General features: G+C 44.7%; 1 protein-coding gene and 1 pseudogene across 4 annotated transcripts; both read right to left on the bottom strand.

The window, feature by feature from the left end:
- Positions 1 to 2,280: 2,280 nt before the first annotated feature.
- On the bottom strand, positions 2,281 to 101,896 carry CEMIP (cell migration inducing hyaluronidase 1). 4 transcript variants are annotated; one of them, XM_018913904.3, is made up of 29 exons: positions 101,779 to 101,896; positions 51,106 to 51,213; positions 48,066 to 48,218; positions 47,255 to 47,393; positions 46,257 to 46,493; positions 45,699 to 45,878; positions 41,724 to 41,794; positions 40,899 to 40,994; positions 40,149 to 40,270; positions 37,852 to 37,993; positions 36,836 to 37,027; positions 28,942 to 29,117; positions 28,166 to 28,375; positions 23,793 to 23,998; positions 21,435 to 21,504; positions 20,496 to 20,624; positions 19,725 to 19,810; positions 17,349 to 17,480; positions 15,434 to 15,469; positions 15,059 to 15,214; positions 13,408 to 13,588; positions 11,922 to 12,137; positions 10,777 to 10,988; positions 10,155 to 10,340; positions 9,254 to 9,458; positions 8,423 to 8,509; positions 7,954 to 8,111; positions 6,426 to 6,526; positions 2,281 to 5,806 (listed from the first exon to the last, which is right to left on the bottom strand). In XM_018913904.3, the coding sequence occupies exons 2-29, from the start codon at positions 51,179 to 51,181 to the stop codon at positions 5,679 to 5,681; spliced, it is 4,083 nt and encodes a 1,360-aa protein (XP_018769449.2). In that variant the 5' UTR covers positions 51,182 to 51,213; positions 101,779 to 101,896; the 3' UTR covers positions 2,281 to 5,678. The 4 variants fall into 4 exon arrangements, with proteins under 4 accessions (XP_018769449.2, XP_009088230.2, XP_030084125.1 ...); XM_009089982.4 differs by having other exon boundaries at positions 48,066 to 48,215; XM_030228265.2 differs by lacking the exon at positions 101,779 to 101,896 and adding an exon at positions 57,383 to 57,521.
- Positions 58,211 to 101,472, bottom strand: LOC103816204 (cell surface hyaluronidase-like; annotated as a pseudogene).
- Positions 101,897 to 108,893: the final 6,997 nt, after the last annotated feature.

Genomic DNA, 108,893 nt, shown 5'->3' with positions numbered 1-108,893 from the left:
GTTCCCTTATCACAGGCCCCTGTCGTGACAGTGCTGAGACACTCCAGCTGAGCCTTACACTCTGAAATTGTGAATAGATCCGTTTGCAGAGTGCTGGAGCTCTCGCTGCCGTTTTTTTGTTGTTATTCACGTGGCAGAAGGAGCTGGGACTGCTCCGTTTGGCCCTCGATGCCCGGGAGAGGATCGCAGGAACATCAGGGCCCGGCACGGAACGGAGCGCCGGGAGCCGAGCCCGGCCGCGGCCACCAGAGGGCGCCCACGGACAGGGAACGGCCTGGGCCCGCTAAAAATTTATAATAACAGAACAGAACAATAGAATAACAGAACAGAACAATAGAATAACAAACATAACAAAACATAACGTAACATAACATAACATAATAGAATAACAGAATAATATAACGGAATAGAATACAATAGAATAGAATAACAGAATAATATAACGGAATAGAATAGAATAGAATAACTGAAAAACTAGAAAACTAGAAAATTAGAATAGAATAGAATAGAATAGAATAACTGAAAAACTAGAAAATAGAATAGAATAGAATAGAATAGAATAGAATAGAATAGAATAGAATAGAATAGAATAGAATAGAATAGAATAGAATAGAATAGAATAGAATAGAATAGAATAGAAAAACTGAAAAACTAGAAAATAGAATAGAATAGAATAGAATAGAATAGAATAGAATAGAATAGAATAGAATAGAATAGAAGAATAGAATAGAATAGAATGATAGAATAGAATAGAAAGAACTGAAACACTAGAAAAATAGAATAGAATAGAATAGAATAGAAAAACTGAAACACTAGAAAATAGAATAGAATAGAATAGAATAGAATAGAATAGAATAGAATAGAATAGAATAGAATAGAATAGAGAATAGAATAGAATAGAATAACTGGAAAACTAGAAACCTAGAAATCTAGAATAGAATAGAATAGAATAGAATAGAATAGAATAGAATAGAATAGAATAGAATAGAATAGAATAACTGGAAATCTAAAAACCTAGAAACTAGAATAGAATAGAATAGAATAGAATAGAATAGAATAGAATAGAATAGAATAGAATAGAATAGAATAGAATAGAATAGAATAGAATAGAAAACTGAAAAACTAGAAAACTAGAATAGAATAGAATAGAATAGAATAGAATAGAATAGAATAGATAGAATAGAATAGAATAGAATAGAATAGAATAGATAGAAAACTGAAAACTAGAAACTAGAAAATTAGAATAGAATAGAATAGAATAGAATAGAATAGAATAGAATAGAATAGAATAGAATAGAATAGAATAGAATAGAATAACTGAAAACTAGAAAATAGAATAGAATAGAATAGAATAGAATAGAATAGAATAGAATAGAATAGAATAGAATAGAATAGAATAGAATAGAATAGAAAAACTGAAAAACTAGAAAATTAGAATAGAATAGAATAGAATAGAATAGAATAGAATAGAATAGAATAGAATAGAATAGAATAGAATAGAATAGAATAGAATAGAAAAACTGAAAACTAGAAAATAGAATAGAATAGAATAGAATAGAATAGAATAGAATAGAATAGAATAGAATAGAATAGAATAGAATAGAATAGAATAGAATAGAATAATAATATAACATATTATAATATATATATTATATATATATTATAACATAATATAACATTAGAATAGAATAGAATAGAAATCTCATTATTTCAGGTATATAATTTATATTATAATTATATAATAAATGTATTAATTATAATTTATTTATATTTATAAACTATTCCATTCTCTTCTAGTCTATAATACTCTTTTAATAATTTATATTCTCTTTATATTATGTAATCTAAATAATAAGTCATGTTATATTTTATGAAACATACTAAATTTTATTTTATTTTATGTTTTCTGAACTTAGGTACCAGATCCATTCAGCCATCCCTGGTCCCAAATTACACAGATACACATGCACACACACACAGGGCAGCAGTGGCACAGCAGTGATATCTGCTTGCATGCTGGCAGGGGTTGAGGGGGGAACCCTCTTCACATCTCCTTTTGATGGGTGCATTTCCATTTTCCTGGCCTGTCACCCCATAGTGCCCCAGATACAGGTCTTTCCATGGCTCTAACATCTCCCTTCCCATTCCCCTCTCTCAGATCCTGCAGCTGTGACCAGGCAGTGAAAGGTGCTCTGGTCTGTGTGGAGTGGCCAACAAATACAGACAGAGATTGTTTGGCCCTTTGGGTTTGTCTTTTGAAATAAGTAGGCAGACAAAAAATAAATAAGAAATTTGCACAGAATATTTATTTTGATAAACATTGTGTACTCCAAACAACTACGTGTTATTTCAGTTGTAAGCCACAATCTTCTGGAAACAGCGTCCCAAGAGCTCTTGTCATCATAAACCCGACAGTCAATGCACCACCACGGTCTGTGGACATAGAGAGCTTTCAAGTGCAAAGCAGATTATCAGAAAAGACACATTGCCAGCCTCCTTAACAAACTGGACAATGCTCAACTCCAGTAAAAATGCTTCATATGTCTGCAATTTAGTTGTCTTAGTGCCATTGTAATAAATTAATAGAAAATATATCTTTTTTTTTTCATTGGAAAGTCTATAAGAAAATGTACAAACATCTAACTCCGAAAAAGGACCAGCTATTTCGGCGACAGGTAAAACAAGCAACTGAACAGAGGCAATAAAACCCAAACATCCGAACAAACAGAGACAAACAAACAAAATGCAACCAAAAAAACCCCACTCCACCAATGGCAACTGTGCAGGCAAACATGGAAACATCTGCAGTAATAAAACCTTACAGAGAGGGTCACTGCAGCTCGTGCAGGGGATGAACAGAGGATGGGAGCTGGGGAATTCACTGGTCAGAGTGTGCACTGCAGCTTCTAGAACAGTCAGAGATTGAACAGGAGTCACTTGGCACGGAGCTCTCGCTGACTGGGGATGGCACCAGGCTCCATTCTGCCTCCAGAGGACACATGGATGGCTCCAGGCTGTGTAGGTCAGCAGGAGCCCTGGGCATTTCCCTGCACACAGCCACCATGCTCTGCTGGCTGTGTGATTCTTGCAGGTATCCACAGCAGAAGACCCTCTCCAGCTCCAAAACAGGTCCCATGTGCCAGGCTCAGCATCACAGGACAAGCTGCTTCAGTTGTCTCTCTTAATAAGGTGAGATCTTTTAGGAAAGGAAAAGAAAAGTTTTCCCTAAAGCCAAGTCATGCTTTCACCCTGAGAATTCCCAAAACAGCAAAATCAGAAGCTACACTTCAGCACAAAGGCAACATGCTCCTGGAAGATGAACAAAGCAGTTTAGGGGACAGACCCACCTGGTAGATGCTCCTGGGTGTTTGCACTCTTAGAGGGAGCAGGAGAGGGGAAATGGCCATGGCCAGTGGAGCACTGCAGAGGGCAACCCCAGCACTGAGGCTTGTACAAAGCAAATCCAACTCCAGGCACATCCCAAGATGGGCCTGGCTTTCCTGCCCAGCACCTGCTAAGTGCTCATGAAGGAAATACTCCTTTGGTCCATCTCCTGGAACAAAGTGTGTTCCACCAAAACTGCTGCAATCAACAGCACTGGCCCAGGGCAGGGAAAAGGTTTAGACAACCCAAAGTGACAGACCCAGGGCAATTCCTGTTAGTCTCTTCCCTTGACTTCATGGATCTGGCACTGTTGTGGCCATCACAGGACATCAGATAAACGTTTTGCATGATCGTGGTTGAAACACCAGTGAGACTGACTCCTTTATGGAATAATTTGCAAAACCCCCAAACTATCATAACAATTTTGGGGAATAAACAACCTACCTCATTTGCCTTTTACAAATGTTGCCCATTCACTCTGCAAACAGCACAAATGCCTAAGGAGCATTCATTACCAGACTCTCGTTGGGAAGCTGGAAGGGAATGCTTGGCTCTTTTTTTTTGTTTTTGTTAAATACAATACACATGACATTCAGTGAATTCAAAACAATTTTGTAGTAAGACTGAAAAGAACATTTCCAGTTTCAAAACCCAGGAGAGGCTTGAGTGGAATGTAACCTACAGTATATCTAAATTTTTTTCATGCCTGCTTTGACGCTCAGAGCAACTGATCTAAACCAGTATCTGCACAGCCTTTAGAATGACAAACAAAATCCTTGCTTTTTAGTCTAATTTCAAGATAGCATTTTTGATACTGTGGGGAAAAAGAAAAATCTAATTAATAAACAAAGTAGCCATCAGCAATTTCATCAGCAATTGAAATAATTTATGTGGCAGTGGGGACAGGCAGAGATAAAGTGGGGAAATAAACCCAAGTCTTACTGGCAAGATTGACATTCTTTGAAAAGCTTGTCATGATGTCTTTCACACTTCCCCCCTGCCCTCAGATTTCTTAGAACAGCCACAGCCTCCAGAAACGCCTGTGTGGTATTTTAGGGCAACTGACAGAAATATCACTGAACACTAGAAATGCTTTCAGTGTTTCACAATAAAATGTTAACATCCCACCTTCAAGAGATGCCCCTGTAAAGTCCTGATCTGCCATCATTAGCCAGGTCTTTGTTTGAAACAGAGGGAAAGGAGGTATAAGACATCCAACTAGTGCATTGGGATTCCCACTTTAATTCCTCAGCCACCTGGAAAGACCTCATCCAGGTCTCATGTAGCTCTTACAGGAGGACCAAGACATAATATCTTAAGGCTGAAGACAGGATCAGAAAGCAACACACACCAGAGCAATCTGATCCTGTTCCCTCTGATGGTCTGGGAAAGGTGAAAGCAGCTCACCCTATTTGATGCTGAATAAGGTGAGTCCCAGTATTCCTAGTCAAAAATTGGAAGGCTTGAACTGGGATGGCATTAGCTGGCAACCATAAACTGATCCTGCATGTTGTAATACAGAGGGAAAGGCTGACAAAATACATGTGCCAATTTACATTGCTCTCCTTCTAGCCTGCAGCTGTTTGTTGAAGGAAAATTTCATATTTGCACAGCCGCTATTAAAACCCTTTGATCCATAGGAAAAACACAGTTTTCTGAGGAAGCAGGAATAGGTGGTTCCATCAGTCTCTGCTGGCATGTTTTGTCCACTCCTTCTGTCACTTCTTCCCCAACTATGTGCCGTGGGCTGCATGTACAACACACACCCCGAAGAGCTTGATCAAACCCCACAGAAGCTTTGGGGGAAATGCTTATTTCCAGTTACACCTCCCAGCATCCAGGAAATCTCTCAAACCCGATCATCAACCAGTCTTTGAACTGGCATCCCATGTCTACATGAGCAGCGAGCTGCACTACGGAAAAGTCAGCTTGGAGGATGGTGGAAGCAACAATCCTTGACGGTCTTCAGACCAAGAGCTCCCCTTCAAGAGCAGCACCGGGATCAGTCTGTGCCAGGAGCGCTGGCAGGAGCAGCGCCTGCAGAAACAGCCCAGGACTCGCTCAGTGCCGCCAGAGCCAGCCCGGGCTGGCCAGCCCCGAGCACACGCCGGTCACACGCGGCTCTTCTGTCACATGTGGCCACTCTACTACTTACAGTGAGGTTTCTTTTGGAACAGCAACAACAACAACAAAATGCTACGGGCGAGGCCTGTGCAGAGCGGTCAGTAGTCCGTCCGTCTGTCCGTCCGTCCCACGGGGCGGTGCTGGCGGCCAGCAGGCACAGCAGGGTGTCCTCACAACTTCATTTTCTTCACCACAGGAATTGGCAGTGCTTGGTAGATTTTAGCTGAGTCCTCGTTGGTGACCAGCCTCACCCAGACGGGGCGGAAGCCGCCTTTGAAGCCGACAAAAGCCATTTTTTCTGCAAATCAGAGCAAATGCATTTGGAGCGAGCCAGGAGTGCAGCAGAAACCCACCTGTGTGCATGGCTACACCTCGTGGCTGGAGGGCTGCAGGTGCACAGGAGCCTTGGGTGTGACACACACTCACAGATGGAATCATGCCTAAAGCTTGTAGTGCTGATGGCAGCAATGTGCACGTGGAGCTGCATTTTAATGCAATATGTGATGCTCTGAAATCAACATGCTTTGTGCCATCAAGTCAGAATGTTTCAAGAGAAAATCAGCTAAAAACAGGTTCAGATAAGTTTAAAATCCTGTTTGGGGCATTTATGGGTGAAAAGGGTCAATATTTCTATTATTAAAAGGTCTTTTTATTTAAACGTAATCTGGAAAATCAAATCCCCTGAATTATTTACTTCTAAGAAAAACTGCCAGTGTGTTTTTTTCTATTTACAGTTTTAAAAGGAGCATGTTAACCAACGCTGCAGTGGATACAACCTTTCTGAATAAATAAATTACTGATTCCAGGATGTTTGAGCTCATGCTGATAGAAACAAGCGAGGCAAAGTTCAAGAGCAGAAAAATGGTCCCTTTACTGGAATAATGGGGGGTAGAAATGAGTTTTTAAAAACTGGTTACCTTTTAACCTAAAACCCTCTCCTGCTCCAAGTTTCTCCAGTACTTTAGTCCATGGTCCTCTTGAAATGAATCTTCCTTTAGATGTCACCAGCACTATGGAGCTGAGGGAAACAAAGAGGTTTGTAAATGTGTGAGGAGTCAGAACACCTTCCTCACTTGTTTGTCCTGAGCACCGGTAACTCCTGCCTCTCTGTGGCTTCAGCTTTAATGCTTTTCAATGCTTTCCAACAGTTTGGTCATAGATTATTTTTCCAGTCATGCAAAACCCATTAGAAAGCAGACAAAAGTCACATCTTTTTATTTTTAAACATGGTTTTCTAGGGTTATTTCAATGTTTCCAACCTGCAGTTCCATCCTGCTTTGCTCAGAGAAACCTAACTTCTCCCTGGGATGCCCTTAGCAAGTCTCAAGCAATTTCTTGCTCTTTCATTAGCAGATTAAACCTGAATAAATTCACTTCCCTGAGACTTTTATTCCTTTCAATGTACTTCTCTTTAAAAAGTGTCTTAATATTATTACTACTATTCCTGATCAGGAACTGGACTTAGCCAGGATTGGGATTTTTTGTAAAGCAGGATGATGGCCTGTCTGAAAAGACTACTTATTTTTTACATGAAAGAAAAGTGAGAAATTACCATGCTTCCCTGAAGCAACTATGTGATGTGATTTTTGAAACATCTAGCATTATTTAATAGAAACACATCTGCCTGCACCTGCATGGCACTCTGCTCAAGCTTCCCCCAAATCTCTGGAGTAAATGCCAGAACAATATCCTGTCGATCTGCCCACAGCTATTTGAGATGATTTGTCAACAAAGCACTCATATTTGTATTAAATGTTACTCATCAGATTTCAAATCCAAACAGATTTCATAACAATTAAATATATTCGCTTCCCTCGAGCACTCCACAAGCTAATGTGGGAACAACCCCTTTGGGTAATGGGGTTTCTGATGTGGTTCCAATCCTCCCTCCAGCAGAAGAAGCCATTGTCCTCCCAAGATGCAGGAACACCTTTTGGCTACTTATCACTTATTTCCAAAACTCTGCATTCCTGGCTGCCCACACTTAAAATACAAAATAATCCAGCCTTTAGGTCTGGGCAGGGGAATGTGCAAAGGGGAATGTGTTTTATTAGTGGAATCATCTGCAATTTGAGAAAACATACATGCAGTAAAAAAATGCAAGCTGTGTGCATCTGTATGGATCGGTGCTTTGTGAATTTAAGTCTGCAGTTTGTCTATAACTCTCAACATAAATGTAGCTCTGCAGTTTATTAATCACAATCAGCCCTGCACATTATCTGGGGCTCAATCAGTCCCTGAATCAAAGAGTGTGCATCCTGCTGCTGCCTGCATGTCCTGCACACGTTTGGGCTCTTTTGGAGTCATCATGCACAAAAATACACTGGGTGTACTGCTCTGCCCCTGGGTGTCTGGCCCATGTTGGATGATAAAATCCAAGAAAAAATGAGTGTTAGGCAGCATTCTTGTACATTACATCTTAGTGAAAGCAGATTATTTACTCACTGGTCTTTGATGTTGTTGACATAATTCTCTATCTGTGCCGGGATTCCTTGTAGAATGGAGTTTTTGAATGTTACTCGATCAACAACTTTTCCATGGTGTCCATCAATCACAACCAGCTGGATACCCTCTTCAGTGAGGAAAAACCTGACACCATCAACCTGGGCAGGAGGAAAAACATTCAATTCAACATGCAATTGCAAGCAACCACCTGTAAGAAGCACTGATAGTCTTGAATCACAGGATTGCTGTTTGCTTCAAAGGGCAGAATTCCAGGTCTGAGATCTTGCTATCCTGCTAGCCTGCCTATCAAGGGAAGATACAGCCTTTTTTTTTTTCCCAAAATACAAAGCAGAAATTACCTGAATTTAACTCTCCATGGTAGCTGTATAAGCAGGTTTTCCATGAAGATAAAGCAAGTGGTGTAGGATTGCACCCCATTAAGTTCACCCCATTGAGAGGATTTGCTCACCTCAATGTACGCAAAGTCATCCTTCAGGTGGAAGTACTGTTTCTTGTAAGTTTCTATTTTCACTTCAATTAGGTGGTCCTTGGTCTTCTGTTTGCAAAATGAAAAAAACAGATTTTCTAGTGAGAGTGTCCATTACCTGAATGCTGCATTTCCACTGAAAATATTTCAAATCCTGAAATTCAATCAACGAGGAAGCTGCATAATAAACACTGACCTGCCAAATTAAATCGCTAATGAAACTGGGCCCAATGGTAACCTCTCTGCTCATCCTGTCACCAGTTAAGCTGTTTCACTGAATGGCACAGTGATTCTTACTTTGCAGAACTGACACATAATTCTCCAAGGCTTTGCTGTGTATTCCTGTTTCAAGGGCAATGAGTGAAAAAACCCAAATAACAGATAAATACCCCACTTCCTCCCCCAGAACCAGACTGGATACTGGAGATCGTGTTATGCATTATATAAAAGAGAATAATTCAGCTCTACTGTTCAGTCCCCTGTGTGTCACTGCTGTCCTTATAGCCTGGAGGAGCTGGAGGTTCCAAAATCACATTCACTGGACCAACCTCTCTTCCAGCTGATCAGTTTTCACCCTGTGCTTTCAAGAACAGCATGTCACATCAGAGCCCCAAAAGAGCAAGCATAGAGCTTGCAATGGCTCTCCACACATTGCAAGAATCTGTTTCATATTATTTTACCTGCCTGAACCATTTCAGAAAATCAGGCACAGCATATGCTGACCCTGGCACAAAGTTTTTCTATATCTGTGGCCTCACAATGTGCCAGATTTACATGAGCAGTGACTCTGTGATAAGAAATCAGCTGCTTTACCAGTTGTGCACTGGAGAGCTTCTTTGGCATGGGCACTTCCACTATTGGTGTCTCAATGTACTTGGGGTAGGCTGTGGCTTCACAGTCGCTGGCACCAGCTGTCTTTGGGATCACAGCTTTGATTCTTATTCGCTCACAGCCCTTTACAGAGCAGAAAGCAAACTTCTCCTTCTCATTTTGAGCTTTGAGTTTCAGAAACAGCAACCTGCAGGCAGGAAAAAAAAAAAAACAAACAGCATCTTTCAAACATTTTGTGCAAAAACATACTGTTTTTGTGGACTCTCTCCTATGGCTTGCATTAATTTCTATTGCAGCCCTTGGCCCTGTGTTTTATAGTGCCCAACATCCCATATGCAAATAAAAGGGAACACTCATCCCAGAAATGGTTTAGGGAGCTCATGGAAAGTAAAACAGAGAAATCAGATAGCACCTGAACACTTTCTGAGCTCTATTCTATAGTGATACATATATGTAGAAATACATGCTTTGTATTATAGGTCTTTCTTTCTTTCCCATTGTTTTAATCCTTTAAAACAAGAGGCTTTGCACTTAGTCCCTGTGCATCCCTGTCATGGTGTTTATAATAGCTGTTGTTCAAAACAATAAGGGCTGTGCATGTCTTCAGTTAAGTTTTGTGGTCAGCACTTTGCTTTTGTATTTTTTTTTCCCTTTTCTAATTTGTATTCACTTGGAAAAGCATTTCCCAGAGTAATTGGCAGTGCAGCAGAGGCTGTGAATGACTGGCAAGCCCAGGAGTCCCAGGAAAATGAAGCACTGGTCCCATTCCCAGAAAACCCTCCTGGTTTGGTTGTGATCCCTGCTAGCAGCATTAGGCAAACAGCTCCCAGCCCCAGCAGCATTCCCACAGCAATGCCCAAACCAGCAAGGTCTGCTGTCTTACCCAGTGTCCTCATCCCAGTAGTAGTACCCTTTGGTAGGGTATCTGTGCTCCAGTTTCTCCATTTGGGAGGTTCTGTAGAAGGTTCCAGTTTTGTATGTTTTCTTCAAGAGACGGTTGTGGATGTCTGAGAGAATGGAAAATGTTGTCCCTTTAGGATAGCAAAACCCTACTTGGATCCAGTCATTCCTAAAAATAGCAAAGACCCAGATTGAAACAAGTTATAACATAACTATTATTTTCCTGGGCATGCTAGAAGCCAAACTAAATAGTTTACAATAAGTTTTTTCCCGTCCAGTTAAAATTTCCATAGTTTAGAATGGATTAATGCAACATCAATTAGACATAACAACCATGGGTTAGTTAAGCAATGCAGGGCAGATCTGCTTCCATGAACCAGGAATGAATTAGCTCTGAACTTCCAAAAATGAACTGTGTTATCTTAGAGAGCTTCCTGGGGGAGGAAACAGGAACCTGAGATGGCTCATGAAAAGATGAACTCAATGGACTTCCTGTAAGAGGCATGTTCATTCTGGAAGAGCTCATGAGGTGATGACCTCACCCATTAAAAATGTTACATGCAGTTACACGATTGGGCTGGAATGCTGGGACTCAGTTCACTCACTTGTTGAAGTTGATGAGCCATATGGCCAGCTCTTCAGGGGCTGTCTTGTCCCAGTGGATGGTGTAGCCTTTCCTCAGAGTTACAACTGGCTGATACTGCTGGTAATGAGTGCTTTTGCTCAAAGCCCCTTCCAAGTAGAGTGGGTGATTGTGGTAGTCGTTTTTTATTATTTTCATTTTCAGGTTGGCTGGCTTGTAGGCTTGGATGTATATCTAGATGGGAAAAAAAAAAAAAACCACAAAAAAAGATCACCAAAGGTTTAATAACTACAGTGAATGGTTCAGACACTCAATAGATGTGAGCTGCAGCAAGTCCTGTGTGCTGGGCAGGAACCTCTGGGCTGTGCACTTATGTTCAATTTCTTAGGCTTCCATTTCAACAAAGCAGATTGTTTTCAGAAAAAAAAAAAAAGAAAAAAAAAGGTTCATTTCCTCATCCACTGAGTTCAAGTGCATGTGCCAGAGGCTGCAGCAGGGCTGAGATATTCCACAGCATCCTGCAACCCTCAGCAGCAGGACAGTATCTACCTCAGACATCTGACTTGTGCTGAACAAGGATCCTTCTGTCTGGATTTCAGAAGCCTGAAACCCAGCTCAGTGGTTAGAAATTGGCTGTAGGGGCACTACACACAAAAAACCCCAACTGTTGCAACACACAAGACAAAACCAGGCCCTCTCAGCAGAGGAAAGTGAGGACTCTGATGGCAGCAGCACTCAGGGCTCCTGTGGTGGGAAGGATGGTTTGGTGGTCACACACAGGATGAAAGACCATGAAAGCTGAAGTCTAATTTGGACTCATCAGCACATTTCCCAAAACACTGTGGGCAACACTTCCTTCCATAAATCAGGGAAAAATAACTAGCTGACAGCCCATGGATTTATGAATATTAATCTGTGAATGCCCACGGAGCTCTCAGGAGGCTTCAGGCAGAAATTGTTGGAGCTCTCAGCAGCCAAGGCCAAGGTTTCAGAAAATACACCACAGCATGTCTCATGGTCAAAGCCACCTGTGCAGACAGGTTGATAAACAAACACTGAGCACCCTGAAGAAAGTCGATTTCTACAGGTCAAGCTTTAAAGTGCCTACAAATTTTAAACAAACCAAAGTGATAATGACACTGCAAGGTGAGCAATCCCTTCCCTTACCTGTGCAAAGTGCCCGCTGCAGATGGAGCCTCTCCAGTCGGGCACATCAATGCAGTCAGGGTGCTTGATTAACCAGTTATCTTCTTTGATCAGGTATGAGCCTGGGTACTCTGACACAGAACCATCTACATCATGAAAAACTGATGTTTTGTCACCATCCATATCCAGATCATTGAACCACGGGCCAGGTTCTCCGAAGAAGACTCTTGAAGTAATCTAAACAAAACAGTGGAACAAATTTACATCTCCAGAAAGGAATTCATCACTTAGAGTACAAGAAAAGGATGCCCTTGGTCACTTCAGGGGCTCAAATTACCCATTTTCTGACTTAAAAGGTGTGTTTGACTTGTCAGGGGGAGCAGACACACATTTCCCTGCTGACCATAGGGGAAAGGCTAAAAAACCCACAATTTCAGCCTCACCAGTGGGAAGGTTTGTCTGAACATTCTGGAGGAAGGTTCAGGACTCGGGGCGATTTCACGAGAGCCACTTCACTCATTGTTTGCTAACACAGCTTCAAAGTTCCAAGCCACATGAAGTCATACCAGTGTGGGAAACAGCCCTGGGAAATGGCTGCCCAGGCAACTTCTGACTGATATTTTTATCCAGCATAAATAAAAGCCATGTCACCAGCCTGCCTTGTGCAATGTGAGAGTGACCAACCAACACTTTTAGGGGAATTTTGCCTTTCCCATCATTTTTGGCACTGGTCAGCACTTTTCCTGACCCGTGAGCAAGCCTGCTAATTTTTTGAAAATTAGGCAACACAAATCATTCCAGCCCAACCACTTTATTTATTTATTTGTTTGTAATGTTTGGCAGCTGGATTTAACAGCTGCTAAAGGTGAACCTCAGTGAAACAGTTAGCAAGTATTTGTGCCGGCAAATACAAAAATAACTCAAAAGAACAGGCCCCAGGACGGGTTCAGACCAGCACCCAGAGGTTCATACTGTAATTCAAAATTTGGCAAACCCCTTTTGGCTGGATCTGCTCTCATTTATGTCTGCAGAACTGGAGTCTGGAATTACCCTGGTGTGCAGGGCTGCAGAATTGTCCTGCATCAGCTCAGTTTCACTGGCTATTCCCCAAAATCAGTATTTTCTGCTTCTAGGTCAGTCAGGCCTTTCAGAACAGACTTCCTTCTGTTGCTTTAATATTATACCACTATCGAAAATAAAGGGGGGCTGATTCTTCAGTTTCTGAGCCATACAGAAATGGAAATTATTTTCACTTCAGTGTTGCTATGGGGTTTTTTTAACTGATCCCTGCACCAGGTTTTTTTAACTGATCCCTGCACCAGGTTTTTTTAACTGATCCCTGCGTCAGGTTTTGCTGCAAACCTGGCAAACATTTGGATCTTCTTGTCATTAGACCCATCCCATTTCATTGTTGTTAAACTTCTGGCAAAGGCAATGGGCAAGATTTTCTCCTTTTTGCCCACAGCCCCATCTCCAAGGCAGGGAGGGCTGTCTGGGGGGGACTCACAGGGACATCCTCGAAGCGGATGGCGGTGACGTTGTTGTTGGGGCAGCTCTGCCAGGCGTTGTTGAGGCGGAAGGCCAGGGCACTCGTGTGCCTCCCGTCCAGCGCCGCGAACTTGCGGAACGTGCAGTTCTGGACGTTGATGGGCCCGTCGTAGAACTGGATCCCTCGGATGGGGAAATCCCTGGAATACATTCAGGGGAGACAGAGAGACTCAGTCATGGCACGTTAGCGTCGGGAGGAGATGCGTTCTAGACACGCACGGTCCCGCAGCGCTTGTTTGGTGGCTGCTCTCGCTTTTGCAGGACACAGGATGACTCCTAAGTTCCTGCTTTGGAAGAGAAGGGATTTCCCTTCTTTTCAGCTCTCTTATCCTTGCAAGTTCAGCTCAAGTTCTCTCGTGTTGAACAGATCATCTTTATTTAGCCTGTACTTCTCCAGGGAAGGAAGTAACCGCAATGCCAAAGGACTGAGCTAAAGATGAATAAATTCGTGTTCGCCATCAGAAATGAGTTCTGCAGCAGTGAAACCTGAAACTCAGCAGAGCTGTGCAGACTCCTTGGGCTGAGTAATGGCAGGGCTAAAAGAAGTCCCACCACATCTTTCAAAGGGAATTGGAAAGAAGCATTGCTAATCAACTGCAATAAAAATATGTTTTTGAAAACGAGGAAAGGTCCCACCATCTATAGAGCTAAGAAGAGTTGAGGAAAAGATTAATTAATCTTTATCAGCCTTTTCTGATATCAGCTTCAAGGTAAAGAAGGCAACCTTTTCACACCAATTAAATGAACAAGATCCTTAATGAGGCTCTTAAGAGGCTAAGATAAGATGTTTCAAATTTCACTAATGATAAATAAATTTGATCCCTTCCTTGTATGATCCCTTAGAGAATTCCTGCCTGCTCGAGTGCATTTGTTCTGAGTTTCTGCATACAACATCCAAGATGAGATATGTCCACATGAGTGTAAAGGATATTAGGAGAGTCATAGCAGAATGGGTTTAGAATGGGTTTTTTTATTGGTATAGTTTATAATAAGTCTCCAGCACCACTGCTGACAGCAATATGGCAGAAAAGCATCAGCTGATCTGTTTGCTCACAGTGGGGCTACCATTAGGATAACTGGTTTTAGGAAGCAAAAGCATTGCATTTGCAAACCAATCTGTAGGACTAAGATCTAGGAGGAGGCCACACATGAAGTTCACTGGCCATTTCAAAAGTGCTTAACAAAGGCATCAAATTAATTTGCAGGAGCAACAGTAATAATAGCACTGAGCACACATATAAGCACATGCAAGCCTAGGAAGGGGCTTCTGTGAGCCTTCCTGGCTGCTGATGGAGCTCAGCTCATTGCTCAGCACTGCTGATCACACATCCAGAGGTGCCCTGCTAGCACAGAGTACTCTTGCTGTCCTCTCAAATCTCCTTGCAAAGGGGAGGGGGAAGGAAAGAGGAGCTTGATCTGTCTTGGCAGCCTGCAAGGATGTACCTGCCAGCAGCAGCTGCACAGTGAGGACTCAGGGACTGGGAAACATGAAATTAAATCCTTTCTGTGTAATGGTTATTAAACTGAGCAGTGCTGAGGAAACCACACTGGGCTGGATTTGTGCTGGGAGAGGGAACCGCGAGTGCTTTGATGGGCTGAGCGGAACTTACGGGCCGATGGGCAGGGTCCTTCCCCGGTGATCCAGGCCCCCAGGCCCCCAGATCTCATTGTCCATGGTCTCTGTGCCCAGGTTTCCACTCTCACCCACAAACAGGCTGTTCTTGATCTCCTGCTTGGAGCCATCATCATGAGGGAAGGTGCCACCGCTGAGAAGAAAGGGCTGGAGGTGAGAGGGCTGCTGACAGCCAGCCCTGTGCCCAGGCTGCCACCCAGCCCTGCCACCCAGCCCTGCCACCCAGCCCTGTGCCCAGGCTGCCACCCAGCCCTGCCACCCAGCCCTGTGCCCAGGCTGCCACCCAGCCCTGCCACCCAGCCCTGCCACCCAGCCCTGTGCCCAGGCTGCCACCCAGCCCTGCCACCCTTACCTTGCCAAGGTCAGCCCAATGCCATTGTCAGCAAACCTGCCAAGAGAAGAGAGATGCTTCAGAAGAGATTTGGGGTTGTTTTGGTTTGTCATGTCAAACTTGTTACAAACTAGTGAAGGACAGCAGGGATTAATTACTGTACAGTGCTCAGGGGGAACTTGGGTTTTTCCAGACTTGTTCCCATTCCAGTTTTAGAAGATCTCTTTTGGCACATCTTGCAGAATTTGCAGATCACATAAAGCAGCAGACACACACCTGATTGCTCCAGCTGGGCTTAAGATGGTGATAACTAGCCATAGTTTACTTGCCTGATAAAGCTTTATCCCTTTGTCTAATGATCACACTCTGGTAGATTAAAAAATCATGCTTATCTCCCACTCCAAACAGCTTTTGTTATTTAATGGTGCTTTGCCTTACACACTGTCCTTCCCTGTCTTCATGTTCCACAAACTGCTTCCATAAAAGAGCTTTGCAAGGTGATAAAAAAAGAGCAGCTTGGCTTCACTTTCCTCAACAGGAATACAGAGATCAGAGCTTCCTTATTAAAAATAATAACAAAAAAGTTAGAATATCTTTCTATTTTGCTGAAATTTCAGGATAAGATAAGTCACAGATGTTGGTCCTTGACTGCTGCTTAGAGAAATGCTACAATGAATTGATAGTTCGAGTCAGTCTTGATGGTGACTTCACACCAGCATCACCTCCCACGTCTGTCACTGATGCTGGCAGTGGTTTGGGAGCAGATCCCCTCGCTGTGCTGCTGTCTGTAGGTGGCAGCCCTTCCCACCCTATGGCCTCCTTGCTTCCCTGCAGGCCACATTAACGCTGGCCCTGTTAATGGGATACATAAATTAGATTCTAGCCATAGAAAAGGAAATGGCTCTGGCTATAAAGACAATTACAGTTTGATGGCTGCTTCCTCCAATTCACACACACTCACTCAGAGGTTTGCTGCTGGAAACTCACAAAGCACTTGGTGTTTTAGCACCCTGGCAAAGGATATTCAGCAATGCAAGTGTCCCAGTGACCTGAGTGGGATCTGTGGGGACAGCACTTGCTGGCCTTGGAGCAGGGTGGATTCTTGTGGGTCATAAGAAACACAAACTGTATTGCTCAATATGACATTTCTGAGTGTTCTGCTACAACCCCATTCTCACCAGGTCACTGCTGCCAGCTTATCCCACTGGCTGCTTCAAGAGGTTTGGGTCACTCAAAGGTAAGGCAGCTCTGGCTGGGAACTGGACACCAGATATCAGCGTGGCAGCCATTCCCACCAGGGTTATCACAATATCCCTCCTAAAGGGGCTTTTTCCTTTTTCTCCTCTTCACTAGGATTGATATCAGGAGCCTGGCTCAGAAACAGAAACTGCAGCAGATCATCTGTTTTCAAGTGCAAAACAAATATCAGCTCTGGCCAGGGCAGGAAGTGGCCTTCAAAGAGCACAACACACACTTGCCCAGACTCTCTCCCTTGCTGCTGTGATGCATAGTTTTATGTCTGCTTCATCAGTACCTGCTTATTCAGCATTACACTGAACCACATAAAACTGATGTGTGACCAGGCTGAGCCAGGAAAGGTGGTGCATTTCACTGTTTTCTTTTCAAAGCACCTCATCTTTAATATTAAAAAAAACTTGGTTTTAATTTTGGTTATTTTCATCTGTGTATCTGTGTGTGTGTGTTGTGACAATTTATTGCTGGTCAGCATCACACAGAGAAACAACCTGAGGGATCCTCAGCTCAGACAAGCAGGTTTTGTTTGTGTAAAATAATGCCTGTGGTGGCTTAAAATTTCATCTTCATTTCAGTCTTGGCCATATGAAAGGTGCAAAGCGATATAAATAGTCTGAACCACAGCTATGCTTGCCATAAACACCAGGCTGAACTCTGAGAGTTGAAATAAGGCAAAACTCACTGGCAGTTGTCCAGCCACACATCTCCACCTCGCAGCCAGGCCCCGTGATCCTGATTCTTGTAGGCAATAAAGCCCTCAATTATTGCAGGCTCCCTGGGCTTCAGAGGATCAGCATCCTTGTGTGGGCTGTACCTGCAGGCAGAGGGAGAGAGGAAAGGTTGGCCAGGGAAGGTGGCCTTGCTGCCTGCATGGCCCTGCTGGGCATCTGCTTTATGGTAACTCAGGAACAGCTCTGGGACCACTCCCCATCCACACAGCGTGGCTGCTCAGGCTGTGATGGCCAGGCCCAGCTGCCAAGGGAAGGAAGGTCCAGGCAAGGCAGTTGTAAAGACCTGCTCCAAGTTTCCTTTCACCTTTCCGGTATTGTGTTGCTGATATATTGCTGAAAGCATGGAAAGTTTCTTATTGCTCCCAAAAGTTCCAGATTATTTTTTTTAAATCCCTTACTGCTATCCTTTAGCATGTTCCTGTTATTTAGATAAATATCCTTTTGTTTTCCCTTTTGAGCATTCTTATCTCCTAACTATGGCCATGAGTACCACTGCCAAATTTTTCTTGCTGTGGAAAGGAATTTGAAAATCTTGGAGAGGGGCTGAGAGTATGTCCTTCGCTACTCCCACTACACAGGACACACGTACAAGATTTAGTAACCCTGAGGTTCTCAGTATGATGAAATATTGGCCTGATTTGGTGAAAAAAAAGCAGACAGAAGCAGAAACTGCAGCAATGTGTGCCCTCAGCTGCTCCCTGACAGCCACGGCTTGGGCCACAGGATCTGAGCAAGGTGATGCTGAGCTTGGCTGTCATTTACCCTGTCCTGAGGCACCATGATCCTTCCTGATGTTGGAGGAGCACCCTCCATCACACTGCATGGCTTAGAAAACCTGACAGATGAGTATCCAACCCAGTGCCAGCAATGGATGGTCCAGAGATTAAAATTCATTCCTCACCATGGATAGCGAGGCCAAGCTGTCAAATTGCTAACAGATATTCAATAGCACTTTGCTTTGCTTAATAAGCCATCATATCAATCTAAAACTGAGCATCAGGCTGATAGGGTTCCAATAAATGAATATTGCTTTGGCAGCTCCATCACTGTGAATTTACTTTCAGAGACAGATTTAGTATCAGCTCTTGTGAACTCCCCAGGCATTGTTAAGTACAGATATTTTGAGTTGGATTCCAATTTCATTCACATTCATGATAACTGGAAGAACATTACAGGGTCCAGAATTTGACTGGGACATTTAATGCTGTTACTGAATGCAGAATAATCTCTCCAACTCTGATACTGTCCAGCCTAGCTCACAGTTTGCTCCTGCCAGCCCAAGTTTAGTCATTTATTCAGTCCAGTCTTGACACGTGAAAGGTGGAAAATGGAATAAATAATCTGAGCTGCAATTTGTGCTGCTGGGTAATCCCCGAGCACAACCATGAGTGCATTATGAATTGTTTGCCTTCCAAGGGCCATTCCTGCCCTTGTATGGCAAGGTAGAAATTGCCTTTTCTAACCACTAACTGTGCCTGTGGCAGCAGGAAGTTCCCCAAGGCATGTGTTCAGCTGCATGGAAAAGCTGCATCAGGCCCCCAAGTCAGGCTGCTCTTAAGGTTTTTTTTTAGCAGCTACTTTTACCATTGAATTAATTGCTTCAATTATCTGAGCACTTAAATAATGTAAAAAACATTCACTTTTGAACATCTTTTAGCATCAGCTGCTAGCCAGGGCACCGGGGTGATGTGGATAACTGATATCTGAGCTCCTGGCTGGGCTCTCCTGGGAAGGAAGATGGATCCCACCCCTGTAATGCTTGCCCAGTGCATGACTACAGTAGTTTGGGTAACCCACACCCCAGAAATGAGAAAGAGATAGAGTTGTCATTCTCTCCTGCTGAGCAGAGGCTTTCAGCAGGTTTCTCTTCCTTACATGGTTTCTTCTTTCAAGAAATGCAGCTGTGGGGTGCAACTGGAGGCAATTGGTCAGGTAGGAAAGAAACTATGAAATTTGAGAGTATTTAAGTCCTTTTACAACTTCTGCCCAGAGGGACTGTTGACCAGGCAGTGAATTTTCTTCTCTATTTAAAAAATTCAAAAATCAATGGAATATCCTACAGCAGATGCAATGTCCAAGCCAGCTCAACTCAGAGCTAAAAAACAAGGATGAAAGCAGAAGGGTGTGGGTGTTGAGGGTCCCTTGTAAAGGAGAATGGAGAGATGAAGTCAGAAATGGCAAGGTGTATCTAAGTGAAGACCTTTCCTCAAAAAGAGCCACCCTAAAGGCATTGCAATGATTCTTGTGAGCTTCCCTGGGGCAATTTCATAGCTTTCAATCAGTTTTAGAGAAGTCTTTTCCAAATCAAACTATGCAAAACACTTTACCTCCCAGAAATCAGTGTCAGGATAGGTCTTTTGTCCTTGGCAGAGGCTGGGGTGGTTTTAACGCCGTTATCGATGATCATTCCAGCCTAAAGGAAAACAGAAATGCAATTACCACAGTATATAAATTTTACAGCTCTTTCCATCTCCAGACTCTACCTCCAATTGTTCTAAGCCAAAGTCACCCTCATGATGCTAAGAACAACTCCTGTTAGTAGCATGTGAAACAGAGGGCTGCCAGGACTATCCAGACTTGCATATACCCCCCAAAATTGCTGTGAATTTCCAAAGTTGCACGCTTCTCACAATTGCATGTATTCCCACACACCTAAACCTTCTCCTTCAGTCTAAAGCCCTCAGTAACACAGCATGGCATGCTAAGGAGCAAATCAGCAGAGACGGCGATTAGACACAGCGGCCGTGCTTATCCCTCCAGAAGCTGTTCAGGTAATTGCCAGCACTGGCAGCTGAGGTGTATAATTAGCCAGGCTGCCAGCAGATGCTCCTGCAGGCAGTATTTCAGGAGCACAGAGGCAGGGAAGCAGCCCAAGCAGAGGGGAAAGCCGCTCTGGAAGCCCAGGCGCCAAGCGGAGCAGGTGCCGGCTGGCTCCGAGCGCTCCCACGAGCTGCCTTATCTGAGCCACCAACAAGCCTGCAGAGCTCCAAGGGAACCAGAAGGCACAGGCTCCAAAAGCTTGCAGGCCTGGGGATCTGGAGTGAGGGATGGGGTTTGCTCTGCGGGCAGCATTCCCGTTCCTGTTGCTGCAGACTCACCCGGTAGTTGGAGTGCGCGCGGTTGTTGGAGAACTTCCCCATGGGCACGTGCTCCGAGTAGCCGGGGGAATACATGCCTGCCGAGGGGCCTGTGGGCACGTGGTGCAGGACAAACCAAAAGCCTGTTTCCTGAGAGACAGAAGGGACATCTGAGACCTTGCTGGTCTGCACTATCCCCAGGAGAGCCACAAGACATCAATCAGGAAATTTCAGGACAAACCACAGCCCTTGACCCGTGTGACGCTCTAAGAGTTTAGCGCACATGAAGAGTTTAGCGCACATGAACGTGCTCTTCCATTGTAACCCATGTAAGAGTTTAACGCACATGAACATTGATATTCACCCTTCTGATCTTCAGGATGCCTCAGGTTAAGTTTAGGCATCGATATTGGAGCATGAGTGAGACTTTCCAAACTTAAAAATCAAATAATTTTTAATTAGTTGCCTAAAAATTTAACAAGGAATCCTAATACAGGTACCCAAGATTTGAAAGCTTTGGAAAGACCACATCTCTCTGTTTTCTTGTTTTTATGTCTTCTCAGGACAATAAGGGCTCCTGATGTGACCAAAACTGCCTGTGGAATTAGCATTAGAGCCGACTGAAATTTCAGAGCACCACTATTGTACTACAATCAACAATATTCTTGCCAAAGGCTTCTCTGTGACTCCACAGTCACATTTATTTAATTTATTCAGGCTGCACTCTGTGGAATTTTGTTTAATCCAGCTCTAGAAACAGCAAGTGACAAGAAGTTTGGAGCAAAAGTAAAACCATTCTTTTTATTGGTGGCACCAGACACAATAATGTGTGTCTCAATCAAGCAGCTTTAAAAATGTCTGTGCCACAAGAGCAGATTTTATTCCAGTGAGAGCCTCCCTCAGCCTTGCAGGGCTGTCCCTGGCCTGAGCTGTTCCCAAATAAGAAACTTGTGCACTCACTTCAGATCCAGCAGCTGCACAGTTTATAAGGTTGTTGTGTGGGTTGGCTATCCAGAAGGTGGATACAGCACTGCGGGTCAGAAAAACAAAGAATAAAAGGAAAATGACACTTTGAGCACACACCAGAGTCACCCATAAACTCCCCCAGTGCAGGCAGGGCTGATACCTCCCCAGATAAGGGGCCCTGCCCAGGGGGAAGAGGAATGTGTTTTTTCTTTCTCTTCTCATACCTCATGTCCTCTGTGGTTTGACAGAGAACATGGCCTTATCTTTTAAAACACCACATATTAAATGAGGAATTTCAACTGCAATTCCAAGCCTGCTATGAAGCTGTCAGATGTCAATCATGGTTTATGATAAGGTAAATATGTTGTTGCACAAGTCACAGAAAAGAACTTTGCCCCCACATAAGCCCTTGGGTTCATTAGAGACTCATTTAATCAAGGAACCCAATTAATTGCCCACTCAGGGCTTTCCAAGTGTACCCCCCTATCTGCCTGTTCCAAGACCTGCTGTGATTGATTGACTTTATTTGCTCCCCCCCTCCTGCACATTTCTTTTGGGACAAAAGCATTCCATTTGTCCAATGCACATAAAAGACTCTCAACTGAAAGATTCCCATCAAGGAGGAAGGTCAATCCATCCATCACTCTCCATCCTGTGACCTACAGAATTTGTTAACCAACAGGCACAGGAAACACCCAGCACTTACAGCCAGCAGCCTGGCCCCTAAACTTGCTGGGTGAGATTTGCCCTTCTGCAGGATATGAACCTGTGGAACCCTTATGTCTATTTTAATCTTGCCTGAGAGACTTCACAGGGGCTTTAGGCCAACTGATTGTGCTGCATTTCCCTTTGTCTGACTATTAGGAAAACAGCAAAATTTTTCTATTTTGGGTGTGGGACTGGCCTAGAAATAAACAAAATTGGATTATTTATAGACCACCTCCTGCTGTGTAGGCAGGGGCAAGGACAGTGTATTTCCACAGTTACCTGTCTTTCAGCCTAATCCAGTTCTTCAGAGCCACATGGATTGGGCAGGTTATGGTGTCATTTGGCACAATCCTGTTGTTTGAATTCCTAGCAGCAGCTGCCTGCCTGCCTCTTCCAAGCTGATGGAGCCACAGCTGGTGCTCATCCCCTGACTCTGCACTGGGATTAGTGTTGGTGTACTCATGCACTTCCAGGCTGGATGAGCCCAGTGCAAAACAAGCTGAGCTGTTTTTCTGACCAGATCTTGAATTCTTTTATAAAGGAAGACAGGGCAGATCAAAGTACCATAACACCTTTCCATTAGAAGGCACTTGTTCATGCAACAGTCTTCAAAATTACACAAAAAATATGTCCCTCTGACTATTAAACAAATTATCAGTAGCAAATGAGCATATTGGCTAATTCACCCTTATTTCAAGAATAAGGACATTAGGTGTATTTTATAAACAAACACAGATGTGAAAAAGAGCATTGCACGAATTCCTCTCTCTCCCTTGCCAAACTAAAAAGTTTAAAATACCTCTGTTTGAACAAAACCTCGGCTTTTTCTGAGGACAAAATGGATGACACTGAAATCTTTTCAAAATCAGCTGCCATTTGAGATGAGCATGAATGTCAGAACATGGCCCATATTGAACTCAGCAAGTTTTTTGCTGAGCCATCAGGTTCAGGACCTCACAAAGCACAAGGAAGGGCTGCACACTTTGAAAGAAAGATTTACAATGTTTCAGGTGGGAACCATCTCCATCGACTTTATACACAAAAAGTTAAAAGTACACCCTAGGTCTGTAAGCATCTGAATAGCACAAGGATAAAGATCCCAAGGAAACTGCTCTCCCAAATCTGGGGCAAACAGCCCAGACATCTACAGATAGCTCCATAATCCCATACACAGAATGCTGTTTGTTATGGCTAAGTCCTGCTAGGAGAAGGAGGAGAAGGAGGAGAAGGAGGAGAAGGAGGAGAAGGAGGAGAAGGAGGAGAAGGAGGAGAAGGAGGAGAAGGAGGAGAAGGAGGAGAAGGAGGAGAAGGAGGAGAAGGAGGAGAAGGAGGAGAAGGGAGCAGGAGAGACGGAGGAGAAGGAGGAGAAGGAGGAGAAGGAGGAGACGAGGAGCAAGGAGAAGGAGGACTGAAGCAGGCAGAAGGAGGAGAAGGAGGAGCAAGGACGGCAGACGAGGAGAAGGAGGCGAAGGAGGAGAAGGAGGCGAAGTAGGAGAAGCGGAGAAGGAGGAGAAGGCGGAGCAGGAGGAGAAGGAGGCAGAAGGAGCGAGAAGGTCGGATCCGTAGACTGCGGAGAAGGAGGAGAAGGAGGAGAAGGAGGAGAAGGAGGAGAAGGAGGAGAAGGAGAGAAAGGCTCCCACTCACCTGCAGTCCTGCCTGGGCTTAGGGATGTAGCCTGGGTAAGCTCCCTCTGTGATCAGCTTGCACATCCTGCTGTCGCGGTCGGAGGGGAGCAGAGTGCTGGGCTTCACCAGCAGCCCCAGGCAGTGCTCAAACGTGTTGCGCTCCTCTGGTCCATCCTCCGTAAAAAAACAATGGCCCAGAGCATCATATCCCACCACATCCTTCACCTGCATGTACAGAACAAAGGTCAGTGTTGAGGTTTTATGCTTCAGGCACTGCACAATTAGAACAAACTTAGTGTGATGGCACATGGGAGCCTCAGCTCCCTTTTGAACTCAGGATCTATAACCAAAACCAAAAGCAAGATTCCTCTCAGTCCTTAAGAGCTTATAGTCAAAGCAATAACTCTAACACTTAATTAGAATTTGTCATCACCTAGGAAATGCTCATTCCATTCCTTTGTTTGCCTGAGAAATCAGAGACTGTCTTAGCGTGAGGCTGGAAAAAACACAGGGTGGGGGATGAGGAGAGGAATTAAGACATTCAAATCACATCTGGGCTCATTCATCTTCATGTGGAGTTACATGGGCAGCTACATAAAATGCAGCTCAAAAATGCAACTGAGATGAAAAATAATATTTTTCCAGGCTATCAGAGAGGCAGAAATTTGTTTTCCAGACTGGCTGGCTTGTTTTAAGTTTAACCTGATCTTTTTCTTCAAGCTGTTGACAGAAGCTTTGCTCGACCCTGAGACAAATCAGCTGGTGTTAATCAGTGCTGCTCTGGTTTTGGTTTGGATGCTGGTAACATCAGGACACTGTTGGTTGGACAGAACAACAGCCCTCACACCACTGGAAGATCTGAGAGCAGGAATGTGAGTTTGAAGCCTAAGGAAGATGGGAAGCAACAGCCCTTGGACATGCAGCAGGTGTGTCCAGCAAATCAGTTGTCAGTGGATATTTCTAGGGTATAGAAAATTAATGTCAGGTTTCCATTGACCAGGGCAAGGTCTGGATCTCCTGGGCTCTTTCCTTGCTGTTCCCATCAGACACCACTCATCAATCACCTTGGACTCAGGAAACCTCCCCAGCAAAGGTTAACCTGCCACAGAAATGTTCCTGTAAATGCTTCTGATGAAACAGTGATTGTCAGGGGACAAAGGACAGTATTAACCCTGACAGAAGGCCTGTTCCTCATGGTGTCACTGAGAGACCAAGTGCATGGGCATTCAAGTGCTTGAACTGCTTTTGTAAACATGCTCGAGACTCCTTGTCACCTTCCCACCTCATTCCTGAGGCAAGGAGCACCAATTTCAAATAAAATCCCAGTATTGGTGTTGAAATGATTACAAATATGTTTTCACATGAGAACAAACACTTTGCTTGCCAAATCTATTACTGGCTTACAACCACACAGACTTCAATTATGTAGCATCCATGCTCCAGTGTAAATACTCAAATCTCTGAGCACAAGTCATCCCAGTAAATTCAACACTGCTAAAATGACCTGCAAAATGGCACATTTCAGTAAGCTACCTCACTGAAATTCACTGCTAACTTCCCATGTCTAATAAAATGATAGATTTTGCAAGGTTTAGCCTTCTTTATTTAGTAACAATAATTATGGTGAGAAACTAATTTCTACACATTTGTTTCCATAAGGACCCTCAGTTCCTCTCATATGAATTTACAGGCAAGTGCAGAATAACCATCAATGAGGGGAGCTAATGTTGAGACAGCTACTTCTAAGAGACTGTGCAGACCACAGAAAAATACCTGTCCTCAGAAATAACTGGATATTCTTTTCTCCTAGACTTTTCAGAATCTGTGAGTATCTCTGAAGTGACATGAGAAAAGTGACAGCAAAGCAAGCAGGAGAGCCTGTATGTAAATTACCTGCCTGCTTTAATGACAGTAAAAAACAACTGATGCCCCTCTCCCATTTATTAAAACATTTGCACTGGTACTCTACAACACTCATGTCAGAAGCAGCTCTGAAATCAACAGCTAAGGGGCATTATTCAGTCTGTGCTGTGCTGAGGTTTAATAATCCAGCTGGAATTTTTATGGATATTTCCAAAGTGTGCATATGATTAAGGCAGATTTTCCCTCAGCAAAGTACACTTTGGATCTTCCTGATCTCAGAGGGAATGGATGTTACCTGGGGAAAGACAGAGCTCATCTCTGTTTGCATGAGGTGTTTCTGCATGTAGGAACAGCTCTTGCTGCCCAAGTAAGAAGACAAGAGGCAACTGGGAAATGTATACAATAGCTGCTGTAGTCATCAGAAACCCATGTGGGTGTCTTTGAGTATATCTGGGTGAGAAGGAAGAGGAAAGGAAGGAAATTAAAGCCAGAAAGCAGATGAGATTGTGGTGGGATCACCTGATGAATCAAGGCACAGAGCTGCTGACTGCAGATGTGTATCAGAGCCATGAAACACCACCTAAGTGAGGCAACATTTGGAGCACATTTTCTGTGATGCAACTGAACAAACTTGGATCAGATTGCTTTAGGTCACTGGAGCTTTCGTTTCAGCCATCAGCAATAATGATGAGGTTAAAAAAAAACCAAAACAAGTATAGGCAGACCTTCATATTCACACATTTTGATAAACTAAAATCAAGAGGGATTATATTGGCTAAATAATGTCCTAAATTACAAGATTTCTCTTGGGTGCCTTGTCACGGAGGCAAAGTATGATCATTTAGGGAATTGTGGTTGTTCAGTTCCAGCAAGAGAATCAAGTCACTTTCATCAGCTCTATCAGCCACCTCAGCTGGAAAAGCTTGAGCACATGGATTCCTATGCCATGGATCCCCCATGGCACAGTTGTTGCCCAGAGGAAGCACAAGAGACACAACTATTTCCAAATTCTCTGCATGAACCCATCCATCTGACTGATAAGAAAAATGCCAGGCTCTGAGTATTTGGTTTGGCAACAGGGAATGAAGATCTCACAATAAATCCAGAAGCAGCTGCAGCTCTTCAGCAGCTGTGCAGCAGCTGTGCAGCCAGAGGGTGGGTTGGTGGTGCCACTGGTGACAGCCCATCACAGTGTGACAAATGAAACCTGCAATGCTGCCCTGCCACTCTGCACATTCATTGTGTACTAAACCCCTCTGCTGGCAGCTTCAGACTGGGCAAATGCCACATGACCCTGAATGACTTAGATAATTTATACAGTAAAATGGCTCTTCATTTCAGGAGCCATGTTCATTTGGGAGGTTTTCAAGGTCACGTTATAATCTTAGAAGGACAGAGGTCAAACCCAAAACCTCAGATTCATAAATAGCAGATAAAAGCTGGTTTACTTCTGGAACTGCAATTTAAGTGCCCTTTGTTCAACTTCTGTGCATTTTAATTATCCTGGGACTCTCCCTTCCAACGCTGGCACTTCTAGAGGTATGAACTCCTAATGCACAGTGACCATCCAGGATACAACTGCCAATTATGTTTCCACTTAAAATTCTGTTTTATATAGCAGCAGGGCTCTTGACAGTTCACATTCTCCTCTTCAGGGCTTGGATGTACTTTTTTCTTTTGGGATACACTGACATTTCACTGAATGGGTGAGAGTCCTTTGCCTAGAGAAATCATGCACCTTTAAGATTTGCTTCTTGAAGATCATCCAGTCCCCCTGCACTCTTCTGCCCTTCAGGACCTGCCTCTCAAGGTACTCTGTCAACCAAACTCTGCCCTCTGGAAATCCAGGGCAGCTGTTATGCTGACCCCCCTCCTTACTTCTCCAAGAATAGAAAACTGCTAATATTTTGTGATCACTATGCCCAAGACAGCTTCTTACCATCACATCACCCACAAGTCCTTTTCTGCTCACAAATAACAGGTCCAGCATGCCTACCCCAAAAACAAAGGCACCCCTAGATCTGGGGAGAATCTGAACATGTTCTTGACATCTCTGGTGTGCTGTAACTTGTCTGGTATCCATCAGTCATTCTAGAGATTTATTCTAAAGGATTTCTTGTTATAGAGTGCAACTCTAGCAAATCACAGCTCTTGAGTGCTTAATGCTATGACTGGCATTGCAAGCCCAAACCTTTATTACAAGAAAGATGAGGCACACTTAAAGCTTCTGATTATCCTCTTTAAATAGCAAACTCTGTGTCTGCAGAAAGATCCAACCACTCATTAGGGATGGGCTGGTCTGCAGGCACTGCAGTACCCAGACAAATGCTCTGCCCACTCTGAGTCACACACAGCCCCCAGTGCCACACTGGCAGGCTGAGATACTCCTTGTACATCCAGGGTGGGAAGAATCAAGCATTGGCCTTAACAATAAAACACATCATTCTGCAATAATTAAATGCATTCATGCTATGAGGAAGTGTTTTCCCTGCTGTCTTCATCTCTAAGGCAGACACTGGAACTCCTTACCAGTAAACCATTGGAGCCATGGACTGTGACACAGCGGGAGAAGGTGTTGTGGATGGAGGTGTCCTTCACATAGGTTGGAGGGTTGTAGCCTCCCTTCTCATCCACATCTCCAGCCATATGGAAATGAATTGGGTAATGCCCCATTGTCTGCTGGCCCATGTATTTCAGTTCCAGACCTTCAATGTGGGTAGCCTTAAAATCAAGACCAATCTGGAGAACAAAAGAACAGCAGTCAAGAAACACCAAAATCTGTTGAGGGCAAGGAGAGGGAACTCAGGCATAGGAAGGGCTGCATTGTATCTGCTGAAGGATTTTCTGTGTGGAGGGGAGTGTGGGGCTGCAGGGTGAGGGAGAGAGGGCCATGGTGGCTAAGGAGACCAGAGCTGCTCTTTGATTTCCCCACTCCTGCCACAGACACATTCAATTGTAGAAGGAAAGCAATTTATATTTCTAATTTTCGATGGGTTTTAGCCAGCTGAGTTCAAATTGAACTTCCTGGGCTAAGTGCCACCAAAATCCAGGGAAAACTGGGATTGGGATGTGGAGGTTTTATCTCAGGTATATTGATCACCAGCCTCAGTGTCTGCAGGGGCATGACATGCACTTCAAAGCCAAAGGACAGGCAGCAGCCAGAGGGTGGATCTGCTGTACTGTGGGGACAGCTTGTTTGCTCAACGGCTGATGAGGAATTTTTCCCTCCCCGCATCTTGGCTTCCTTGCTAGGTGAAGGCGTGGCTGGAAGGAGGAAAGGACAAAGCAAAGGGCTCCAGCCTCACCTTGATGTGTCCCCCGAAGGTGTCGAAATCAAAGAAGGAGCAGAGCTTGCTGCTGTACTCGTAGCACTGCTGCTCCATCTCTCCCATCACCAGGACGTTGCGGCTCAGCAGCCCCACCTCCGCCCGCATGTCCACGCCGTCCACCTCCTCTCCCATGTGCAGGAATGTGGCCTTCCCTAAAGGAACCAGATCCACCTTCAGGGTTACTCTGCCAGTGCTGCTGGCTTCCCCTGGGCTGCCTGTGGTGGGGCTGGCGTGCTAATGAAAGGAGCAACTGAGTCAGCACAAACTGTTGGCTGACAGCTCAAAGGAGGGAAGGCTGGAGCACTGGTGCCACCCAAGGTCTTGGTGAGATGTTTGGAGGAAGTGGGGTTTTTGGTCTTAGGTTGCTGCATTTATCCAGGGAGTTAAACCAACACTCTGTTAGACAAAACACATTTCCTGCCTTGAAAAGGAACTCTGGATTACAACTGGCTGGGTACTAACATCCAGGGCAAGACAGCCCTGGTGATGCAGCTACTGGAAAGTCTAAATCACCAAGGTTGGCAGAGCATTTCCCATAGTGAGACACTGAGAGCTGCTCAGACCTCACAGCACTACTCTTGGACAAGCATCAGCCAGATCCTGCTAACACCATGGCTGTTGATGCAAGCCAGGAGCAGAGTGGGCAGAAAGCCCTGCAGGAATTGTGGCTTGGGACAATCACAGCCCCTCACCAAGTCTGTGGGCTTTAAAACCTCCGACTCCCTGGTCTCCCAAATCTCTCCATTTTAGATCTACCCACACATCTCCAACTTGTTCCCAAGGCTTCCTCCTCCCCCAGTGCAGTCAGAATCACTGGGATCTTCCATCTACCCCAAGCTACACTTCTCTTTGCCAAGCCAATTTGCTCATAACATCTTCCACAGACACCCTCCTCCATGGAGGGGTTAAAAGCACAGAAAACTTTCCTTGGCCTGACCATAAAGGGGGGAAGTCCAGGCAGTGGGGATGTCTAGAAAGCAAAGTATCTCTTTGTTGTAATTTCATTCAAACATATTCCTACTACCTCCTTCCTTCCGCAGGTTTTTGTGGAGAAAAGTCAGCTGGGAAAAGGTTCACCTTACCGACTCCATTCTGTATTATTCCAGTAAAAATAAGTAATAAACTCTTTAAGTAAACACTGAACTTTGAGGAATGCTACACTTGCATGTATTTAATTTCCATTGAATCGTTCAAATCCTTAATTAGAAACAAATGGCAAGCCTGAAGCCTGGCTATCACTGCACAGCACTTTATGCTTCAGCAGAAGTGCCAAGTCAAGGGGAGGATTTTGAACACTGAACCAATATTATTTTTAACCAAAACATGATGCTATGAATGTATGAAAAAGATAAGCAAGCACCATTCACTCCCTCCTCTCCTGAAGCTGGAAGCAGTTTGATGGCAACACCGGGGTTGGGGAAGGGTGAGCCCTCCACCCTGCTCTCCCACTGCTGAGCTGTGGGACAGGGTTCACACCACAACATGTGCCTTCTGCCTGTGCACATCCACCTTCAAAATCATCTGATCTTGTGAAGAACACTCTCCGTTAACGAGGGGAGTGGTGATGGCCAAAGAGCTGCCTGCTCATCTCAGAAATGAGGGGCTGCAAGGGACCCTGGATTTGCACCTCACCGCCTTTGTGATCATCTCCCTAGAAAGTCCTGGACTCCCCCATGCCCTGCAGCCAGTCAGCCTCCTCAGGTGTGTGGCCAAAACCAGACTCAACCCATCCAAAAAACAGCAGCCTTGCTTCCTTTATTCATATACATGAAAAAGCCACTGCAGTGAGTACCCTCCACATGAGGATACCCCATGCTGGAGCCTTGACTGAGTCTGCAAAGGAGCACAGCTTCTCCTTATGGAACCTTTTCTAAGCTGTTATTTTTCAGTTTTCCCCAGAGCTGACCTCTCCTTGATTTACTGAAATGCAGGAAGGATTTTAGATAATCATAAGAACACACTATTTGAAGCCACATCTCCAGGATTTGTGGCAGTGAAATTAGATAGGCAGTTTTGTTATTCCAGTGCTGAGCTCTAGAATAATAAATGTCATGCTTGCATGTATTTAATTTAATTTAACACCAGTCCAGACATGCAAAACAGGGTAAGCACTGACAGGAATGTTAAATACGGACTAACCAGTTTCTAAATATAACTTGGGTGCATGTTTTTCACTCCATGCTTTTGCTGATTTGACATGTTTGGAGATAAAAGGAGAGACGGAAAGCAATCCTCTTCCAGAGTAAAAGCGGATTTTGAATAATAGCTCCTTTAATAGAGCTCTGAAAAACAAACCACTTCTCAAGGCAGACAGAAATTCAAGCTCCCTGCAGCAACAGGGTTGAAAGGAGCTTTTGGGAGGCAGAGGCTGGCATGGGAGCCCTTGTGCACTGTAAGTGGCTGCTGGGAACCAGCACTACAACATCAGGCACTTCCCATGGGACCTGGAGCTCCGTGAGGGGCATTTACAGACACGTGGCACTGCCAGGGAGCTGCCTGGGGCATGTTTGGAGGTGGGCAGGGAAAAAACCCACAAAGGAGTCTGCTCTGTGGTGAGTTCAGGGAGTTCACACCATCTCACTCTGCAGAGCTACAATTCTGAAGTTTGGCTGCTGCTCCCAGCTGGCACATGGAGCCAGCCAGGATATCTGAGACCCTGAGCAATGACCAAGGGCAAACCCCAGATAGGGGTTTGCAAATGGGCACTGGTTTGATACTAAAAAGGCAACCCTGTGCTTTGAAAGTGGGAGGGATGTGTTGCTGCTTCAGCATCAAAGGCAGGGCTGTGATTTCCCAACCACTAACAAACCCCAAGGCCACTGATTCACCTCCTCCTCCTCCTCTGGGTGAGTGTTTGCTGCATCCCTCATGGACAGACTGCCCTGCCAGCCTCGTGCCATACTGTAATCTAAACCAAACACAGCCTTGCAGTGGCACAGATCACATCTCCCCACAGCAGACTCACAGGAAAGGCTGCCTGGCTGTGCTGCTGCATGTGTCATAGCAGTGCCTCCAGTTAGCACAATGTCAATTTACAGGGAAAACTTCCTTAATACGTGGGCTTACCTGGTGGAAGTCTTGATTCAGCAAAATATGGGCACATTCCTGGGCTTATTACTCAAGGCAGTGACTATTGAAGTCAGTTGTTGGTAAGGATAAGGTAATTATTAAAAGGAAATGTACATTAAAATAAACATAGATGATCCACTCAGCAAGGGCATGCTTATGTTAACAAAGCAATTCAAAGCCAATGGTACAAAGGAAAACCTGCCACATGTGAACCCAGCCAGAAAACCTGGGTCTTGGGCCTTATCAAGCCTGGGATTTTGAAACTATTTCAACTGCTGCAAATGTGGAAGAGTGCTCAGACCTGGTGAGTTAGATCTCTCAGAAAACCCTCCCAGGTGCACTCATGCATTCCTAAATCCCTTGGCTCTAAATGGCTCCAAACTGCTAAATCTCCCTTTGAGAAGTGAAACCAGCACTCAAAGGTCTGGATTTGGTGAAGATAAAGTAAAGCTGAGATTCTCCTGGAGTATTTTTTTTCCTCTAAAGTGTCTTCTCCTTTGGGCTCTCTAGGGATAAGACCCAGTACCTCATGGTCTTTTGATGTTTCCTAACCCAGTTTTTAAGGCAAATGCTAAAGACAATTTGTCTGTTCAGCCCACATAACCCAGTGACAGTGAATCCTTCAAGGCATCTTTAATGTCAGTTCAACTCATTGCAGATGCCAGCAGGTCTGACAGATTTATCCTTTTTGCCAAGCACTTGTCATCACTGGTGGTAATGCCCCCATTGCTTATATTTAATAGCAAACAAATGTTCACACTGGCATCTTTCAAATCCTCATTATTCTGAATTATCTTGCTGGGGTTTGCTGTTGCATCCCTAAGCCACAGGCCTGTAACTCAGCATGGTTTGGGTGAGCTGGCTGGCTCCTTGAGTCACACAGCACAGCCTCATGTCCTAATCAACAAATGTTCCCCCAATTCATCACTTTTATATGGAAAATTAGGTTTTCAGCAAATAACATAACAGCAATCAGGCACAAACTCTACCCTTATGAACATCTATGCAAACCTGAATTAGATTCTGTCAGCTCAGCTCCCAGGCAATGCCCCAAGGTAGAAGGAGCTCTGAAAGACTGTTGGAAATGACAATTTCACAAAATTCCCTGCCCTGCCCTCAAGCACCAGGGTTGCCTTAAAAAAAGAGCTTTTGTCAAGTTCCAGCCAAAATGATGCCAACTTCTAAACAGAATACCTAAATCTCAAAAAACATCTGAATTTTGATAGTGGAGTAAATTCTCCCATCCTTACAGCACCAGATGAATGCTGACACAGGCTGTGAGTTTGTGAGACAACTATGTATTTATACTATTAATTCAAAGTTCTCTGCATGAACAAGATCACAGTAAACTCCTTATCTCTCTAATATTTGCAACACAATAAGCAGGATTTAAGAGATGTGTGCCTGAATTCATAGGTCCACCAGTATGTGGGATAATTGCAGTAATTATGCCAGGCACGAATAGTTTTTTCATCCTTTATCAAGAGCATATAGGAGCACAAAAGAACACTTCATCATTTCTGTTCCATGGTGAAACTTATCAGCACTAGTAGAAACTTCATACAGTGCAACCAAGATGAAGATAAGACTTGTTTCCCAGAGAAACTAGACAAAATACTTGATCTTTCCTACTATCCAGTTCTATCATAACAACACAACCCTTCCTTCCTTCCTCCCTCCCTCCTCCCTCCCTTTGCCTGCACTGCTGTTCCTCCCCAAACCTTGTGAAGTTGGAAGATCAAACACTTTTAATCTGTTCCCACAGTGAAAATAATCTAGGCACAAAAAAATGACAAGCAAAAAAAAAAAAAAGTCAAACAAAGAAAGCAAGTGGAGGGGAAAGCTGCATTTAGGGGAGTGACCATTTGACTGGGAGCAGGACCTGCAGAGCTGGGTCCTCATGCAAACCACACTTACCCATGGGAGCCACAGTCTGTAGGGCATTTACTCCAGTGAAAAGTGCAAAAGATCAGAGCCTGTGTGCCCTCCCTCACTTTCTACACTGAGATTTGCAGGTGTCCATAGTTAAATAACTAAATCCTCCTAGAACCTGATGGCAATTGAGTATTAACTCCCTCAAGTTCTTTTGAAAAGCACTAATCAATCCATTTCTAGGCAGTGAAAAAATTATGAGTTTCAGCAGGAAGTATCAAATATAAATAGGACATGAGCTAACTAATGAGTTTGACTTTTTTGGCACAATATGCTAAACCATGTCTATTAAAATACCATTAAGTTATGAGAGCATAAATTATATTAAACCTTGGTATGCCAAGTGGCTGCCACACCAAACTGGCTGTCCACAAAGCAGGAGTTTCCTGCCTTTTTTATAACAAAGAGACTCTTAAGTAGTTCAGATCTGACATTTACGTTTCATTTTAAAAATAAATAGAAATGAGAAAAATAAAGATTAAAAGGGGAATAAATCATCATAGGTAGGAATGGTTTTATCATTTGTCTTCCAAAGGGCAAACTTTTGGAGTTCTCAGCTGCTAAACTAAACCTCTTAGGAAAATTAAGCCTTTTCACTTATTACAGATGACATCCCTCTGAGATCCTGTGTGTAAATGTATGTGTGGAAGGCTTTTCTCAGAAGGAGCAAAGCAATCTTGCCAACCTCCATGGCAAAAGGCAGGCAGACACTTGTGATTAATGTTATTCTACACCCAATTACACCTGTGCTAAGACCAGGGGCCATTAGTGATCCTTATTCTGGCTAATTACGTGTCATGGCACAGGGCAGTGGATGAAGTGACACCAGGGCCAGGCACAGAGCAGGTCAGGGACCTCCTGGCCCCTAAAGGCAGGGGACATCTCAGCCTTGCCAGCTTTTATTTCATCCAGACTGAACCTAGATTCAGGCAGATTATTTTGTTTTCTAGTGTGAATGTGGTTTTGTTACAAGAAAGTTGGAACTGATTTTCTAATTGGACTAAGTTTTGCCTGGATTTATAAATCAGTGAAATCCCATTGACGTCAGTAGAGTTGCCTGGATATAAGAGAGGAGAGACTTTGGCCCTGCTATTCATGTCATTTGTGGTAATAAAAGGAATGTCCTAATTCTCCTAAAGAGAAATTGGAAACCAAGAGCACAATTGCTTTAACAAGTGTTTCCACTGCTTCTTTACTTGAAATTCACATGAACTTTTTTGTTGTTTTTAACCCATTATTTGTTTCCTTAAACTAACCTAGCTGTCACTGTTGCAGAAGATGAATGCAATGAATTCCACAGATCCATCAGATTATGGGAAGCCCAAGACTCCTACACAATCTATATTTTTACTGGCAATCTTCCAAGACCATCTTCATGATGTGTGTGAACTTGTGTCATACCAGTCTGAGTCCAACAGCTCAAAAGTTGCTCAAGAAAAATATTCAGCTTGGAAATGCAACTTCTTTGAAAGCACTAGACATTGGAAGTCATAAGACTATGATACATTCAGACTGTGAATAACATTTTTCTTGGCCTAATGCACATCTCCAACAATGGATGGCCAAAGCTCTGTGGGGAGGCAGCTGCCAAAGGAAGTGTATTGGTACCTTCCAGAAGAAGTTGCATCAGAGATAATGTTGAAGTGGTTCATTTCAGAGAACCAAGTGATCTCCCTGGTGCATTGGATGCTCCAAGTGCCCTCATGGTTTCTCAGAAAGTCTTACTGTAAATGCAGACAAGACCTCTGCCTAGAGCCACAGCCAGCATTCAAGCAAAGATAAAGTCACATGATTATGTGTAAATGTGTTAAGGTAAATGCATGATTTACCACCAGGCAGATGCTGCCTCTGAAAGACAGCCTCATCTACTACAGACTTATACACTGTAAAATAATGTTTGCTTTTGCAAATTATAGAAGTAAAATAATCCTCATCCATTCAGATAAGGGGCAGTTCATGTGGTATTTCCATGCTCTGCTTATCAGTGTGCCAAAACACGGTTCTAGAAACTTCACAGACTCAAGTGAAGATTAAATCTCACTCTCTGGGTTTCAGTTTTATGCTCGTGCTGGTAATAGTCTGTGCTTCATCATGGTTATGCTTCTTAATTGGATTCTGTGTCCAGAGGCCATTCTACAATCACTGGACTACAAAATTCATTAATCAAAAGCAATTTGTTTTGCATTTGAGCTGGTCATACAAGATAAAAATGCTGGGGCTCTACAAAGGCTCCCAGTCCTCCTTCTCAGGCTGGCTCTGGCAGCACCCTGCCACTCCATCTCCCCAGTGCAGAGGCCCAGGACAACTCACTGGCTGCCAGAAATGTTTGGTTAATACACCACCTCTAAGCAATACTCTCTGGAGACCCCATAAATGGGAAACACTAGCTTCAGTAGTACAAAAGAGTATTTAAAAAATGTAAGATTACAGTTCTTGTTAAATAGAACTTAGGAAAGCAGCCAGCTGGAAATTACTTCATAGCCTTACAGTGTCACCCATTCTGCTCCTGCCCTAGCTCTCTCTTCCCATCAGCTGTGCTCATCTGCTTTCTAGGAAGTGGTATTTCAAATGCAGTTATTGCAAATCTCAAACACATAACCTGTATCTGTTCCCCCTAAGTAAATTCACCCACTCAATAGCATGATTGGAGACAAAAATGGAGTCAGCTATGAAAAGAGAAGGCAGAAAGGAACCAAAATCAAATTAGAGTGTTTCCAAGCATGACAGTTATGTATCCCAAAAGCATCTAACAACCAGCCATCAAATTCAGGTGTCTTTCAACATTTTTCAGTTCTTCTTGGAGTCACCTCAGTGCAAATGGCAGAACTGGTGAACTGCAACGCCAGAGCGATAAGACGAAGCACCTCACCTGCCACCTTGACCTGGGTGGGTCTGCAGGTTCTGCAGGGCAGCACTTGGAACTCCTCTGCCTGGTACATGGAGTAGTCAGTGCTGGCCACCACCAGCCTGTCCCCAGGTCCCCAGGAGCTCACATCCTCCGCCAGGTTCAGGATCGTGCTGTTCACGTTGGTGTCGACGGTCACCGTCAGCTTCGGTTTCACTGAAAACCCAAAATGCAAGGGCAGGCAGTTCAGTCAATCTCATCAGAAAAAGCTTGCTCCTTCTTTTTCCTTCCCCCCACATCCCTCCTTGGGGTGCCACCAAAAATTATTGTTTTCTCGTGTTAAAAAGAAAATAAAAGTTAACTCCTTCAAACGTGTTTTTTACTGGCTTTGGCTTGGCAAGCAAGAAAACAGGAAAGTATTTTTCGTTAGTTGCAGGCAGGTGGATTTTCCACTAACCCCGGGATAAATTTAAATGTAGCTCTTAGTGGCTCATTCTCACCACACCCACTTAGCAGCAGCTCTTGTGGGCGTATGGTGCTGTTGTTTACAGCAGCCAAGTGGTCTTTAACCTAATGATGGTTTTTTCCAGCAAAACAACATTCTGCCACCCTTTTTTTCCTGCCAGCACCAAAAAACCTAATGACCTGTCTAATGGCCAGGGTAAGGACAGCGGTGTTGGAATGATTAACTACAAAATGACAGCTTCAAACCCTGTTGTCTTTACACGTTCTGATTGACAAATCATACGTCATCCCAAAATGTTTTTGCAAAAGACAAGGAATTTACAGGAAAGAACTTGTCAAATATTTCTCACAGCCTTGCTGGGTATTTGAAAAACCACCCTGCTGATTCTGTTAGTGCTCAGGAATTTTTCCTGAGATAAATCTTCGGCCCTTCTATCTGATTTCATGTCCATAGCCCAGCCCAAAGCTTTAGCTTGGAAAAATTACAGAAGTTTTTGTGACACCAAGAAGGAGCCAGTCATGGGAGGACAGGATTTCTGTTGTTCTCTGCTCTGGCTTTCAGATGGGGCACATACCAGATTTGCCACACAGGAACCTGACTCTGTAGTTGTGGCAGCCCTCTCCTGTCTGGTCCTTGCCGTGGCACAGGAATTGGTAATCGTGGCCGCTCTTGTAGAAAACCTCCGTGGTTAAATCTGCTCCATCAAGAGTCATGGCCTGGAAAAGGGATGGAAATACAACTCAGGGGCTGCTGTGGGGTGAAGGGATTTCACCAAAACATCTGAGCCATCAGAAGAGGCCTTTGCTTTGTTTTGGGTGACGGCACAAGCACTGCCTAGCAAACCCCTGAGACTGGGCTCTCCAGCCAGCACTTCCAGCTGCTGCTCACACACAGCTACTGCTGAGGTGCACACACCTTTTCCTGTGTCTGTACCATGGGCTGTTTGGGAGGAGTTTGTGAGCTTCACAAACAGCTGCCTCGGTGCCCTAGATTTTCTCTTGCCACTGGTTTGAGGGCAGATGGAAATGTTGAGCACGGATGCTTGCACCCAGATGAACTCATGGCTTCAAGCCTCTGCACTGCACTCATTCCACTGCTTGTGGCTAGGCTCTGTCTGAGCCTAGCAGAAGAAAAGGGCTAGGGGTTTTATTTCCCCATTGCATGGATCAGTCTCTCAAAAAAAAACCCAAAAAACCCAAGGGTGCTGCAACACTGCTGCCTGTTCCAAAAGAAACAAGGAGAAAGTGGCCTTTTCTCACAGGCAAGTACCAGCCTGCAGAGCTGCCTTGAGAAAAAAGGCTGTATCATGCCAAGAAGCAGTGAGATATGAACCTCTCTGCTGTTCCTGCTGGGGCAACGTCTCAGGGTCATGTCAAATTTCACATTCTGTCTCTAGAGCTTGCATTTCTCTCGACCCTTTCACAAAAATGTGGTGCATTGCATGGGGCAATCCAAATACCATGTGCATTTTGGCAAGGCACCAGGAGAAAAGCCATCTTTCAATGAAGGGTCTGATCCTGATTCTATCACTCATGCAGGCTTTCCTTATTAATGAATCCACCCTGCTGCTGTGTGTGGGATTAGCACCGTCAGCTGCAGGAATGTGCCTCTGGCTGTGCTGTTCTGCTGTTATAATCATCATATCTTCAATTTTCTCCCATGTTCCAGAGCTGGGGCAGGCCAACTGCTATAAATCAGTGTAGCTTTGTAAAAGCAATGAGCAGCACCAGATTACACTACCTAAGGATTTGCCCTAAGATCTGCAGGATAAACTGAAAAATGTCTCGCTTTTAATATACATGGGAAAGAAAACAAACAACTTGTTTCACAGAAGAGGAAAAAAAAGGTTTGTTTCTAGAGCAGTAGAATATCTTCTTTCTGTTTTAACACATTCTAGAAAGGGATGTATCATAAACATCTGACCCCTGTTTTGAACTAAGTTGTCACTTCTAATACACGTATATGGAAGCAGAAATTAATGTGGATTTGGTAAGACCTGGCAGAAAATTACAGGGCAGTTTTTTCCTTTCTGTTCAAGAGAGATCCTTTACAACATCTAGCCCTGGAAACTTTCACTCATACAGTCAGCATTCCCATTTACTTCAATAGCCACATTCTTGTGAATAAGAACAGCTCCACTGGCTCAGAGCACACAGGAACCTTAGGCTCAGCTTCACACAGATGTGAGGGATTTTATTGTCTTTTTCTAGGCAATGCTTCTGCTATAGATAGACATGTATATGATCATATACAAAAAAAATTACCCTCATTTCTTGCTAGGCTCTTTTGTCCTTAAAGAGGTTTTTTGCAGTATCAGAAAAGGTATTTCCGTGCTCCTCAGCATGCTGGCCTGATGGCATAATTATAATGCTTAGCTCCAAACAGAATTCAAATTTCTTTCCATAGAGATAAAACAATTGGTTCCAAGAAATGGCTGAAAGCTCACCAATATTTTTAACAACCTGCTACAGCTGGTAGTTGCAGTGTCTTGTTACATTTTGTGATTAATTTTTTAGGTAGGGTCCATTCCAGGACCATTTAAAACCTTTGAAATTTTCATGTGCTTGCTCCTTTTAATCTTCCAGCAGGGAACCACATATTTCATGATAGCATCTGTGCTGTCCATGACCCATCTGTACATCTTTTCATGCCAGGAGCTGGAATTTACTGAAAGGAATTAAATTCTATCAATTTTGTCCCAGAGCAATATGAGACTGTATACAAGATCTTGTTCGTTACGTATTAGAGTGGTAAAATAATTGGTGTCTTTTATTTAGAAACAAAAATTACTGACAAGCACAATTATTTTTGTGTTTCAGTGCCAGTCCAAAGAAGACTTGCCCCTCTAAAGCAAGTGGTAAGCCTGCCTACCTGGATGTCAATGGGCTGCCTGCAGATTTTGTCAGGATGAGCAGCTTTGAAGTCAGACAGCTTCTCCATGTCCTTAGATCTCGCTTTGTCAGGCTTCTCAAACCACTCTGTCCATTCTACATCTGGAGACAAGTGCAAACAAGTACAGTCATTTGAAAGTCAAGCTTAATGAGTGCAGCAGAAATGCACGAAGCATGAATATGATCTCGGATATCATTCACAAGTTTCTTCACTGATGATCTGATTCATGCCTCTTCCTGCCACTCTGTCAGCCACTTTTAATGATGCTGTGAAGTGCAACCAGCCAGGGGGAGCAGAGTTATTAAAAGCTTCTTAATTGGCGTGTGCACTGTAAGCATTATTAATAGATACAGATTTTGGATCTGTGTCTGCCTTAGCTGCCATCTCTGATCTTCAGATCAAGTTGCACCAGCTACTGTGTGTTGTCTGAAATATGGGCATGATGACTGTGCAGTGAAAAGAAGAGTTGTGTGTGATCTCTTCTCCATCTCATAGGAGATGGAATTTCATACCCAGAGCAGAAAAGGAAAAAGGATCCCAGTTATTCAGAGGGTCCTAGAGACAACTGGGGGAAGAATCTGTGAGTGTTCATGAATTGGTTTAGTGATGACATAAATAACAGCTAGCAAGTCCACTCTTCCCAAATGGAAAAGGATTGCAGGAAAAAGGATGATTCACTCTATTTGTCAGCTGTCTAGCACCAAGTGAAATAGCCCTCAGACCCCTCACCTTGAACCCACTCGCTGGCTGAAGAGACGTTAAAATGTTCTCCATTCTCAGCTTTGAATAGTTTGAATACTTTGGCCACGGCTGAACCTTTGTGACCTGTTAAAAAAACAAAACATTGGTACGATCATTGAAATCAATTGGTAAAATCATTGAATTTTATTTAATTGACAAGAGTAAAAACTTAATTGTACCTGTGCATATTTGCTTACTTTTACTACATTATTCAAAATTAGTTCTGCACAACTTCCAGAAAAAATTACTAATCTTACAATGAGGCTTCAGACATTTTTGTAATTGCATGGATAATGAGGAAGAAAAATCTTCAAAAATCAAGAGAGGATAAAGCCCACAATTATTTGTCATTTATTACTATTTTTATTTCATGTTGTACCAAGCTGTGTTATTCATGTCATGAGAAGACAGAGACTCAACAGTGTTCATAGGAGGACTTGAGGCTACTAATTCAGGATACACTGATTAAATGTTCAGCTGGTGTGAACTGGGTCTGTTCCACAGATTTGTGTCTTAAGAGAGGCAGTGTCTGAGCTCACTTTTGTTAAAAGGATTTACACTGGTGCAGGATCTCACCTTTTAGCTAAAGGTTTGGATAGCCTAAGCTATCCCTCACTCAGCTGCTTCAGATGCATTAGTGGGAAGAAGCAATATATAAAAAGAGCATTCAATTTAATGTGTCAAACCACCAATTGCTCATAGCTTTGATGCAATGCAGTGGGAAGTAAAAACACCATTGACCAAATTAATCTCAGCTATAACTCCAGTAACTCCCAGACATCACATCAAGACAGCATTTTGTGCATTGAATACCTTGATATTCAATGTGGTCTTCAACAGAAGAGGAGGGATTTCCTTTAATGGTAATAAAACTCCATGGGTGCCTGGAAAATGAAAATGAGAAATGATCAAGTAATGTCAAGTATGAGATGCATATTTCTTATAGCCCAATGTCCCTAAATTTCTCAGAGGCACCACATCCAAAACAGTCTCATTAGTGTCACAGGCAGTGTAGTTAAAATTAATATTATCTTAACACTCTATATTTCTTCAGTAAATAAATCAGAAGAGAAGCAAATTTGAAGACAAATCGCCACTTAAAACATGCCTGTAACAAGTGTGTTTGTTTTTTAAATGAATGTTTGAAGAAACTTGTGTATGACAGACCCAAGAGACACTGGCAACTCCTTGGGGAGCCTAAATCTAAATCTTCTGTGTGTGTGTTCATGTGTATACACTGAGGAATATGAAAAGAAACCACTTCTGCTTAAATAAATTTAGCTCATGCTGAAACCCTGTATATGACAATTGTCTTTGGAATGACCCATGAGAATTTCTAATAGACAGACTGGCTGGCAAAGGACAGTAAAAATTCTTAGATAGTCTCTGCATATCTGGTTTCCTTCTTTGAACACTGAACATTGAACAAGGATAAAGGTTTACAGCTCTGAGTTGTCTATTCAAACCTGATCCCAAGTCAGAGTTCAGTTCATTATCATCTGATGGTTTTTGATCAAGTGGGTTCAGCCACCCTGGAGGATGAGAAAACAATGGAGACAGGGACTAAAGTGCCTCCCAACCTTGGGGGTGAGCCCAATTAGGAGGGGTCAGGGGGAATTTTTATCTTCAAAGTAGAAGTAGTTCAGGCATATCTGCTCTTAATGAGTAAGAGAATAAAAAATATGCTTTTAGGGTGGTAGGGAGACTGTCCTGAATTACCAAAAACTCCCATGGATTAGGTCATGTCTCTATAGTTATAAATATTTGGTCATTTCAATTGCATCAGGAGCCTTGCAGGTCACCTTACATTGGTGCAAGTGAACTTCCAAACCACTCTGGTCTGGAACTCCAGAACAAAACACATCCAGACATATCCAGAGAGCCACGAAGGCACACCCAGATCACGAGCTGGGGTTTGCTGGGGTTTGCTGCTCTGGGGGCAGCAGGGGCAGGCTCGGGGTGAGCTCTGGTGCAGCCCAGGCTGTGCCATGGCCCTGGTGGACACAGCTGCTCAAGGGGACACTGTCCCAGCAGTGTGTCCTCAGCCCCAGCCCTGGCCAGGCTGGGTGGGAGCTGCCAGCACCACTGCCTCGGGAGCCTGCCAGTGAGCCAGATGCTCCTGCTGGAAAATTTGCCTTTGTGCCAATTGCTGAAGGCTCTGACAGGCTGTGATCTCCATCCAGGGAGAGAAGGGGGATGGGAGCAGGAAGGACACTTTATCACTCAGCAGTCAGGATAGATTTTTTTGTTATTGTTATTATTTTGGTAAACCAAATTTGAAACAAACGACAAAAAATTATGATGCCTCAAAAATTATCTCAAAAAAAATTTTAAAGACTAAGGAGTTATTCACTTCTGCAACTCAAGGTTTGGCCCCATTTCATGTGTTAAAATACTTGTTTCTCCCAGTTATTTTACCACTAAAAATAGTTTTAAAGTCGTTCAACCCTGACACATAAGGACACATGCAATCTGTTTGGGCTGCATGAAATGAAGCGACCAGAAAGTCCAGAGCCAAGCAGGAGATATTTGTGTGGAATTCCAAAGAGAATAACTATGTCATCAAGTGCAAATAGGCTTTCTCTTCATCTATTAGTAAAAGGGGGAAAAAATGGCTCACACTGAAAGAGTAAACACACTTTTCAGAAGGAAAACAATAGGAGAGGAATGCAAGATTTTCCTTTCATTCCTAATGAATGTTCTGGACTCAGCAAACAGGCAATTAAAAGAGATTCCAGGAGCACATAAACAATTCTGAATAAATCAGCATTGTGCATCGGCTCTGCTACAGCAAGGGGGAGTTGCACAACTTTACAATCTGGCTGGATACTGAGCAAGTGGAGATGGACAGGAATTTGCCCATTAACCCCCACCAACACCCCCTCCAGAAACCAACACAATCTATGACTGAATTACACTCTTATTTTCCCAGGGATGCCCATGGCCAGCCCCAGCCATCGTCAGGAGCTGAGAAGATTTGACAGCCAGGATTCAGCAGGAGCAGCCAGCAAACCCCAGTGCTGGGCAGGGAGTGGTGACAGGCATGTTAGAAATAAAAATCCATCTGCTCTGCTCAGTCAGAGCCTGCCATGGCCACAGAGGGTAAAATGTGTACACACGTGTGTAATTTTCTCATTCTGAGCATTTCTTTCTAAGATACTGAAAAAAAAATTTCCAAAAGCACCTGTCAAGTGCATACATCCTTATTCATAGCTATAGATGTATCTGAAATGTAAAGCACTATATCTAAATCTTGTTACACTGAAGTGGAAGTTCCATTTGCTTTAGAGGAAAAGCTTGGGTACACCCAAAGCTGCCTGTGTTCCACTGTGCCATCAAACTGCCTTCCTAAGTCTGGCCCCAGCTGCCATCCAGATAATGTGGTTTTTGAGAATTGATGAACTCTGAGAACGCTCCTAAAAATATGTTCTTTTAAATAATGCACCAGATATTTTTCCACACAGCAGTATGCTGGTGGAAGACAGTGTTGGCCAATTACTACCTCATTATTTATCCACGTCTCTATAATTCATGGAATGCAATTTTGTGGTGTTTCAGATAACGGCATGGCAAGGATTAGCCTTTTGATTGCAAACAATAGCAACATTGAAAGTCACACTTCCATGGATGAATTTCTGCAGTATTTCCATTATGAACATTGATGGCAACATGATGAGAAGCTTGCATTAAAACACCACAGCAGCCTAAGAAAATCAAGTGCAATTTAGTTTTATAAACATATGCAAAAATTATCCATTCCTTCCTGTAGCATCATTGGGGGGAAAAGTATAATCATAATAATGATTCAAAAATCATGTTCTCTTTCCCTAATTCCAGCATTTGAAAAAACACCCAGCAGGCTACTGGCTCTGATATGGGGTCTAAGTTTGAGAGCAAGAATTGCAGTGGTGGAGACAGCCTGGCTTTGGAGACCATTTCTGCCCTCCTTGTTGATTCTTTGAAATGTGTTGTCTGGTTCCCAGGAGCCCCCTGTAACTTTTGACACAACCTCTCCATCAGCCACCCCAGATCTTTCTCCATCTGTGTGTGCCCAGCTGACAGATGTCTCTTTCCACAAACTACTGTATTGAAACCCTTCTCCCTACAAGGCAGATTTTGTGCGTGTGTGTGTTCTGCAGACACCCTCTCAGTGCCTCATAAAAAAACCTACATAAATTCAGATAAACACAGAAAATATAATGGCTACAGTTGGGTAAATAGCAAATATTCTCAACAGTCTGTGTGCCAACACAGACACTGCTTTGGCCACAGAAATATTTACAGTCCACACCATAAATCCTTGTTTGCTAAATTTCAGTGCTGCACAAGTCCCCAGACCTGGATTGGACAAGCAGAGGAATGTATGTGTGTCTGTATGTATGTAGCCAGGGCTGCACAGCAATTATTGTGCTCTCCTTCATGCTCAGCCCATCTAATCCTCTCTGTGTGTATGAATGTGCTTCCTAAATCTTTGGGGGATGGCTTGAAAATATATTGGAATAAGCAACCTGTGGGAACAATATCTTGGAAAACCATCTTTTTTAATGTGAATCATATGCTATTCCTCAATCTGCTAATAAAAATACCCAATATAGACTCTGAGTGCATCTGAAACTATCTAATTGCCTGCTAAAACTGCACATTGAGATGTTTCCCTTTTTTTTTTTTTTTTTTTTTTTTTTTCCCATGTGAAAGAACTTTGTGACTTTGAAAGAGTGGAACTATTTGGACATCTCAGGAACATAATAAAGCCTCTGTGCAGGGAGAACTGGCAGGACTGGCACATACCTAAACCCAAGGTGGAGGAAATGCTTGCTGCCCAGTTTGGTCATTGCTTTCCTGGCCAAGTCATCCAAGTTTCTGGATCCTTCATCATTCACTGCCACCGACAGGATCATGCCATTTGCAACTCTCCCCAAATACTGAGCCAGGCGGACACTTTCCTCTTTTGCTCTGTAGGTATCAAACCTGAAATGATCCAAAACACCCATAAACATTTACTGCAGCATTCACCACACCTTTATGTACTGAAAAGCAAGTGCTCTAAAGAAAGTACTCTTTTGTATTGCTCACTGTGTATTACCCTGCTGCAAAAGCACTTGTCTAGCAGGGTGTGTTAGGGGGTTCTGTTAAGCCAAATTGATTAAACTCTAATTGACAAACTGCAAGGTGTAACTCTGCTCACTCTGAGGTTTTGGAGATGGCTGGTCTAGGAGGAATTGCACAGACATGCAATTGCACCCATTTAAACAAGATGCTGGAATGTGTGTGTTTGAGCTTGCTGAGATGCTGTCCCCAGCCTGTTCCCCACGATCATCATATCCAGGCAGCCAGAGGGTCACTCACCGATCTGAATGGACCACTGCCCCTGTCTTTGGGTCAATAACATGGACAATGACACCTCGGTGGCCCCAGCTCCTCTCAAAGTAATATCCACCTTCTTCCATGCCACCAGGATGGAGAGTCTTGTTTAAGAAAGTCCAGGACAGCTTTTTCTTCCCATGGATCTCAAGAGTGCCACCTTTGCTGACTCCAAGGTACTTCCGTCCAAAGTAAGGATTTGGCTGGCTGCCGTCATCCGCTCTAAAGCAGGGAGGGAGGAAAGGGACCAGGTTTGGGTTTGTTCTGAGTCAAGGAACCTCTCTCCTTGTGCTGCTGAGACCCAAGGAGAGAAGGCTCAAAGTGTGCTGTGCATTTCTTTCAGGTATTCCAAGAATCAGGAGCTGCCCATTTAAAAAAATAGTAGCAGCTACCAAGGACTAAAAGCAATTGGGAACATAGCTTATGCATGCTATATTCATTATATCCAGGCCAGAGGAGGCCTGGAGCCCAGACTGAATGGCATATCTGTGGTTTTGAATTCTGGAGACAGGCAAGACCCTAACCAGGAGCTAAGAGGTCCAGTGGTTATTAAATATTAATTTAGCATCCTTGAAATTTTAAGAGATCCTGTACCAATCTGCAAGACATAAACATATTATCCTTCAGTTCACAACTCCCATATGGAAAGAAAGGAGGTTTAGAGAGGAGAACTTTTAGACAAAAACAACTCCTCAGGATTTAAGCCTATTCTGGAAAATCAGTTTGAGTTGTGGGAAGGTGCATACTGATTCTCTAGCATGCCCAAACACCCCAGTGTTCATATCCAGTAGAAGAGAAAAAATCCCAAACCTGCATCAATTTTTGTGGGCCGTTTAAGTTGTTTTAAAAGTTACTGAACTTTCCCCAGAGCACTGATGATAAGTACACCTGAGAACATGTCATTTTAAGGAACATTTTCATTCCCTGACATGGAAGAGAGATGCCAGAAAGTTCTAAGGTAGTATTTTATCATGCATACATACCGCCCATATAAGATGATGGCCACATTGCCTTGGTAAGGGCACAGCTCACTGCCAATGTGCAGCTCTCCATCATTTTCAATGAGTATGTGTCTTGTGCGTAGAGTGATGGGCTGCACATCGTCTTTGATCACCAGTTTTCCTAAGCAGAAAAGGTTATGATATTTGCTTTATCACCCAGCAGCTCATGTGAGGTTGTGGTATCATTGTGCTAAGCCCAGTGCTGAGCTGTCATCTCAGTTTTTGAAAAATTCTCTTCATACACCCCAAAACATCTCTCAATACAAATCCTGAAAACATTGGTTTCTATTCAGTCCAGGTTCTGAAGAGTGCAAATAAGATTTACATGGAAGAGGACCCATTCAAAACTGAGACAGAAATCTAGAGTTAAGATGAATGAAAGCTATTCATGCCAGCAACACTATGGCTCTGTCCTTGGAGACAAAGAGGGGTATAAGCATCTGCCCTGTCCTGAGGCCCTGATAACACAACTACTGCAGTTTGATGCTGTCAGGCAAGCGGTTTGGTAAAAGAAATGTTTTTGAAGCAGAAGTTTGCAGAAGTAGAACTGGTAATTACACTGAGCTACTTGTGTAAATTCTCAGACAGAACAGCAATTACCCTGGTCACAATGGCTAAAGAATCTCAGCACCTCAGCTGCCACCCAGCCCTGTACTGAGGTAAAGCTGGGCTTGCCCAGTCACCACCCCCTTCTCAGCAAGAAGCAAGAAGCTCTCCCAGCACAATCCCCAGGGATTTAAACAGTCCCAGTGGAGAGCAGAGTGCAGGCAGCCTTGGCAGCAGCAGGTTTTACCTCCATCAGTGATGTGGATGGAGTGCACAGTGGCAGAAGAAGAGAGCAGCAGCTTCCTGCCCTTGCGGATTTCAACGCGGTTTTCTTCGTTGTGACCCGGGTTCCAGACTTCTAACTCGGGCTCTCTGTCAGGACATGTGACAGCTGCTTCTGCTGGGCAAAGATGGAGAGAGAGGACAATCAGTGCTTGTCTGGAGGGAGACAGGAAGCTCTGCACCTGGGCATCTTTACAGTATCCTTCAGCATCAGCCTCTTGGCTCACTCCCTGGAACACAGCAATACCTCAGTGCACCAGGGCACATGTGGGTCACGACCAAAAGAAAACAAACAACAGCTTGAGCTGTATGGTTTTCTGTTTTCTGGAAGAATGGAAAAACCCAAAGCAAAGGAGCCTTGCAGGGGATGCAGTTTCTAGAAAACTACTGAAGAGGGACTTTCACTGAGCCCTTCCTGCAGTGACATGTAGCTCTGTTCATACCATCTATACACAAAGCCCAGGGAAAGTGTTGATAAAAAGATAAAACTATTACCTTTAAAAATGCCCCCAAGAACCTGCTTTGTTTAATATAAAAATGTTAAAATATGTTTGCATTATATATTTTCCCTGGAGATAAAAAAAGAGACCAAACTAACATGGAAACACCAAGCACCAAGCAATTACCAGCACATCCAGTAACAGAGAGCACCAGGAACCTCACAAGTGTGTCTGGGTTTGTGAGCTTTTCCAGGCAGAGGCAATTAGGATTCATTCACTTTGGGATCACACATTTGCAGTCTCCACACACCAGTTTGATGATGGGCTGCCATGACGTGTTAGTCTGAACAGCTCTCATACCACATGCAAGAGTCTCACGTTGCAACTATTTATTTCAGATAAAATATTTCCCTGGTACAACCTCAGTTGATATGTGAGCCTCTAATCAACAAATATGATATGTCTTACTGTAATCAACAACACTGTGAGTGAGAGTCTCAAGTGTGATGCATATTTTCTGAGGGATAGAACCCTTTCTAATCCTCGGAAGCTGAGGTCAGTGGAAGTTTGAACAATGAGCCCTTTGCCTTCAGAAAGGGCTGGGAGTTCTCACCAGCTCTACAATTTTTGTCCCTTGAAACAAAAGCACCATGGAGAAAAGTACAGGACCAACAAATCAGTGATGATGGGCATGGGATAAACACCTTGACCTCAGCAGGGTTATGTCTCTGAAACTTGGTATAGAAAAGTTGGGTGGGTTTTGCCCCACAGGTACTAATGCCTCCAGGTAATGGAAAGGACAGTGATGTGCATCCAAGCAAGGAAACATTTCCTGCTACTGGTGCAGTCAACAGGCAGTTGTTTTGTGCTGCCACTGTGGAACTTGAAGGACATCTGTAATTCCACTGCAACAAAAACAAAATCTGTCCATCTGCATTCAGTTTGCCCTCACATTCCTCCATCAGCTTCATATCTTAAGAAAACAATAGAATTGGACCAGCCCTGGCTTTAAAGTCTCCAGAGCCCAAATAAATCTCAATTTTCAAGGTGAGTGAGGGATGTTTCCCGTGGGCTGCATAGACCTGTCTCTCTGCAAACTTTTCCCATGTACATGAAGTAAATCAGAGAGGGACAATAATCTACCAGGCTGCAAGTCAGATACAGATAAACATCCAGGACCTGGTTTTGATACCACTGTGCCAGCTGGAAGCTGGAATTGCATTAATATTGTCAGAGGCACTCCCTCTGATTTACAGTAATTGAGAAATATGAGGAGGTGTTTCTGGGTTCCTACCAGAAGCCACACAGAATTAATAAAAGTTAGAAAAGATAAATGTTTCAGACAGGGAATGGGGCTTGCATTGTAAATAGATGTTCAAATAAAGTGCAACACATTGACAACATTTTTTTTTTAAAAAGATCTGTTATTTCCTTGAGAATAAGGATAATAGAAAAAATTTGCTCATGATGAGAAGTGATATAAAACCAAGAGAATCAATTCAAATGTAAAGGTATAATTTATCAATTAAAACTTAATTATCAATTCAAATGTAAAGGATAAAATTTTATTCACTTTTCCATTTACTTGAATATGCTACTATGAAAGGAGCTTCCTGCACTCTCAAAAGATGACTTGTGCCCCCAAGCTCATGGCTTTGAAACAGAGAGGCATACAGGGAAGCCTAAGGGGAAATCAAGAGGAATTTAGGCTGGTGTTTGGGATGACAAACAGCAAAAGTCAACAAACCAGAAGCAGAGGACCCAAATTCCCAATTTCATTAACCAATTTGTAGCAGGAACTTTGCACATCACCAGCATCTGCTGTGCCAATGCCACCATCAGGCTGAGCATCTTCTGCCAGCTGGTCCAGTTACCTTGACAGCTTGATTACTGCCTTCATTGTCATTTTTTGAATAAAAGTGCAAATTCTACCCAGCACAAGGAATTAACTGAATGTTTGCTTCTTGACCAAAAGGGCCTGAGCATGACAATGAGAGGTTGCTTCATGCAGCTGCAGTGTTTGGGGCAAGACATATGGTCTCTTTGTTCCAAACAAATACAAACCTCCAAACTAGCTCTATACAGAATATGTAAATCAAGTTCCCCTTTCCCCCTTCCCTAAAATGCTTAGTAAAAAAACAGCTTGGAAGACACAAAACCCAAGGGACAGGGGTGTCCCAGGCCAGAGCTTTTTGCTTTCCACATCTGGGCTTGAGAAATGCAAGAGAATGCTTGCCTTCACCTCCCTCAGCCACAGCTATTAGACCTGAGGTTTCTTTTGCTATTTCTTTGTGGCAGTTTGTTGGGTTTGTGTTTGGTTTAAGGATGTGTGGCAGAGTCTGAGGCATTGCTGAGGGCACTTTCACCTGCTCAGAAATTTCAGCCTTTGCCACTCCAGCTGCCCTTGACTGGGTATATTGGCACACCAGAAAACTGGTTTCCTCCTGAGGTTTTTCACTCTTTCCTTGACTCTTTTTATACAAAGAGTGAAAAGCTGGTCAGTTTAAACCTATTAAAAATAGCATTACGAACCATGTCCTTTTTCCCCGTGGCAAGAAAACTTACCTGTGCTTACTGAAGAGACTATGAACAGAAAAAACCCCAAACTTCCAGCCAGACACTTGGAGGTAGGTAGAGCCATTCTTCAGGATCTTCAATCCTCTGTATGGACAACTGTGAAAAAAGAATATCAAGAAAATGTCACTATTTTTTTTTTCTCAGCTCATTCACTGCACCAAAAAAAAAAAGAGAGAGAAAGAAGAAGAGGGTGAAAACACCTTTGCACTGATTCAGGAGCAGCCTGAACAGAGCAAGGAGCCATGGGCAGCTCCTCACCCTTTGTTTGGTTTAGGATCAACCCACTCGGGAATCCAAATAGACACTCAGAGAGCAGCCACCAGCTGTAACCAAAAACGCCTTAGGAATGTGGCATAAACACATCCAGTGTCAGGACTCTCCAGGGCTGCATATTCACATGTGCTAGAAAGTAATGAAACACAGCAGAGAGGGCGTTTGCAGAGTGACACATTTTCGTGGAGTAACCTCTCGGCGGCACCTCTCTCCCCCCGAAACACCCGCACATTTTTAGCAGTGGTGTTCTGTGTAACCCCCAGATAAACTGCACTCACACTTCCAACCTGAAGCATGCAGTTTCTTAGATTTCAGATCTGAGAAAATATTGTCTGTGTAGTGTGCCAGCTCAGAATTTTCTTGCAAAACCAAAAGCTGCTTTTGAAACCAGTCTACCTAATGTTGTTTTTGTTTCTTCCGTAGCCAACCCCCAGCAAAAACAAACAAGCAGTGTCATGAAAGTCAAAGTTAGAATTAATGTGATTCTCTCTGGTCTCCAGTGATTGATTCTGCAGCTCTGCCCCGGGCTCATGACAATTTATTGACATGTGTATTCACAGGGAGGCAAGGACACCCACTTCTGTATTCATAAGGCACTGTTTAAAATTCACATGTAGTCCTTGGAGTCTTTAGGTTTTATCATATAAGCCAGTGTCTGGGGAATATCAAAGACATTTATTTGTAGCTGTCATGTCACATCCCACTGCTGATACTGGATAAATGTATGCATCACACAGTTTAGTTCAACACACAAAAAAAACACTGAAAAACAATTCCAGGGTACCCCAATTTCTTTAGGTCAAAAGCAAATGCTATTTTCCATGTCACTTGTTAAACAACAACAAAAACAACAACAAAAACAACAACAAAAACACAAGAAAGAGAATGGAAGAAGCCAGGATTTATTCTGGAGCAAATTTGGTAGTGTATATGTAAAACACATCTGTACTGTTCATAAAGGTGCCACAGCTCCAAGTACAATGACAGGTTCAAAACACATGTAATCCAATGATTGCAGTAAAAATAGCACTAGGAGCAGATTTTACAGGAAATATTTTGCCAGGGAAATGTTTGTTTGCCTTGGTAGAGTGTATTTGACAGCCCTGAGCTCTGGAAACAGCAGAGACTCGGGCTTGGTGGAGTCTATCAGGTGCTGAAATGCTGTTAGAGAGCAGTGGAAGAGAGGAATGCACTTAGCAGTGCCATAACTTGGAATGATGCACATTATCAGAGAGCAGCGCCGCCGCCGTGGAATTTGTGCCAGAACCAGGCTGCACGTGTCTGACATTTTAACAGCATTAACCATCAGCTTTGGATAAACCAGAGCTCTTTCAAAGAAACATTATTAGAGGTACACCCAAAGTACAGCAGTCACCATTAAAATGCCAGGATTTATTAGTGATTATTACAGAGCCTGATCTGCAGACCCAGTCGTTAGGCTCTGCTGGAATGATTGAGGAAGAACTAAACAAGAGGTAATGCCACAGGATGGTCATTGCAGATAAACAGCATTTCTCACAGTGTGGACACAACTGTGTGTTAGTGCTCCATAAAGCCAGATTGCAACCAGTGAGGTTTGGTCATAAAATATACTCAGATGATATAAGGTTTCACAGGAATAAAAAGAAGGGACTGTTTTTTTTGACAGTGGCATGCATTTGCTCTCCTATTGCTGTGTAGGTAGCAAAGAAATGTTTTTGTTCTGGCCCATTAAAAGCTCAAAGGAGTTTTTCTGAAACCTTACCTCTGACATAGACCTGTAGCAAACAGGTAGGAGACTACATCAAGAAATTTCTCAGCCTTTGCTTTCTTTAGAGCCAGGAACTAAACAGTACTCACCATCAGGTTGTGGAATATGGCTTCTGATTTTATATCCCTTGTTGCTCACCAGGGACTGCTTCCCTGATTGCATCCATCCTCATCAGCAGAGCTCAAAACAAGCAATCAGACACTGGGAAGACATGTCATTTTCAGAGGCATCAGCTGTGTGCCAGGGCTCCGATGTTTTCACAGTGTCTGATCTGACCCAGTCCAAAGAATATCCTGCTTATTTTGTGGCTGAGGCAGGGTGTTTGATTCAGCTCACAGCGAGCCCGAGTTCACTGCAGTGTTAGTATTAACTGGCACTTGGGTTGGAAAGGCTGGGAGCCAAGAGGGCCAAGAGGATCTCTCTGATTCAGCTCTGACTAACACCGGGCTGGAAAAATGCTGCTTGCAGGATAATCTCAGGAATTTTCCTTCCAAACCTCTCCATTCAGCATCTTCCCCAAATACTGGGTCCAAGCAGTGGCATGTCTGGTTTGATTGTTCACTATAAGAGGAGGAAGAGATAGTGACTCCCCTGGTCTCTGTGATGCAGGAGCAGGCTCAGGAGCAGTTATCTCCTGCCAGGCAGCGCTTTCCTGGCTCAGCTGGGAGCTGAGGGGATACAGCCACACATCCTTGAGCAGGCTCCAGCTCTGATGTAACCACCAGTGTCAACAAATCTCCCTGCAGACTCGGGCTCTCAGAGCACAAGGGCCGTGCAAGTGGCTGCCTAAGCCTCACATCTCCAGCCTTTCTCAAATACCATCTGGGACTTCTCTCTTGGGTGAGAAAAGCTTTTATATCTAGCCATTAAAAGCTGCCTGGCAATGGCAAGAGGGACTCAGATCCTTGGATCTGGCAAGGCAGACTCTCTGAAATGATTCCCAGCTGCTGAACCTTTCCAAAAAGTGAACAATAGCAGCGGACAATGCTAAAAGTGGATGCAGGAAACCATCAGTCTTCAGCTGGCTGTACCAGGTGTCAGCAGCGCTGCTGTACTAGAAAGCACACTGCAGAGAGGAATCCCTTCCAGCCCTCCCCATGGTTTAATGCTGGAGGCAGCACACTGAGGACAATCCTGAGAACAAAACAGTAAAGAAAAGCTCTGAGGAAGCTGGAGCCTCCCATGGTGGGGTCACACAGACACCCTGAATCTGAGGGGTCAGAGCGGAGCTTCCCGGGGTCATTCAGAAATGCACATCATGACTCACCCCCTTGCACAGCTCTGGGCCAACCACCCAAACCTGGCAACAAAATTTTTTAAAGTTACTCCCAATACTGGGTGCTCAGAAGTGCTTTTTTGGCCTGACCTGACGCTCTTTGGAGGATGCACCTTCAGCATCTGCTGGAGACAGCTCCTTTCAGTATGTCAAGCAGGGCATAGTGGGATCATTCACAAACCATTAAAAATGAGGCAAGGACTGGAAAAAAGCAGCAGCTACCTGATCTCTCCTGAAGAAGATGTCGAACAGGGGCAGCAAACATGTGTCTTCTGTTGCTGCTACTGCCCAGTGAAAGAGACCACCAACCTGCCTGGGGGCAAAGTGGGGATCCAGCACCATGCCCAGAGAACAGGGAAGGCTCACAGGGAAAAGAAGCCTTTTACCTGATGGGGAGTGAATTCCTAGCAAACACTAAAGTGCCCCAGGGGCCTTCTCTGCAAGGGAGATGCTCTCAGAGACCCTGAGGGGTCAGTGCCAAGGCCATGGTGCACCAAGCCCAGACCCTCCCACAGCCACTGCTGATGCTGAGGCTGCAGCAGTTTCTGGTCTGAAGCCTTGCTGCATCTTTCCCCATGCATATGCAGGGAGGCCAACCCCGATTAGGGAGCTGATCCTGAGAGAGGGAGGAGCTGTTGAATTCACGCCTCTGCTCCCTTCTTGCTGACACTGCACAGCAGCAGGTCCCCTCGCCCTGCTCGTGGAATTTTGCATTTTAGCCCCAGCTGGGAAGATGGATTTGAGGTGCACGTTTGCTTTTCTGACCTGAGAACACGCCAGCCCTCGCTACAGTGACATACAGAGGGGATTTTCACACACCCAGCCACAGGCACAGCTAAAGCCTTCAGAAAATAAACACACGAATTTCTGGGATTGCTAATGGAAATGCTGCTCAGTCCCAGAGCATGGCAGGGCATAGCTGCCTCTGCTCCACATCTCTTTCTTCAGCTTGCCACCCACACATCAGCTGCTCGTTTTTACTAGCAAGAGGAGGAGGATTAAACTCAGGAACAGACTTTAATTCTCAATGAATCAATACTGGAGTCAAAAGCAACATTCTAACTGTTTTCCCAGTGAACCTTGCTTTCTTATAAATTTATCTAATAACTTTCTCAACAAGAAGGTTCTGCTCACATATTCTGTATAAACATCACTGCAAATTCCTTGGTTCCTTATGTCCATAAAAATAGATTCTGAATAAGAAGCAGAAGTTAGAGGAAATTTTTACAATGAATAAATTAAAGAAAAAGAAGGTGTTTGCTAATTTGTTACAATATTGGCAAGCTATTTTGAGACAGAAATAAAAGGGGGAAAGTAGGGGCTTTAAAGCTATACTTTTTTGAAGAATTTACTGTTTCTTTTTTTTTTTTTTTTTTTTTTTTTCCAGAGGCTTACAGACTTTGAAGAGGAAAGGAAGCAATTTTTGGCTCTGTTTAAAGAAAATCATTTGCAATTCCCATCACTCCACCCATCTGAGGCTGACTGAGTCCCAATTTCACATGCTTTCGAAGTGCTCAGCATTTCACTGAATCAAACCCTCCTCCACCACATGAAGCTTTCAAAGCACCAAAGGAGTGGGAGGCTGAGCCCCATTTGCTGAGGCTCGGGGTGCACTGACTCTGCTGTGCCTGCTGCCAGCCAAACTCTGCCACTGCAGAAATGCCCTGGGGATGACCAGAAAGGCCACGTACCCCAAATGCACAGATGTGCTGGACACACCTGGATTAGCTGTGAGGACACACACAGTCCCTGGGGACCCCAGCACATGCGTGGATACCCTCAGGAAACCCCAGGAGGAATAGAGCAGCTTCCTTCCAACACAAAGCCCATGCAGCACTTACCCCACAGCTTCATTCACACGGGCTCCAGGTGTGTGCCAAGTTAGCAGCAGCCTCTGCAAACATCCCTGTGAATGTCCCTGCAGTCCCTGGAGGAACAGTACCCTCTGCAGAGCGTCCCTGGTCAGAGGGCTCTTTTCCCTCCCAAGGTAAGGAAAGTGAGTGCTGTGGCTGAAGAGGATCACAGCATCCTGAATCCTCTTCAAACTGCTGCTTTTAACTACCCAAATAACTGCATCAGGATGTAAATATTTTTCTTTTTGCTTTTGTGGTACTTCACTGTTTGCATCTGGCTCGTCACGACTCCACGCCTTCCTCTCCAGGACATTTGCCATTTGCTCTCCTTCTGGGGCGGGAGGAGGAATAGAGATTTTTCAGAGGTTTAGGCACATTCCTCTCCTTCCTTCACCAGGCTCTTCCTTTGCCAATTGTTTAGTCTCAGCCTGGGGTTAGAGCTCTGCAAAGTTTTATTGGGATCCAGGGTCTGGACATGTCACAGATTATCAAATAAATCTCCAAGAAGCTAAAAGCTTGCTCTGTAACTACTTGTTCCAGTGCTGGGCTTATGCTTACGAGCCAAACATATCTCCCCCTGTACAGCATCAGAAATCACAACAATTAGGTATTAACAGGAGTTCCAAAGGACTTCAGGGATCTCTCTAGAGGGTCAGTTCCAGCTGCTCAGGCTATTGTTCCATTCTCATCCCCATGATGTCCTATGCATCATGATTTATCTTACCTTTACTGAGCAGCATCACTGATTTCTTCACTCTTTCTGGCAAGCCAGGACCTCTTCCCTGGCCAAACCAACTCTCACCTCTCCCACCTGGTGTGGGGATGGAGCCACAGTTCCCTTTTCTGCCTGTAAACCTTCTGGGTGTCCTCTCAGCCCATATCCAAGGACCATGGCAGAATGGGTGTGATGGAGGCAAGTGTCCCACTCCAGGCATTCAGTCCCCACTCAGAGGCACAAGTCAGCTGGCTGGTGTGTGGATGCCAGAGCAATCACTCACCAGGGAGCAAAAGCCTGGCCAACAAAGCACTGACCTTTCCCTGTAGCAACTTGTTTGGCCATTTCTGAGAATGCCAGAGGAACAACAGGACATCAGTTACACAACCTTCACCTACCTGCTTGAGCAGCCCGTGTTATTCAATGGCAGGGATGATCTGAAATCACCTGTCCCTTCACTGCTGTCACCAAGTAGCATCATGTTCAAACCCAAGTGACTCTTTCATCATTTCAGAGTCACTTTGTGCCTAGCTGCAGTCAGTGAGGTCACCAGTTTTTTTCTCACTTTGCATGTAGATCTGTATTTTTGTCTTTACTTGAAACAGCTGCAGCATAAACATAAAGCAAAGAGAATTAGCCACCAATACTGACAATATTTCCGTCCTCACTGGGAGCCAAAAGTCAACACGAGCATTGCCTGAAAGGAACACAAGAGTTCACCCTAAGCAGCACATACTTTATCCTGGGTTTTATTCCTGTAGGTCCTTAATTAAGTGTTCACATCAGTTAGACAAACATCATTTGATTATTAAACACATTTACAACTCCTTGTTGTGCTCTCTGCTCAGTTTGATTAGAAGACATTGTCATGAGATCACTGCACACTGACCAAGCAGAGGCTGGTGAGTTCACCTAAGATGGCACAGCAGATGGACACCTATTTTAAAAACCAGACACTAATGGATACAAGCAGGAATGAAGGGAGAATTCCTTACCTTTGCTTATGTTTCCCTGGAATTGCTAAATTTCCACGCCAAATTTCATTTGTAGTCCCACAGTTACCACAGAGCAGCTCCTGCCTTTAAAACTCACCTTTGGTACCAAATCACAGATATGTTGAAACACTTCCCCCAGGGAAGGGCAGCACACAGACTGCTCCTGTTCTGCTCTGTAAGGCACTGATTGAAAAATAAAGCTCTACCACAGAGGGCAAGATGAGAATATATTTATTGGTTATAAAATATGCAAGTGAACACCATCAGTTTGGTACAATCTAGTAAAAACAGCAGGTTTTGGTGGTGGTGATGCTGGGCCCTGCCTGGCTGGTGCTCCCCAGCAGTGCCCCAGGGCACCCCAGCCTTTGCAGGGATGTGCTCCAAGCAGGTCTGAGAAAAACCAAATTTTAGCAGCTCAACACTATTATCAGGACACTGATATTCTTTCAGCTTCAAGGGAGAGTAATGCTGAAGAGAAGCAGCTTTCTGATAACCAGCATGAATAAAGACTTTAATCCAGGATGGTTTGGCTTGTTCTTTATAGCCAAGCCTGGCAAAACTCCCTGAAAAACAGACACAAGGAGAGAAGTGACCCTCTGGGTGTGGCAGTTCACTTACCAGCAGCACAGCTTGGGGTCCTTCCGCACATCATGGACATTTCTTAGCCCTTCTTTTCTTTCTTGAATTAAAATTACAGAACATCCAGAAGAGAGAAAGTGGAGGGAAGTGGGAGAGAGCCTCACTGAAACTGTAAACTTGCTGCCTCATGGATCTGCTGGCATTTCAACAAGCCAAGCCAGGTACCCAGATGTCAGTTAGCAGGAATATTGTTTTACTCTTTATTTTTAAATAATACTGGTACTTTTTCTTATTTGACTACCTGAAAATGGTTAGACACTTTGAATCCTTCTTTTATTAGTTTACATCTGTTTCATCCTGTTATGCCTTAACTATCCCTCATGTTGACTCTGCTCTGGTCCTCTGCTGTCCCAAAGTACAAAGGCATTATGTATTCTTCCATTTTAATAATAATGTCTTGTGTTTATATTATGTTTTTCATTGCAAAGACTCCCAAGGCTATTTGCAGCTGGCTGGGTCAAGACTATTCCTGTAAACACTTTTAATTTAAATAAGTTTTAGCAAAACCAGGAAACAAGACCCTAAATCCTGATCCCTCTGGGGTCAGGAGGATTGGGGTTTTTTTGCATTATCCTTGGCAGAAGCAATGTGTGCTTGGGAGAAATGCTCCAGCCTGCCCTGAAATGCAGCTCCCCCAGCACGGAGCAGTCCTGGAGCTGTGAAGTCAAATAGTCCAAATACCTGAAGCAGCAGGAGGAAGCTCGTGGAGCAGAGCATGATTCCCCAGACTGGAAACCAGGGCAGGCACAGGGGTGAACACCCCTGCCCTTAGGAAAGGCAAAGCAGGGGCAGCTTCTGATCAGCCAGCAGCAGCCCAGTCCCACTGCCAGCACCAGGGCCAGGACAAAACCCCAGCCAGAGTGTCCCCAGGGTGCTGCTGGCCCTGCCTGCTGCTTTTTGTGCCTCTGGAGCAGCTGGGGCAGGAGGCTGAACCTAGCTCCCAAAACAGCCAAGAGGATGGCACAGGTGGTTCAGGGAACAAAGTTTGGTAAAGCAAGCAAAAAAAAAGATTGCTTTTTAATTAAAAAAAAAATTATTTTCAAAAGTATTCAGGGCTTTGATGAAAGAATGAAACAAAAAAGTTTCAGGACAAAAGCAAGAAAGAGAACATCAAACTTTGGCTTTTCAAAGGAGGAAAGAAGAAGCAGCTTCTCAGGAATCAAACATGCACTGAAATGAAATCTCTGCCTCTGCTGTAAAGACTGTGCTGTCTTCCCCTGGAATGGTCATAGCAATGAGCTTTGAAATTTCAAGCAGAAATTGTGATGAATTTCAGTAAAGCAGTGGGGGAAAGTCCTCAACCCCCTGCAATCTGCTCCCTCTCCTCCATTCCAAAAAAAAGAAGCTGGAAATACTTTTTCAATTTTTCATCTATCTCTGCATGAGGGGCTGAACTCTGAATCAAGTTAGGTGGCTGTTTTCTTGATTTCCATGTCACTCACATTATTCATCCAAACCTGGACTCAACAGCCTTTAGTTTTCCAGTAGGAAGCCCAGCATGGATTTTCTGGACCAGTGATACCAATGGATTTCTTGCAGCAATGCAAGGTAAAATTATAATAAGGACTCTCCCAAACTGTTGATTTCACCATCCTTCTATCAAAAACAATAAATAGCTCTTATTTCACTGCAGACTGTTTTCATCAACTTTCTCAGGTTATGATTGTTTTTCCTCACAAAGCAGTGGAACTTTTGAGATGGAATCTTTATCAAATGATTCTCCTTTTTTCTTTTTTTGTTTTTTTTTTTTTTTTAAGAAAACCAAGCTCCCTTTAGGATGGAAAATTTGCAGCATGCAACTTCTCACTGGCAAAGTGGGGTGAAATTCCTGAAATAACTTTCCTCTTTCTCACCATCCCTAAGCCAAGAGGTTTTCACTGGGTTACACTGGCATGTTGTGGTGGGAAGTATATTGATAAGCACTGTATAACTGCATGTACATTTTTGGGTGGGATACACATCAGTAATTCTTCTGTGCTTTCCAACCTAATTAAAAGCCAAAGAAACATGAACAGCAATAAAAAGCCAAAGAAACATGATAGAATAAATACATTTACCTCCCTTGTGAAAGATAATAGGCTTTGCTGAACCTAACCTGACAAAAACTGACATTTCAGACATGCCCAGCAGGTCTGTGATATTTCTAGAGCATACAAGGACAAGTGATCTGAAAAGTAGAACAGTAATTACTGCATGACTGCAAAATATTCCTTCATTAAGGATCTTCAAGAGCTTTAAGATCCAATACAGAAAAGTGTGTGGGAGCATGTTTGACTTTAAGAACACCTAAATCCCCTTAATTTCAATCCCATGAAAGCTCTCCCAGGTTTAAATCTCCATTTAAATGGTCCTAGGTTAAACCTGTGCTTCACATGGAATCAAAACAAGCCCAAATGACTGTGAGTGCATCTCTGACTTATGGGAGAGCTGAGACTCTGAAACCATCTACATCCTGCTGGTCCTGATTCTCAGTCAATCCTCAACCTGCCTTTGGTCCTCACACATGTCCCTTCAGCCCCCAGTGAGTTGTTCCTGCAGGGAATTGCAGGCACAAGTGGTCACATTTAGCTGAATGCCTCACTGCAAAATCTCACCAGGAAAACAAACTGAGTGTACAGACATTGCATGGCTATGCATCCCTTCATGCACATCTGATACCTGCACACACTCCTGGGCAGAATTGCAGATGTAATAACTCAGCAGTGTTCAAATCTTTGGCCATGAACTGCTCAGAAATGCCTTGGACTGAAAGTCTGTTTTCTGGCTACTTGACCTGCTCCTGCCAGCAGCCAAGAATATATCTATCCATCTCTGTTGTTCCATGTTTATGTGGCAACACAGAAAACCACAAGGAACGTGGGACAGACACAAACAGAGATGGTCCAGGCTACTGCCAGAACCCACACAAGGCAGGAGAGCCAGCAGGGAAGGAGGACTAGTCATTGGCTCACCCAAGAAACGTCCCTCTGGAAAATCTGGCACACCAATGGTTTTCATCTGTCACCAGAGACAAAAACAATTAGTGAGAATAAACAGAAATGGACTTGTTTCCAAAATGGAAAACTGAATCACTGGCTGCCAGGAAGTGGCTGGGCATGGGGATGGGTGCAAGTGTCATTGCAAGGATCTTATCTCCTCCATGCTGGAAAATGACTGGCTTGTTTAGAAGAAATTGCCAGTTTTCTAGAAAACCTGTTTCTGTCTGCTCTAATCTGTACAATCCTGGGAGACAAATGTTGCTCCTTTTATCTGGATGATGCTTGGGATTTGTGCATTTTAATTTGTGTCAGATTTCTTCAGAGCACAGGTTTGGTTATGAAATGACCTCATTTTCCTTTCTTTGTCTATCAGCCACAGGTTCCTACACGAAGTGGAGTCTCAGCAGTTTTCTTACCTCTCTTTTATGGATGTTTGAACATTTTCAGTTGCTGCAAGGGCAGGGTTTTCACTGGTAACTGTGTCAAAGTGCTGCCTACCATGACTGCTCCTGAGCATGCATCCAGCACCACGGAGAATATCCCAGTGCTGGTGAACAGGAGCACTGTGCCATTTACCTGCAATGAGAAAAGCAGAGCTAGGTTACATGGAGGCAGGCTGAGGAGCCTTAGACTGTGATCCTGCTCCTCCATCATAGAGTTACAAGCAAGGAAAATATCTGCATTTTAAAAATACCTATAATTTTAAATGTATCATTGGTACAGATGAAGTGACATCATTGATTGTTGGTCAGTGGAAGGAGGAAGCAAAACCCCTTCTCAAAGGGGTACAAAACCATGAGCAATGAGGTCATCAGCATCTTCTGTGGATTAGTAAGACACATATAGGAAGCCAAGAATCCTGAGAGTAAAATGCTTAGTTCAGCCTTAATACAGTTTCCTTTCATGTGGGGAAAATTACTGTCACTGGGCAAAGCAGATTTGCCCTTGGAGCAAGGGAGAGGTGCTGAGACAGCAGACAGGGGAACAGAAATCCCACATGCTTCTTTTTTGTTGTTTTCCCTGAAAATGTAAATATCCAAACCAAACTATTCCTTCTTGGAAAGCCTGTCCCAGTGCCTCGAAGTTGTAGCAGAAATAGCTCTTGCTCTTCTCCTTTCCTACAGCAAGAACTCCTTCCCCAGGTTACACATCTTGAGATGTGCCATGGTTTTTACTTTTAGAAAGCCAAAAGCTCTCTGAGCAGCCTGGCACTGGTGAATCCTCCCAACATCCTGGGGACAGCCCATGCTGAGAGAACAGAACCTCCACCAAGGAGAGCAACAGCACAGCAAGGTCAGGCTGTCAGAACACTGAACCCAGGATACACAAGACTGCTGTGCACACAGTTTTCCAAAGCCTGCAGGACCAGGAAGTTCACATCCCATCACTCTGGAACATGTATGTCTCCAGGGAATACAAGGCCAGACTAAATGTGGGAGCCAAGTATTGAAAAGTGACTTCTGCAAGATGTCAGAGGATGCTGAATGCAATATGGGGTCAAGGGTAAGGGAAACATGGGTGGGCAAAGGGGAATGAGAAAGAGCAAACACAGACAAATCTTTTGCCTGTCTTGGCTGTCTGACCATCCTAAGTGTGGGAAGTGTGTGAAAATCTGGATGCAAGCACAGCAGAGAGCAACCACCCCAGCAAACAGACCTGCAGGTGAGCCACTGCAAGGGGCAGCTGTGATGTCTGCCCTGTCCTGTCCCATCTGCACACTGCAGACCCCTTGAGGAGCCAGCACACAGCCCTGTGGGACCTGGGGCAGGGCACACCACAGCCAGCTCACTCAGCCTTTGGGGAAGTTTAAATTTAAAACATCTCTGACTTTTGCATTTCATTCAGTAAAACAAGAACAAAGCATGTCCTTCATTTTCCAGATGTTCTGTGCCTTTCAAGATGTAGGGCAAGAATCCCCCTTTAGGCACTAACCTTACCATTTGCCTATACCAGCCTTTACCTCAGGTAGGACTACACGTGCTGAAACTAAAACTTCCTTAGAAAAACAGCACTTTGCATTAAAGCCTTAAAGAAGACAAAGAAGCTTTGAGGATTCCACACCTCTGCCACGAGCCCTGCACACACAGGTGTCTGTGCTGCACCACGGGGAGGATGCTGCCTCCACTAACACCTGCTTGCTAATGGCTCTGAATACATTTCTGACTAGCAAGAAACCTTGGCTGCTCATATTCCTTAAGGATGCTGTACCAGCTTTGCTTGGCATTCTTTAGCATTAATTATAATTCAGTAGCACGCAGGCGTGTAAGCCTTGGCAGCGTCCTTGCAAGAATTATTTCACTCACCCTTCTCTGTCTAGACAGATATATAAGTCATGTGCAGGGAAAATCTGACAGTTCCAAAGCTCTTTAGTAGTGAAATATGGTTATTTTTATCTTTTAGTGCAATGCCAGCAGAGATAATCAAACAAACAAACTTGGTTTTTCCCCCACATCCTTTGTAAACAATGGCTTCTAGTTTGTTTTTTCCTCCCCTTCCTCTACATTAGAGCAGCGGAGTTAATTCTTCTTCTGAGGTGATAAAAGGCCTTTTTTTTCCCCTAAGAGCTCAAATCCTCATCTGAATAGAATACAAACTCCCAGTGACTTTAATTGAGTTAATTGTAAGGGAGAACAATGTACTTGCCCCTTCCAAGGGAACTTCCCATTTCCTTCTGCCAAGGCTCAGCAAGATTCTGCAGTAACTTTCCTTGGAGATAAAGCTTCCCCTATTTAACCACTACTTCAAATGCAGTAAAACACAAAATACCTTAATGAATGCAGATGTAAAGAGGGTTTGTATGTCTGCCCTGCCAAGAGACCGGATCTGGATCCTTGTGTACTCAACTGAGGGTGTGCTGCTGATAGCAGCCTGCAGTTACACCAGAGACAACCTCAGAAACTGGCTTGCTAACTGGTTTCCATCAGCAAAACCACACTGGGTATCAAAGCCCAGATATACATGATCCCACAAGTAAGAATCCTTTACTCAAATTGTGATCCTGATTCACATTTAAGTGCTCATTGTCAGTATTTATAAAAGGGCTGTTGTGATGCACTTTGAGGGATCCTCTGATAAACACTCTGGCTTGAAGGAAGTTGAGCATGGATTTCACACCTATAAAATCAAGTGCAGATCTGTATGAGCCTGAGACAGTTCTGCACATTTAGAGGGGGGTGAATTTACAGCAATTGAGCAGAAAAGCTGCCTCTGCTTTTTCAGTTTTTCCTGTTAACCGGAATTACTTGCTGGTTTGAAACACAGCAGCAAAGTCTTTGGAATTCAAAGCTCATCTAAAATAAGGCCTCCCAAGAGTCCTCTGGTTCTGGTTTAAAAGCAAGAAATGAGGGGGAGAGGTGCCATGAACGTGCACCCACCTGCCTGCCCCCAGGCATGGTGACATCCCCCCAGAGGAGGAGCAGCAGCTGTGCTGAGGCTGCTGTGCAGAGGGACACAGGTTTGCTTGGAGTTACCAGCACCAGCTCAGCCCAAAGCATGCATGACAGAAGCTCCAAGGCAGCCAGGGCTTCTGGCCTTTGGAGTTCATTTTTATTTCTAACTGTTCCAAGTATGTGTTCAATCCTGTCCATTCTGCAATTCAGGCTGAGGAAATTATACAAACAGCTCAGTTCAGCTCCAGGATCAAAAAGATACATGAGCTTTACAGGGATTCTTCCTTCCATCTCTTTTAAAACTAAATATTTTTTTCTATTTCTCCGGAAGAGAGACTGAGTAAGCTTGGTTCCTTTCCAAGGATCCAGCATGTGGGGTTAAAAAAAGAAGGGGAAACATCCCACTTGTTATGAAATGTCTAAAAAACAGCAACAGGAAAAGAAAAAAGCCAATCCCATAACTTCTGGACTCTGAAAGGCTAAAAAAAATAACTGCTGAACTAAAGAGAGAAGCAGAGTGCTGACAGTGCCAGAATTCAGTCAGGTTAGACCCATCAGTCTGCGTGTGCCAGCTCCAGATGGCTGCTGGCAGCTCACGGCTCCCCTGCCACACGTGTGACCATTTTTCCTGCTATTTAGTAGTAAACAACATGTTTACAGAATTTGGGCAACCTTTTTTTTTTGTAAAAAAAAAGGAGGATTAATTACTAAATTGGTGTTTCACAACTCCTGTGATGAGAGAGACCTGGCCATCATCAAGGAGCCTGGTTAGCAGGGAAGGCATTCCGGGATTCGATTGCTCATGTGTTATGGTTGAATGAATAAATATATCCCATCTTATTTTCAAATCTAGCATTTGTGGATTGATTCCTGAAGTAGCTGCTTAGTCAGGTGAAGCATCATGGGACTCATGGTTAAACCACAAAACACTTTTTTCCTGCCTAACTATTTTAGCTGACTGAGAAACACAGTTTCGTAACATGTTTTTTTTAACCAAAGGTGTCCTTAAGTCTCACAAAGGCAGTGCAGGACTTTCAGGAGTCTTCATGCCTCCAAAATAAGAGATGTGCTTTGGTGCTCACCTCTTTTCACAAAATCTGAGTTTTAGAATAGGATTATTTTAGAAATCTCTTTCTGTGGGCATGTGAGGAGGTTGGAGCTTCACAAACTGTCTCAGTGCTGGTCACGAGAGGGGTGTTTCTCATGGCCCTTTGGGGTACAATGGGTTTAAACAAATATTTTCATCATGCCCACACCTGCAGCACTCTAAGCAGCAGGGATGCACGAGGAGCCCAGCCCAGGCTAGAAATCAGCCCTTTTCTGAGCAGCACTGCCAATCTCAGCCCGGGTACAGACAGAAATCTACCCCAGGTACTCCAGCCTGGAAACTCTTTTTGGCCTGAAATCAGGGAGGAGAGCATGCAAGGCACACAGACCTGAATGTTAACTATGAGAAAGAGAAAGAAAGTGCTGGGGTAAGAAAAAGACCCCAAGGGCTTGCTGCCCACCCAGGGCACAGCAGGGCTCACCCCTGTTGGGTGGAAGAGCCACTCACCAGTTCCATGTGCTGGACACTGTCCCTGTCCCTCGCTGGGACACCTGCCACCACCTGGGAAACAGCTTCCCTGGGATGGCAGAGGGTGACACACAGCCAGTCTCCTCTGCTGGGAAAAAGGGCAGGCAGGGGCAAAGGGAAAAAATGCACTTGAGGGCTTGAGTACAGAGAGATGGTCTGCAGCCAAGAGTACAGACTTCAGGGGAAAACAAAGAAATGTCCTTTGAGGTTCTCTTTCTGCTCTAAAAAAACACAACAAATCCTCAAGGCCAAAGAAAATCAGATTTTTTTTTTTTTTTTTGCTTTGTCTGGAAACAACGGCTGCTTATTACAGAGGTCTGATCCAGGGACCCCAGCTGACCTCTGAGAACTTTGAGTCAGGTGCCAGGATGGCTTAAAACCAGGGATTTTCTCTTCCTTGCCCTGCAAGGCTGAGGTACAACCAGTCACATACCCACTCTGTCTCCTGAGGCAGCCAGCTCGCTGCTGCAGGAGAGGGAACCAGCATCCAGCAGACATTTCTCCTGGGGCACAGATTCAGGAATTAGAAAAGTAATCTCCAACTTGAACCAGAGCCACAGTCTAAAGAGACCTGCTTCCTCCACTTTACAGTGAAGTTTATTATTATGGTTTCCATTTTCTCCCTGGCTGTTTCTTCAATGTCAGTTTAGAATAACTAAGGATAAAGTTAAATCATCTTTTAACTCCTGTTTCCCCAAATTTTGGCTTACACATTTCCAAAAAAATTGCCCCTATGTCTTTCCTTCATCCTGTGGTTCCCATTGCCACCCTCTTTCAGAGAAAAAAAGGCTCCAAACGAGAAACCTTTGGTAAAAGCCTCAGAACCAAAGCTGCAATTCTTTTATTGATAGGAAGGATCTCCCACAAAAGACCCCAACACCCATTCCTGTCTGTGAGGGGCACTTGTGCTGTGCACAGCAGAAAGCCACATGAAAAGAAAAACTAACCACCAAGACAATTAGCTTTTGGGTTTTTTTCTCCTTTCTCCCCTCTGAAGTGGCTCAGCATGTAACACCAAGATGCCTGAACCATGGTTTGCTTTCCTTGTGTCACCAAAGCCTTCCAGGATTTAAATTCAAATTCTTTGAACTACCTGCATTCCTGGTGAAAATGGAAAATATAAATTTGGCTTAGAGAGGAAAGGAAGCACCACCTTCATCATCTGCCTCTCTGCATTCTACAAAGCTCAGGAAGTCCGAATTTTTCCAGAGGATCCCCTGAAGTGACCCACCACCCATCCCTGCCTGCAGAGCAATAAATGAGGGGAAACCAGTTCATTGTGGTCTGCATGCCTGGACCTTTACTTTGCTTTACACATGGACAGCAATAAAGAAAAGCTGTTTTGGCCTTTTTCTGGTTTTTTCATCAAAACAAAACAAAGCTATCTCAGGATGGGAGAGGGGACAGGCTGTTCTAAAATAATAAATCAAAGCTACACAAAGACCCATCAGCTTAAGCCAGATACTGCCCTCTAGACTTTAACCAGCTCCAGCTGTGTCATAACAGAGCACAGCTCAAAAACGGATATATTTGCAGAGGATCTGGCCTCTGACTAGAGGAAATGAAAGAAATGCACCAGAGCCATATTCCTGGAATATTTTTAGGATGGAGTCCCAGGACATTTGGCTGTTTCATAAGGGTGATTTGCATTGCATTAGCACATTTCATCCCCTGAAGTCACCATCACAAAAAGAGCTTGTCACTCCCCCAGATGCTGGGGAGTGCTTTGGTGCTCTACTACACTGACTGCCACCTCCCTGAGGAATGAGAAAGGCATCAGAAAAGAAAACTAGACGGTGAAAGAATTAAAAAAAAAAATTGAAAACCACGGCTGTGACCACCCTGAGTTGCCAGGTCATTTGGGAATAGGAGAGCAGGTGAGCAGGCTGAATGAAGCAATGAAATCAATTACACCAGGATTGAAAAGATCAAATGAAAAGCACCTACTCTGGAGTTTGTGGAGGAAGAGATGGAAATAAATACTGTCCCACCACAAAGGGCTTGGGAAGAGCTGGGAGAAGCAAAGGTATTAGAACTTATCCTCTGTGTAAATATTGGAAAGATTAAGGGGTTATTTTCTCTTTAAATTCATGGTATTTATCAGTTTTCCTGTTTAGTTCTGCACTTCAGTTCTGTTTCTTCAGCTTGCACAAAACCCACAGTAAACCCTCCAAACTACCTGTGTGTGTGGCTGAGCTGGGCTGCAGCTCCTCCAGGAGAAGCAAAGGGAGAGAAGTCAGCACAGCTGTGGGAGGGTTCCTGGGCTCTGCCCTGCAGCTGGCTGAGATCCTGAGCTCCAGCCACTGCCAAAACTGAGGGAGAGGAGCAGCAATCAGGCATGGGTTGGCTGGGGCATGGAGTCCAAAGTAAAAGGGAGTTGGGTGCATCTTCCTCTGTCCAAAGTAAAAGGGAGTTGGGTGCATCTTCCTCTGCCCTGGCAAGAGATGGGAACCCTGAATTCATGGGGATCCCAAACTACAAATTCAAAGTAATTTCAGAGTCCTACCTGAAGGCTGGGGGAACACACGTAGCTTTAGATGCTTTGGGGCTTAAAAACCAGCACAAACAAAGGAGACAAACACACTTAAAACACAAGGGATAGAAATCAGACTTGCTAAATGAAATGCCAGTAGCAATAAACAGGACCGCTTCTGTGTCTTCTGCTTTCATTCTTAGGAGTTTCATGCAATAAAAACAAATGAAAATATTTTTAGGTAGAAAGTCTAACTTTCCATTGACATGTACAGAAAACTAACTTAAGCTATTTAAGGTATTTGCACCCCAAAACTAAGTAATTGTGTTCACAGCCTTTTCTAATGAAAAGGTTTGTTTCATTTTATAGATAAGGAACTTTCTTCTTTTTTTTTTCATTTGTGTTTCAAATCAGGCCAACATTTTTTTTATGTTTTTACCAAAAAAATTGGTCTTTAAAGGAGGAAATCTTAAAATACACTCACAAAAAGTCAGTGTTTAGTGGGTCCCAGCTGTTTCAAACATTGCCTTGAAAATTTTTGACATCAGACCATATAAAACCTGACATTTCTGTCCCTCTGTTACTGTCATTCCACAGTCCCCACAGTGCACTTCATGCATTTTTACCATTATGTTTATCCTGCTTGTTTTCTTTTGGAAAGGGTTGGATGAAACAAACCCAATAATTATTTGGGCTTTTTGCACCAAGATATTGGCATTTGCAGTTCTGGCTCTTCCAGGTAAAGCAAAAACATCAGACAAAGTGTTAAAAAAATGTTCTGTTTTGGCAATGAGCAGGCTTCCTGGGATAAGCAGAAGCATTAAAAGGACAGAGGGAAGGCAGAAAAGCAGGCGAGAGGTTTCCTGTTCTGTACCATGTGGCAGATAGAGATCTGCACGTACACACATCCATACCTCATTTACAGCCCTCAGAACACTCCTCCAGTTCCACCCTGAACTCTCAGAAGCAAAGACACCAGAGAAATGTGATCAGAAATGTGATCAAGCAGCAGAGGAGGGGAGACTTCCCTGAGTGGGGGGATGTAAAGCGAGGCACGTAACTTAGAGATGAGATTTGGCTGGAACAAAGATACAAAAAGTGCAAGTCTGGGGCTCTGACTGCCTGGGAGAGGATGGATAACCCTTGTTCAATACTGGGAGCAGCACACAATATTGGCTGTGGCAGGTCCTGGGTGAATGGGCACCATCCAGTGCTGGGTTCCTGGTTGTCCTGGATGTCAATCCTGGCTGTATTTCAGTAAAGGGGACCTCTAAGCTGATGAGTGTTTTTCTAGAAAACAGCCCTGCCATGTTTATTGACATGGTGTGTCACATAGCTGATGAACATGGAAGGGCACAGTCCAAATCCTGACCTCACTGATGAAAATCTGGGGTAAACTAACCAGGGAATGCCATAGAGTACAACTGAAAATTACATCTTTTTTTCCTTGGGCTTGAAAAAACAAGAGAGTTCCATCCAGTGAGTCAGTCTCCCCCAACTGTTATTACTCCTATTTAAAAACAACCCCTCTGACATTTTGGTCCACATCTACGTGAGCTGAACTTTCAAAGGGAGTGAGAGAACTGGGAATTTCAAACTTTCCTGTTCATAATATGGGAACCAAACAGAAATCCCCACATGCTACTTTGGTAAGTCTCTAACAGACTAAAGTTTAAACTTCAAAGGACCATAAAAAATGCACAGCCCCTATTTAGCCTCCAACCCATCCCAAGAATAAATCACAGGAGGTCACTGCTTCTTGCTCTCACTCAGGATACAGCTGGTTTTTCTCTCACAAAAATTCTCCCAACAACTTGCCCAGCACTTGGCCGAATCTCCTCTGGCACAAAACCTGCTTTCAGGACAGTCACCTCCTCTTCAGCCAGCAGCACTGGTGAGGAAAGAGGAGTGAGAGCTGCCCACACACCTCCCTGGGGCTGGGAGGAGCAGAGAAAGGGCTGCAAGGACCTGCCCATGGCTCTGCCCCTTTCTCCCAGCTCAAGCTGCTTTCCTTGAACCTCCATTCCCCACCAGCTCCCTGCAGATGTATCTCGCTCCTCTTTTCTTAGATTTTGGCTTTTTTTTAAAGTTTTCTGCCTTCAGCTCAAGCCCAGTAAAGACACCCAACCCCCAGAGTGGCAAACAGGGCTGCTGGTGAACATCCAGACAGTTTTCCCAGGGCCTTGCTGCTGAGGATAGCCTCTTCTGGAGGAATGCTTTTTGCAGGGATTGCAACCAGCCAGGTGTGTGTTCAGCTAACCAGAGTCAGGTGTGTTGGGATTTAAATGCCTTTCCTAAATACTGCTATTTAGGAAATGCCATTAAAAATTCAAAAGCATCGGCTATATCTTAATATAAATTAATTTTTTTTATCCACATCTCCTTAGGCAAAAAGAATGATTTTTGGTTTTTTTGAAGCTCAACAAATTACAGGGGGGATCCTGCCCTGAGGTACAGATCTGCTGATCCTCATGAAACCAAGGTCTGACTCAGACAGCATTTGGCTTGCAGACAAATGTGTTCAAGCAAAAATAAGAACTTCCTGCATTGAAGCACAGTCCATCATTTTATCATGTCTTCTCCCACCCTGCATGTTTCATGGAGGAATCCCATGCCAGTTCAGTTCCTATCTCTTCAATGTCTGCCCAAGCTCTCTATCACAGACTCTTGTGTATTTTGTATTTTCCTGCTGCTGTGCCTTGGATGCACATCAGGTCAGGAGATTCTCCCTCAAGACCCCCAAGCCCCACTCCCTGGGCCAGGAGAGGGGTAAAGGCAGGGAAAACCCCCCAGGTTCATATGCCAAGCTGCACAGTGACCAGCACCCTGCTTTGCCACCCTGGAGCTCTCTGAAGCTCAGATTGCTCTAATTCCTGCTGTAATGTGATCACCTCAGGAAAGATGTGTCTCCTCAGAGTCACCTTGTTAATCCCAAGTTAATTCAGAGAACAGAGACCAGCAAGGAGCAGGAGAGGAGGGAAAACTTCAGGGCTTTAGGATCGCTTGGACGTGGCAATGCCAGCACAGGCTTCACCCAACTGCACAGAGTGGTGCAATCTGCAGCCTGGTGTTCTGGCAAGTGCTCCAGCTTCTTTCCAATTATAAAAACAAATGCATATAAATCTTGTGGCTTTCATCCATGGGTTGATCTGTGGGTAGTTTAAGGGATTTAAATAGACAGGAGGGAATTCAAATAGATCTGCTGACTTCTGTGTTGTGTGGATGATTAACTCTGAATCACAGATGTTATCAGGAGGGGCAGGTTATGAAACCCAAGTAGCACTTTGCTTTATTATTATTGGAAGTAGTGGTGGTGTTCCTTGTATTGCATCCAGATTTAGGGGATGGAGGGGTCAGAACTTGTGCATGTACAAGAACAAGAAAGCATTCACAGCCTTAAACTGTGAGCTCCACTTTGAAATACTAATGATGCCTTCCTGAGCATTTATCAATCTGGGAAGCAAGAGGAAAAGCTCACTTGGAACTAATTTGAAAAAAAAACAATTAAGGAAATATCTCTAAACTGGGCAAGACTGCAACAAGCACAATCTAGCCTTGTCTTGTTATCTTTGTTTTTCTCCAGACCTTATCAACACTAAGGAATTTAATCACAAAAATGACAAGTAGCTGAAAGTATGAATCAGACTGGCATTGAATAATAAGCCATAGGAAAAAATCTACCTACACAACTTGGCAAATACAAACGTAGTGAGTCCCCCAGAGCCTGAGTGCAGACTTGGGCTGTGGAGGTTTCCCCGCACTGAGATCTCCATCTCTGGATGGGTTGCAGCCTCCTGAAGGCTTTGTGTCACTGAAGGTCAGAAAGGTCCAGGATTTTTAAAGAGAAGTTTAGACACAAGCTCATTCTGGGCTCTTGAATTTTCAGAAAATTAAGATTGTTCACTGGTGAACCTGATAACAAGCCCGTGAAATGGAGGAGCTGAGCAGTGAACCTGTGCCCATCCCTGCACAAACACCACAGCAGGAGAAAGGCTGAACACATGCCTGGGCACTCACATGGGCATCTGCCCTTTTCTTTGCTGTTGACAAGAAATTTGGCCCTCCCCTCCCTGTTTCTTTTTATAAGATTCTCATAAAGGTCCAACTGCTCCATCAGGACACCAAAGAGCACTGTGCACCTCACTGTACATCTCCAGGCACATTTCCCTGAATTCCCCCTGTCAAACCACAGCAGAGAGCCCAACAAGGGAAAACCCTTCCCTCTGAGCCTCAGCAGACCACGTGTGAAGGTATTTCCCTGTTCTCATTAAAAGCAAGGAATGCTTCATCTAACTGCCACTGCTCCCAGGCTGCCTCAACAACATGACTTATTACACTACACTTCAGATATGTGCTTTGAGGAGATATAATTCTTATCTTTAGATGTGCTGATAGCACAGAGAAGCCTGGCTGACTTACTGAACAGCCCTGTGCCTTTGATAATAGTATTTGCCTTTGCTTGGAAAATTTGCACAGGCACAATGCCTGGGTCATTAAATTGAAGGATTAAATTTCTGACTTTGATTACTCTGTGAAGTGCCAATTTTTGTACTGCTCTCCAGCACCCAAAAGAAGGCACTTACTGGCAACCAATTAATGTTTTCCATCCTGTCCTCCAGGCTTACCAGCCTCTCCTCCATCTTGTAACCAGCCTGATTTCTCTCTGGACCTTTGTGCTTCAGGACAATAATTTTGAGGAAAGCCCTTAATAAGTCTTACAGATAATTCTCAATCTTCTGTGAAGCAGAAAAAAATACCAACACCTCCCCTCCCCCTAAAAAAACCTCCCTCAAAAACCTCACAGCCAACACTGCCCCCCAAAATTAAAGATAAAAAGTAAACCAAATCAACCACCCAAACTAAAGGAAAGGAAAAATACAAACAGCTTGGAGAGGGTGAAGTCATGGAAACCACTCCAACAAAAAGACAAAACCCTTGAAGAAGGGATCTGAGGGTGCATAAAGGTTTTGCACTCAGTTTTTCTGCCCTGAAAGGAACCCCCAGCAGATCTGGACTGATTCTGGAGCACACTTCATTGCTAGGCATTAAAATTCCAGCCTGTGCTCTCCTGTTCACTTGCCAAAACATTCAGAGTTACTTGCCCTGCACATCCCTTTTCCAGAAGCATCACCCCATCCTCCTGCTCATCTTCACACGCAAACTCCCGGGCATGAGACAGACAGCTCTTATCTGTAGCTCCATCAGGATTTCTGCTGAGCCTGCAATGTTCCCTGCAGCCTGAAAACACAACCTGCAGCTCTCCAGCACAGCTTTGTGTTTGCCCATCAGGCAGTGAGAGACACAGATCCCCTGAGAGACACAAACCAGTCCATCCCTCCCTGGGAACAACCCTGGCAGGCATGGAGCAGCCTCCCTGCAGCACCTGGAGACACTGGAATTCCAGTTTGATGGGGGCAAAGAAACGGAAGGGTTCCTCTAAACTTGGTTTGAATCAGTGGGAGGGAGGCACAAGTACTGCAGGGAGGGAAGGAAGTGGCGGAAGGAAGTGGCGGAAGGAAGTGGCGGAAGGAAGTGGCGGAAGTGGCGGGCGGAAGTGGCGGAAGGAAGTGGCGGAAGACGGAAGTGGCGGAGGAGAGTGGCGGAGGACGGAAGTGGCGGAGGAAGTGGCGGAAGGAAGTGGCGGAAGTGGCGGGCGGAAGTGGCGGAAGTGGCGGGCGGAAGTGGCGGAAGTGGCGGAAGTGGCGGAAGTGGCGGAAGGAAGGAAGGACGGAAGGCAGGAAGGAAGGAAGGAAGGAAGGAAGGAAGGAAGGAAGGAAGGAAGGAAGGAAGGAAGGAAGGAAGGAAGGAAGGAAGGAAGGAAGGAAGGAAGGAAGGAAGGAAGGAAGGAAGGAAGGAAGGAAGGAAGGGTTGAGATAAAGATCTGCTGGCTGTGCTGTAACTGAGCAAACCCACCCCAGCAGTGCCTCTGAGCTCACTGGACAAGATTCCCAGCTCTCAGCCCTGCCAATTTCAGCTGAGTCATGTGAATTCATCCCGAGCAGCTCCTGCCCACCCCAGGAATCTGGGTGTTCCAGCCTTGTAACAGATGTCTGCACTGGCACAAGATCTCCTGGGTCTTTCTACCATGCCTCAGGTGCAGGGAAAGTGTTAATCATGCAAGTATCCAACATTAATGATATCCAAATCCTGGTCCACATCTCCCTGTCAAATTCTTTATTTCCCCTCTGGCCTTCCTTCAGCCCAGTGCAGATCACTCTGGAAGTGTGAGGGCAGCCTGCAAAGGCAGCAACCTGGACACAGCCACCCATCAGCTCACAGTGACAGGACTGAAAACACTTCAGCTGTTCACTCAGGTTATTTCTGAAATTATTAACCCTAGAAGATTGCTGGTAAAGTTCATCCAAATGTGATTTCATTTGCATCTCATGTTTGGCACAGATGCTACTATTTTAAAAGAACATTTTTTGGAAGTTATGCAGTATTTTGAATTTTAAAAGAACAGATAAACATAAAGCCACTTGAGACAGGTAGAAGTCTGGTTTTCTATCTCTGATTACTCTAGGCTCCACAATCTGAGATTTCTCTCATTCCAGAAATCATTGGAATACAATGCTTAGTAGAGGTCATGCATGAAATTGCTTAGGCAGGCACTAACTTTCCTTCAAACTCCAAAAACCACTTTTTCTCCTTAGTTCCTTCACCCTTCCATGGGAATCTCACTTCTCCATGTTTTTCCATGCAGTCTGGAGATTTCACTATTGCATCAGCCTTAAGTCTCACACTAGTGAGCATCCAGCATACTTGAGTGTAGACAGAGCAGACACACAATTCCTTCCCAATTATTCCTTAGCAAGAAGCTCTAAATGAAATAAAGTCAAATTGTGGTTTTCCTTTGTTACAGTTTATTTCTTGCTTATGATTCTTCAAAGCAGCTACCTTGCCAACAGTTTCTGGATCAGAAAATCTACAAACCTTTGCCCAGTTCAAATAACTGCTTTTGTACAAGACAAAAGGAACCACAACCACATTGTGGTTTTCAATAGTAAAATGTAGTTAAATGGATGCTTGAACAAAAGTTAAAGCTGAGCTTTACCAGAGCCCTGGTGCTGCCTTCAGATTTAAATTCATGCCTGAAGATTGTGGGCCAAAGCTTTGGCAAGTGTGAGCTGGCCATCAGTGACCTGGCAGAGGATTTAGCTCTGCAATTGCAAGGAGAGAGCTCACCATTTGGACAGATAATAACTGCAAAACCAAGACAGATAATAATTGCAAAACTCAGGTTGTCATGAGCAACTAGTAGGTTTTCCTCTTCCTTAAAGTGCACAAAGGTGTATTAATACAGAAAAAAAGTGATGTAATTCTGATAATTCCCCTGTGACAGTAGGGTCCAAACACTGATCATGCAGCAACTCAGTCATGACCCTACTACACATCTCAATCAGGTGTGTGTCACTCTGGAATGGGCAGGTACAAAGAGGAAACACTGCCTTCCTCTGGTGCATTCCCATGGGCCTTCATAATGGCATCAAAGGACAAGATCTTTAGATTTTTTTTCAGCTCCAAAGGTCAGGGGAACTAAACAGAGGTCCAGCTTTGGCCAAAACTATCCTACCCAAAGCCACAGCAGGGCCACTCTGCCAGAGGAGCAGCAGATGGGTGTGGGGTTTGGATAATACTGGAGGGACTTGGGAGCCCTCCAGGTTCACCAGCAGAACGTGCTGCTTCACATCCCCAGTGCCTTTGCCTTCTTTCATGCCAACTATCTCAAACCTGCTCTGGCAACCTGAGCCTCTGTTGTGTGTAATCAGGTCAGGTTTCACCAGCAAACTCTGGCTTTTATACCACGGTGTGTTTTTAACCATAACTGAGGGCTCAGACAAACTGCAGAAGCCAAGGTGATGGCCAGGCTTTCTTGTGGTGCTCTTCCCTTGCAGCATCTCCTCTGTGCACCATGGCAATGCCCACCCCTAACAGTGGGACCAGTGCAAAGCACAAGTCATTTCATCAAAGTAAGAACAGCACTAAAAACCAGAAATGAAATCAAGCAAAATGAAGAAGATTGCAAGGGAAAAAGCAGCATCTAAAGTGGATTTACCCTGTCTTTATACAATGCTAAGAAAACATGGGAAATAAATACAGCAGAGCCTGCAATCTTACTGTGCTGAGACCTAACATTTTAAACCTTCAGTCAGAAAAACACAATAATTCCAGTGCTGTTTGGATTACAGTAGATGCAAAGTTTTGTGCACATTCTGATGCATTTCTGCACTTTATATATATGGGAGATAAATTATGTGTGCAGTGACTAGTACAAATAAATGAACCAGAGCCAGAGCTCTTCTGGAGGGATTTCAGGGACAGCAGGCCAGGACTTACTTGGATTCTATTTCAAAACTTTCTGGAAAGAGAAACCTCTCTGCACATCAAAAAAGCTGCACTAGAGTGAAACCAGAACCATCTCTTAGCATCAGTTAGTGTCAAGCTTTAGAACCTTGTTTCCACCCTCTCAGAACTTGCTGAGACCATCAAAAGGTCACTTATGAATATTTGGAGAAAATGATAAAGAAAATAGAACGTTTTCTATCAACAAGGGGCAGTACCTGTTGAAGTTGCTGGGGTCCAGGATGACATTTTCAGGTGCTCTGCCATTCCAGTGGAGGATTTCACCCTGCTGGAGCAGGACAGCAGGCTGGCACTGCTGGCACTCGGCTCCCCTGCTCACACCTCGCAGCCACAGGGATGGGAAGGGAATGCTGCTCTGGCAGGGGGCAGGCTCAGGTTCCTGGGGCATCTGGCCTGGATGTAAAGCTGAGGGTGAAAGGAAAATGACAAACATGTCCATTAAACCAGCCAGGCACAGCCATAACATGTGCAATTGATCATCGCTGCCTGTAAATGGTTTCTGCCAATGAAGAGTTCAGAACGTTTGGAAAGTCACTGAAATGTTTCCAGTTCAAATAAAAAGGTAAACTAGAAATAGCATCTGCAGCCATCCACAGGGACACCATGAAGTGAGATAGGAGATGTACAGTGCCATAAAAATGTTCACTATTCAAAATCTTTAGGGAGAAGGGTAATCAAGGAAGCATCACAAAGTAACTCTTTTTTTAATTCAAATAACTGCACTTTAAAACAGGCTTATTCCATTGAAAATACAGAAAACTGAAGTTATGTCAATGGTCTTTGGACCAGACCCAGTTGTCTAATAGAATCCACATCTTTGCTCTCAAGTAGCAGACTAGGCTGAAATTCTGGGGGCTAAAACTTGATGTCCTGACTGTATCACCTTATAGACTAAGTACCAAAGTCCAAGGCTTCAGCAAAGCTCTTCTTGCAGGGACCAGGAGATGCCTCTGACCTGCAGCTCAACTCTACTGAACAATTACAAAGCCACACTCCAGCTCTGTACTTTCTCTGCCCTGCCATCACTCAAAGGCAAGTTTGTGTGGCAAACATTAATTTTGAGGCTGAATGTATGACACTGCCCTGCTTTCCCCCATGTGAAATTCCAGTGCAAAAGGAAGATGCACAGCTAGTCATACAAATCTGTCTCTGCATGCAGGGCTGTTTCAGGCAGCTTGTCATGTTCCTGAAGGGTTTCAGATGCACAAAGGACAGATGAGGACATCAATAATCCTGCTGCCTTCACTCTCCTACAGTGTGGAATAACACTCTTTGCATCAAGAACTTAAAACAGCCAACATAGAAATCCATGGTAGCTCACAAATGTCTAAGCTTCTACATGAGCATCCATCCATCAAAATTATTTTTAAACTCAGTTTGTGTCTCTGAGTTAGATCTAGATGGAAGCAGTAGTTTCTTATCAGATTTTAATTTCACAAGGACACAAGTGCAGCCAAGACTAGCAGGGAGGTTAAGACTCCATCTATCAGGATATCTGCCTGCTAATGCAGGGCACTCACATCTCCAGATCTGCTCCTCCTGTCTACAGAAACTGAAAGCTCTGCAAAACCAGACTATCTCTCATTGCTTTGTGGGGTTATTTTAGTTATGGATTCAAGTGAGTTCAGCCCTAGTTCCAATTTCATGCTCAGAAGGATCTTGCAGTTGTTCCTGCTTCTAGTGTTGATTTTGAGCTCCTAAGGATCTCCAATAGATGGACCACATTTGTCTACCCCTCCTCTCATCCCTGGATCCAGCAGCCTCATGCTGAATGCTTAAATTAAACATTTGGGTCTCAAATGGAACAGCACAAAAGTGGTTGTGAAAGTTTCTCAGATATTCAGTCCACTCCTCCTTTCACACCATTACACCTCAATGATGAGAAGCTATTCTGAGTGGTATCTGCAGATACTGGAAGATTAAAGTGGATCCCAGAATGACATTAACATACATTTTTCCTGATAGCTGAAACTATTGATCAAGGAATTCACTCCAAACAACATTTCTGGGCAGTAATGCATTTGCTCATTCTTGATGGACCAAGAAAGACTGAATTATTTTACAGTCTGATAAAAAAAGCCTTTTTTATCTATGAAACCAAGAAGAAAAACTTATTTTGCATTCACATTCAAACCATGGTTGGAAAGCCAATAACACACAGTAACCCTCATTTCACTCTCACCCCATCAGGATGGGGTAGTGCTGAGGTTGGAGCAGGGGATCCATCAGGTACATTCAGACCTGAAATCCCATCAGTGTATTAATTGTTCTCAATCCAAACAGCATTTTCTAATGAAAACCAGTTAGAATGAACACTTATATTGCACTTAGTACAAAATTAAATGCACCAATGAAAAGCCAAGAAAGGAAGGAGATGCACTCAATGAGTCCCAAAGATTCCTAGATTACAGGTTACCAAGAACAAAAGATTCCTATGTGCTTTAAGCTATTTGTGTAAAGATTGAAAAAAATAAAAGGGAGTGAGAGAGCCATGCATGGCTTGAGGTGCTTGCTATTGTGAATGAGCCCAAAGAAGTGCTGGAATAGTTTATAGAATGCTTCAATGAGGTGATGAGGAAAGGAGGTCAGAGATTTTTTGGTAGCATTTTCCTCCAGGTGTGTAGGGGCCAAGACACAGGTCTGACATTAAGGATAATGATCACAGCTCTTTGGAGAATGAAATGGTCTTAACCAGAACAAGGAAAATGCCATGTATGCATTATAGAAATGTTGTAAATTTACTTGTCAGTGACTTGTAGAGTGCCATTTGGTCTCCTGCATGGCAGTGGCCACTGAGTGAATGCTGTCCAGAAGCTCAAAACAGCAAGAGTGTGATCTTCAGTCCCATAGAAATACAACAGTATATCTGACAGATCTCTGAACATGTTTCTTACTAAAGGAGGGTACAGCCCTGATCAAGAAATCCAGATCCTATGTGAAGAGACTGCTTTGCCCAGGTGGAACATCACTAAGTCAACAGGAATGAAAAATCCATCCACTTTCTAGAATGAAAAATCCATCTTCCCTAGAACCACCTCCATAATTTTTGGTTACTTCTATCAAAATCTTTAAAAGAAAATGGGTCACAAAGGGACTTCAAAATAAGAGAAATGGTGGCAGATTAATGTGCTAGTAGAAGAGCTGGTTAAAACATTATAAAATGTGAGCCTTCTAATTGCTTGGGTGGTTTAATGGACATAGTTGTCATTTTAGCTGCTTGACACTTCATGCTGAAGAGATGTGTCAGATTCCCCCATGCTCACATGGCAATTTTCCCAAGTAGATTGTGAAACTGAGAAGATAAGTTCTTTACAATTCAGGGGGATCTGCTATTCAGCTGGAGAGTGAGTATGAAGATAAGCAACATGCCAAGTATTGGAAATGACAATCTTGATTTCTGAGAAAAAGATTTCTTGCTTTCTTGTTTCATTACTCTTGCTTTTGTCCTGTCATGCTGTCAGCTGTCATGTTGGGGCAAAAAACCTTAAAAACAAGAAGATCAAAACAGACCTTCTCCCTTTCTGGTTGACTGACTGCCCAGAAAATGTTAATATCTCAGGGAAAAACATTTTCTTAATGAAATTTCCAAGTGAAGGCTTTAAAATTCTTGCAGAAAAAAAAAATGTAGCTTTCTTTCTCTAAGACATGCTGGGATGTCACTGGCATCAGGAAAACTACTTTGATTTCCAACTGATGTGCATCAGAGATCTGATCAGACTAAACCTCTTTATCCAAATACAGACACCAAGAACTGAAAAACATCTCCCAGGGTTTTCCTTCTTCCCAGTGTGTGAGGTGCTGATAATCCTCAAGCACCACAGACATCCTGGGGCTCTGCAGTTTCCTGAGGCTGGAAAACCATTGCCCACCTCACTCCCTCCTGCATCTCTTGCTTGCTTTACATTTAAGAGCATCACTACCAAGGGCAGGCACAGAGGCACTGAGCCCAGAACCAGCTGAAGGTGTGAAACCCAGAGATGAAGGATCAGCACAAGTGGAAACATTCACTGCAAGAGCAGAGTTAACAAAAATGGAATCATTTCTATTTCAGCCAACAGCAGTGAAGGAGTGACTGGGTGAACAGGTGTAAAATCAACAGCATTTCCTGGAGTATTTTAGAATTGCAAGGCATCAATATTTTTTAAATTCAAAACTAACACTGATTTGGCTGTGTGGCAGTCTCTTATGACTGTGTAACACCTTTTTAAGCTTATTAAAGAAAACAGCACATACTGCCAAAAACTCTGCTTAATTTAATAAAGACTAATACAAAAAAAAAGAAGTTTCACAGCCTCCCCTGATGTGCTGCTGTGAAACCTGCAGGCAAGCAGTAAATGCCCAGCTCCAACTGCCCAGAGGAAACCAAGGCACTTCTCTTACAATTTATACATAAATCAGAAAAGGTTCAGGAATCTCATTTATATTGTACCAAGTACTGCAGGTGTCAAGGAGTCTCCAGTTCTGTGCCACTGGAAATCTCACACACCTACATGGGGAGAACTATGAAGCCTCTTTGTACATTTTTCTTTCTTTCTTGGCCTTTGCAACAGCTGAAAATCAGCTTGATGGGACACCAAGGACCTTGGTGCCCCAATGATGAAGTCTGAGTGACTCAGAGGCTGCCAGAAGATGTGGTGCTGACAGCTCTTGTGATTTCCCTGTGACTTTCCCTCTGTTTAATGTTTCTCCTTTAAATAAGCCTTGCTTTATTTACATTACAACATGAGAGTTTCAGCTGTCATGAAAGAGCAAAGGGGTTGGTCCTGTTTGGGCAAAAACAACCCTACAGGCTCCAGAACCAAACAGGGAGGACTAAAAGACCTGCAAGTTCTTGCTTAATGAATTCCATGATTTTAAGGTGGTCCCCAAACCAAACCAAGGCATTACTGAGTGCTCCCTGCTGGAGAAAGCCCTTGCACACCACAGGGGGAATGAGATTTGATGCTCCTTGGAGACACTGAGCAGAAAGCACCATGAACCAGCCACAGAGGGTGGGAATATCAGCCTGAACTGCCAGATTAAAACACCCCCAGGAAAGCCCATCCCCAGGACTTCTGGATCTAGAAACACTGCCAGAGGAATTGTTTTTCCCCAGGCGTTTCCTTTCTTGGGCAAATTACATCCAGGAGAAGAGGAGCATGAAATGGGACTGAGAGAAACCAAGCAGAGAGGAATTAACTGTACTCTAGGCACTTAGCTCAGGAAGGATTTGCCTGCAATGTTAGCTGAAGGACTTGGATCTTGGTTTTCCATGCCAAGTAGCCCATCCCTAGACTGACTGTCTTGGGCTCCATTCAGCAGGAACACAGGAGTCACTATTTCCTTAGCTGAAGGGATATTTTCACCTGCTTGCACTAGGGGAGAATACAAGTTCTTGTCTAGCAGAGCTACATGAAAAGGAACAGCAAAACAGATTTTGTAATAAAGTTTTTAAGATCAAAGCAAACCATCTTTCTCCATAATTGGATTCACTCTGCTCTGAAGTATGACACTCAGAATTTAGCAGACAAACAAGCCACCAGTCAGAAAGGGGGCTGAGAATCAGAGTGAGGTTGATATATTCTAACAGTTTTCCCCTTCAAATTCATCAAACCCTGCGGCACGAGACCAATCTCTTCTACCCTGCACATACATATATTTCCCTCCCCAAAACCCATAAAGTGAAGCATTTCATATGACCTTTACTCATCCTGCTGGATGCTTATTACTTGAAAAATGCTGGTAAGTAATGGATCCCAGAGAAGTAAATGTTTATGCTTGCCTAAACCTAGCCAAGGAAATTTTCTATGGTGGAAAAACTGTCTCACCATGTAGAGTGCCATAACCAGGAGGATATTAATAGAAATAAAAATATAAATGCCTACTTGTTTGCAGCTCTGAATTTAACTGTTAGGTTGCCAGAACAGGGACAATTATTTCTCTAGAGACACAGAGCCAAACAAAGTGCCAAGGACAAAATCCTATTTTAAAGGGACTGTTTCATAGGAGCCCAACAATCCTTTTTCTGCCCAACCACAACACACCAGAGTTTTTAATTCCAGGGTTTAGATACTTAAATAGCAACTCCTGCTCTCTGCTGTGCAGCTAAAGCAAATGCATCCAACTCTTTTAGCTTAAGGAGACATGCATTCTCTGTGTTTGACTGTGACATTCACTGCTGGCAAGGTCTAAGGCCATCTCTCAGCCTGTGATTTCTGCTTGGGAAATGAGGAATTGCTGTGAGTTTGCAACTCAGCCACCCTGAACACAAGTAGGATGTACCAGAGAAGAAACATCTCCCATTACTGAAGCTTGATTCACCAGAACAATCCACTAGAGCCCCATGAAAGTGTGGACAAGTGCCTGGAACAAGGAAACACCAAGCTTTCCCCCAACTGGATTTCAACTTGCAGCAGAATCATACCAAATCTATTGTTCACCCTTGGTGTGAGAAGTGCTGAGCAGCTTCCCTGCCTCCCCCCTCAGCAGAGTATCTGGTGCTGGCTGGGCTGCCCCATTACCTGTGAGATTCCCAGGAGAGATCTCCCCATTCCAGCAGGGGACACCGAGGGAGCTGGGGTGAGGCAGCAGGGACTGGTCTGCTCTGCCTCTGAGGGTGTCTGCATGCCCTGCCACCCACCATCCTCATCATGGAAGATGCACATTTCCATTGTCATTGTTTCCAAACCACTGGCCTGGTCTGCCAAAAAACACTTTCAGTCCAACCTAGGGGAGAAAATAAGGTGAAAAATCACTGCTTAGCTCAAAGTAAGGACTCAGCTTTGCAAAACTCTGTTTTGGCAGTGATGGAGCTGGACTAGGGAGCTCCTTTGTCTGAGCAGAGTTTGGTTTTGCCTATTCTGTTTAGAAAATATGCCAGCCATGTTGGTTCTCCCTCTCATTTCTTAATCCCAGGAGATATTCCCACAAAAATTAGAGTTTTGGCTCTTTGAAGTGCATCCACACCACCATGTGTTGCTCGAAATCACATAGCAATAAACTGAACAGTGGCAAAAGAAGAGGATGACTGACAGTGTAGGAAAGCACTGGATGATTATGATATTTACTGAGGAATATCACAGCTGTTAATAAAGAAAGAAAGACCTAGGTATTTGGGGAATTTTCTCATATCTTTTCAATGTCCCTTTCAAGTGGTTCTGTCAGTGCCATTTTTTTTCTAATTGTTCTTCCTAAACCCCCATAAAACTTATAAAAGTTTTAAATTCTCAGAATTGGCTCTCATGCAAATTCTAATACATCTCATGATTTTTTAAAAATTTTTTTTAGTAAAGAGAAATAACAGGAAGAAGCATTATCCTCATTGTGCATAGCTCTGCTCTCAAGATCCTTCAGCAACTAAATAAAAATATCTGTCCTGATATGAAAATACATCAAAACAAGGAAACTGCAGATGTTCAGCAAAAAAAAAGCATGGAATATTTTAATGTCTGCAGATGAAATTATTACAGGGTGTGAAGATTAAGTTCCGAAGTAATCAAGAAAATAATTACTCCAGGTCAAGCACTCTGAATGAATCTGCTGGCAATGAATACCAAAGCAGAGAGCATAAATAACCTCGGGATGGTGCCAGCCCAAAGGAGTGTCATTTGTTCCACTTACCCCAACTCACTTTAATTGGACTGTGCACATGAATAAGAATTAGGGTCAGCAGAATTAGGCTGAAAGTTTATTAAGGGCTTTAAAGGTTTTATTTTAACAATAATAAACAGAAGGGATTAGGAGAATAGGAGGGTTATTGTGACTCTGAGTTGGATTGGAAGTCCATCACCTTAAAAAATACCCAAACCCTGCAGCAACAACTACTTGCAGAATAAAAGTCTTTATGCCTTTAAATCAAAATTAAAACCTAGAACCATTTTCTGTCACCTTCTTGTCTAAGTATGAATCTCATGAAAAAATACTTGAGGCAGTCTCCTTTAGAGGAGGCTCAAACATTTGGAAATTTAAGGTGCATTTCTGAGGGTTTTTTAAGTCTTTTCTCACTGCACCACAGGAAGCTTTTCCCCAAAAGGCTACTTGGCCTTGGCCTAGGAGGATCCCAAAACTTGTTGGTTTTTTCCTTTCATTTTAATGTATAAATAATGAGATATTAAAAAATGTAAACACTGTGCAGCAGCTCAAAACTCCATTACAAATACTCTGTGATGGCACTTCTGGAGCTGCATATGAAAACAGGCACTGCACTGGGGAGGAGAACAAAGCCAGCTGCACTTCAAACCAAACCAAGGCACAGCCAGCACATCTTACATTTGATCAACACTCTGTGCTTCCATCCAGCAGCAGACAGTTTGGGTGCTAATTTTATTCTAATGTCTAACATTCTCCTCTAAAAAGCCTGAAAGTCAGAATAAAAGTGGAAATTTTAATGAGCAGTGTCACTTCTTGTGTGAGCCTCAAGGTTACCTTACTTTGTACACTCTGGGGTAGGAGTGCAGCTGAGTTTGCAATTACAGCTATGGCAGTGGTTTCTTTATAATTTTTCCTAAGTGAGCACACAGAAGCAAAGATTCTGCTCCTCAGGTTTGTTCACTTGGAGCTAGGAAGGAGCTAGAAGAGGGTGCAGAGACAGGTCATGTCTGGATGCCACACTACTATTCAGACACCTATTTTTCACTAGGTGTGGCCACCTCTGAGTGACACAGCATAAAGGATACCTGAGTTACCTGTCTGGAGCCTGACAGAGTTTGTAATCTCTTAAGAATGTGCTAACTCAACCTGTCCAAGGGCAGCACACCTGACACACCTGCAGGGAGCCCTGACGACTGCACTTTCTATATTAAAAACAATAAGGTGCTGGAAATCATTGTAATAATTTGTTACTTCTTGTAACATTCAAGTGCTTGCACAAGCTGCCAACAAAAGACATCTCACTGTATCTCTGCTATCATTTTAATCAAACCATTTTCATCCAGCAGGAATCTTCCTCTCATTTACCCCCCAAGGTCTCTGTCCCCATGGCTTTTCCTCTGCTGGAGTGATGCAAACCTTCACCCTGCCAAGTTCCCTTTGGTCAGGAGTCTCTTCAGGGTTGGGACTGGTTTCTTTCTCCTCTCTGTTTCAGGAAAGAACAGACTTTAACTGACTGTCTGCTTTTCTTTTTCCCATCAGGAGCTGTTTGCAAATGTGTGCTTTGACACAGAAGCCCAGAACAGCACAGGCTAAACATAGCAAAGTCAACATGAGGAGGTGCCCATCTCTTAGCTAAGCTGGACTGCAACCCCATGGGAGTCCTAGTCCATAGCCAGGGGTTAGTGCAGCCCCTGTGAGCTGTCCTGGGGAGCACAAACCCACCCAGGACAGCCCACTGGGATTTCCTTGGCAGAAGCAATTCCTGAGATGTGGTAGTGTTGGCACAGGCAGGAGTGGGATAGGGTGGAATCCACCCTAAACTCCTGGCTGCAGGGACAAAATGACCAGAGGGACATTTAGCAGTGGATGTGAGCTGGACAATTTGGGAGTCCTGCACCTGTTGCAGGTGGTTGTTCCTTCTCCTCACTTCACTCTGTGCCTCAGAGGGACAGAGGGGTGAATGGGTGCTTTTTTTGTAACTAAAAAAAATAGGTCAGGTCTTTTTAAGCAGTGTTTGGGCATGGCTTTGTTCTGGGCTGGGGCATCTTCCTTGAGCTCTCCAGATCCTACTGACTGACAGAGATACAGGAGACCCCAGCCATCAATCCCTCAGCTGGGCTACAGCCAACTGCTGCTTCCATTGCTTTGAAATAACTTTTTGAAAGCCCTCTTCTCAAAACAAGCAAACCAGCCCAGCAATAATATTGCAATGGATAAATGCATAGATAATGTGTGAGATTCAGCTTTGTCAATGGATGGACAATTAGAATCCTTTGTGTGGAGGGTAATGTTTAGCTCTTCTGTTCTGCTTCACTGGTTTTTTTTTATGCTGGATTTAAACAAGACCTGACTGGCTTTATTATTTTGTTGTCTAACCAATCTGCTGATTAGTCTGATTAATTACACAATTATCCTTCAGCATGACTAATAGTTTTGTCATCACTGTACAACTTGCAGTAATGTTTAATTTCTTCTTAAAGAGCAACAGTAAAATGATTGTACTTTAGGGAATTAGTACTTAGCCATCCTTTAAAAACTAATAAAATGGCTAATAAAACTAAGAAGCCTGGAGATGGAAAATTAATTAAAATGGTTGACAGGCTCTGTCTTAACTAGGCAAAGATATATTACCCCATATAGCAATGAGCAACAACAACAACAAAAAATAAACTGTGTGTGATCCTACAAGTATAAAATCAGATGTAGCACATCTGGATTCAATCCAGATAAAAGAGAATCAATGTGAAAATTCCTGGGATGCAGGTGCTTACAAACATACCTGGCAAAGTACCAGCTTCAGAAGTCGATATTTTCTTGGAAATGTACAAATAATAATTAATTATTATTAATAATTAAATTATTAAATAATTATTGAGATCATGTCATTAGGGTTTGTTCGGGTTTGGGGTTTTTGTTTTAGGCTTTTTTGTGATAGGCTTACACTGCACTGGTTTAATTTGCTCTGTAGAATTATTTAGGAAATCTTCTGACCATTTTTACTTTGAAAACCTGAGATCCTAAAGGTCTTGCAGTACTGAACTGCCTCTCAAACAGATAATGCTGCATATTCAGCAGGCTCATTGGCCTCAAATGTTGTGACTATATTAAAGAGTTGCATTTTCAGCCATTCGAGGTGTAATCAACCCTTTGCCTATGTGCACAGATATCACCAGTCTGAAACCATTCTCATGGACAGTCCTACAGCCTTTACTGGAGGAAATTTTCCACTCTCTTCCACCTCACTTAGCAAACACTTTTTCTCTAAGCTCCCCTCCCCTGTTCCATGTTGATTTTCTTGTTAATGCTCCCCATGACCATTTTATAACCATTTCCCCAAGGGAACACATGAAGAAGGAACAGCAAATTACCCCTTATTCTTGTTCCAAAGCTCCATAAAGCATCCAAGGCAATTCAGATCTTCTCACCAAGGTGCACAGAGACCATGTTTTTACTTAGAGGAGCAGGCAAGTGACTGCAATCAACACCATCCTTTTCTGAAATGCCCCCTGGTTGTTGGTCTAAAGTGTACCAGAGAGGGGACAGATAAACTCTCTGCTTGCCAGAGGGAGGGATATTGGTCAGTCTCAGAGCAATGGAAATTTTCCTCAAGGTAAAGCCAAACCTCAGGCCAAAGTTACTGCAGTTCATGGACATCCCAACAACTATGGACCTTGTTTGAACAAAGCTAAGGAGGTCATGATTCCTGGAGAGAGCCAGGTGCAATCCATCATTTCCAAAGCCAAGTGTCCAGGGTCATGAACCCTCCAGGAATCCAGGACAAGGACTGGGATTGCTCAGCATTCTCAAGCTTCTGCCAAGGCAGAGATACAGAGCCCTGTTCTGTTGTCACAGCTCAAGGGAAGTCCCTGTTGTGCACAACAGGAATTTCACAGCTGATCTCAGAAATTGGGTCATGGCTTTGCTTCTCAGTGCATTTGCTATTTCTGTAGAACTGTTTTACAGCTTATTGGCTTCTGATATCTTCTGTGTGACCCTCTCAACCTCTGAGACCAGCTCCTCAGCAGCTGGCAATGCTGCACTACCTAAGGCTTGTGTTCTGGGTGTTCTGATTACAAGGTGAAACCTTTCTCCAGTGCAGGTTTCTTTGTGTGTGTCTGCCCAGGCATAAGATATCAAATGTTACTTGCTTATAAATAACCTTCATTACTGAGAAGAAAAGGGTTTCAAAAATAATTGGTGGCATTGCACCAATGTAACTCACACCTCTGCTTGGAAATCCTGCTCTAGGACAGATCTCTCCCCACTGCTAAAAACTTCAAAACCTATCACACCTAACAGCAAACTGCTTCTCTCACTTACACTTTTCTCCATCAGGAGCTGTGAAACATTGTTCTGGGGGCTGATCTTTCATGAGGGATTTTTCATGAAGAACCCTTGAGTATCTGTCAGCTTGCCATCCTGACAGACCCATCATAAATCTGGAATCCATGGACAGGGAATGTCCTAGGAGATTTAAACAAGAGCACCTTGATGCTGCACCACACAAGAGCCATCTGGCATAAGTCAGATCCTCTAACCCATTCTCCACTGACTAATAAACCAAGGAGAAAACTAAACCAAACACATTCACTCAGGAATGCTCTCGAGCTGTTGGCCTGAAGAGTAAGTTTATTTGGATGCTTATTATTTCTGGCCTGAACAATAATTTAAGCACCTGGTATAAATTACTCATTGGTAGCCACATTAATTCCTGGGGCTTTTCTTCTACCTTAAGCTAACGCCAAGAAGAAATGGCAGAAGAATAACTCACTTGTTTCTGGGCAGTGCTCTGTGTTCTCCATTTGCCCCCTTTCCCCAGTAGCTGTTTTGGCCTCTCTGGGAGCCAAAGTTGCTGCTTTCTCCAACAAAAAATGGAACATGTAACCTCCAGGCTGGAGCTGTTGTTGGGAAAGTCCCATCACTGCAGGCAAAGAAACACCATGTAAATATGCAGCACAGCACACCAATTAATTAACAATTTAATTACACCCCAGACTCAGTAGAATTTGTGTCTTTAATTTGGAAAAAAGGTACATGCAGTTCTATAAGAGCCTGCTCTAAAGTATGTGTAAAAACCAGCAAGTTAGTGACAAGCTAGCTTTGTGCTTGAGCATCAGGACCTCCTGTCCAGGACCTCCTGTCCAGCAGGAAATATTCAGCAATTATCATGTATTCCCCAGGCATGCTGAGGCAAAGAGAATGAAAGGCTAAATTGCCCCTTGTATTTATGGCTGCCCAGGGAAGAGTTGATGTGGTCCAGAGGGGAAATGTAAGATTTTCTCCTGTCTTACACTAATTAGCAGGGGAGTGTCTCAGTTTCCATTCTTGAGCATGTTACACTGAGGGGAAAAATAGAGAGAAGACCCATTTTAAGAAATTACCTTGCCAGAGTGAGTCCAATTCCATTGTCTGAAAACCTGGGACAGAGGAAACACAAGGGTGTGAATGATGAGGAATGTCTGCAGTGCATTTGGCCTACAGACCTATTCATGCCTGTTGGGGGGGGATGATATAACAGTAACCTACCCTATAAAATAATGTCACCATCCCAGGCCCTAAGGTCATTATTTTTAGGAGCAATAAGACCATCAGTCATGGCAGGAACTCGTGGCTTTTCAGGATCAGCATCTTGATGTGGGCAAGACCTGAAGAAAGAATCTTAGTTAATGCAGCACAAGGGACTCAGGAATCAACTTCAGACAGAGGCAGTAATGCCCAGTAGATATTTTTTGTCTTCCATTTATTGGCATGATGGGTTTAAAGAGGTGATATGCCCTGAATCAGAGACAGGATATTGGCCTGATTTCACTTTTGAGCTTTGGTGTAAAGCAGAAAACAAGAAACATTCACAAGGATGGAATTCTGGCCCAGGTGAAGGAGCAGGTGATTTCTCACTAGACACCAATGGGCCCACAGCTATCCTTTAATTTTATTCAATGTGATTTAGAGGCATAGAAAACATTTTTCCCAAGTCACTCAGGTCCTTTTGTAGATGTCCTTAGAGGCCCATTGAGAATCCCTCTGTTGATGCTGGAAAATCAATTAGCCACTTCCAGGAACCTCATTCAGCAAAGCTGACAGACTAATTGGAGCTGCTCTCCTTGCATGTACAGCCCAAACCCCCAAAAGCTTCTGTGGCTGCTGAAGGAGAAGCTGCTGAAAGCAAAAGGATTATCTGGGATCTGGGTGCCCCTAAATTGCTCACAGGCTATTTTTTTGCCACAGTGGCTGTTAATGGTAGATTTGTGCTGTGTTTGGGGAAAAAAATGACCATTTCTTTTTCTGAGTCTACCCTCACCTCCTACTTCTTCCAGCTGAGGTACAAAGGCAGGTGTCTCCTTGGTGCCCCAGGGGGTGGCCCTGGCAGGGCTGCCACAAGGGACACAGCCATCCTTTCCTTTCAGCCTCCTGGGAACATCCTGTTGATAGGGTATGATGGAGGAGAGAAAAACCAAGGCTTGACCAGGAGCAGCAGCTGATTTCTCTCAACTTCCTCACACAGACCCATAGGACTGCAGTGAGGCAGAAAATGGCCTTAATTTACGTGCTTCCACTCTGCAAGAGGCAGCTGACAAAAACCTTTGAGGCTTCCTATTTTCCTCATTAATCCCAGAGCAGTCTCAGCAGCCTCTTACATCACCTTTCAGGTGTAAGTTCTAAGCAATTAGTGATAAATACTAGAATTTACAAACACACTAATGCACTAATGGGATCTGGATCCCCTTCCACATGCTTCACTGCTTAGTCCTCACAACCCCAAGTGCATGAGTGTCCTTTCTGGCCAGCAATAACACAAACAATCCAGTGCATAGCTATGGAATAGTTGCCTCTGCACATCAGAGAAAGCGTGTGTTTTTTTCAGAGGCTCCAGCCGTAATGAGGCATTAATGATCTGCTAAATGCAATGCAGAAGCCAAGGTGCAGTACAACTATCCAGAACACTGAGCCTTGCAGCGTGTGCACACCTGGCATCATGGACAGTGAGATCCTCCCTGGGATCTTCAGGCTCTCGTTGTCTTTACTCCTTTTCCAATAAACAAACCAGCCTGGAAATGCACACGCCTCCAATTACTTTACCAGATCGCTCAGCAGGGGCCAAAGATCGCAGATTTTATCAATGAATGTGGGCAGGCAGAGCGTGCAGGCACAGGAGCAGCCGCAGCCAGGCTCTCCCTTCCCCTCGGTGTCTCCTGGCGCTGCTCAGCAGGACGCTAGCACAGGATGGAGCACGCTGAATTCAGGACAGAGCCTGCCCTGCCATGTGTTATCCATCAGCATCTTGGGCTCTCTTCTGACCCAAAGCAAGGCTCTGAACTCCCACTCTCCCTCCCTCGCAGAAAGCAATAAGGGACCCTGCCAAGCTCTTGATAACTTTTTGGAAAAAGAGTGTTGTTAAGAATTAAGGCTTTAAATAACGAGTGACGAGTCCCCCGACAGTCAAAAGAGAACATGAGCTGCTGCAGCCAACTTACAGGCTTTGGGCTAGAGCAGCAGCTGCCATGGACCAAGAGGTAAAATACACAAAGCACAGCAAACAAAACCAGTTTCTATTGAGAATATTGAGAAATAAGTTTAAAATGCTTTTTATGCCTTACGGGTTATGTTTTCACGTCAACAGTTTATTTGGGGGAAAGTGTTTTTCTTGGAACTACCCTTGAATTTTCGGGCTCGTTTTCCAGAGGTGATGAGCAGTTGCTGGCACAAATTACTTTCCCTCATCCCCTTCCATCCTGGCATCACTGTGGTCAACAGCAGTGCTGAAAGTCCTGCCTGTCTGTCCTTAAATCTCACTTGGAGTAGGTGCACTCACAGCCTGGGCACGTTGCCTCTAACACAGCCACCCAACTGAAGCCCCTGGAGTGGGACCTCTACTCCCCTCAGCCCCCTCTTCAATATTTAGAACAAACAGGGCCCCCCAAAGTTGATTGTGTCTTGATACAGTGTTAAAAAGACCTTTATCAAAATGTGAGACACCCACAAGCATCACAGAGCAGCACACACAGTCAGTGCCATGCTGTTCCATGGACAGAAACACAAAATCATCACTTGCCTTGAAACTGGAGTGGGCTCTGCTGTAAAACACTCCCAGGAGGTGGGTCCAGCCTGTCCCTCTGGATATTTTCCCTCAGACTGCCTGGTGAGGACCCAGTGGAAGAGGCACCAACATCCTAGAAGACAGAGGGAGGGATGAGAAATGGGGCACTGCCATCAGGGATACCTTGGAGTGTGGCTTTGGACACGGTGCTGGCCAGATTTCCAACCTGAGCCTGTCCAACATGTGGCCCCTGGGGGACACACAGCAGCCCACAGCTCCTGCACCTCCCAGCTCAGCCTTTGGCATGCACAGCTGATGCCCAGGGCACACACAAGGGTTACCAAATGTATTTATTGTGGGTGAAATTCAGGTGTTTATTAGAAAACAGTCTGGTCTGTACAGGTGTATAAAGCACAGACATGTGTTGGGTAAACATAAGAGATAATAATAAGGAGAGAGTATGTATTCATATATAGAAATATAAAATTTTATTGAGCATTTCACTATTAACTACATATAAAAATCAGTATTTTCTAAGAGATATCACACACTATTTCCTGGAATAATTGTTAGAGAAATCAGTGGAGAAGTGTAGGGAAATATTTGTTCTTAACAGAGACAAAGGGTGCAGAAATACATCTCCAAATTCTGTGTCTTAGTAAAAACTTATTGCTCCTGACATCAATAAATAAATGTAGAATATTTGGGAAGTGGAGGCAAAGCCCAGCTCTGCCATTAAATGATTTTACCTGAGCACCAGCCACTGCTTTCTCTATTAAGTTGTTGTTTGGATTTGCAATCCAGAAAGTGCTGACAGCCCTGAAAAATCAAAATCAAAATGATCCTAAGCAGTTACCAAACAGGAAGGGATACATTTTCATAGCACTGCCCTGGACTTGAGCCACAAGTCTCCTATTGACTTTAAAACTCCACACAACCTTTTAATGACACTCTTTAAGGAAAATAAACCATCTAGTAATGTCAGACATGGTCATTTATGGAGCCACATGCTGAACCTATTGTAAATTATATGTGAACATTAACACAGAATCCATGCTCTGTTCAATGCAGCTGAAGGAAATCCAAGGGTTGGGGGATTTTTTTTTAAGTTAAGAAGCTTTGGAAAATATCTGAAAAATGAAACTTCTGGTCTGTTTTTTGAAACTTTAGGGGCAATGGCAGGAGTTAGGGATTCTCTATGAATTTATGAAGCTTCTACATGAAAAAACAACCCAAATATTCTTGCAAGCCACAAGTGGCCCATCAAGAAGAAGATGAAGGAGATATAATATTGGTGTTTGTCCCAGTAAGGAGTTTTTCTTCAGAGGGAAGCTCAGTAGTGGTACACACAGAAGCCAGATGTAACTATGAAAGCATTGTCATCTGTTGTCTTATTTCATTGGATAAATCTTCTGCAAGTCATAAAGGTCATGTATAAAAACACTGCTGACCCTCTGTCACTGAGAGGTGCCTCCATCAGTCCTGGAGCTGGCTGGAGCTGTGCATCACTGTGGGCTGATCTAAAACTGTGGACTGATCTAAAACTACTCTGAGCAAGATTACATGCATAATTAAAGGAAAATTGCAAAATACTGGATTTAAAAATACCCTCAGCTCTCAGAGAGAATATTTGATTCAGTGTCATGGAGTAAATATCTACATAAAGATGGATAAAGATGAGTGTGTCTCACATGATAAACCAACAAATCAGCATGGTTAATCTAGAAACTTTTATGACTGCAACATTTTCAAAATAAAAAAAGATATCCTTTAAAATGCACCATGCAAAGTAATTTATATTAAGGAGATTCACATTCTTTCTCCTCCATTCTCAGAAGGTGCAGGCCCACTTCTTTCCTGTAATGATCATCTTGGGTAGAGGGGGTATTTTACTATTTCAGTCTATTTAATATTAATTGACATGCTCAGGGATATTGCATTAAACCCTAATTTGACCAAAAGGGCTTAGCACAAGCCTCCTTTGATGTACAGCCTTATGAAGATAAATTCAGAAATCCTTCTTTTAAATGTAAATACTAAATCAGGCTAGTTAAAATACCAGCTATTCGTTACTAAATCTTACAGAAACCTTAACTTTGTACTCAAATGATCCCTGTCAGCATTTATATTCCCTCCTCAGGCATACAGAATTCCTGTTGACGTCAGTTATGGCTGTGCAAGACTGCAAGATTAACTAATATTAACCTACTTGGTTATTTTTGTGTACAGAGGGATACTTGAAATAAATCCATTTCGTGGAATCATATCCTGTAATTTCCCCTTGATGGGCTGCAACTGTACATAACATCTGGAGTCACAAACACTATGCTCCCCACAGGTACAGCTCTGCTGGATTTCATTGTTTTCCTGGCAGTCACCCCTCAAACCTGTCATCTGCTGCTCTTGTTTCTGCCTCAGTGAGGTGTCCAAAGAGAGTTAAAAACAGGGCACAACAAAAAGAGGCACACAGGCACCCAGTTCCTCCTGACTGAGTGCTGGAAATCCACCAGGACCCTACACGTGGGTACAGCAGCCTGGAGTGAGCCACAGGGAGGGCAACAGAGAGCTGACCCTGAGCATGTCCCTCCCAGCCAGCTGAGGCTTGGAAACACAAATAGGAAATGGATTTAGACAAAAAGGCAAGTGTGCCTGCCAGCCTGCTCAGATCAGTAAGCCTGGCTACTTCCACCCTCCCAAATGATGGGCAGAAGGAGGCCATGGAAGACTAACTTTGGACAGAAAAGTGCAGCAACAAACTGCTCATTGTTTGAAACAGCATTTCAATTGTAGAGTTTCATTCTTCTGGATTTAGCTGCAGTTTGGCTAATTGTGCTTCAGAGGCTGCATGAAAAGCCAGACTTGTATCCAAAACCAGATCTTAGCTTCAATTAATATGACCAGTCCCAGCTTCAGGCTTGCTTGGCAGCCCTGAAAGTCTCACACACAAAACTGTAGAGATCACTCTTGTGACCAGGGACTAATGTGATTTAAAGATCACTTACATTGGCACTCAGAGATGAGGGTCCATGCCACCAGAACAAACCCCCAGTGACTGATCAATTCCAGCATATCACTGGTAGAAAACCCAAGCCTGGAAAGGCACCCACCTGCAGCACTGTCACAGTGGCATTCTGCTGTAAGTGCCAGCATGGGACACTGTCCCCAGCACAAGCTGCAGCCTCGCTGCTGTGGCCAACACCAGATGATCCAGACACCTCCAAACACTGAATTATAAATAGTTCAGCAACACAATATTGGTGACCTTTCTGCCCTGTCCCATTGTCCATGACAGCCTGCAGCAGTCTGCACACGCCTGACATGTGCCCAGCTCTGGGCACAGCCCAGCCTGCTCCCAGCTCCCCAGGAACCCAAGCTGCTGCTGGCTGGAAAAGCCTGGCACAGAGCAGCAGATGGAGAAGGGGAGTGCAGACAGCTCTGCATGACCCACACACAGCAGAGCACAAACCACTCTGGCAATGTACATCTAAAATTACATGCTCTAAAACCTTGGGATGGGAGGGGGAAACCTCTCTGGTTTACTCTGCCTCAAGGCTGGAATTTCATGATCTGATGCTGAAGCAGGTGCCTGTCTGTGTTATTTAACTGCCTTGCTCTGATGCACATGCTGTTCTCTGGAACTGCAAATTATTTTAAATTCTTTTACAGCAAAGCTCTTTCTTACATTTTAACTACCCTTCATTTTAATGCCTACAGATCAAAGCCACATGAGTCTTTCAAAGAATCACATATTTAATCTTTACTATAAAATCTTCTCCCTGATTCAAGTACTCAGGGTCACATGACCAGGGCTGGATCTCACTTGGATTATTGATTGCTCTATTGCACCCCACACTTGCAGATAAACCCTTGAGTACCTCCCTCCTGATAAAGAGCAAGACCATGCACCATTCTTCTCAGGACCATTATTAGCATAAGCCTTTTATTTTCATCCCAGACACATTACTTCAGTTCCAGAGCTTTAATACCCAAGCAGAAGAAAGAAAGCTAAACTACATCCACACAAACTGGACAAGCCTCCTGTCAACCTAAGGACTCTGTCTACAGAATTAGGCTCTACAGACAGAGAAAATCACAAACATGGGAAGGCAATCAAAAATGTCAAGTGATATGAACAATATAAATCGAGTTTAGGATACATGAAGAGTGCTCCTGTGTTGTACAGTTCTATATTGCATTTTCTTGAATACATTCTTTCAGGGGACCCTTTCACATCTCTATTTGTGTCCTTCACAGCTTTCTCAGTCCTTACAGGACTGAGAAAAAGTTGTCAGGAAAAACACAGGAGGTCAGGGAGTGTCAGCCTGAGCACCCACCCAGTTAATGAGGAATTGCTCACAGACACCAAAATATCACTCAGGGTCCTGCAGAGCACACAGCAACTGGACATGTTGGGACTGGAGCAGGAATCTCTCTTTTCCAGAGGGGACACCTATGGCTTTTGTTGTGACCTTTTTTCCTGAGTTCAGAATGCCCTTGGGAGGATCTAGGTCAAAGCCAAGTTGCTGAGGACTTTTCTGGCACTGAAGTGACCATTTGGGTCTGTTCTGTTCATATTTCATTCCCTTTGTCACATGAACATTTTGGGATATATTTCATTTTACCCTGACCCGAACAAGCCCTCCCTTTTTTTATGTCACTGCAAATTAAAGGTCCATTGCTTCAGTCAGCTCCATTTATACTTCACTGCTTTAATTTTAAATAAAAGTTCCCATTATCACAAACTGTCCAGAATTACCATGGCAAAGATTTCCCTCTATCTGATCACTCTGTATCTGATCTGATCATATTAATTAGGCTGTGCTGAGAACCTGACATTTATTTCAAACAGCTTCATTAACAGAGGAACAGTACTAACTCAAACAAAGGTGAAGTCAGGACATTTCTTGGGAAAAGCATGCCTTATTTCAGTATTCTGATTTATCTTTGTGTCACAGATGGCTCTTGCTATTTAGTCCTGGCTATGCAAAGAACTGAACTTGTTACTAATAAAATACATGTCCTACCAGAAGGCCATGAGTTCCACCCCGAGAAGCAGTGGTGATAGCCAGGTTATTGAGGTGCATTGGATGTCCATATCCTCCTCTCTCATCCACATCCTCAGCCAGGTGAAAATGCACAGGGTAACTGCCCAGGATTTTTTGCCCCATGCTTTTTAGTTCCACTCCTGACATGTGAACAGAGCTAAAATTCCTTAGGATCTGTTGAGACAAATGTAGATCCAGGTAAGGCATTACAATAGAAACACACAAAAAGAAAAACAGGTTTGGGCTTTTTTTTTCCTCTCTCATTAGGCAATAATTTGCAGAGTGAAACATGGTCCCAGGAGGAAGTGTGAGCTCCCTGTTTCCACCCAAAGCAGCTCAGGACCTGCAGAGCCATGTGCCAGCAGCTGCACACCTACGGGCACGGGCTGCCAAGGAGCAGCTGCCAGGCAGCATGTGCAGTGTTTAGCAATAGCAGTGACAGACACGGTGCTCCTGCCAACTGCAGAGAGGGGGAGCATTTGCCACCAGGCTCTATTTCCTGGCAGCTCCTACTGTCGAGTGATTGTAGCCCAGACCTGCACAGCTCCTCAGTTTCCACCACCTGGTGCAGGAGAAATTTTACACAAAGCCCCTGCAAGAGCAGGGCTGCACCCAGGACACGAGAGACAGCTGAGAGGAGGCAAAGCACAACAGGGTGAGAGCCAGCACTTCTCTGAGCCAGGGAGGCAGCAGGTTTGCTCTGCAGGAACCACAATTCCTTCAGTGACATCTCATGGGCTAGCTTTGCATGGGCCCTACTGACAGCAGGGCTGCCAAAGAATCCCCTTGAAGGGAATCCCCTAGGAGGGCATGGTTTTGCAGACATGGAGAGGAAAATGTCTCATTGCAAGTCCAGTTTTGCGAGACAGGCTAAAAAATTTCCCCTTTTTTCATAGACAAATATACTTTTTCCCCACACATACAATGGTAACTTGATGCTTTATATCCCTTGTTTACATCCAGGGAAGGAGCTATCTGAAACCACCTACAAGTAAATGTATCAAAAATCACTCACTTTAATGTGTCCTCCGAACGCATCAAAAGAGAAAAACTGGTGTTGATATTGTCCATAACGGGAGTCTAGCATTTCTTCTTGAATAAGTATATTTCTGGTCAGAAAACCAACCTCTGCCCTCATATCAACATGATCTATGACTTCTCCAATGTAAAGACAAAGTAGGCTGCCTGTGGAAACCAGAAAACTTTTTAGTCAGGATGAACACAGCATCTTTATTATTGAATTGTTCTGGCCAAGTGCACACCCTTCCTTTAAGCAATCACCAAGTCTGGGGACATGCCAGTTGTTGGTATCTGACCCCAGGCTGCTACAAAGGACTGCTGCCTCTGGTAAAACTTTCCAGTCCCAAAATAAAATTAGGGCCTTCAGCTCTCATATGTGCCCTTGTGTTTATGGGACAAAAACTACTTGAAATACAAGTAAATGTAGAATGTAAAAGACAAGACAATGTAAATATTTACCACAAGTGAGTACCCTTATAGAAATATTTCATACCATCAGTTTTAACTTAACTGTTTTTCCTTGGGCGAGGAAGGAGATTAAACTCTTCAGCCTGATGCATGAAATAATCTGTGCTGGCAGTGACAATGCCAGGTCACCAGGTAACCAACTTGTAACCTCACCCACCAGGTGAAGAATTATTCCTTTGGATACTTCCACTTTAAATCCACTATGAGGCACACCTGAAAAATGAAGCAATCAATTACTTTTACAGCTGCACATGGTAGAATCATGCAATTAGATGAAGAGCATGTGGATTTAATTTTGATCTAGATAACTCTTTGCACGATAGAAGTGCTCTAGCCATTAAATATGTTAGTGCCATCTCTTTGTAGAAAGCTAAAGCATTACTTTGACAGAGTACTTCTGTTAGCTTGGTCAACATCCATGTGAGCCAAAGACTATGGTACAATTATCATTGCACTGTTCAGATTCACAGCAGCCACACAGGAAAAGCAGAGCAAAGCAACAGGAGATGAGCAATTCTCAGGGAAGACTGAACCTTTTATCCATCCACTGAAAGCAGTAACAGTAAAACAGATGCCATCGTATGTGGGGAAATCTCTTTGGGCAATAGCTAACCCTCTTGTTCCATTCCCGTGATACTCCTGCTTATCTTCTGCTCTGGAAAGCTGATGCCCTCCGAGAATCCCCAACAGCGCCCAGGACTGCCTGAAGGAGACAGAGAAGGAGCAAACCGGTGACACTCCGAGCCCTCCATCCCGCAGAAAACTTGGGCAGGAGGGAGCGCGCAGCATGGCCCAGCTCCCCTCCCTCTGGCACGGGTGGCGGGGTGCATATTCCCCCCGGGTACCCTCCGCATCCCCCCGGGTACCCTCCGCCCCCCGCCCGGCCGGGCCCGCTCCGCCCTGGGTCGGGCCGAGCTGGAGCTGTCCATGGTGGCTCCGCTCCCGCCCCCGCCTCACCTGTAGCGCCGGCGGACGGTGCCGCTGCTGGCCGGGCCGTCCGGCAGCAGCAGCCGCGTCTCCGGCGTGAGGCTGCGGGCTGCCGAGCCCCCCAGGGCGGCCGGCACGACCCTGCCGGGGGCTGCGGGGCCAGGAAAGCGCAGAGCCCGGCCGCAGGAGGCTGTGGCAGCGCTCCCGCCAGCAGCCGCGCCGTGCCGCCGTCCAGGAGGCGCAGGCTGAGCCCGCGGCTGCCCCAGCGCCTCTCGGGCCATGCGGAGCCGGCCGGGATGCAGCGTCCTGTCCAGGAGGAGCCGCCGGCCGTGCGGCTCCGGAATGCCGCCGCGATTCACGCCCACGGACTTCTGCCCGGAGCCCTCCGTGGCCTCCTCCTCGGCGGCTCGCCCGTACAGCGAGCCGGTGGCCCGTGAGCCGCAGGGGCAGCGCTCCGAGCCGATGCTCAGCTCCCCGCCGTCGCGGATGAGGATACAGCTGGCCCGCAAGGTGATGGGCGGCCCGTGGGGGCGGTCGGTGAGCACCAGCTGCCCTGGGTGGCGAGGGGAGCGGAGGGGCTGGGGACGCGCACCGCCGGGCCGGGAGGTGCCGGCAGGAGCGGCCGGGACATCCCCGCAGCACCCGGGCTCGGGGTCCCGCTTACCTCCGTGGCGGATGACGAGGGAAGGAAGGCGGCGGAGCCCTCGGGGCGCACGGCGGGCCACGGGCCGGCCCAGCAGGTGTCGGAGCGGGGTCACCACGGGGCGAGGTGCGGAGCGGCGTCCGGGCAGGGCCCTGCAAGAAACGGGCGGCGGCAGCGGCGGCGGGGTCTGCGGGGCGAGGGGCGCGGAGGGCGCGGTACGGACCTGATGCTACGGCCGATCGCTGCTCCACGACGCGTCCCGCGGCGGCACCGGGACCGGGACAGTCTCCGGGTCCGGCGAGAAGGGCAGGAAGAGCCACGGGGCTCCCCGCAGTAGGCGCGTCCCGGGCGGTCCCATAGCCGCTACCTGCAGCCCAGGGCCGCCGCCGGCCGCAACACGTGCCCCGCGACTTTGCACGGAGCCGCCAAAAGGCACATTTTGCTTTCGATGTGTTTTGGTTTCGTTGGGGCTTTTTTCGGTTTTGGGGTTTTTTCTACTTTTCCCTTTCACTTAACGTCGCAACGGCGAAGGCAGAAGCCCCGTCCCCTCTCGGCACAGCCCGGAGGCGGCGAGCAGCGCAGCGGCGCGGACAGAGGGAGCCGGCGCGGCGCAAACCCGGCGGCTGCTCGACGAGCGGCACCGGCCCTTCCAAACTTCGCCGCACACACTTACCTGTCCCGACAGCGCCGACCGTGGACTCTGCCCGCAGCTTCTCGGAGCTGCCGCACCGGGCGGGGCAGGCAGGGCAGGGGCAGGCAGGCGCAGGCAGCTCCCGCTCCGCCGCTCCGGCTGCCTCCCCTCCGCCTCCCTTTTTATATCCATCTCCCAACCGCTGGCGGTGCCCGCACTGTTTACAGCAGCTCAGCCGCTGGCTCCTCCCAGCCGGGGACGTTCCCTCCAGCCTGGACGTATATCTACGAGCGGCGCCTGATGCCCTGCTGCCCGCACGGAAAGGTTTTCCCCAGCTCCGGGAGCAGCGGGCTCCTTGCCGGGCTCCCCCCGGGTCTGTGCAGACCCGCTGAGCTCCGGCCGGGCTCAACAGCCCCGTGCAGAGGATGCGGCTGGGTGCCAGCTGTCTCTGCAAGGGCACAGGACTGAGGAACACCAGTCCCCAGCTCCCGATGTACTAAACCGGGGCTTGGCATGCCTTGCCCCATCTCGGGAGGCAGCTGACCCCTCTGGCACCTTCCCGCGGGGGTGTTTCACCCTCTAATGTCCTGTGTCTGGCAGATCTATGGACGACGCTGTAACCCAGCAACTGCAAAAGCTCTCCTGACAGTGAATGAGCAGAGAGGGATTGGCCACTTCACCATCCATCAACCTGTACTCAGAGTCTGCAGTGAGAGGAAGAGGCTTAGAAACAAGACACAGACACAAAAACTCCATGTGCTGGCACTGCCTTCCTGGCTTGGAAAGTTCCAGTCTCAGTGGCCATGGCACTTGTCACACCTGACACCTATCTCACCTGGCACTGACTATCACACACTGGCTTGTTTTCCATAAACCCCAGCATCACGTTTCTTCATAGACTCTGAAATACAGCACAACTGAGCTTCTGGATGACACATTAACACAGGTTTCTGCTTTACTGCAGCCACAGCCTCTCTCCCCAAGGATTGTAATCCCTCCTCTCCATTCCAGAGCCCAACATCCCGGGAGGACCAGCCAGAAGTGGGTAGGCAAAGGTTCCAGCCACTACTGCTGCCCAGGGCCAAAGCCAAAGAGGTGCAGAGCCACAGGTGCTGTCGGTCTCAGAGACATTTGTGTGCCATCATCTGGTCAAACTGTTCCAATCTGTCACCTCTGAAAATTATTCTGGTGCAGGATTTCTTCTGACAGAGGGCACAAAGACGCTATAGTCATGTTAATAAGGAGCAAGTGCTGTCAGGCAAAATATGGGAACAGACTGGAAGCAGAGGGGGTGGGTGAGGGGCATAGCCATGCCCCATGCTCCAGGCAGCAGCTCCAGTGAGGGAGCAACTTTTACTTGTGCTAAACAAAACCCATCCACTCTCTTATGGGACCCAGAGAATTGCTGAATCTGAAGATAAGCATCCAGCCCAGAAAAACAAATCCAGAAAACACTCCCTTGTTTCAATACTCCATAAATACAGGAAAATGCTAGAGCTGCCACCTTTGCTACCAGCTGTTCATCTGTCATTTAGTGCTGGCACTTCTATTCCTGTCTCAAATAGCTTTTGTCATTTTCCTTCCAAAAAAGCAGCATTAGTCAGCGTTGTGCCTCCTCCTTATCTGAATATGACACATATGAATGCAGGTCATGGGAACATAGAGCTCTTACCAGAAGTATAGGAGGCTTCACTCTGTTTTTTAAGAAAAATTTATCTACCGGTGGAAGTTTCAGACAAGGCAAATAAGAGTATTTTGTCTTAAAACACACTAAATTCTCTGAACTGAATGTTGATAGAAATGCAAAATTCAAGAGGACCTGAGCCTTTTAAATCTGCCAGGGCCCTAGAAATCTCATACATAGTTATTTAAAGTATTTACTTCATGCAAAAGATTTCACAAACTTGCAAGCTAAATAAAAGATATCAACAATTAATCTCACATAGTAATATTTGAGGTAAATGGAAAGCACTTTGTTAGTGCTAAGCCTTTGTGCAGGCCTTACAGAACAATCAGCAAAGCCAAAGTCACTCCTGCTTACCTGGGATTTTTCCTGAAAAAGCAACCATAATCTTGAAGGTGAGAGTACTGTTTAAATACATTAAAGGCATTTTCTCTTTTGGACCCAGAAAAAGACTAGTTTGATTTTTTTTTTTTTTTTTTTTGGAGGGAACTACTCTCAGGTGAAAGATTTCAGTGCCATTTCACCCCATATTAAGTTTTGATTAGCCTGAGGAAGTAAATTTCAGACTAAAAGGGACTGAACACATCACCTGTTTTCTAAAAATTGCTGTCTTTTAAAGTAAACATAGAAGCGCCCGTTACTATCTGTAGAGTGGTTCTTGGCAGCTAAACTCTTTCATTCTTTAGATTTCATTTTTCCAAGCTGATTTCTGTTTTGCAGCAGCACCAGGATGAAGTTTACACCACAGCCCTCTGTTACAGGATGCACCCACAGCGTGAGAACACTCCTAAGCAACCTCACACCTGCAAATGAGAAATCATGACTAACGCTCACTGCCTCCAGCATACGCCTGGTGTAAGTAACTCTTCCTCACAAAAATAACCAACCCAAGCCCTCCTCCGAGAGCTACTGTGGGTTATAAACTGCAGCTTACCCTCCTAACAAACAAAAATGGGTCATTTTCTGTAATGGGCTGCCAGGGACCAGACAACCTCGGCCGTCCCGTGTCTTGGCACGTCGCAGTGCTTGTGATGCTTTGCCTACAAACACAGCTGGAGCGTTCAATACCAAATATCCATGGCTGAGATTTCCGTGGTAAGGCCAGGGCAGAAAACCAAGCTAACCTGAGAGGCCTGCGGGAATTGACTGGCAGGGCACGGACATCCCTGCCCAGGGACTCAGCTCTGGCACACGAGTGCAGGGAGGCTCCTCTCTGTGATTTTTTCCCGGGCACACTCCCTCCCTGGGCGGTTTCCTGTTTCCTTCGAGAAAGGAAGGAGGAACGGAGGCAGCATCCCCTGGGCAGCACCCCGTTCCCACGGAGCACTGGAGGCGCCGCGGGATAACTCCGGCAGTGGGGGGCTCGCCGCAGGGCCAGTGCCAGCTCAGACCCCAGTGTGCGAGCCCGGAGTCCCCAGGGACACAGACACGGGGGGACACGGGAGGGACACACGGAGGGGACACGCGGGGGGGGGCGAGACACACGGCGGGGACACGGGAGCCGACCGTCCCTGCAGAGCCGCGGGCGGCCGGGAGGCGGCGCCCTTGCACAGCCGCTGCCCGCGGCCCGGCCGGAGCCCGCGCAGCTGGAGCGACCCTGCCCATCCTCCAGGGGTCCTGCCCATCCTCCAGCGGTCCTGGCCATCCTTCACTGATCCTGCCCATCCTCCAGGGGTCCTGCCCATCCTTCACTGATCATGCCCATCCTTCACTGATCCTGCCCATCCTCCAGGGGTCCTGCCCATCCTTCACTGATCATGCCCATCCTTCACTGATCTTGCCCATCCTCCAGGGGTCCTGCCCATTCTTCACTGACCCTGCCCATCTTTCACTGACCCAGCCCATCCTTCTCTGATCCTGCCAAGCCCAGCTGTCTCTCAGCCCGAGTGCTGAGTGCAGTTCCTGGCAGGGCAGAGCACGCACCCACACCAGGCTGCATCCAGCAATGCCCAACCCTCACCTGCCCTGCCATTCCTATCAGCCAGCACCAGAAAGTGTTTGAGATACCAAACCCACATCTCCTTCTTGTGTACCTACCAGTTTGTTCCTCTTTGGGCTTTATTGGCATTTTTCTTGGTTTAATCATTTGCTTCTGGATCAGAGAGAAGGTCTTGGATTGCTGGCCTTGAGACAACACTCCCACATTCCTGAGAAGCTGGAGCAGCTTGTATAGCAAGAACAGCTTCACCTTGTGTTGGATCACCTTGAGGGCACTGATGTGAGTTTTGAGCAGGTTGGCATTTTGATCACTGCTGCAAAACCAAGAGAGATTCCAGACCAAGCTAGGTCCAAAGGTATCTATTAAAATATATTTGAAGGGTTTAAGGAATACTTCACTGGACAAGTGCTTTTCTAGTGGCTTCTGGCCCAGGGTCTGACTTAGCAAACTCCTCCTGTGATAACTCAAGAGAGAGCTGCTTCTGAACAGGCTGCAGGGTTTGTAAGAGCCCACAGTAACAGGAAGAGTTTTCTTACTGGGAACAGTCTTTCATAATCCATATCCCACAGTGAACTTCTGGGATCTGGGCTATGTTCTGAAATAATTATAAATACAGTGAACCTATTAAACATAAAAAGCAAAGAATCCCAGAGAGTTTGTTTCCTCAAAATATATGTGTATAAAACTACATTTATAGATGTTCTGCTGCAGCCCTGGCTACAGATCACTGCACCACTTTGACAAACACTGAATGTTTCAACAGGCCAAATCAAGAGATGTATGATAAATAGGTTTTAGGTAATAAAATGTAATAATGGTTATATATAATTTTTCATTTAAAGTACTCTTTTCTTTAATGCTTAGGAAAACTATCTTCATTATTCATACAAAAAAAGACTGCACAGATTTTCCCTTACCCCTCCCCCCACAAAAAAAGCTTAACCCAATCACCACAATAAAATTTACTATTCCGTGCTAATTTTCTGAAAAACATTTTTAAAAGTTGTTCAAGTTGTTATTCTTGTTAAAGCCTTTTTTATACTTGATTAAGGAATGAAACTTTTACATGTCCGCTGATCCATTTGCGCTTTTGGTCCAGTCCCAGGGTCCAGCACAGATTCTATTTTTCCAATAGATGTAAGTTGGGTTTAAAGGCTCCATTTTGCTTTCTAGCTGCACCTTGTCTCTGCCTGCTGATTAAAGCCATTAGTCTGGTGGAGCCAGGTGAAGCTGTGGCTGCTCAAAGGCCACAGCAACTTCATCCTGTTGATAAAAAGGCGCTGTAAGGGACAGCTGGGACTCTATGGAGCTTAAATTTTCTTCTAAAGCAGTGCCTCTATCCAGCTCTCCTTCCTCTAGGCTGAGCCCAAAGGTTCAATTTACACTCTGGGAATGGATCAATAAAGCAATTACATGCAACATAAGTAGGCTGGGACTTCACGATAAGTAGGGCTGCAAACACAAAAGAAAGCTCTGATAATTAAAAGGGACAAGGAACCCAAAACTCAGCGGCATACTGCCAAGAGTGTTTGAAATGGTGAATGTTTTAATGTAACTGCATACTGCTGAAGGCTGGAGGTCATGTCCTGGGAGCCCTGGAATGTGCCTGAAGCCTTCCCTTTCTTTTCTAAGCAGACAACAAAAATTTTTAACTGTTTTTCTATTTCCTAGAGGGGCATCCCAGATCAGCATATTTGAGAAGCTTTAGGTTTGTTATTTATTTGATTCAAGATTAAAGTTATCAACTTCAAGTAGTTGTGACTTAGGGTCCAGAGGATTGCTTGCCTATTGTAATTGTATTCATTAAATATTCTATTAATATGTTGGAATTTCAAGTATCAAAATGTTCATCCATGGCTATAACTCATCCCTGGAATAGAACAGTGTATTAGCTTATCCTAGGTGGATGGTCCACGTAGAGGAGAACATTAGGCACTGCTGCCATTCCACTGGTCTGAGGCAAAGGGAAAGATCCAAAGGGCAGATGCAAGACATTCCTAATGGCACTGCTACAGCAGAATCACTTGAAATATAAGTGATGTTAAATCTTCTAGCAGGTCTGAAAGTTCCAAGAATAAACTGCCATGAAAACCATCATTGAGGAGAAGCAAAGCTATGGATCGATGTCTTCCTAGTTTAAAGCAGTTCATAAAGTAATAAGGCCTAGAAACAAAAGGAGAAAATAAAGGAAAGACCCACTGCATGCAGTCACCTCCAGAGGCACAGCAAACCAAGCCATCTGTGTTTGCCTTGAGGTCCAGGTGTAATCCAGAGGCGTGTGTTCCTTCCGCTGCTTCTCCTGATAGAGCAAGGCTCGGATCCAGCGGCTCCGCGCCTCCTCCTCTCCCGGGACAGCCCGGGCTGGCAGCAGAGCCCCCGCCCCGCCGGGGCTGCAGGAGCCGCTCCGGGCCCGGGCACGCCCCGAGGGGCTCGGACCGCCGGGGCTGCGGCAGCGCCTTCGCCCTCCGCCCGCCCGCAGCCCTGGCCCCGCTCCGGGCCGGGCGCCCAACCACCATCACCACCACCATCACCACCATCACCATCACCACCATCACCACCACCGCCGCCCGCAGGAGCAGCAGCGGGACGGCCCCGCCGAGCCCCTCCCCGCCCCCGCTGGGGCAGCCCTGCCGAGCGCAGCGCAGCCCGGACGCTGCGGGGCGCGGGGCCAGGGGCCGAGGGGATCCCCCAGAACACAACCAGGGCTGGGGCTGGCCCAGCCGCCGCGGGCACGGCCCGGGACAGCGGGGGTGCTCCGGCCTCTGGAGCGAAGGAAGCGCAGCCCCGTCCCACGCAGGGCGAGTACAGCCCGCAGCGACAGCCAGCACACGGATTTAATCCAGAAAGCGACACGATGCGCTCCCAGTCCCCAGCGCCCCCAAGGAAACCCAGACCAAAGCACTTTTACCCTTCCAGGAACCTGAAGGTAATTTATAATTAACCTACTGATGGTGTAGGGGTCTTCTTGGAGTTTCTTTTAAGACAGCAGGCATGTTGCCCTTATACTTCCTGCAAAATTAATTTGATTACTGCAGAAAGTCATCTGCAAAACGGCAGAGTTAAAGGAGCAGGGCTCACTCTTCTGCTGCAAGGACTAGCTCCTGCTTTTTACTGTTGTACCCAAGCTATGAGACCCAAGTACAACCTCCTGCTTTGAAATTCACACCCATCTGACCTCAGTATTACCACTGGACCTGGAAAGCAACACAGACCCAGCAGGGAGTTTCTGTGCCTGACCTCATTCCCAACAGTGGAGTGCCCACCATCAAAGAGCCACCCGACCCTTACCCAGTGCTAAAGTACAAACGACTGCATTGGAGCTAAATTTCAGAGCTAAAATGTTTGGAGAGTTCCACATAGAAGGACATAGAGAAATGAGTTAAATGGGCTTAACTGAGATCATTAGTTTACCTTCACAGGAATAGACCTGGGGAAGAAAATGTTTTCCAAGTGAGAACAATCAAGTTTTCCGGCTGAATGAATAACCAGAGGAAGCAAGTACATTGGGTCTCTACTTCTATGTTTAGCACCATT

Source organism: Serinus canaria, chromosome 10 (genome assembly GCF_022539315.1).
Source record: "Serinus canaria isolate serCan28SL12 chromosome 10, serCan2020, whole genome shotgun sequence".
Classification (NCBI taxonomy): Eukaryota; Metazoa; Chordata; class Aves; order Passeriformes; family Fringillidae; genus Serinus; species Serinus canaria.
The sequence above is the reverse complement of the archived record's forward strand: the minus strand, read 5'-3'. Positions and strand labels throughout refer to the sequence as shown.

What these genes read in the sequence shown, in the direction of transcription:
- CEMIP (XM_018913904.3), bottom strand. Translation starts at nt 51,181, where the DNA reads ATGGCTCTACCTACCTCCAAGTGTCTGGCTGGAAGTTTGGGGTTTTTT. An exon ending in GCCATCATCTTATATGGGCG is followed by an intron (nt 46,494 to 47,254) that starts GTATGTATGCAT and finishes TCCCTGCTTTAG; the next exon opens with AGCGGATGACGGCAGCCAGC. An exon ending in TACTGGGATGAGGACACTGG is followed by an intron (nt 9,459 to 10,154) that starts GTAAGACAGCAG and finishes TCCTGCCTGCAG; the next exon opens with GTTGCTGTTTCTGAAACTCA.